At 41.2% G+C, this 144,179-nt stretch overlaps 4 protein-coding genes across 13 annotated transcripts; all 4 read left to right on the plus strand.

Annotated features, from left to right (window-relative positions):
* The first annotated feature begins 542 nt into the window (after positions 1–542).
* Positions 543–31,184, plus strand: VEGFD (vascular endothelial growth factor D). 3 transcript variants are annotated; one of them, XM_068919589.1, is made up of 8 exons: positions 543–947; positions 2,087–2,253; positions 19,091–19,301; positions 22,861–23,051; positions 25,419–25,567; positions 26,897–26,994; positions 29,380–29,575; positions 30,517–31,184. In XM_068919589.1, the coding sequence occupies exons 2-8, from the start codon at positions 2,164–2,166 to the stop codon at positions 30,641–30,643; spliced, it is 1,062 nt and encodes a 353-aa protein (XP_068775690.1). In that variant the 5' UTR covers positions 543–947; positions 2,087–2,163; the 3' UTR covers positions 30,644–31,184. The 3 variants fall into 3 exon arrangements, with proteins under 3 accessions (XP_068775690.1, XP_068775680.1, XP_009667494.1); XM_068919579.1 differs by lacking the exon at positions 543–947 and adding an exon at positions 1,355–1,493; XM_009669199.2 differs by lacking the exon at positions 543–947 and adding an exon at positions 1,607–1,878.
* A 12,801-nt stretch (positions 31,185–43,985) lies between these two features.
* On the plus strand, positions 43,986–53,450 carry PIGA (phosphatidylinositol glycan anchor biosynthesis class A). Of its 3 annotated transcripts, none has more exons than XM_068919613.1 (6): positions 43,986–44,090; positions 44,604–45,036; positions 45,578–45,710; positions 47,361–47,493; positions 48,918–49,124; positions 50,460–53,450. In XM_068919613.1, exons 2-6 carry the CDS (start codon positions 44,607–44,609, stop codon positions 50,721–50,723), a joined length of 1,167 nt encoding a protein of 388 aa, XP_068775714.1. In that variant the 5' UTR covers positions 43,986–44,090; positions 44,604–44,606; the 3' UTR covers positions 50,724–53,450. The 3 variants fall into 3 exon arrangements, with proteins under 3 accessions (XP_068775714.1, XP_068775707.1, XP_009667561.2); XM_068919606.1 differs by having other exon boundaries at positions 44,000–44,090; positions 44,372–45,036; XM_009669266.2 differs by lacking the exon at positions 43,986–44,090 and having other exon boundaries at positions 44,196–45,036.
* Positions 53,451–56,936: 3,486 nt separating this feature from the next.
* ASB11 (ankyrin repeat and SOCS box containing 11) lies at positions 56,937–76,554 on the plus strand. The gene is made up of 7 exons (XM_009669196.2): positions 56,937–57,186; positions 61,010–61,089; positions 64,506–64,613; positions 67,264–67,414; positions 67,578–67,712; positions 68,643–68,834; positions 71,954–76,554. Exons 1-7 carry the CDS (start codon positions 56,937–56,939, stop codon positions 72,076–72,078), a joined length of 1,041 nt encoding a protein of 346 aa, XP_009667491.2. The 3' UTR covers positions 72,079–76,554.
* An 11,893-nt stretch (positions 76,555–88,447) lies between these two features.
* Positions 88,448–108,150, plus strand: ASB9 (ankyrin repeat and SOCS box containing 9). 6 transcript variants are annotated; one of them, XM_068919648.1, is made up of 9 exons: positions 88,657–88,778; positions 88,884–89,063; positions 95,732–95,811; positions 96,959–97,066; positions 98,125–98,275; positions 98,835–98,969; positions 100,268–100,459; positions 103,482–103,647; positions 104,882–106,559. In XM_068919648.1, the coding sequence occupies exons 2-8, from the start codon at positions 88,970–88,972 to the stop codon at positions 103,604–103,606; spliced, it is 885 nt and encodes a 294-aa protein (XP_068775749.1). In that variant the 5' UTR covers positions 88,657–88,778; positions 88,884–88,969; the 3' UTR covers positions 103,607–103,647; positions 104,882–106,559. The 6 variants fall into 6 exon arrangements, with proteins under 6 accessions (XP_009667489.1, XP_009667490.1, XP_009667486.1 ...); XM_068919666.1 differs by having other exon boundaries at positions 88,686–88,778; positions 103,482–103,642; positions 104,882–106,558; XM_009669194.2 differs by having other exon boundaries at positions 88,448–89,063; positions 104,882–108,150.
* Positions 108,151–144,179: the final 36,029 nt, after the last annotated feature.

Genomic DNA, 144,179 nt, shown 5'->3' on the forward strand with positions numbered 1-144,179 from the left:
TCATGTGAACTCCCCAAGGGGAGCAGAGCAGCTCAGCCCTGAACTGTGCTGGTGATAGCCTGTATAAGTAAGCATCTAAGTCACCAGGCTGCAAGGCATGAGAGTATCACTCCTTGCCTGTTTTGTAAATCTGGGTCTGTGTTTCAATTAATGATCCCCAAAAATGAGACATTTTGATCTCATTTATTGGGCAGATACTCCCCAAGTTAACTTCAGGTCAACAGAAAATTGTTATTATCATGCAGTCCTGGGAGCACTGTATTTTTCGTTATTTTTTCGTTCAGTCCTTTATGCTGGAGCACCACATGCAAGGCCAAGGAGTATTCATTTAGGTCAGCAGGGTTTCAGTTCCTGCAAGGACCTGGATATCAGTATCAGAAAGTGGAGAAATTAAATGAGGTTAAGGTGAACATACATGAGCATTAGAAAATATGCGAATTTAAAATGATTAAATAAATAGTTCATGTAATTTAATGTGAAATACAGTAATTGTCACAGAATGCCCCTTGTATCTGTGAGGCCTGTCAAACCACGTGAAGACCACTGGCAACATGGCTATGGGGAAGGTGTGAGTGAGAGAAGCAAGCACACAGAAAAGAGGAGCTATTTCACACCCAATTCAGAGAGGTGACATTCCTGCTGTCCTTGTACAAACCAGAGCAGGATGGATGGGGAAGAAAGCCACCACCTAGAAAAAAGGGGGAATAGATAGCTTCCAGGAAACAGGTGGCAAAAGACTATGCTAAAAAATAATATAATTACATACATCATATGCTTCTGAAATAAAACGGCTCAGTTAAATGGCAACAGCTGGAATGAATGGATTCAAATAATTTTTTCTCTGATGTCCATTTGTGATGAGTACTGAAGAAGAAATTATGCAAGCTAATGATAGTTACAGAACTGTGGCATACGGATTTAAGAGAGCTACTGCATGAAAGTTGAAGGTAGGAAATAAATGATCTGAAATTATTAGGTACATGGCTGACTTTTATGTTAACAGCTATAGGTTCTGATTCTGCAAACCCTAAACTATGTGAGAGTTGATCGTGAATATAATATATGAGAACAGCAATATATATTAAACATGCATAATTAGCAAAGCCTTGCTCTATGTTTTAATTATAAATGTTAGATCTCCATTTTGGTTTTAAACTGTGGAAAAATACAGAGAAAATGCATCTAGGTCTTTCCATTTTGCTGCAGAAATAATTTGCTTTTACTGCAATAAAAACAGATTTATTCTTTTTATATCTGTAGCTTCAGGAGTTTTCATTAAAAACAAAATCCTTTTTGTTGTTAAGGATAGTTTTTAACTTTCCTTTGTAAAGGAAATCTATCCAGAAAACCCTATGCCACAGAAGATAAAAGGCAGCAAAGAAAATGATCTTTCTCCTTCTTTCTCTTTTCCTTTCTCTCCCTCTCTTTTTTTTAAGAAGTAACTTAAAATGTGTGCGCTGTGTAAGAACGTGTGCTGAAGTTTCATGTTTCAGGTAATCTTCTTTAAAATAATGGGAGTATAGATTGCATCAGTTAGTTTAAAAACTGCTATGCTATTGGTAGGGACAAAATGGGATTAGAGCCAAAATTTGACTGTGTTACTGCCAGAGTCTGTATCAGATTTAAGACACATGCTTCTGCAAGCTTCCATGAAGGCTGTGAAAAAAGTTTTAATACAGAGTTGGATTACAGCTCTGTAGCTCAAAACATTGGCCATTACACTACTATCTTAAAAGGCTGATGTAACACGGAGCACAAAATAGAGAAGATCTTTTAAATTTTCTGGACCATAGATGGATTTTTCATACCTCTTTGTGTCCTGATGGAAGATATATCAACTTTGTTAACTGGAATCCATACCTGATTACTTGTGAGATTGTACGTGTGTGCATACAGATATATATCTATTTAAACTCTTATCATGCTTTGCTTTCAAGTATATCTAAAACCTACTCTAAGAAATGACATTCACTAGACGAATTTATAATTGTTTTGAAGAGTGAGAGCTAGATACTCTCATACGCTGGAATTCTTTGTGAGTTTATAACAGAAATTTTGGAAGCTTTCTTTTTTGTATTGGTGATAGAGAAATGCATTTCGAAACAGACGCCTCCAGCTGTATGACAATAACTGCGTAGCAACCTGTGGATCTGAAACATCACAATGTACAAAGCGTGGGCAACTGTGAATATTTTCATGGTGTCTTTTCTACATCTCCTGCAAGGATCTGATTATGAGAATGGATCTGTGAAGGTAGGTGATCTTTTCTTCACTGTCATTGTGAATAATCCAAACTGCCAGAAATAGGTAAATTTATTGTGCAAGGTGGTAGTCTTTTTGCTGTGCTTTTTTGTGTGTGGTTGTTTAGTTCTACAGATGTTTAGCAGCCACAGAGGAAAGAAAATCTTTAATGAAGTTTAATCCATACTCAGTGTTCAATATTTTCTTTTGCTACTCATTATTAATTAATTATTGTATACTTTCTTCCTAAATAAAACTTTTAATATCAGTTATTCAAAATAAAAAAAAAAATCTAAATAAAAATGCAAGTCAGAACATTTCAAATACTTGTTAAATTAACTCTTTTATTTCAGGAATGTATTGTTTCAGGAATTAATATCCTCATCTTGAAATTTTTCCTCTAAAAACACTTGTTTATCCGTTGTTCACTTGTTTCCAGATATCAGAGATATGTCTTCTTTTGTTTTATTAGGAAATGTTACCCAAGACTCTAAACTAAGCAGATACTAGTAATAATAGAGCACATGCCCGGGAATTAACCTTTCTTCTGAATGGAAAACATACAACAAAATTTGGGGTGAAGCCTTACCTTGAGAGCAGGATTTTTCGAATCTGACTTTCTGAGACAATGTGAGAACATCCAGGACAATCATTTCTAAAAATCAGAACAAGAACTGGAACAAGATCCTCAGCAAGCAGTATGTCCAAACCATGATTAATTCAGTGTGTGGTCCAGAACGAATTATTTGTTTTTCACCAGTGGAGCAAAACAAGTTAATACTTTTGTTTTCACTTCAGAAAACCTCCTGCTTGCAAGGGATGACCACACACTTGTCTGTGAAATGCATTGCATGTTGACCTCTGTTTTAGAAAAGAAATGCTAAGTTATGTGCTTAATTGCAGATTCCTGTTGCCAGCACAAGAAGTTAGTGGTGAGCGATGTGTGCTTCAGAGTGACTAATGACTAACCCCTTTTCCTGCCCACCATTCAAAAGCTTTTAACTTGGAACTTCAGCAATCAGTTCTTTGAAGGCATTAACAGCAGTGTAATCAATCTGTATATACATTACTTCACACACTGCATGACCAATCGCCGGTTTCTTACGTGAAGGAATCACTTTATTTAAATCAGAAAACAATTTCTAATAGAGAATACTAACCATTATGTAATTGGATATGATGACAATTCTGTTTTCACAAAGGGCATGAGTTTATTCAGCATAATAGTAAGCCACTACTTCAACTGAATTTTGAAACCTTATCCACTTTACCTAGAATAAATGCAAGACCTCTTCTTGCTGCTGCACCTACTTGTTATGCATAGTTTCTAGTTCATTCATTGTGATAGCATTGTCTGTCCAACAGATACACAGCTTTAATTGTTTTCATCTTAAGTTTGCTACCGATGTCAAGCAGCCACAGTCTAGGCATAGGGTATTCTTGCAATATAATAATAAATCACCGTTTATTTCCAAGACTATCATGAAGGTATAGCATAGATCACACTAAAAAGGGCTGTGTTTTGCATGCATTGGTTGCTGATTACCAAAACAAAAAGTCAGTTTCTCTGCTTGTTCAGACGGTATAGATAGTTCACTCTGCATAGACAGAGATTCTTGGCTGAGTTGTTGATTACTTTTGTTCTGATGTTTTATTTAGTATGTTAGATTTCTGGATTGTTCTGGCATTTATGACCCATGGCTTTGTGTGTGTATATATCCCACAAAAAATCCTTCATGTTACAGTGTTTAATGGTACACAGGGTTACACTCATTCTTACTGATGTGCCTTAATTTTAGTTGCAGAACACAGAAAGAATGTATTGTATCCACCTTTCCCACCTTAATTTTTAAAGCTTTTTAAGATCAACGGCAATATTGCCAGAATAAAAGCCACAAAGTCAGGATGTAGGGAATACACATCTAATAAGGCACAAGGAATCACACAGAAGCAACCTACTGTCTCTATCAGTTGTTATATTAGTCCAAGCAACTGAGCTCTACACAGTAAAGCTGAAGTTTTAAACCTGTTGATGACTCAGGTGGTTGTCAATGTGATATCAGTTGATAGAGTTTTGAGGGGAATTAAATACTCATTTATCCCCCTTCCACAAATATCCTACATAATATTGTGAACGTTAAAAAGCTTGCTTACAAGCTGCCATAGTCTGAGTTATGGTTAACTTTTCCTAACCCAACAGAACTACCATCCTCTTGTGGGTACTGGCATCTTTTTCCCCATGTCTGCACCAATCCCAGTCATTCCCTGCTCACCAGTCCCAGTTCTTCCTTCCTGCCTTCCTAAGTGAGCTCTTCTCGTTCCTTACTTCAGCTTTACTGGATCCCTGACCCGTGTTGCCTGACCCACTGGCTTACAGTCGCAGTTTTTCTGCTGGGGTTCCTTGGGTGCTCTTTGTGCCTTCCTTCTTCCTGCTAACTCACCCGTGGATTGGGATATACCACCTCTCTCGCAGACCCTCAGGAGGTCGGTCTCTCCTAGCAGTTTCTCAGTGCCAGTCTTGGTGCCCTACCAGTCCCTTTTGCTTTCCAGCTCTGATCTGCTTATCCCCCCTTCCCATCCTCTGCTTCCATCCCTAGTTCCCTGTTTTGTCTTTGGGTTCAGGTCTTGGTTTTCCTTTTCCCTAAACCCAGTTTCTAATTTTAGTCTCCTCCAATACTTTCAGGCTCCTTGGCTGAAGGTCTTACCTTTTTCCATCAGTGTTTATTTTCTTCCCCTTCCACAATCAAATCTGATGGCTTCCTTTCCATGTTGCCCAAGCCCAGCAGCTTGAGGGAGAGGAAGGGAGCTTTCAGCTCTGTGGGCTGGGCCAGTGCTGATCTGCAGCCACATCCTGCTCAGCTCCAGGCTGGAGTGTGGTCAGCACAGGCACAATCTACAGAGAGTTTAGCTGCTAAACTCCAAAAGTCTCTATGAAGCATCTTTTAGTTCCTTTTGTTCTCAGAAGTTATTGCATTGCTACATTAGGGTAGATTTTTTGATACAGCAATAGAGAGATCACTGCCAACAAAGACTCTTCAAATTTCAAAACTTCACATTTGTGATCCACAAGAAGAGAATGCTAGACTTTTACAAAGAAGAGACTGGCAGAAAATGTTTTACATAAAGAAAGAGAGAGCTTCATCCTCAGCTATGGTCAAACCATTTTGGCTGAAAAAAAAAAATTAAAATCATCTTGAGGGAGATATGTGTCATGGAAAGTTTCAGCCTGAACATCTAAAGTCTGGCAATGTTCTAAGCAACTGGAATCAGAGTCTTATGATGGGAAATGGTAGGCAGCCTCAATTTGGGGCCATGTAATCATGCAGGTATCAGACATGACTCTTTAACTGAAATCATGTCAAGATTGGTAGTAATCCCTCTTTTTCACACTTCAGTTATTTGATTTAGGATGCCAGTCTGACGTACTAATTCTTCAGTGAAAAATTAGATTTCCACATGAGTTTTTTGAAGACTGAATATTAAGCTTTTCATCAGGAAATGCTTAAAAAATTCCCTGTTAAGTTGTGCCCTGACAGTCTCATATGTTTTGGAATCCTTCAGCTACAGAACCGCAAACTTCACTGTCTCTTTTCCTGTCTCTCCCCCACACATTTTTCCTCTGCTAAAGCAATGACAGACATAGGCTACTTTTTCCAGAATTTTAAAATTAGATGCAAAGAGCTATGTCCTGTATTCATCAGAGCCGAGGCAATTTTGCCAAGAAAAGCTGTCAGAGCTACTTCTGTCTTCCAACAATAAAACTGCCTCTCTAATGAGGCTGCAAGGTCCTGATCTTTGAAAATTTGAGTCTCACCCCTTCCTGTCCTACCCTGCCCCTTATATTAGTAATAAAGTGTTGGGGGAAGGTAAGAGAAAGGGACAATTGGTAAAGCCCAATTTATAACAGACTCACAGCTTCAGAGTTTTTTGCAAAGGTCTTTCCTTGTGATGAACTCTCCTTCTGTTCATTAGAGAGAACCCCATGGCTGATAGGTCTGAAGAGTATCATTAACTAGAACTGTACTTTATGGCAAGAAGATGGGGGGTTAGATATTCCTCTTCCCTGGAGATATACATGGCTGCTGTCTGTTGTATGCACTCCTTTTTCACAGCTTCACCAACTTTTTACCTCTGCATCATACATTGATACAGCATTGAGTGGCCATTTTTGCTTGAATAGGTTTTCTTGGATCCCTTATGACAGGATGGAAATATTGGAGAACCATCATGCTGTGAGCACGAAGAATCAGAAAGCTCTTTGCCTCTTTTCCTTCCTAGAGCCAGTTGCAGTCTGTCTGTACAATCAAAACCGATTCCTTCTGGGAAGGAACCTGAGCAAGTTTTAGCAGAGCTGTAAGGAAGCTTTTGTTTCTTTAATTACCATTGATACTGTTGTTCAGATAGTCAAGTTTACACAATAGTCTAATATGGAGTCGTAAATTTTACTCAGTTTCTAGAAAAGAGATTCTAACAAATCTGCTATCTCATAGGGTCTCTTCCTCAAAGGCACCTCTGGGAAGTACAGTTAACTGCACAACAGCTAGATAAAACAACTTTGAAGGCTGTTAGAAACAATTTAATCTCTTTAAACTAGACCTTTCATCCTTACACCCAACTCTTTGAAAGAAAGATCATGGAATTGCGGTTTTCAAAAGTGCTTTATTATCTCGGCTTTGTGACTGCTGCTGTTGATTCTCTGTGATTACAATCTCTGATAGGCATGATGAGCCAAAAAAATGTGAAAATGTACTTAGAGCATTCCTGCAGAAATGATTGTACTTTTTCTTCATGGCGGGGAAACTATTGGGGAGGTTGTGAAGCAAGCCAATTTGTTCTGACTTTTATCTGCTACTGACTTGAGAAGCTACAGTGAAGGATAAGAGAACAATTCCGTATTGTTGCCATGCCACATGGCATCCGTCCTTGGCTCTTATCAATTTGGAAAGGAAGCTACCAACACACTGTTATGTCAGTGAGAGCAGCTCTTGCTCATGAGCAATAGCAAAAAATCCCTCCCGGCTGCCATCCCAGTCCACTCCATCTCAGTAAGGATTCTAACATCTGAGTATAAAGAAGACCTCTGAATAGTACATCAAGCTGTTTAGATTAACCAGACATAGCATTGGAGAAGTCCATTCTGTCAGTCAGCTGCATGAAATGAAGACAGCACTAATTAAATTTCGACATCAATTGTGGCTCACATCTGGAACTCTGTAAAACCAAGGGGAGGCCGGAGGGCAGGTTTAGAGGGCAGTGGAACAACTGTCTGTTGATTTGTGATCACAAGGCAATCAAAACAAGCAATCAGCTCAGGCTCAGGGAGTGTTGCTTGTTCAAGGGCTGTTTTCCACAGCCTGCCTACTTGTGCTTTCCCTGCACAGGAATTTGCCTCATTTCTAGCAACTGATGTGGTGGTACTGATGTAGGCTCCCACAGGAAGCAAACAGAGCTGGAAGGAAAATAGGCTGTTTGAAAATGGACAAAACTGGTGCAGACTCTGCTTTGTGAGACCTCTGCCCTTTTGTCTGCAAGTTTTGTTCTGCTGCCTACTGTCCCCACTAGATCTGAGTAATGTTTACTTGTGTCTGATCCCCTCTGGACACCGTACTGGTATCCAGCTGAGAAAAATAGATAAGGTAGGGTTATTCCAGGTGATAACTTACTTATTCTCATTAAAAACCTTCTGCAGCAGTTTTTTATAATTATCACTAAATGATTGGGATCTGTATTTCTTTCAGAGCTTTCTCACTGAGCAAGTGAGTCTAATTACAAAACTGGCTATTGCTATTTCTTGTTGTTCTCAGTTTGAACAGGTTCTGGACTTTGACTCTGAAATGTAGTCCCAAACTGACTATGCTGTTCAGCTTTGCCTGTGGGGAAAAGTGGCTTGAGCTATTTTGCTGCAAGGGGACAAACTTATGATGCCTTGCTAAGGAAGCCCTTATTCCTCCCAGTCTTCACCAGCCCCTTGACAATATCTACAGTAGTGTGAATTTTGGTCTACCTCTCTGCCTGCTCCTCTACCTACCTCCTCAGCTGTTTTGCAAATCTGACAATTCTTCTTGGGAGTTGGGAAGCTGGGGCAAAATGCCTTGTGTGCTCATGACAGCTGCAGAGACCCCATTTGCCCATGGAAAGATTAAGCAGGATTAGTCCTTTTTTGATGCTCAGGTGAAATAGCTATACATGAATTTTTGTATCAGTGAATAGCAGAATAACTCAGCAGGCTGTTTTAGTTTACTCACATTAAGAAAATTCAGGTCCTGAAAGACATCTGCATATTTATTCTATTTCCCCCTAAATGTGACTTACAAGTTGCTGACCACTCAGCTAGTGGTGCAACGCCATCTAGAGTCCTTACACTTCAACGGAATGATACCGAGTAAACAGCAGGGCACACATAGTTGGGCAGGCGGAATTTGGCCATCCAGTGTGGGCACCACATGGCTTTAGAAAGGGGTAACTGACATCCTTGTTATCAGGGTGGCTTTGTCTGAACCACCCTTTCTGACCTGAAGCATACTGGGTTAGTTTTGAGAATTCATTGTCACTAACTGCAGTGCAGTCACTATTCGCATGCGGTTGGGGAAGGAATGGTATTTGAGCTGTATTAAAATGCAAAAAGGTTGTATCATGTTACTGTATCATAGGTCACATTGCACATAGAGAACGTGCCATGCAAACAGGCAAAATTTTTCACTTTAATTAGCAATGTGACTCAGAAACCATGTTACTTAGGATACTTTCCTGAACTAGGGAAATATTATTTAAGAAAAAAAAAAACCACAATTCCAGGAAAATGTGTGCATGTGATTGAGGTAACATAAGTTCAAACAGTACTGGCAGTTACTCTGCTTTGTGAAGTGACATTTTGAAATCCTACCGTCCAATTGGCTAGTCACATTTCCAGAACATTTATTAAAGTGTCTTAGGTCAAAATCAGAAACCAATGAAAGCACTAGCTGAAGGAACCTTTATCACATTAAATATATTTTGAAATAGTAAAAGAATCATTATATAGTCATCTGATTTAATTCAATTCTCTATTGGAGACTTTCCAAAATCACTGTCCAAACCCCAATGCCTTCCAAAGAAAGGCCAATCATCAAAAGAAATTGACTACAATCTGGATATGCTCTTCATAAACACATAAAATATGCTATTTTTGACATGTGTATCCTGTGACAGTGTTAGTCTAGCACCTAACGTTGTGTACCATGAAGTAGAGCTATATAAAGTCTCTAGCTGTGTTCTAGATCGAGCATCACGTCTGCCTGAACAGATTATAGCAATGCAAGGCAATATAAACAAGCTTAGAAATAAAGATCTGGAAAACGTACTGTAAAATTCCCAAGCTATTGGTAGCATTCGTGACGTATCAGCCAGCGACTACCCTAGGCATTTATAACAGAACCCATCCGTGTCCTTTCACTGACAGAGCAAATAATACTTGGTATGGACACCATAGGAGGGGCATAAAGGTCATCTCTCGATGTAGATAAGTAGGCATGAAAAGGAAGAAACTGCACCATAGCAGACCTATTCTTTTTTTCCATCTTCCCATCTTATTTTTCCATCACTGCCAACAAAATGATACACAGTGAAGGTGTTACCTTCAACATCGTACTTTGCCTGCGGTAAGGGTGTTGCCCAGGAGAGCCAGAAGACCTGGTTGTGAGAATAAAGATTTGCTTAATGAGAAAGTGAGTTGATTCTCAAAACTTTTGCTGGCTGAAAGCGCATGCCTGTCTCTGCTTTTGGTGTAAGGGTCTAGCTGCCTAAAAGTATATAGTTGTGAGAGTTATTCTGATAAAATATCAGTCTCTGACTGCTGTAGACATGAAAATGAAAATGAAATAATCTGAGTAGATTTATGCTTTCACCTCAAAATCAAGCTGTTTTCTGCTGCTTTAGTCCTTTGCTTTGAATGTTTTGGGTCATCTAAACCAACTGAAGATTTTGATAGTGTAAGCATGACACTAAAATGCAAGAAGTCTGATCTATGTTTGCTGTAGCACCACAAAAGATCTAATTCTAATTGGAAAGGCCAATCAAAATATAAAACAGCTGCTCTCTTGAAGTCACATGGTAGCTGATATGATTTACTAGTGGAAACGTATCACCTTCAGGTGAACTAGAGGCCATTTTGTCACCATCTTGACTAGTAAGTTTAGGAAACAGGTAATTATGTCTCCTATATTCACTGGGAGTGAGGCTGGAGGCTGGAGGAGGGGAGACTGGAATGAGCTTTCTACCATGCTGAACATCAAAGGTAAAATCGTTTAGAAGTTGAATCCTTCCTCCAAAGTTTAGAGTGCTGGTCAAATGATATGCTGATAAGGTTTTAGCAGAAGAGGCCCTCAAACATCTTACCTCCATCAGTGAGAAATGTGACATTCTCAAATTAATGTTCCCCCATTAGTCCCCTGCTCCATCATGCAACATTTGCAAACCTATTTGTTTTAGTGTTTTGTGTTTCTCCTAAAACCATATGTGTGTGTGTGGGGGGGGGCTTCCATTTCTGTGCTCTGGCCAGTCTCCATTGCTCTTCCTGCAGAACAGACCACTCTGCCGTTTCTCTTCCAGCAGCAGTGACACACTGCACTGTAGGATGAGTAGCTTGATCACATGATCACCCCTTTCTAACACTACGCATGGCCAAGGCAGATGATACTCTTCAACTCCTGAGGAAGGCAGGGGATAGGTCTTTCCAAGCCTTTGGATGGGGGAAACGAAAGCTTCTTCTAGTGCCAGCTCTTCCAACCTTGAGCTATGACTGGGCAAGCAGGCACTGATGAGGAGACAGGGGGCCAGCTGGCCTTCCACTCACAGTACCATTTCCTCCTCTGCAGGCACTGCTGGAGTAGCTGGTTGAGCCTTACAGGCACATGATACGTTTCCAACACATGCAGATGTTTGCTGGTGGGAGATACATGGAGTCACCCTTGGATGCAGTTGCAGAAAAGGCTGTAGTAGTGGGCGCATGCCAAAGTGCAGAAGATTAGTGGGCAAATCAAGGCTTCAAAATTTCTGAGAGGGCTTTTGGAAAAAAAACAAAGTGCTACCTTGGTACTTTGCGTTCAAGCCCAAAGAAATCAGCTTCTTTAACTTTCATATAACTATGTCTGATGCCACCTGTGGGTTTCTCAACTGTAACACAGTCCTTAACTAATTTTATATTCAGTGAAAGACTGCTTAGGCCATTTCGAACCTCTTAAAGAAGAAATTCTGCCCAGATGAATATTTTTTGCAACCTATTTGTACAAAATAGCTGTACTCTTTCAAGTTAGTCTTTGCCGGAGAAAGCATACTTTTATAAAATGAAAGCTAGAAGTCTCCCTTCACAAACCCAAACTTGACTCCACCACAGGCAGCATGTCCCTCCAGATTATTAATGCTGTAACTGTGATGACAGTGCAGATGAACGCTCAGTTGTCTGGATAAGGCAGTGCATTGAGAGAGCTTGAACTTTTTTGTAAAGTATTGGAAAAGGTTTAAATAATTGCTTAAACAATGACCATTTGAAGGTAGAATAAAGTACTGCAAGGTCATGAAACTTAGTTTATGCTTCTGAAAATGATGGAGGATCCCAGAGCTGTCACTGAAAAATCCCATGAGAAGCCTATATGTTAGAGAGAACAGTGTTACTTGGAAGCCAAAAGCATCTCATTGCTTTGTCTCTTTACGGTCACATTCATCATAATTAAAAATAGCTTAATAGCACTAATGATGTTAGACAGTAATGCACCCAGAAGGGATAGAGTTTGGAATAGGACTTAATATATTAAAAGTTTATAGCTGACAGAATCAAAATTCTGATTTTAGTGGAGCTGTTGAAAAGTAGATGATTTCTCTGTCTTCAGAAATGAAATACAATCGCGATAACAATATTACTGCAAGCTAGTTTCTGTCAGACATGTTAAAGTTAGACTCCTCACGCCGGATGTTTATAGGGTGATGCTGTTGGTTGTTGATACAGCTGTAAGACACTCCTGCAAGCCTGAAGTTTTCAGATTCTCTCATGATTTTATTATCCCTTTTGCACCACCGCAAGTATACAAGATACTGTATTATAGGCAATACTTGTTATGATAAAACCTGAGAGTGGTTGCTATCTTGCTATCTCAAGATCATTAACTATTACTCTGAGTAATAGTTCCTGTATTTCCTGAGTACTCCTCTGTTGTCTTCTACTTAGGTTGAGGACACCAGAGCAGAGATCGTCTCTTTATTCTATATCTGTATCTGATTCCATACCATTAGCTCCTGGGAGCCACAATAATGTTAAAAACAGTAATAATAATAATCATGAAATTCCTCAAAAGGAGTTAGAAGGCATACTGCAGAGATTCCATACAAGCTTGTCATCACCACTGGGGAAATGGTCAAATGAGAGGCCTTCAGGCACTATTTAGATCTTTGTATTGGCTTCACAACGGCAGGAGCGGGCCTGTTTTCCTGCCAGAAGAGAATAAGACTTTTCCACAAGAACTCTCTTGCAGTGGAGAGGTTCCCTGGCCAAATCAGCTCACAGTCTGTGCTACAAGCCACAATACAGCTGGGCAGTTACCCCACGGCCTTAAGGCAGGAAATGAAGTGGTTTCCTGTGGCCAGCAACTGCCAGTGCTTTCCTCCAACCAGTCCGAGGTCATTCAGGCCTTGGTACAGTTGTGCTTCCTGCTTATTTATATTTATTCCCCTGAGAAAAGTTGACTGCTGTCCTTTATACGTTGCCTGAGCTTTTGACAAGGAGAGGGAACTGCATCCCATTTGAGCACACTCAGTTGAGTGGGATTCATATTACCAAACTACAGCTGCAGTAGAGACCTGTAGACTCCTCCTGCAGAGCCAATGTAGAGAAAGAAAAAGTTTTGGGACGCAGTTCTTTCGACGGCAATGGACCTATTTTTCCACATTAACTATAATCGGAGTCTCAGATAACCAGTTCATACATTCAGTCAGGTGAATGATACCCATAGAATCAGATTTTTTTATGATAACAGTGTTACAGGGAGCCATAGGCTCTGTATCTCTGCAACTTGAGCCTGTAACAATGATTAACTCGTACAGTGTCGCAAAAGCACTTAGAGGAGTGCATCATGGAAAAAAACGAGGTTATTGACAGGTGTAGCACACAGGGCAGCAAAGTTCCTTAATATTTTGAAGTCATGAATCATATACCTAGCATTTAAACTGGATGGGGTCTAATTTGGAGAATAGCCTTCAGGCAGCACTGGAATGGGGGGAGTATTAGTTCTTGATAAAAAAAAAAAAACTTTTGGTTATGTCATCTCTTTATCTTTTACATGGTCTCTCTTGAAGTGAATGTAGCTGTACTGCAGCATCAAGCACATGGCACTCACATAAAAGATTCAAAATGCTGCCAGTACTTGCTGTGGATGTCCAAATGCCCCCTCCCCCCCCACTGTGTGATGAACCCTCCCCAACTAAATGGGTTAATTTTGAAAGATAACCAAGCTCAAGCCTATTTTGCCATTTTTGTGAATCAGTGGCATTCAGAGAACCATCGCTCTGTGTTAACAGCTACAATCTGCTTTCCTTGGCAAGATAAAGCTGTTGGCTCTTTTTATTGCTAGTTCATAAAACAGTGCAAGGTTATTGAGAGGTTTCTTAATCACTTGTCTTGGCCGCAGACGTAGTGATAACGTTGAAACTTTTCACTAGTATTTATGCAGCGCTTGTCACAATAATAGTACCTGTAACCCTGACTCAGGAAAGCATTCCTTTTCAGGAGAGCACTTGCAAAGATCATCTGTGGCAGACCAGAAGGAGTGGAACCTACAAAAATTTTATTACATATTTGGGTTCTGCTGACTCCTGCAGACATCAGTTTGAAAAAGGTAGGATACTTTTTCTTAGGCAAGAAACCTAGGAGCTTGTCAAGCATTGGGAAAGGTACCAACCGCTGAGCTGCAACATCCAATGTATCCAATCGTCAATACTAATTCTCAAGAAGCGGCTCACTTTGAACGGTGCAGACTATGCGTGAGAGTGTGCATCTCTATGACTTGAGGCATAAGCCAAATCTTTGACTAGCATAAATCAATGGGGTAATGAACTCAGCATCTGACTTAAACCAGCTTCCAAGATGGGAAAGGCCACTGAATGTACCACTGCTTTTTCTCTTGTTTCTTTCCAATGCTAACTACTTGTAGGGTTTTTCTGGCATTTGAGCTTGCTAAGAAGAAGACAGCTAGTCCTTTATGGTTTCTTTTGGAAGGATAAAAGTTATAATTATCCAAAAATCACAACGCTCACCCATGTTATCATTTCCTGATGTCAGTGACATTGCTCAGAGCCCAAGTGAAGGAAAATAGATTACCCTCTTTGAGTTGAATAATAGTTTTGGAAAAAATGGAAGGTCAATGCTGCAAAAAACATACAGCTCCATTTAAGTACAAATCCGATTTTTATGTGCTGGTATAAGATCACTTCTTCTACTTAAAAAAAAAAAAAGCAGTAAACTTAAGAGATAAGGACGAGCTACTTACTTAAACCTATTACTTTTACTTTGCTTTGATATTGGTATTGACAGGTTCTTAGGAAACTTTTGTTGCAGGCAATAGCATATATATTTAGTTCTCCGCAGGGTGCACATTTGTGTGCGTTTAAGGTTTGTGACGTTTGGAACTTTCCAATGATATAGCTCCAAATGTGATTTGTTTATTTTGGGATCATGTGAAGGGAGTTGCCTTGCCCTTTGCAAGCGTCTCCTTCTCTGTTTTGTCTCTGTCCCAAGGCTTAATGTAGATTTTAAGCTTTTTAGGGTCAGGGTCATCCTTTTGCTATCTGTGTGAACAATGCCAAATGCAGTGAGATCCTGTTCCCCAGCTAGGTTGCAACCATCACAACCAGCCACTACCACAGTGGTGACAGCTCATTCCAGCTAATTCCTAAAATATGGGCAGACCTAAGGGAAGGCTACTGGGAGCATGTCAGGGAAAAAAATGACATGTTCCTCCACATCAGAGGGTTGAACAACTCAACATGAAGTAGGTCTGATTAGATTCCCACTTGGCTCATCTCTTAAAACAGAATATGGGGAAAGGAGTAAACATAAGCGCTATAAAAACACAGTGGGATCCAAGCACTAAAAGATGACAAGAGCAGAGCGGAGGATTATGCAGGTCGACTAAAACTGAGGAAGGCAGAGGAGGAACATGTGACACCGTGACAGGGAAGAAAACCTGGAAGGAAGGACTGTAGTCATCAGAGAAAGCCTAAAAAAGGCAGGTAGGGGTATCTGAAAAGTGGGAAATGTAACGTGCGGATGGCTGCAGTCAGGGGAAGCAGACAGAAAAAGGCTCTGTTCCTCTTGCTTGTTCTAGGGGGCTGGATATCCCAAAGATGTCAGTAGAGCATTGATCTCTTTGCAGGCTTCCCCTTGCTCCGCAGCTGAGTAGGGAGCTCCTCTCCTGTTTGAATACTGATTTTAATTGCTGTCTGCTTGATATCACTGTGAAGGGGAAATAGGTTGTTGATCATCACACAAGGGGTAGGTCTGAGGTGCTGTCGAACCTAACATCTTCATTCAATTTCACATTTTGAAATATCTTTCTGTCTTTCTGTGCAAATCTGCACTCTTTTAAGTGAGGCTTTCCTATTAGCCTAAATAGGGCTTGAATTTAGACTACTACATAAAAGAAATGCATGGTACTAGCAGCCATAGGGTACTTCATATATGGTATTATTTGAGACCATTAGTGTGTTTTAACTTCATGCCATCCTTTCCGAAACAGGCGGACTAGAAGTGTATGCTTCAGAAAGATTTTCTGACCATATGTTTTTGAGTGCTGCAGTACCATAACAACAGAGTGCCTGACTGCAGAAGTTTAGTCTCTGGTATCAGAAGCGTTAGTGCTACATCCTACTGGGGGGATTGTTGTGTCTTCCACGTTCTTTTCCTTTTATGAGACTTTATTTTTGAATGCTTTTAAATTGTGTATAACAATCTGTACAGTCAAACTGCATAAGGATGGGGAACACCCTTCTAGATGCTAAACACTCTACCCACGCTCTAGCAAGTGCTTAAATGAGCATTTTATATAAGACTATCTACAGAGTCCCAATGAAGTCAAAATAGACGCGTAAGGCAGTATCCACAGTTCACATTTTGGCACTTAGGCAGATCGGAGCAAAACTATGTGCTTCTCTTCGGAAATTTTATACCCCAGATAGCTGCAGCGGAACTCATTTGACCAAAGATTCACAACGCACACAGACACCTCATGAGAGCTGGCGAGCTGTGGCTTGCTGGGCAGCCAGCAGAAAGACTTCAGATGTGATTTCATCTAACGTAGGTCAAATGAATCACAATCTAAAAGTGTCTATATTTCTCTGTCTTAGCTCTAGTGGAGCTGAGCCTGACTAGCTCACAAGATAGATGTCTACATTATAAAAACCTGCAATTATATGGGATCCATCCCTTTTCTGAAATCTAGGAGTGCCCTCTGTTCACCATCCTGCCTAGTGTCAACAGTGCTTAGGGGGAAAAGAGCACTCTGTATCTCAAAGCTCTTGTCTTTGTAGGAGAGTGCATCTGGAAATTCTGTCTTGGTTAGGGATTCCTGGGAAGAAGCTACAAAATCAGCTGTAAAATCTGTTCCCTCCAAGGAGAAACCAAATATAAAAAGAAGAAAACCTATTATTATGGGATTGTGCACGTAGGCAGCTGGCTATCCTATCAAACCAAAGAGCTTGGATAGGTGTGAGGAAAAGCGAAGAGAAGGTAAAGACAGAACAGGTGATAGACTCATTTCAGGATTAAATGGCCCAGGCAACACTGAGCAGAATTAGAATCGACAGGGAAGTGATAACTCAGTTCCAAGGGCTCTGTGTGAGTTTTGGATAATCACGGTTCAGTTAATGAGAAAAAATTTCTGATACCTGCAAAGGGAACTCTGTTAATGAGCACTGCTCATTCTATTTCCTTTGACTGTGCTTCTCCAGTTTCCAATAAATGAAAAATAGTACAAGAAGAGAAGGAACAACCTACATATACAGGCAGGCTTTGTCAATACCACTATAATGCATCAATATCAGAGGTATATTTTTTAAGTTTGTAAAAGACTGGCAATTCAGTTATTGGTGCTAATTATTCACATTCTTTCTGATCTTTTTGTTCGTAAGTGTTGAGATGGCCTTTCCAGTGTATGAGAAATCACTCATCAATAAAGAGTGACCACCTCTTTATTGGAAGCATCATGGCAGTGTGTTAGAGCAAAGTATAATGTTCTGTAAGGGCTTAAAAGAGGAGCAAATAATTTATTCTGAGTTAACTATATAGGGAATTTTAGGTCAGTGAAAAGTAATCACCAAAAATGAACTTGGCCAGAATGTACAAGCTGACATTTGTATCATTGCAAAATAAATGCCACAGATGTTTTAATAACGAATAACAGATGTAGTCAGTGCCTGTGTTTTATATCTCATCTAAAAAGCTTCCTCTAATTGGTAATCATTGCCCCAACCCCTTCCCCAACATTATACAGAGTATTAGCTTGTTACTAGTTCAGACTGCAGACTACTACCTACTGAGTCACCAACTTCCTATCTTGCAGCTTTGCCTTTAAGAACTGGTTTTGCATTTACGAGAGCTGGCAGTGCAGCCCTTTATTTGCAAGGCAAAAAATACAGTCAGCTGCTCTACCAAAGAGTACATATGAGAGCACCAGCCCAGCGCAATACACCCATTCACAAAGATAACCTTTTACTTGGGTTGGAAGTAATAGTTTCCACCAGATCTGGTGAGTCAGTGGAAATAAATGCTCAGGGCCCTGATAAATGCACAAACTCAGAGGCTGGAAAGCAGCAGCTGAGGAAACGAGTATTGCTGTGTGATGCTCTACAATGCTAAATTTCTGTTAAAAGGGTATTTTTAAAATAAGTAAATGACTTCAGATTGGTGGAGTAGGTCTTTGCAGGAGCGTCCTACCCTGGGAGTGGGGGCTGGTCATTTATATCACAGAAGCATTCGGGGGACATCCATCACTCAGGAGAATGCAATCACACAGAATCACAGAATCACAGAATGGTTGAGGTTGGAAGGGACCTCTGGAGATCATCTAGTCCAACCTCCCTGCTCAAGCAGGGTCCTCTAGAGCATATTTCCCAGGATCGCATCCAGACGGGTTTTGAATATCTCCAGCGAAGGCACTGCTGTACAGCAACAGAGCTCAGGCAGGGCTTGAGGCCACTTTACCGGACTTAGAGTTGGCCCAAATGGTAGTCGGGGTGGGAAATCATAGACATAGCCTGCATTTTGCAGCACGTTGAAGACTGAGTTTACCTGCCGTGTGGATGGGCCCTCATATCTGGAGCAGCTTCCAGCTATATCACTTGCCCTTTCAGTGATGTCATATGATTGGCACTAGAGTTTTTCTGGGAAGGTCCTAAGGCGGCTTGCTGCAAAAGCACGTGGGTTGTGCTTGCCAGCTGAACTCATTCAGATTGTCTGCAGTGGTGACCTGGGATTCATGCTGATGTGACTGGCCAGCTCAGGCACAACGGAGAAGTGGGCAGCGTCTGCCAGGTTCCCTAAGGAGCAGGGATACAAGGAGCGCAGCCTGCGTTTGTCATTCAGCTTTGATGACCTGTGATGGGTGAGGAACTGACTATCTCCCCTTCCCAATTCATGTGAGCACAAATCCCGCAGATTGGTCTGACTCCAGGCACTGTCAAAAATTAGGGCATCCCTGTGTGTTTCTGTTTTCCCGGAATTTCTCTGTTGTCCTCAGTAACATGCTGCCTTTTGTATGAGTGCTCTATGTGCTGCATTCTGGACAGGCCGCAAAGGTACTGCCTTTTTGACACGGCCCTTTCCTTGCAGAGGACGTCCCTGTCAGCATTAGAGCGGTCAGAACAGCAGATCAGGAGAGCATCCAGCCTGGAAGAGCTGCTTCGAATCACTCATTCTGAGGACTGGAAGCTGTGGAAATGCAGACTAAAACTGAAAAACCTGGCCAATTTAGACTCCCGCTCTGCATCACATCGCTCCACCCGATTTGCTGCTGCTTTCTATGATATTGATACACTAAAAGGTAGGTGCAGGGCTGCAGCTGAGTCCGGTGTCAGCTTTAGGACCACTGCTGCTTATGCAATAAAGACTTAAATACCAGGGGATTCCTAGAACACATCAGCAACAACAAGGCATTCGTGGAAAATGACATCGTATGAAAGAATGTTAGGCAACAGCCTAAGTACGTCTCCCCATTTTATGGCCAAATCAGGCTTATTGTTCTCTGCATACTATCCAAAGGAAAGATGTGTTAAGTATGGATTTGTCAGTTCACAAAAAAGAGGGGAAGTAAACAAGCAAGAATAGGTTGGAATGACCAGCTGAGGAGCCTGCCAGCAGCATTATGCTAAATCTCAGAATTTGCTTGCAGGCAGAAACAAATGAGCTTTACAGCAGGCATAGAAATTCCTTATTTTTATTAGGTGTGCTCTGATATAAGCCACTATATACATCAGCAGCAATGCCTGGGTGGGAATTGTCAAGGAGGGAGGTACTGCCCTAATCTTATTTGATGAAATCTCTCTGGAGAGAAGACGTAGATCTTGAAACTACCAGCCAACACCTGAATGCAGGGAACCATAATCTGTTCTTTCTGGAGCAAAAAAAGAATACCGTTCCCTGTTGGTGAAAGACTCAAGAGCCCATATATGTTCACTGATGTAAAATAAAGAATCAGACTTTGGTCAAGGAAGTAATCATCCTGCAGCAAAACCACCCTGCAGATTTAAAATAGTGTAGACTGAGCTATTCCTTTTTTGTTCAGTCTTGACCCCTGAGGTGATGTGACTATATCACTTTCCTTTCGGGAAATCAGATATTGCTGATCCTGTCCCACTACCACTTTTACAATAACCACAGCCGCATTTGCACACTGTTACTGTTACCTTCATATCTTTTACTTCTACATTTCAGCTAAATTATGATTGAGCAGAGCCCTTAATTTGCTTCTCTGAGCCAGAACACAGAGATGCAGACCGGAATGCCAGTCTAAAAAGTGTTTTCCTATGATAGACATGGCTTTAAACCTCTCATAGAAGTTATTTTACAGAAAAAAATAGAATCCAATAGATACTGCAAAGGACAATTAATAGGCCTTTAATTAATGGTATGCATTTTTTCTGCACACATTTACAAGTCTGAACAGAATTTTAGCAGTCCATAGAGCTGTTACTCTACTGAAGTACTAGGCAGTGTCAGATGCTGAATTCAGATGCTGAATTTTTCTATTTACTGTTGCTCATTTAGTGAGCATCAGCATTTCTCAAAAATCACATTCTTTTTGTCAATACAGTGAAACAACAGAGGATTTTGGCAAGTAGTATGGATGCAGTGTATATTGCAAAGGGCTTTTCTCAATGGCAGAATAATGTAATTGCTCCGGCAATAAAGTCAGATTACTCTATAGTCTTACAGATGTCTCCTTATCATCATTATCTTGTAACGATCTGTAACAATTATTAAGTTTCATCCTACTTTCCCTTTACATGTCCAACTCTAGACTCATATATGTCAGCTTTGTTATTCACTGAAATTTAAGTTAAAAAAAGCCTACTGGATCAACTTCTCCACTCCTCCATCCAAAGTGGAACAATCCCAGAACAGAAACTATTTTTGTTCTAATGTCTTAATATGTTCAAGGTACTAAAGCCTCCATTGAAAAAACAAGCCTATAAACATGAATCTCTTTCCCACATCCTTTCCAGTCAGTAAGCACTGACTGGGGCATCTGTTTTGTTTTAGCAAAGTGTTATGATGAAAAGGCTGGGTTAGGGCTACCCAATGTTTCATTGCTAGACGATCTTCCACAGCACCCACACACCAGCAGGGCGAATTCAGGACTTTGTTTCTCTTTTTCAGAGCTTTAGCAATGAATTCACTAAAAGCTTGCATCACCCTGTGTAACCACAGCCTTCCGAGAGCAGCTCAGCTCACCTAGAGCAGCAGAACTTTCAAGCTTGAGCATGTATTGGAGCCAGATTTCTTGGTAAATAGTCTGTGCTTGCTCATGAAAAAATGACGCTTCTGAACAAGATGTGAAACCCACTTCCTTCACTAGCCTTACTTATAACAGCCCCACAGTTAAAAAAGGGATTAATAAAGGGAGGATACGTGCGGTTGAAAAGGTCATTACTGCTGACACTCAGTGAAACGACATCTGAAATGATTACATGCACATACCTTAATAAGTTTGGCAAACACTTTATTTTCTATTTTAAGGCCTAGGATTAGATTGCTAGTTTGATAGACTCACATAACTCCAGCAATTTCTGTTGATTTTAGTGATCCTTCTCTTAATTTATGCTGTAGGACATAAAGTCAGAATCTGGCCCCCAAACTCTTATTTCCTGTATCTTTTGTATGACTGACAAAAGGAGTGAATCAGTCCTGGGGAAGGACTTTGCAGGAATAAACAACTGGTTTGAATACACACAGATAAATAAAGAACAAAGTAAAAAAATATAAGGAAAGTCAGGTAGGAGAGCGAGAAATAAATGCTTGTTGGAAGACAAGGTAGAACATTTAAACTAAGAGTTTTCCAGAAAAAGTATTTTTTACAGAAGTTCCCTATAACCAGCTGCATTGCTTGCACAATGGTATGGAGGTGGACTGCTTAAGAAGATAGCAATTTTCTTAATAGTATAGAAGTTAGAATTGATTTTTCATAAGCCTGCTGGAGGGGGGCAGACAGGAAAAATGTTTTTCATACTTTTAGGAAAGACTTAAAGGATAAACATTGATGACTCTCGAGTAATTCCATAACATGAATGAGGTAAGCAAAAGCCAAAACAAGCAGGGCCACCCTAACCAGACTTGAGATAATACTGTGTAAATGTTACTGTTTTCTGTCTCTAGTTCGGTTAACTAATGCATTAATCCTTCTCACAGTCAGAATTTGACAGATGAGTCTAAAATAAATTGCTAGTCTGCAACCATTCAGTGTTTGAAAGATGTCACATTGTTTTGAAAAGATAAATCATGCTTGAATTCATATTCCTGTTATTCAGACTTGAAACCCCTGAGGGTACTTAGGTGTGAGAGAGTTTGTCTTGGATTTCAATTTCATTAGACATTTTGGAAACATTGCTCCCTGGCTGACATCCAGCAGGAGTATTAATACCTTCTAACTAGAATCTGTTAATCATTAATACGCTTTTCTAGTCAAGCTCCAGCTCTAATAAACAGAGGGGTAAATGTGAAGAGAGCATAGAATGACAGTAAGGAGGGTCTACCCCAGAGAAAATGAGAACAGGGTTTGGGTCAGCTTTTTCAAATGCAGACTGTGGAGCTGATCCTTGGCTAGTAGATATCTATGTAGATCTACTTAATCTGCTGAAATTGACTGAGATTTTGGTCATCCATGTTGCGAAACATAAATGCAGCAACTCTGTGCCAGTGCAGCTGATTTAAGTCCCTGGGATAATACTCTCCTCAGCTTCCTTCTGGTCCTTAAACTGACCCAAGTATCAGCAAATAGTGCAAATGGTCTGCCAGCAATTCATTTTTATTTATATCATGTTTTTGCCTCACTAATCAGAGGTTTACTTTGCAGTCATTGCTTACAAAAATGATGTTTTCTCCAGTCATAGATGAGGAATGGCAGAAGACTCAATGTGTGCCACGGGAAACCTGTGTGGAGGTTGCCAAAGAGCTGGGTACAACAACCAATAAATTCTTCAAGCCTCCCTGTGTGAATGTATTCAGATGTGGAGGCTGCTGCAATGAGGAGAGTCTGAGTTGCATGAATACAAGTACAACTTACGTGTCAAAAACGGTAAATGAGACTATTTATGTCTGCCTTCTTTTACTCTGGCCCTTAGAGAATGGAGGGGAAAGAGGATGTTTGCTTTCTGAAATCCTGTTATGTCAGGTCTGTCTGCACTGTCATAACAAAAAGGAGAATTAATTTTTTATCCTTGTGGAGCGAAAGCAGGTGTGTGCAATAGCATTTTACATTCATGATGCATAATTAAAAATGGCTATACATGCACAGGGGTGGAAAATAAGGCCCTGAGAAAGTGACTGCAGGTCCCTGTGATGTTGAGGAGCCTAAGGAACCAAGCAGCCTAACTTCAGTGCACCCAAACTGTTTCAAGTGATCTCTGAGTAGCCTTGTGGAAGTCCTGGATCATTGATTAGCTATGTGTGGGAGCTTTTGAAGTGACCTACAGCTCCTCTATGCCCACAACTCACCTTCCTTACATTGGAAACCAAGGCTTGGGGTACGTGTTAGTGTGCCAACATGTCTTGGCCTAGCGCTGCATCCAGACTTGGGCTGAGAAATATACCTAAGTTACACTGTTTAGACATCTAAATTTAGGTGTGGCAGTGTCTAACTTCAGCTGGCATGAATATCCTTCAGTGGATATTTCATATCAGGAAAAAACTGTTCTCAGTAGTATGGCAGCAATTCCATTGATTTTAGAGGAGTAAATCTGGACTGATTTGGTTGTATCCAGGAATGGAATTTAGCTGGGGGACTTTTGAGGGAATGGTTATTTTGAAGGAAGCTAAAGGAATGTTATCCTCTGCAGAACTGCAGTTTTTCAACAAACTTCTGAACTGCTATTCCAAATATACATAAATAAATAAATACCTTTTAGCTTTATCTAGCACCCTGAGCTGATCAGATGTCTCTCTTACATAGCCAACAGCTCATAAGAGATTTCTCCTTCTGGTGTGGAATGGAACCAATTAATGAACATTGACGCAAGAAGCATGGGCACTGGTTTATTTTACTTAAACTATACTCCAGTACAACTGTCTGAGACATGATAGAATTGCATTCCAACAAACCTGAAACAATACAGAAGTGAATCAGGCCTGCTCCCCTTAGAATGTTTCCTCATAAAAACTTCAATTTTCATTTTAAAATAACTGCCTGTGATTTTTGTTTTGGTTTAAGAAAACCCTTTTTGATAACTAGAATTTAATATATTACTCCAAATACAAAAGGTTTTACCAACTGTAAGGAAGGATGCACAAGATGAAGATTAATCCAAGAAGACTAGTCTCTGGTGCTCCTTCTGTAGACCGTGGACATAGATAGTTTTATCTATAGGGCTGATTCAAAGAACTAAAGCTGGAGGTTTGCTCAGAGTCACGTACTGGAGCAATATATCACTGTATGTAGACACTACAGGGAGTCAATAGTGAGAAGCTGTCTGAATACTCTGTTTATGCTCACTTCTTGGCGCTGTTCATTAAATCCCAGGTATTTGTTGCCTGCTGCACCTGAGTAGAAATTAGCTACTGTTTTAAGCCTTTCTTTTTCAAAGTGACTAATGATTTGGGGCATTTGGATCCTGAAACATTCAAATTGCGAGCATCTGGCCCCTACTGCAGAAAATGACTCAATTTTTAGGCTCACAAAGCTGCATGTCAAAAATTACTAGCCTGCTTTTTCAGCACTGATAGCAATTTTAAAAACGCAGATCTCAAACTCCTGGCCTCCCTTGACAGAATTTCCCAAATTCTCTCTTAATCCTTTTGCGTGTACGATTCCCATGAGTCAATCCTTTCAGAAGGTCCCAGATCCTAGAAACATTAAAGAAGAATTAGCTTCTGGTATAGGTTTGTTTAGACCTTCCATAGGATCATTCCCTGCAGAAACCCAACTGAAATGGACTGCACCATCCTTCACATGCTCCTGTTTCTTCTCTCTCTGGGGAGGTTGTGGGGGATATGGTAGATCCCTAAAGGTGCGTGGTGTGACTGTACCCCAGGACAGTTAAATAACTATCTCTGTAAATGGCTGAAATTCAACTGATAATACAACTGAGAAGAAAGCTCCTAGCACCTATATCTTCCTCTGTTTGCCCTAGCAACCCAGAAGAAGCTTTCGAATGCTTGCAGAGTATTTTAGATGATCTGGGGTATTTAGGAGCTGGTAGTACTTACAGCACTGGTATCACCATTTTGTCAAGTTCCTGCTTTGGTGGCATTGCTTATTCTTCTCTTCGAAGTCCTCAGTGACCACCTGTTCATTTATGCTTGTAGTAATTATCTCTAGAAAAGAGTAAGGGTGAGACAAAGGATAAGAGGTTTTGGTGGCAAAGGATAAGAGGTTTTGATTTAGGACTCCACATATTAACTGTATAACGGAAATTTAAAAAAAAAAATGATTATTTCATCCACCTAGCTATTTGAGATCTCAGTTCCCTTGACAAGCGTTCCAGAGCCCGTGCCAATCAAAATTGCCAATCATACAGGCTGTAAGTGTTTATCGAATACTCAGCGTCATCAGTATGCCATCATACGACGATCTGTCCAGTACCCTGAAGAAGATGGGTAAGTTCCCTCCTTTACAAATGCTACACAGGGTCTGCAGTCCTAAGTATGAAAATTATTTTGTTTTGAATTGGTCATTATAATAGTTCTTCCACTTTCTGTTTTCCCAGCAGTTTTTCCAAACATCTAGATTATGACTCATTGTTAAAAAACTTGAATTAAACCTAGTAAATTGTACCTAAATGGACACTAGAATCCAATAAATAGCAGGCTAGTTCAGCAGGATCTGGAGTCATCAATACATTTAGGTGCTTGAAGGAGGACTTGCACTTATTAGCACTATGCTCCACTATTTGGTTATGCGTGCATAGGCTTTTTTGATCTGACACAAGCCCTTCTGCTCACACATTTTTTAGCCAGGAAAACAGAATACTAAGATCATGCTACAGTGCTCTGCCAGACCTCATGGCCTGCTGGGCCAGGATCACTGCAAACTGCGGCTATGCACTTTCTGGTTCAGAGCTGGCTTGTGTCTTTCAAGTTCCGTGCCTGGAAAAAAGTGATCTCACATCTACTTCCAAAATATGATGTAAACATACCTTTAGTCCAGATGACAACAGGTTACATTAATTCAGCAAAAAGTTTAGAAACAGGCCTAGGTTAAGTGACTTATTTAAAGCTAGCTCAGATGTCTCTGTTTAGCCTTGCATGTAGACTTACCCCATAATTGCCCTTGAGTTAGACATCTAGGCTGGAAGAGAGATGACATTTCAGTGAAGCTATCCCAGCCCTTGCTCAGGCTGCTGGCTGCTGCAGATCCCCTTCCTATGCAAATACAGAAGAATTTCAGTCTCATTTCAGTTTGAAAGTTCCCCTGCCAGGGCCAGTTTGGGCCCTGATAGGCCCAAATTGCCTCCTATTTGCTACAATTTGGGCATAGAATAATTTGTCAGACTGACCCCTCTGATCCTGAAAACAGCCCATTGTACATCCTCAAACATAGGTAAAATTTTAAGTGGTGTTGCACTTTGCACCATGGCAAATTTGGAGTGTGAATGGAGTTGGACAAAAGCTACTCTGGGCTGGAGAGAGCTGTGTTATCAATAAGTGGAGCTGCAAAATTGTTGCTGTTCGCTAGGCATGTAACCCAAAATGTGTGCTGTATCTGCTACTGCTAGTTGTTGGGAACCAGACAGCTGAGCCCGATCAGTAAATCCATCCATCCCTAAGGTTTTCTGTTTGCACTAGTAATACACACAGATGCCATAGGTTCATATAACACAAATGATAGATCTACAGTACTAGCGGGCTCATTTTGCCAAGCAGCTATACTAATGCTCTTAATATATAAAAAAAAAAACAAAACCCAATCTTGATTTTTTTTTCTAGATGCCCCTTTACCAACAAACTTTGCCATAACGGATGGATATGGGATAGTGACAAATGTGAATGCGTTGTAGATGCACAGCACCATAACAGGCAGGAAGGTAAAGCTGAAATTACAAATGGACACCTTCGCTATACCATCTTTAGGCTGGTTATGTCTCATTTTGGTTTTGTTCCATTTTGTCACTGAGAGAGCAACTATCCCTAGATAGCCTTTGTTAATGGAGTAGAAACCCTCCTGAAGATAAACATAAGTATGTGTTTATCCCCATCGCATGTTTTCTGCTTGGGCATTTTTTTCCATTTATATTAGCAACCTGAATAAGGAAGAGGAAATAGGTACCCTTGATAAATTATTATTTTACATGGGGCTTAAACTATATGATGGAAGACATGGTTCAGATATTAGGGAGAACTTTGCAACTGTACAAAAAATTATGCCCTAGAATAAATTGCATGGGGAGGGGATTGAATCTTCATTGTGGGAAATATTTAAGAACAGACTATCAGGAAAAGATGGGTAAAATCAGTCCTACCTATTGGTTGTAGGCAATGCAATAGATTATATGACCTTTCAAAGTACATATACAAGTACACTGTTTTTTGTGATTATATTATTTAATAAGTTATTTAGGAAGTTTTCAAACCAGTATGCCATATGTATTCAGGAGTATACAAGTTAACCTTGTCAGGTCTATGGAAAGAAATGGAACAGGGTAAAATTTGAAGAAGTATCTTCCCTCCTCCCCCTGTTTTTCCTGGAAAAGAGTTTAATCTGTCAGAGAAATTTGCAGGAACTATTCTCTGGTGAAACTATGTGAGTTTACAGATACTTACTAGCAGTAAACATTAAGAGAAGTTCTCTCATATCCTATATAAGATTTTAAAAAATTGGTTTTCTCAGGAAATTGCACTGGTTAAAATAAAATTGTCATTTGCTAGAGTAGATGGATGCAGATGGAAGTCCTGGCTCTTTCGGTTAACCTACATTCAGGAAGTACAAGAGTAAACCATCCAAGCCAACAATAAAAGCAATCTGGCAAGCAATTCCCAGACTAGCGAGCTAAAACAAAATAACTTAATAAACTACTCTGTTGGTTACAGTCTCCTAAAAAGCAAGAGATCAGTTGTAGTGGCTTTTATAGGATCTGTTCTCATTCTGGATCAGATTATTTATCCATCAGGTTAGGCAGTTGGGCTCAAGTTAAGTTTTTGGCTCAAAAAAGGATTAGTACTCTGTATTTTAAAGTCCAAAGGACCGTGAATATCCAGAGTCTCTTTAACTCTTAGCCTTTTGCAAGGTCATTTTGCAACATTATAAATTGTGGCTTGTTGAATTATAGCTTTTGTTGACATAGACTAAATATTTCATCAAATAAAAAATCATTCTCTGAAGTACATTGTGTTTGGTGTTGGCTTGGACAAAACAACTTAAATTCTGTTTTTGAGGCTGAAACAAAGGGAGACCTAAACACTCTACATCAATTCATACATGCCAGGCTTTATCAACCCAAGGAAGGGGTTTGTTTTCCAAGAATTTCATGCTGATTCCTTTTTCCCTTCAAATAGTACATGTTTTTTATTTTGTTTGGATATTAGTTCTCCAGCATTAAGTAAATAATAACGAAGGCTTCTTTCAAGTAATGCCTATGACTTTTTTGGCCACTATGATGAGAACTCAAATTGCAGAGGTCACAGACGTAGGTTACATTCTACATTCCATAGGTTAAATCCAAGAGCTAATTGTAAAACTACAGGAAATTACCTTTCCAATGACCCATTATACGCCATGACCTTTAACCAGGGATGTGCTGCCAGCATTTTAATATGGCTTTCACAAAATGTATTCCCTTTTCGCTAGTTCCCTTATATTGTACTCCAGACGTGTATTTTGAGGGAAGATGGATGAGGTATTAGACAGTGCATTCACTTGGCAGGGGTTTTATTTTTGAAATAAAGTGTTTTCTCCTTTCAGTAATTGACAAGCGTACATATGCTGTTTATTGAACAGTGTTAGACCAGGTTGTACCTTGCTAGATACAGTACTGCTTTTGCAAAAATTTCCCGATGGATAGTGCAGTACATTGAGAAGCGAGTGTGACAGTTTGTGGGGATGTGGACTTTGCAATGAGTATAGACTAAATCCCTTTCTAGATTTTATCTGTACTGCTGTTCAGTACAGATTTCTGCATTCCAAAACCTAACATTTGGCTCTTTTAATATATAACAACCAAATAATGCGGGGTTCATTCAGGAAAACCACAAGAAATAACAGGAGTAAGGGAAAAAAATCAGTCTATTCCTCTCCTGAAAAACTCTAGGAGTCCTTTTCTGCGCTCTAAGTCGTAACAGAAATCCTAAAGACTAGAATCTCTCAGAGAGTACACGCTTAAGTCCTAGTGATTGCAAAGGAAGGGCTACATGTCTCTTCAAGAGCAGGATTTAGCCGTGTAAAGCTTGTTAATAAAAAATACATGCTCTTGCAGGACTCCCTCCTCTTGCTGAGCTGGCCATGTGTGGACAACATATGGAATTTGATGAAGATAACTGTGAATGTATCTGTAGACAGAAATGTCCCACAGACTTCTTTCAAAGCAAGGAGAACTGCAGCTGCTATTTGTGTAGGGAGAGCCAGGAAAGCTGTGCTCAAAAACACAAGATATTTCATGCCGAAACCTGCAGGTAAGTGTTCCTTGTCGTTCAGTATGTGTCTATATTGCAAGATCTGAATTAGTTTGCTCAGATACTGGTGCAAGTGCTCAATTAGCTAGCAGTTCCACCCAGGATGAAATAGCTTGCTGCAATTATGGTGATAATAATAACAGAGAGAATATTTACTATACTTACCTCATAGAAAGAGTCTAAGATTTTTTTAATTAGCATGCTTTGAGAAGTCTGGACAAGGATGCTACTTAAGTACCTATATTTATTACTTTTTTTTCCCTAATCTTAAGGGAATGACTGTTAAAACTGTGCTAAACCTGAAATTACTGTGTGACACAGAGGATTTTTGGTGAGATACGGAGTATTCCATTTCTGGGCAGTTACAACTCCACCATGTTCTTTGTGACAGCTGAATGTAGCCTCATGGGCTTCTGGGGGCAAAAGCATCCTAAACTGGCACCCATGCCATACAGTTCATTCCTGATTAAGCTCAACCTCAGATTAAGGGATTTTCTAGAGCTAATGAGATTTTGTACACATAAAAGCCAGTCAATCGGCTCTGATTCCACTGAGAAGAAGGAAAATTGTTCCTGGGTCTATTACACTCCATGCATTTTCCTAAGCTCGGGAGGTTTCTGTGTGAATATAAGGCACTTTGGTGAATTTGAGGGCAGCACTGTCCAGTGCTGACACTCTGAATTTCACAAGAAATTAAAGAATTACATAGGCTACAACTGTGGACAAATTGTGGACAACAGCAGGATACTTTGCTGTAGATAAGCTGTCAGGTGGCTGAGTTTTGTCTCACTGTGTTGACAGTGTCAGCGGGACACTTGCAGGTGTCTCCTAGAGGCGAGCACTGCAGTGTTCAATGCTAAAAAAGTTGAGGAATGTGATAGAAAATAATGATCATGTTATAATGCTTACTTCTTTTTGCTTTTTCCTCCTATATTGAACAGCTGCGAGGACAAATGTCCATCCCAACCCCGGATATGTCCAACTGCAAAACCAATGTGTTCCAGGCATTGTCGTTGTCCAAAGGAGAAGAGAGGTTCTCATGGGTCCCAAAGCAAAGAAAATCCTTGATTAAACTTCCCCTATTCTCCAACAATCCACTGCTTTGCAAAGTAGCTGTCACTGACTTTCAGTCAATAGCAAACATGGACATCTTCCACATTAATAGCAGAAGGATGGATCCAGTCTGCACTTATTTATTAGAGCAATCACTAATTGCAAGTGGGTCCTCTAGGACACTGATAACTATTCTCTAAGAGGTAGCAACAACTGATGAATTGCTGGCTGTCTGGAAGGAAGAGTGGAAAGGGACAGTTTAATGTTGCATTATGGAAGGTGAAGCTGATTTACTGGTACTAGAGTCACAATCACCATTCAGTCTTTCAGAACTTAAGAGCAAATATGTTTAGCCTCTCAGTCCTTAGCTAGTGCAACTCTTGAGTGAAACATTCTTCAGAAATTCAGTGTACAGGATTTGGCTTCTCGTATGTTCAGCACTGAGTTATTTGATCTACTGTCCAGCTTCGAATATCATTTTGAGTTTATTGTACAACTACTGTCAGATGTGCCATATTTAAATGTATATAAGAAAATAAATACATCAGTTATTCAAGTGGTTTTGATTTTCCTCTGTTATTTTAAAACTCTGCCAAAGAAAAAGAAAATAAGCAAAAACACAAAGCCATGTCAAATACAGCCTTCTTAATGTTTGTCCCACTGGGACTGGCCCCTGCCCAAACCCAGGTCAGAATAAGGTCACTTGCTATAATAGTTTCAGTAAAGAACTGCTTTTCCCGTATCTGTCCAACAGCCATATGTGACTTATTTATTTGTTCTCGGTGTGGTACATGGATCTCCCTAAGGGATGACAGCCTCACTGGTACCAAGTCTTCAGTGATTTTTGGGAAGGCATGGTCCACTGAAAGATGATTTTCCTTTTAGCTTACCAGGCTGTGAAATACCTCCTTTGCATTGAAATTCCTTTCACCAGTTTGAGGCCTGATAACAGTGCTTTAACCAAATCAAGTACAGAGCAGCATTATTTGCTGAGCCATTGGAGTCTGGACTGAGTCACTTTAAAGAACACATCATAAGCAACAATCTTGAATTGGAAATGATAGTCTTGACAGCTAAGTCTTTTTTTCCCGTCACCGATTTCTCCAGTTCCATACTGCATTGTGAACAGATGGAACGGCGGAAATAAAACAGCTGCTACAGAGATGGAAAGGTTGACACAACACAGGGAATAGAAAATAGCCTTTTGATGTGCATCTGAGATTTATATAGGGAAAAAATGGATTTCCTTAAAACAAAATTACAGCCAAACCCTGTAAGATGGATTCAGTTGTTGGGCAAAGTGCCAACATAACGTATCTTCCGTTAGAGTAACGCATGGAAGATTTAACCTTGGATGATTACTCAGACTGAATGACCACTAAGCTGTCTATGATCTGGGTCTATGCAAACACCCTGGCAGGCTGTTTTTGTTATCAGTGCTGAGAAATGACCTAGGATCCTCTGACAAAAGAATGTGGTCTGACTTGTGACCATACTGGGTGGAGCATCTGCAGGCCAGTGCACGGTTATGTATTCATCTGCACTGGGGTCCCCCGCTGAGGTGTTTCCTCCAGAGCACAGGCCATTTGCAATGTGCAACGTCTGTCCACCACATGGATGAGAAGAGGAATGTGACCCTGGTGCAAAACAGAGGTGAGCCAACTTGGCAGTAGAAGCACACCTTTGCATTTCCCTCGCTCCTTTGAGAAGCTCTGTATCTAGACACATTCACAATGGATAAAGTCCTGAACGATAGGAGGGCGCTTACATAGAATGAACCTCCCCATCACCTTTCACTGAGGTCCTAGTCGGGGCACCATGACCTTGTGGTTGGACTGCTGGCAGGGTACACCATTAGCACATTCCTCAGAGAGCCAAGATGCTGCAGAGGCACCATGCTTTGCAAAGCCTGGGCAACTCATGCTGAACCAGAAGCTAAGTGGCACTAGTCGCATACGGGATAATAATACACCTTACTGTGAGACTATATAACAGTATTTGCACAGATAAATTCTTTTTAAGTGTCAAGAAAGATAAGGTATATTTGTTGACCAACAGACACATTGCCTATGGGTAGTAGCTTATAGTATGTTTTAACAATAGAAAAATTGGAAGATAGATAGTTCACATGTTGGATCCGACTAGTGACCTGTTAGATTCATGAATAATTACTGAAGTCAGTAGAGCTATACTGACATAAAATGAGTGTGGATGAGACCATGCCCTCTGGGTACACAGTGGTCTGGCTTTGAGTTACCCGTGGCAAGAATTTAAGCTTTTGCATTGCCCAGCTTTTCTTAACTTGAAATATAGCGGCTGGAATGCCTGAGTCTTGTCAACGCTGACGCGTAGAGTCTTCCTCACTGTTCTGTCCTGCCCATTGAGTATTTAAATATTTTTTACAAAACAGAGCTGCTCCAACTCCAGAAGGCTCTTAGATATGGTAGTCACTGGAAAGCAGAAAACTAGATTCAAAAGCTTCTGTCAATGAGGCAGAGAGGAATTTGAACATGAACCATCTAACTTCCAAGAGTGCAATATCCACTACGATACAGAGACTAGAAAGGTACCATCACCGACAACCACTATCTTTCCCTGTGACCCTGCTCTGAAGTTTTTATGCCTTCTTAAGCCACTGTAAAATAGGCCTGTGCCTGGAGGTCTAATTTAGGACTGAAGATCCCAATGGGTAGGAGTGAGATGTTGGCATGTCCACAGGCTTCAGCTTAAGCCTTTCGGTGAATTTAACCCCTAACCCCAAAATTTTGCCCTTTGCTCTTGTAGATCACCTGTGAACTGTATAGGTAAATATTTTTGGTATGAATATGTTCAAATAGCAGAAAATTGGTGGCTATCAAAAACACTTCTGAAGGTCAAAGTAAAATTCAGTGTTATTTTCGCATTAAATCCCTACGGCTTCTTTTATTTGTGAGGAATTTTACATTTTGCAGCAGCAATGTGCCAGAAAGCTTGTGAAATCAGCACAGGTTTTAGGTTTATCTTGAAGGCAGAAAGATGAACTGCTTATGATTGCATTCACTAACAAAGCTGCCTAAGCAGCCAGCATATTTAAATATCTACCTAGTTTATTTTAATTTTCAGCTCTATAGGGATCCTTAGGCCTAATTTGTAAAAGGCTTATAAAAGTGCTTCTTTGATCAAATACTATTGTCAACCTTAGTGCACAAAGTTAAAACTCATGCTTAGATCTTTGCAGAATAACAGACGTGTGTGTGTATGTGTGTGTGTGTGTGTGCGCACACTAATCATGCACCAGTCATCACGCAACTCCTCTCTGGGTGCAGCACAGGACTTCACATAATTTTTTCTCACTCCATTAACCCGCTAATCTGCCAGCCAGCTGCCTTTGGCCTGCCAAGTCCCCATAGGGAGGGCAAGGTCAGCACACACACTGTGCCAGGGCTGGTGAGGATGAAGACATCTCTTTCTGGTGTCCCGTACTCCAGGTCATTGCACATGCCACGGCAGTATTGCAGTCCTGCAGCCCTCCCTGGAGATTTAGCACACCTGATGCCTCCCTCCTCATGTCATCTAATGCGAGCACTAACCTGTGTGGCAAAGCAGAGATGCCTGAGCTGACTAGGCCAGATTCACTTGTACTGGTGCAGGAACATGAAAATATCTCTCCCTAGCCCTACAAGCTAAATATTTGGAGGATTAGCATTGACCACCCTTTCCCTCCCTCTGGCATTTGTGGGAGGACAGGGAAAGCACCTACATCTTCTGAAGCTCTGACCTGCACACTTTTTGGGCCGTACTAGCTCACTGCTGCGTGTGCTGCACAGGGAGCTTAAAGCTTATTTCTTCTACAATAAATTCCTATCCTAGCAGATCCTCTGCTCCCAAGGTCCTAGGCCAGTTGCTGCATTGCTGGGAGCTGCCCTTTTCCATCCTGCTCTCCTATATGATGAGAAAAAGACAAAAGCTAGAGCATATCCTGGGTATTTACAGCATTCCCGAAAATAGTATGTAGAAAAGCTCAAGAGTTTAAGCATAATGCTATGAACGCCAGTACTGTGTGATGGTCTTGATTATCACAGCCCAGAGAAGATCAGAATATTGCTAATATCATGGCACAGGCCATAAACCCTTTACATGGAAAACCATGACTAAAAGGAAAATATTGACAGGAGCTCTGTGTGGAGATGGAAACACAAGCAGATAATTACAATTTGATGAGGATTTATAAAAATTCACAGTTATTTTATCTGAGAAATTCTAGACTCAATCCATTTTCAAATATTATTAAAATAGAAATGCTTCATGTTATCTTTCATATCAATAGATCAGAATTTAATAACACAGATTTAATAAAACAATTCAGAAGATTTAAATGAGGTATGTAAAATTCATGGCAGATCTGTTTTTAGACTGGTGTCATTAGCTCTTAATCTATGACTAAATGACCTTCTCAGAGGGAAGGTTATTGAACAGAGGAACATTCTGTTTGAAGTTTGAAATGCCTTTTATTACTGTGTTCAGCATGACTTGCTTTTTAAACATATGGACATGATTTACAGATTTCTTAGCCAGAGTAACAATGCTAAAATGTCCTGTTATGGTGTGTCTTAGTTTTTATATAATGAGAGAAATCTTTAATGCTACATTTGGATTATACCCCCTAAACATTCTTGTGTATAAAAAGAATCAGAATGTTTACATAATAACAGTTAATTATGAATAAAGCAAGTCTGAATTTTCTAAAAATACCAGTTCTTACTAATAGCTCTCAACTGCCACATGCTTTTTGTGGGGAAGGGGCAGCGGAGAGACTAAATGAGAATTACAGCAAAATAATCATATCACATGTAAAAGATTCAAGAAATCATTATCCACTTTTTAAAACTGTATTTGTCTTCTGGAAGGACAGAGGTATGTGTGACCTAACAAAATGCCACGTGACAGTGAAGAAACTCAAGCAAATCTTCTAACCATAGCTACCATTTACTCCAGAATCAATTTATACGCTTATAGTAAACATTACTCACAGAAAGGTTGACAGACCGTATACAAATCATGTCATACAAACATACATCTATATTGCAAACCTATAAATCCACATGTATCCTTTGAGCATCAAGTCCAGCTCACTCTTAAGGTCCCTTCCTCTCTTGCAGCCATTCTTCGTAAATGTCCCTTGACTCAGCCTGCAGATCTCTAGCAATCTGATTCATCCCACTTCCCCTTCTGCACATTTTGTACAGCTGGATATCAGTCAGTAGACCATATCTCAGTGGAAAAAATGATTGCTGGCCATGTTTTGTCTCTTCTAAACTGTCCATGTCAGTGCCTCAAACTCCAAAATGCCAAATCCTCCTTCTCCAACAACTTTCCCATCTGAAAGCTGTCAGGGAACTCATGGTCTGGACTCAGAGGAGGGAAGTGGGCAAGGAAATTCTGTAGCTAGTTGGATGTTTCCAAGCTACTAGTTGCGTCTAAAGATAATTTGTTTTCTTAATCAGATCTGAAAAATGACAGCTAGCAATCAGATAATCAGCCTGATTTATCCATGATTTCTGGACCAGAAAAATAAAACCTGTGGATCTAATTTTCACTTTCTTGTACTACTGAAACCCAGGAGATATGATACTTGATAGTTACTTTGCATTACAGTAGTGTGAACAAAAGGAAAAGGAAATCTCGGAAAAGGAAGATCTAGAAATCTAGGAAAAGGAAACGTAGAAAATCCAAAACGAAGCTGGGGAGGCCCCTCCAGCTCCCAGTTTCACTTATATTTGCTAAATAATAGGTAAATACTTCTCATCTTTAAATATGAAAGAGGCTAACAGCTTCTAATTTTGGATACCTGAAGTGAATTAGCCTCTGTTGAAGACCAAGGTGGTTACCAAGAAAAGTGAATCTATGTTCTTATTGATTACATGCTACGTTAAAAAACAAACAAGACAGGGTGTGCAAATGAAATACTGCTATTCATTTTATTTCTGTCAGGCTCCCACATCAACTTCAATAAAACTTTAATAAAAAGTCAATAAAACTTCAATAAAACTCAAAACTTCAATAAAAGCTTTTCACTCTTGGGAGGAAAAGTATATTTTAAATTAAGTTAAAAGGAAACTACTCCTTTAGCCCAAGAAGCAAAATGAGTACATAAAAGGATACTGTCAGGGCTTGGTCTACGTTTTGACTTTAATGGCACTGACACCCTTTGTTTTCACTTTTATCCTACTTCACAATATTATTCAACATGAAAGGTCCTCCCAGATTGAGAGCACTGAGGAGCCACAAGCTGGGATGAGGTGTTTGGTTTCTTAAATATCAAAAGCTACCTTTAAAATGTTTGTAACTGGATAAGCAATGCTCTAATTCTAATCTACATTAGTGTATTTTATATACCTAAGAAATATAACAATTGTTTTATCAAAAATATGCAAGTACTGAATATGATTCCAAATTAAGTGACAAGAAGCAACAAAGTAGGAACTATTTAACCTAGTATTCTGCCCTCTATTCTTTCCACTTGTTTTGCAAAGTGGAATTTTTATTTGGTGAAGATTGAACTTCTAACATGTAGCTTAATTTCATAGATCCAAGGGAAACTGTGACGCAAGATAACCAGATTAACTCATCACTTTCTGGTAGGTGACTAAATGGCAAAGTATCTATACAAGATTTTCTTATGCTTCCCCCCAATCCTGCTATCTAAGCACACTCATATGCCTCCTTCTCCTTGGTGGTTTTCTGTTCTTTTTTTGTTAGGAAAGCTTTTTTTCTTGCCGTGAATGGACTAACTGTTCAGAATTGTGTTTGAATCCTCAAACATGGTTGCACAGTACTGGTTTAGCTTCACTCCTCAGAATAAAACAAACAATACAAATAATAATAAAATGCTAAGAAAAACGCTAAAAGTTCACAAGAACAATGCAATACTTCTTATCAATAGTGTCTCCATAATAAACTACAATATATTCTTCAACTCAGTTACTAAAGCATATTAGGAAAAACCCTTCAAAGTTATCTGGTGTCTCGCTAATCTAGCATTTTCCTGGGCATACCATTTTAAAACCACCTACAGTTCAGTTCTGAAGATTTCATAGCTAATAATTGCCTATCCCTCTCTACCTGTCCCCTAGAGGCTAATCACCTTATTACCTTGTTCTATTCCACCTTAATTAAATCATACTCAGAGTAATTGTTTCCAATCTGCACAAAGCTTGAAATCTGTGGCTTCCGTTTCAAACCTCAAGAAGGGTTTATATGCCTGAATCTTCCCTGAGTTTTGCCAACTCTAACAGCCAAATAAAAAAGACATAGTCCTCCCCTTGGTTTCATCTTTAGACAGCTAAGGCTACAATAAAGCTATCAACTTAAAGCAACTCTTGTTTCATTCATACAGATTTTTAAGTAAAATTAAAATGAATTATTCTTGCTTTATAGTTCAAGCCCAAATATAAGCTATCTAAATACTGGATAATTCATATTTAGTTTGTGTAACACATGCAATCTTCTTCTAATTCAAACCATACAGAAAGCAGTAAAAGACTACAATACAGGGTATCATGAACACTGAGAACAGTGCTGATAATGTTCTGAAGCACATCTGTGGTAGGACCACTAATGGTAGGAATTAAAAAAAATATCATTTTGTCTCGCTGATTTTTTACCAGGTGCAGGTTTTTCGTCTTTGTACAGAGAATACTTTGCATCGCCACCAGACCCAATTCATTTTAAGTTTCCAACAGCTCCATCTGCTGTTGTCACTACACTTTTTTTTTTTCACTAAAAGGCCTTATATTGGTTTAACTTTCAATTAAACCCATTCTGTTAGCATTTTCATACTAGAACCATCTGAGAGTTTTGGCTCTTCAGTTTGTATTGATTCTGTAACAATAAATTTCAATCATTGTTTTAAGGAGTTTGTCAAGTATTGTCTTTAAAATGCAAACAGAAGACCTGTAAGATTGGCCTTCTCTTTTAACAGAACTGACGCACAAATCCTAAGCATTTAGATGTGCCCCAGAACTGGATAAATGGAAATTTATATCTGCAATTCAACAGCCATTGAAGTCTAGTATATTGGAGTAAGAAAGTAAAGCAAAGTCTAGTCTGGTCATCAGGCTGTGGTTTCATAATCATTGATACCAGATCTGTGTGTTACTGGATCATATTTGATCCAGATCAGACACAGGCACATGATTGTATTTCTGTCAAGTTAGTCAGATCACTAGTTACAGAGTTGATGCTAGTTGTGCACCGACTGCAGGGCAGATATCTGTAAGGTCTACCAGAATAAAGTTAACTTGTCAAAATTGATTTGAAATGTCAGAGAAAGCGCAGTCATCACATAGCATTGTACCACTGTGTGCCCAAGACTTTTTCTATCCCATACGTAGAGGCCTTAGGCTGAATCATTCACTCACAGCCTCAGGTGCAAATGAAGAAAAAAGCCAGCAACTAGGGTCTGTTCTCAACTGCAGCTCCTGCTAGGGACAGAGAAGGACTGTGAAACCAGGTGCTCAGGCACTGAAATGCTCTCTGAAAGGAAGTGGTGAAAGAGCAATGTCTAGGTCATGTAAGAGAGGATCATCCACAACAACTTCCAGTAGACCGTGAGTAGCTGTCACATACTGGGAAGGACAGAGACGTGATCCATGTGTAGAAAGCTCAGGGGCCCAGAAGCCACTCCTGAGTAAGCTCCCCGGTTACTCCCTCGCCCACACTGTAGTGAGACACAGGTGCTGGCAGACACAAGCACAGGCTCTTCCTCTTCTTCACTATCCTGATTTGAGAGAGAAGGAAACCTGGGCCCTTGAATGGGGAGAGAGTTGTAGTTCACAAAGGTCCACAAAGGATGACTGAGGGAACAAGATCTCAGGGTGTGCATTAAGGGCAGAATACAAATGTGAAACCTAAGAGAGAGACAAAGAATTGCTGATCAACTTCTCACTTCTATTAGCAAACTCATCTGCCTTGGATATCCTGCTTGGACAGGACATGTGCCTGCAAAATGGAAAAACAACTTTCTGGAACTGAAGAGAGAAATCTGACTTGAAGATAAGAAGCCATTTTTTGCAGCTTGCATTTAATAGTCATTCCCTTCATGGACTGCACTGCAGTTTATTAACCTTTCACCTTGAAAGCTTTATTTTAAAAAGCACATTAACATGTCATCTCAACCAGCTTCTGCAGGATTTCATCAGTAAGGGAGCTCGTCTGTAAGAAAACCTACGTGGCTGAATAAGAAAGTCATCATTTTTCTTGGCTGCTTTTTGGGTGGTATTGCAGCCAGATAAGGGATTGACTGTACACCAATAAAAACCAGACAGTATCAACCTTTTTAAGGTATTAAAGAAACCTGTTACATCATTTTTACTCCCGACCATGAAAAATAACTGCTGAAGTAGACAGTTGGTCCCTCACTCCCTATTTGTAGGAGTCTAAGAAGAACTGATAGGCTCTCCAGTCTTAATTAGTATATAAAAGCAGGTAAAATGAAAGGAGCGTTCCTCATTTCCTTCAGAACCAAGGCTCCAAATACTAATTCCATCCTCACAACAGAGCACATGTAATTCCATTATGATCAGGGAGTAAAACACCATGTTTTTTCAAACTCCGTGCTGGGCTGCTCCGGGTTATCTTCTTGCTTAGTTTCAGCAATTGATCTTGCTCCATGCTTACAACTACAGACGCTGAGTCTCCACCTAGTAGTACTATTTTTCACTATATTTTCCATTTGGAGCTTAAAGTATTTTCTACTTTCCTCAGAACAGGGAAAGACAATTTCCTTCACTTTAAGCCAGCTGTGTATTCACTGTCCCATCACTCTTTCACTTCCTGACACTTTTTTTCCAGCAGCACCATGGCTACCTACCTCATCGTGGTATCAGGCTCTGGAACAGCACTACTTGGCAGCTTTTTTGTGAACTACTTTGTGAACAACTGATCACCTTTTTTTGTAAATTACTGATGTTCTGAGGCAATAAAACCATGTGCTTTAGACATACCACCTATAAACAAATGTGTAAATTAAGTTCCGCATTCGTGATTTTGTTTTATGAGGCTCACAGAAGTGTACATACAAAATTTTGTTAAATATACAGATTTCACCTAGTATTTCTTTAAAAACAGGGTATGCACGTTAAATGATCTCTGCAGGACTTGTAATATATCAGCTTATCCACCTAGAAAAGCTACTCCACCAAACTGGTATGTTTCGCTCTAGGAAAATATGTCATGGAATCCATGTTGAGGGCAGCCTAACAGAGCTCAGCATGAGGGGAGGCTGAGCGGGAAATGATATAGCACAGTACCTGGCATAACGTTTTTCTTTATTTTCAAGAACACTGAACTGCTCTCCTTGAGGCAAGATGACATCTGCTTGCAGTACAAAGCCACAGGAGTCTCTTTAAGTCTCCATCTTCTCTCTCCATTAACTCAATTTATGAGGGTGCTTTAGAGAGCATTCTACAACCAGGCTTGGAAGCAGTAATTTTTCTGCTGTCACTGATTTAACATCTTTACTCTCTACTTTACATATCCCACAGTCTTACTTTGACCTTGTATGTACTTTAAATGAGGGAATGAACGGATCAAGCTTTGGCATTTAGAAAGGAAGCAAACTTGATTCTCTCTTCATCCGTTGGTCCCTTCACCATTTCACCTCTTATCAGGGCAGGGCAGACTCTGGATCCGCCCAGAATCAGTTACAACTTTATGAATAAACAACTCAACAACATAGACAGGGAAAATGTGAGGTACTTGGTCCTTGTGAAACAACTGTGGATAGAAAATTCATCAATATATTTGCCAAGTATGCAGTAGCAACGATTCCTTTCCTTTCTTTTACGATTTTTCCTAAGCTTGTTGGTAGACATAAATTTTTCAGGATCATTTAAAGATGACAGTGGAAGGAGGCTGCTGGTTTATATGGGATTGTTTTGTGCCAAAGATATGACATTAAACATAACTAGATACGTTTAATGTAGAATGTAGATGTCAGAACATCACAGTTAACGTGCAGAGGTCAAAGGCAGGAAAACTTAGCCGTAATACTTTTCCTGACCTTTAAAAAGACATTCCAGAGTTTATGGCCAACTGCTGAGAAAGCTCTGTATCCTGTCCAATGTTCAGATAAATACAGACAGCCCCGAAATCATAGCTGCTGTGGCAGAAAGGGAGGTTTCTGAGATAATATGGTTCTCTCCTGTGGAAGGTTTTGTGTCAGTGTCCTGAATTTGCACAGTGGTCAGCAACAGCTTATGGACCATGGCAAATTCCACTTCCTTTGCTGAATAGAGGGGCAGCTATGTTGTATGGCAATTAAGGATTTCTCTGTGGATTTTGCAAAGATCACATACAAAGAATTACAGTTTCTCTAGACAGCACACGAGAAATTTGTCAGCAATAGTAGCCAGTCTAAGAAGAAAATAAATCATTTTTCAGATCAGTAAAAACAAAAGTATTTCTTTCTGACAGCTAAAAATGCGGTGACTACTACAGTTTGATTCTTCAGGGCAGTCTGACCCTGAGGCAGCTTACTGATGTGAATTACCAAAGATCATGTGGCGGGGTGCGGGAGCTGAGAACTTCAAGGTGCTTTCCTCCTTCTATTGGCACTACTTCAGTCTCTCCTAGATTTAATCCAAGGCAACTGCTTTACATCCAGGATCCCATTTCTACTGAGAAGTAGGACCCAAACGGCCCACTGGTCCCCTGGATCTTTGCTTCACAGCAGGATACCTGCCGCTGCAGGTCAGCAGCCCTACCACTTCTGGCCTTATGTTCAGTTTCTCACCCTGAAATGCGGATCCTTGCCAGGCATTCCACCTACGAGGAGCGCTTGATGATGAAGTCAGATGCAGCAATACCCGTCTTGCCTCTCTGAACACAGCAGAAAATCAAACAACCAGCAGTGATTTTCTTGTTCAGCACACCAACCCCTTTCAGCACTTCCAGTCCCCAAAATGAAGTGCTTGATTTCTTCCTCCGTCTTTCTCTAGATCACCACCTTCAAGCTTGGTCTGTCCAAGTTTTAATCCAACCTATGATCCAATCAGCACTTTAGTCGATGTCAGTTAGTACTGTTATTATCTGTGCCACAGATAATTGCACAGGAGTGATGATGAGACTGCATCAGGCAAAATTCGTATCGGAAATCTTACTCGGGAGAAGTAGCTGCCAAACGTAATTTTAGGAACATATAGGAAAGACATGAACACCACATAACATCCATTCTTGCCAGGGAGTAACAGATGTGCCAGTGCAGGAGTTGGTGACAGCTGATTCCAAACCGTTTTGAGGAGACTGGAAATACACAGCCAAGCAAGGCCAGCTCAGGTTTTTTAGCAAATCTTACAGTATTCAGTTTTGTTTCTCAAAGTTAAAACTCCTAGAGTGCTTATAAGAATGATGGTATTTTTATTTTTGGTTACAAGAGCAAGTTTCAAGCATTTGTGGCAAAGACTTGAGCACTTGTGGCAAAGACTTGAGCACATCTTTAGAGTTCCTGTTGTGATGAACAAAGCCAAAGAGTAAAGCAGAAAAGCCTCCCCGCTGCGGTGGGCGGGGAGCAGCCTGAGAAGTTTCAAAACAATTCTGTTATTTTACAGCGTGCAGCTCACTTTCATAGACTTTTGACTAACAGGGCTGGGCTGGGTGCGTCCACTGTCTTTCAACACCAACCTACTAAGGCAGGCTTTCCATTGCAGTGGCTTCCACGCTGGTTTAGGGGACTGGATGCAGCATCCCATTCACCAGGGCATGGGAGCCTAACTGGGACAGCAGAAATACTGAGGTTAGGCCTCCCAGCTCAAGGCACTTACTTGCACGCCTCAGCAGGACACCTGCCCACCCCAGGCTCCCCACACCTCAGGTGGGGTAGCCCTCCTTGGCAGGTGCCCGGCTGGGTACAAGGGAACAGCGTGCAACAGGCTGCTGACCAGCTCACACCAGGCAACTCCCTGCTCAGGAGGTGACCAAGGGCAGCAAAACGCAGCGCTACCCTTGGAAAGGGCAAGCAAGCACGGAGGGAACTGAGAAGGGGACGTGAAGGAAACCAAAGCACATTCACACTGCAACGGCTCTAGCCAGAACCAGGATTTATTAGGGAGGCGAGGGGGAAGAGGGGGAAGAGGGGGAAGAGGGGGAACCGGCAGTCCGCAACCGCCTGCCCGCCGCGCCATGACCCCGCTCCCCTCCCCCCCGTCTCCGGCACGCGGCGCCTAACGGCCGGCCCCGCCCGCCCTGGCAGCGAGCGAAGGGTTAAAGCGAGCGTTGGGCGGGGCGCGCGCTTCCGTCACGTCCCTGCTCTCCGCCGCGCTCCCAGCCGTCCCCAGGCCCCTCCCATTGGCCCCTTCTTTTCCCGCCTGACGCGCCGCCGGGAAAAGGGAAGAGGCGAGCCGCGCGGTTGCCGTGGTGACGGCTGCCGTGCCCGGAAACGGCAGGGCGCCCGGGCGGTGCCTGCAGACGCGCCGGCAGCCGGCAGGTAGGTGCATGCGCGCGCGCGCGCGCGGCCCCACGCCTCTCAACCCCCCCTTTCCCCCAACCGCCTCGAGGCGGGCCCGGTTGCCCGGGGTGATCGCCCTCTTAAAGGGGCCGCGGGGCCGCCCCTCGGCTGGCGTCGTTGGTGCCGCCGGGGTGGCGGCGTGGCCTGCGCGGCGGCGGCGGCATGGCTGGGCCCGGCGGCGGCGAGGGGGTAGCCGACGGTAAGGGCGGCCGGGGGGGCTCCTGTCAGCGAGTGACGGCGCCTCGTGGTTGCCCCCGCAGGCGCGGGCCGGGGATGGCGGCCGGGGGGCCGGCGCGGCGGGCGCACAGCGTCTGCATGGTGTCGGACTTCTTCTACCCCAACATGGGGGGCGTGGAGAGCCACATCTACCAGCTGTCGCAGTGCCTCATCGAGCGGGGCCACAAGGTCCTGGTGGTCACCCACGCCTACGGGGCCCGCAAAGGCATTCGCTACCTCACCAACGGGCTGAAGGTCTACTACTTGCCCCTGAAGGTGATGTACAACCAGTCCACGGCGACGACGCTCTTCCACAGCCTGCCTCTGCTCAGGTACATCCTTGTGCGAGAGAGGGTCACCATCGTCCATGCCCACAGCTCTTTCTCTGCCATGGCCCACGACGCGCTCTTCCACGCCAAGACCATGGGCCTGCGGACGGTGTTCACGGACCACTCTCTCTTTGGGTTTGCAGATGTCAGCTCGGTGCTAACCAACAAACTTCTGACTGTGTCCCTCTGTGATACAAATCACATAATCTGTGTCTCTTATACAAGTAAGGAGAACACAGTGCTGAGAGCAGCTCTGGATCCTCAGATAGTCTCTGTCATTCCCAATGCTGTAGACCCCACCGACTTCACTCCAGACCCATCAAGAAGGGATGATAGTACAATAACGATTGTTGTTGTCAGCAGACTTGTTTACAGAAAAGGTAATGGGGGCCGAAATGTAAGTTTACTTTGTTTTTTTGATATCCATATCTGTGGTATGGATTAACTGTGAAATGGGAATTTCCCTATTGTGAGGTGATGATTCTGAATTTTTCTATCTATGCATTCAAGAAGAAGAAATTTCAGTCTGCACACTTGGGGTTTTGAGGTCTATGTCTTCCAATGAAGATCTTGAAAAACTGAAGATTTTGCCATTGTAAAATGGAGGGTTTGGCTTATACTGGGAACCAAGTTTAGGGCCCAAACTATGCATTCTATTAAGAATGTGTTTTTACAATTGTTTTTAATCAAGCAACAAGAACTTGAGTGGTTTTTTTCCTTCCACATTTGTCTCCTAATAGATTAGAATTTGCCTTTTTTCATAATTTTATGTCCAGCAATACAGCTGTCCTTCTGAGACCATGGCTTTTTTTTTTTTTTCCTCTCCTTTCCCTTCCTCCCAAATAGACTTATAGCACTAGGCTACCTTACCATTCTAAAATGAAATACAATAACAACTTACTTTAAATTTTATACTCTTAGGTATAGATTTGCTTAGTGGTATAATTCCTGAGCTCTGTCAGAAATATCCAGATTTACATTTCTTAGTTGGAGGAGAAGGACCAAAACGAATCGTTCTGGAAGAAGTCCGGGAAAGATACCAGCTACATGACAGGTTTGTTCTATGCATGTTTATGGTCTTTTAATGTATTTTAGGGGTGGGGAAGACAGCAGCAACTCTCCTCCTGTCCCTCTTCTCTGCCAAAGAAAGAAATCCAAAAAACTTAGACTGGAGGAGGAGATGAGAATCATTGAGGGCAAGGCAGATGCAGCACACACTGATTGATCACTTTAAAGTTGGACCATGATCCTGCAGGCTGATTCTTATGAATAGACCCTGTGGGAACCTTCAGCAGATTCAGAGAAAATCTGAATTAGACATAAGTTTATTCATATTCCTCTCTGAAATCGTGATGTTCAGGTTACCTCTGCTATATTACCATATAGTGCTATATGGTGTTAGACAGCTAGTTGGTGTGACTGCTGCTCATGAGGATGACTGCTAGTAATTCTGGAATCTTCTTTCTTGTTGCCATTTCTGCTTTGTTGCATTTTTTTATTTTTAGGTCAAACTTTTCAGGATAGTAGTTATCTAGTATGCGTTTTCATGGTGCTACTGTGTTACCAAAGTGTTTCTATGACATATATGTGTCTATATATTTCTTTGGGATTTTTATGAGTAGTAGTTGTTCAAAAACAATTTTGTACAGCAAATACAAGGTTCTTAATTTTCCATTTCCTTTTTACTTCTTCTTTTTTTTTTTTTTGAAGTATTTGGGGTGCATCTTTTAAAAACAAAACAGTTTTCCTTACTCCCTCCTACCAAAAGTTGGAAATTTAGCCTTCATCAGCCTTAGGATATCCTTAGCTGTATCTAGTTATTGCTGTATGTTCTAGAGTGCTAGGTTCACAGTGTGCGTTTTGGAACATCTATGGACAAACAAAAACTTACTTCAGTTCTTTTGAAGTAAATGTGTAAATGGGTAGTGACTACCTGAACACTATCCAAGAAATTTCCCTGCTTGTTGCTTCTTTCAGTTCAGTGGGGAGGAGAGGCTCTGAGCAGCCTTCCATTGTGAAACTTTGCAGCCATCCTCACAAATGCCACTACTGCGAAGGCTTACACTCTCCGGTTTTCTCTTGCATCCAGTGTTCTGCATCTCTCACTGTAGGGCCTCTATCTTCTGTTGCCCGTTCTGTTCTTCAGTCTAATGATTCCTCCCTTTGCTTCCCCCTGGCATGGAAGATAAAATTGCCTGCTAGTATTATTCTTCCTTCTCCCTCCTCTGATTTTCCAATCTCTCCTCAAAATAACAAGTCCTGATTATTGATGTCCTAAACACTTCTTTCCCCTCAGGCTTTGAAATTGATCAGACCTGACATTGCAAATTTATATAATACATCCAAACAAAGAAAATGATGACAAATCTTATTAACTGCATGAAGCAATGTTCTGACAGCATAGTAGCAATGTTTGGAAAGCAGTTGCCATTAAAACAGAACAGGAAAAACCCTTCCCCTAGCTTCATATTTGTAAGTTTTGTGTTATGTGTGTATATGTGTGTGAAAATAAAAAGCAGAGTCTTGAATTTTTTTATTGTTGGCAAAAATGTAAAGAAACTAGAACAGAGGTGTCTGTGTTATTTTTCTCTCTATATATGTGCATAGTATGGGAACTATACATTTTTTCAGTATATGGTAATATTACATAGCATGTTGACAGTGCATATCTAGTGGCTATCTTTATTCTTTTTCTTGTATACAGGGTACGTCTCCTAGGAGCCTTGGAACACCAGGATGTTAGAAATGTCCTAGTCCAGGGACATATTTTTCTCAACACTTCTCTCACTGAGGCCTTTTGTATGGCAATAGTGGAAGCAGCGAGCTGTGGTTTACAGGTAAGTAAAGCCTTTAACTATATAGAGCGCATGTATCCATTTTAAACAAAGTTCATGATTTAGTAATATGTACTTGATGACATTGTATTTCATCTGAGGCTCTGTCTTTACAAAGGTGAGCAAATATTATCCCCATTTACAGATCACCTGGAAGCTGAGACAGAAGTGTTAACCGAAACTGCTCAAGCTCCCAGAAGAAACTTGTGCAGAGCTGGGAATAACATGTAGATCTGCTAACTCTCAGTTCTCTGAACTAACCAGACTGCCTCTCCAAAATGCTTTTTTGTATGTACTCCTTTACAGAGTTTTGGGGGAGTTGTTTTTCATAAAGGTTTACTTTGACACTATTTAATGAGAATGTGGAGAAAAAAGGTTCATGAGCATGGCTGACTCTGGCCAGTCAGGAATATTGAATTACCAAGATAAACCATTGTATTACAAGTGTTTTCTTCCTGGATAAAGCTGACATTCACTTTCCTATTTTAGCTGAGGATATATTTGACTTCTCATTTTGGGATTCCAGATGGAGAAGAGGGAGAGAGAGGTTACACTGGAGCATTTACAATAATGCCTTTGCTGGCTAATCTACAGCTCAGATTAACGATTTAAAAAAATAAATAAATCAACAGCTATAAAGGACTGAGATTGTTGTATTATAGTCTAAAGAGTCTTTATTTAAAAAAAAAAAAAGACTGATCAGAGTATCTAATATACAAGAAGTACAGAAAATGTGAGAGACTGATTTTTTTTTTTTTTTTCCCTTCCACTATTCTTTGATAGTCGTTATTATCTAGTTGCTGCAGTCCTTCCCCCAATCATCCATTTTCCTCTCTAGAGTTGGGAAAGTTCTGTAATTTGCTTATTGTTGCCTACTGTTTGCAGATTATAATGTAACATGAATCTTAATAGCATCTTGTTTTCCTTTAAAAATAATAATCATATTAAAATTACTGAACTTTTAAAGAAATTGTTGTAAATGTTCAGTAGCCTACAAACCAGAAACTGAAGGTGGATGAGGTAAAAGTGTCCTCTCCAAGCAGACATTACAGTTTCCATGAGGGACTATGGTCCAAAATCAGATTACACAGATTTAGTTGCATGCTGTGACAAACACCTTTAGGAAACGTAACTGTCTCATGAAATACTCGATAGATAAAATCTTCTGTTTCACCGTGCTACCAAAGAATTGTTCTGAACTTAGTTACAGCTAACCTACCATGCTAGGTCTTTTCTAGGGCCTGCACCTTCAGTTCTTAGGAAGGTAAAACTCCTGAAGCATGGTATCAGTCTTTGCCTTCGTGGCATCTAGTAATTGAATTTTTTTTCTCTTCTTAAGTACTGCATCCAAACAGTGTAATAACAGTATCATCACTGCATTTTGTTGTTATGCACCCTATGCGCTATTTGTTTTGTTTCTTTCAAAGGTGGTGAGTACGCGAGTTGGTGGGATTCCTGAGGTGCTTCCAGAAAATCTTATTCTTTTATGTGAACCCTCGGTGAAATCTTTGTGTGATGGATTAGAAAAAGCTATTGCTCAGCTCAAATCAGGAACGTTGCCGTCTCCAGAAACTGTTCATAATAAAGTAAAAACTTTTTATACATGGAGGAACGTAGCAGAGAGAACTGAGAAAGTACGTATAAGTTTTGTTTTTTTTTTTTTTCCCCTCCCTCCTCAGTACAGTTCTGAAAAGTGGCTTCTTTGAAACGTTACTATGTACATTCTCTGTGTAATGACTCAGTGAGCTTCCCGTCAAGCACACTTGCTTTTCCCCTAAATACACCTGCCACAGCTAGATTTTTTTTTTCCTGTTTGTATTCTTCTTGTGCCATAACAAAAAATAGATAAGCATTCTGAAGAACAGATAGTGCCTTTAGTTATTTTTTTACTCCAAAGTCTTGCATATTAAGTAACTCTCCTGGCATAACTGGAAAACATGCTTTATAAGATGTATGAAAAGGAAAAAGTTCTTGACACAGGTTATTATGTTACGTACAAAAAAGTGGTTTAGAAAATAAGATAGCTACATTCTCAATACCAGTGGATGTAACTAAATATACATAAACTGTGGATGTAATGAAAATAAATTATCAAGCTTTTGAAGTCACACTTGACTTTTTTTTTTTACTATAAATTTTCAATTTCTTAAAGCGAAACCGAACTCTGAAGAAAATATTAGTGTAATTGGAAAAGGATTGCATACAACTTATTTTATACAAAGGATAAGTGTTGGTTAGCTCATAATCAACTCATCTGTAGGATGAAATCTGTAAAGTTCTCAAGGAGACACAATTCTTTGTATATTTCAAGGCTCTTTGAAATATGTATTGTAGGTATTTGTTTCTGTTCTGTGAAACACAGGACCACTTTTTTAGTTGTTGTGGCTAATATGTATATCAAGAAGTCACTAATAGGATGTATTTGATTGTCACATTAATTTAATTTTACCATACTAAAAATTACTAGTGTTTCTCTAAATAAAAAGTCAGTATCCTATTCTAATTGGTTTTATTGTTTAGAAGCAGAGATTAGAAGATTGCCCACTCATCCATGAGTTCATCTTTCTTTGTACTGAAAATGTAGTAATTGCATGTTCAAACTCTGTTTTCCTCTGACTGGTGTGAATATGAGATTAGAAGCTAATTGAAGTAATTCAGAAAAACCTCTATACAGTATTAGATGAGAGCTAAATTTACTGTCTTCCTATTTAATAAAATACTTTTGAGTTCTGTCACAAAGTCGAATATTTTCATTTTTCTCCTCAACGATTGTGTAAATACATGAAATTTCTACAACAGTATTCATAAATCAACATTTAAAATCTACAAAGCTTTTTTAGGTGGAACCATCCAGTCTAATAGTTAGGAGTAAGTAATGTATTTTGCACACTGATGACAAAGTACTGTCTGATTTTTGAGGAAGAAGCAACATTGTCTAAAGATTTTTACCTTTTCATCTTCTCCTTTAGGTATATGAGAGGGTTGCAAATGAACTGGTTTTATCGATGGATGACCGACTCAACAGGCTAATATCTCACTGCGGACCAGTGACTGGTTATATTTTTGCTCTTTTTGCTGTTCTGAACTTCCTTTTCTTGGTGTTTCTGAGGTGGATGACTCCAGATTCCATTATTGATGTTGCAATAGATGCCACAGGTCCTAAAGGTGCATGGACTAAACAGTATTTCCTTGGTAAAAAAGGAAGAATTAAAGATGAAATTTTGAATTCCTAAAATGCTCAAGATGGAGAGAGGACAAAAAAAAAAACCAACCATCGTTCACTAAATGTTTAAAGCTTGCTGATAGAGACGTTATTTTAAGAATTCTTTAGTTTCTTTCTGAAATTCTTGGAAAGAAACTTAGTTAAATGTGCTACCTCAATTTAGGATTAAGTGTAATTTAGTTTTGGACTTCTGGAAATTTATGCACAAATATTTTGCACTTAAAGCTGGGAGAGCAGATGGATTTTTCACAGCTTGGTGTCAAAAGTTGTTGAGACAAAAGTACTAGATTTTTCTCCACAACTGGAATATTTTAGAAAGAGTGAACGTAAACATTTATGGTATTTGGGAAATAGAAACACAAAAATTATTAGTGTGACAGTCTTCTGTCTGCACAGCTTTATTTTATAGTTCTTCCTTTCTCTGACTGAATTAGATCAACCTGTTGCTATGCCACAGATTCATTATGGATTTTCTTACATTTTCAGAAGTGCTAAATTTGTCCCGTTCACTTCCCCATGTGAAAGTGAAGTAAAGCATATGACTCTTATTTTATTTCTTAAATACATAGGTGAAGGAAAGGTAATACTTAGAGACTAGCATAATATGATATAGCCTTCAGAATCAGCTCAGGCCTGAAAACTCTTCCAACAGTCTATGCCAAAGTGTGAAGTGACATGTGTGACAGAGAGCGAGAGACGGAGAATCTCTGAAGGACTAGACAAGTACCATCGTATTTTTTCCCCCTACTTATGACATAAATGACATTTCAATCCCCCTCTGGGAGGGACAGTATTTAGTTGTGTGCTTTCACCTAGACACTGTCAGGTGTTCTGCTGGTTCTGAAAGTTGAGTCTTCTTGGGGAAAGTATCCCTTAAATGGAAATAACCAAGACATATATATATACTTGTCATGTAAGAAATGTGGCTTCTTGCATCTGTTAGCAGCCCTGCGTAAGGCATAGCTATACCTGTGACAATAGGAAGAACACACGAATGTGTGAGAGGAGGCAAAGAGGAGTAGGACTTCTCGCATTTATATTGAACAGCTCTCAAACTACTCCTACCTGATGCACTGAATTAATTTCTCTTTCAAGCATCTCGAAAGACTGAAAATTTCTATGATTTTTATGACCTTGTGCATGCTGCAATTTTGGACACTGTATTAATATTAAAACTGTGCAATATGAAAAGATTGTTTTGAAACCCTTGAAGGGTAGTATTTAAAAAAAACAACCTCTGTCAGTGTCGTCTTGTTTCTGTTGAGATGCAAATAACCTAACTTTTGCTGTTTTATAATTTAATCAAACATATTTTCATGAAGCCTTTGATATTTAACATACAATAAGTGTTGTCTTGCAACTTGAATTTTTTTTAAACTTTACATTAAAAGTGGAGATCAGCTAAAATGGTGCCACACAGATTATTGAAAAATAGGTGGAATTAAAATAATGTTTTACTTCTAAAAGCCTTCCTGCCCCATTCCTCCCCCTCCCTTTTTTTGGTAAGGCTACAACTTTTTAAAAAACACTGATAATCATTCCAGGGAAATGTTTTTATATGTATTTTTAATATATTTTTTTAAATTCTGTGGGTTTTTTTTTTCCTTTCAGCATTCTACAAACACAAATCAAACTTCAGACAGGAAAATGATAATCTATTCAAAATACTTCTATGTTTTTTCTTGTGCAGATCATTGCATATTTAGGTATAACATAATAAAACCTAGTTATAGTCTTGTGTAATTTACAGATTATCTAAAAGTTTATTTACCCTTGTGATAATGCATGGATATTTCCTTAATTGTAGGTTCCCACATATTAGAAAGTACAGAAATATACTTAATTTTACTGCTTCCCATCGCTTGTCGTTCAACCTCTTACAATAAATATGACTGATTTTAAAAAACATTTTGCACAAATTGCCAGAAAAAATTAATCTGTAACTGGTTTAACTATAGTTATACTGTTTCTCAAGTAATGTAACTTATATTGCACATAGCTCTCTGCAGGACTGATTCACTTACCTACCTTATGCAGTGAAGTAAAAGATGATGTCATTGAGTCATTCACTAGTTGTCAAAAGCAAAAAGCAGCAATGGGTGAAACGGAAAGGTTTAAAAAAAAAAAAATGCAACAGTAAACAAGTGAGCAGAATTAATGAATACATTTTAGGAATATATATTCAGAAAATGAATAAAATAACCATTAAAAAATTCCAGTTGTGCTTGTATGCAACATTTGATCATTGTGAAATACTAAAAATATGATATGACATAAATAATAATACTGAGTAATGTCTTGCATGGAGCAAAGCCTTCTGTGTGGAGGAGGAGTGAGGAATACCCAAACCCTTCTATTTAGAAGCCACATTGCTCCCCTTCATAGAAGGGACCACATAGTCTACCCAGAAGTGTTTTTACCAGCTTTATTTCTGTGATGGGATTCTTAAATGGATCTGCAATGAAATTCCATTCCATAGGCACAAAGGAGAAATTGTTTCCAATACACTATATGCATACACTGTGAATTTATGTATAGATAGCATCTTGACAATTGAAGATGGTATGTTAAACCAGAGCAAGTATCATGTAAAGTATGAATAAAAGATTTATCTTCGAAATGGGGTATTAGGGGATGTGGATATGTCTGTTAGAAGAGAACTACACTGTAATGTACTTATTTTTGCGCTCAAGTTTTTATGCATCTTTTAGAAATAAACTTATTTTTCCCCTTTTGATATTTATTTGTCTAGTCCTTTTTCATATATGTTTAGACTTATAAACAAATAATTATAATGTTACATCTTTCTCTGCTGATCCAGTAAAATACAGGCTTACTGTAAATAGATTTAAAAAATCATTCCCAAAGTGGTTTTACAAACAAACTGTTAGGAGATTCTCCTATTTTTTTTAATTTGTTGTATGATTTGATGTCATTAAGTTACTCTCAACACAATTTTTCTAACATCCTTTTTGGCATTCACTAGTGCCTTTGACTTGTACAATTTTTCTAATTACTCTAGTATTGGTCTAGTGAGTTGGATAACTGGTCAGTTTGGAACTGAATGTACCTTCAGCAAGCTTGCAGATGCTACAAAACTGGGAGTGGTGGCTGATACAGCGGATGGTTATGCTGCCATTCACAGGGACCTCAGTCCCTGGGCAGGAGTAACCCTTTGCACCAGTACAGCTGGAGGCTGACTAGCTGGAGAGCGGTTTTGCAGAGATGGACTGGGGGGGTCCTGGTGGACACCAAGTTGGACATGATCCAGCAATGTGCCCATATGGCAAAGGCAGCCACCAGCATCCTAGGCTGCATTAGGCAGAACGTTACCAAAAGGTCAAGGAAAGAGATCCTTCCCCTCTCTGCTCAGCCCTACTGAGGCCACAGCTGAAGTGCTGGTTCCAGGTCTGGGCTCTGCAGTACAAGAGACATGGAGCTACTGGAGCAAGTCCAGCGAATTGCCACGAAGATGATTTAAGGGGCTGGAGCACTTGTCATAGGAAGAGAGGCTGAGAGAGCTGGGACTACTTAGTCTGGAGAAGAGAATACTGAGGGGGGATCTGATCAGTGTTTATAAATGTCTAATAGGCAGGTGAAAAGAGGATGGAGGCACACTCTTTTCAGTGGTACGCAGTGACAGGACAAGAAGCAACGGGCACAAACTGAAACACAGGAAAGTCCACTTGAACGTAAGAAAACACATCTTCACTGTGAGGGCGGCTGAACACTGGAAGATGTTGCCCAGAGAGGTTATGGCATATCCATCCTTGGAGATACTCAACAGGTGACTGGACACCATCTTGAGTAACCTGCTCTAATCTAGGTGACCCTGCTTGGGCGGCGGGTTAGATGAGGTGATAAAGATGGATGTGTAGGCAACAAAACTAAAGGCAAGATGTGATTATAAATCTGAATGTATCATTGTATTAAAATTATGCTTTTTTTTAACTTAACAGCTAGACTGGATTATTTTCAGGTTCAACGCTGCTTCAACGCTGACATAACATGAAATGCTATTTCTATGGGATTCACTGACTTTAATAACTTTAACCATGTATAAAATGGTCATCTAGTACAAGCTAGTTATTTAAACTCACAGTTTAATCAGGAGTGACATAAAAATGCACTGAGATTATGAGTCATCCCACGCTAGCATAGGTGTTGGAGACAAGATAGTGGCAAATTATGTGCTGGAATTTCCAGTCTTCATGCCTGGACAGCAGAAGGAGTTTCGATAACTAGCCCTTACGCAGTGTTATGGGTGAGGTGAGATGGGTTATGTGTTAGACTAGATGAAATCTACGTCTGCTTAACTGAGAGCAACCCATGACTCACTACACACATCGCTTTTTAAAAGCAGGAGCGTTGTAAATGTGCTGATCTAAGGATGCAAATGACGTAAAGCTTGTACAGGAAGCAGGGTTGGAAAAAATAGGCTCTGTAGCAGGTATCCTTGTTCTGGTCTCTTCCCTCAGAGATTATGAATGGTTTCTGTGTCAAAAAACTTGCTTATTTTTCCAGGTACCTTACTTTGGTTAAATATATTTGATACTGTAACTCGCTCGGCTAAATACATAGGAAATACACTGCTGTAGTTCAAGGACTGTTAAACGTAAGAATAGACCAATACCTCTTTTAATTTCTCTGAGAGGAGGTTCCTGCTAGTCTTTCTCTCCTTGCCAAATTCCTCAGGTCATATCTGAGTCATAACTCACGCTTGGCTAAAATTAAGGCGATCTGTAATGAAAACATATTGTCTTCTGAGCTGGTCTGCCTTTTATTCTTGTGCTTATTCCTTGCGTATTTGTAAATTAAGGATATTTAAGGATTAACTTCCCATTTGTTTGGTGGACTTAGCCGAACTCCTTCTATTCATTCACCATCTCTTAACATCTTTATTGAAGGATTAACATTTCTTCTGCATACTTTTGATTTGACCAAAAAATTTAGTAATCAATCTACAATCTAGCCAAAAGCAATTCATGAAGTGGTTTAGACATCCTGCAGAAATTCTCAGTAAGACATGTTTTTTTCTTCTTCTTAGTGTTAACTTGTTCACTCCAGCCCTGTAGCCTATCAATCAGTTCCCTAATCCATCCCATTCAAAACAGAACATGTAGATTCTACACAAAAGGGTGAGTGTTTCCTTTCGATAAAGCTTTTTTTTTTTTTTTTCATTAGTGAACAGAGCTATTTCCTAACCATGTTTGAAAGTTAGAGATCTTTTCATCGTTTTTATTCATGTTGAAGAATTTGAAGAATTTTCATTTGGCTGAAGAGCGAAGGAGGAAATAAGAGATTCCTGTTTCCACTTCATTGCTGCTCTTCTATTCTGCTCTATGTGTTCTCATGACTGCTTCTTTGCTCAGCTTCGTTTAGTTTTAGCAATGTCAATTGTTTCTGGGTGATCACACTCAATATTGCTATCACTTATCCTTCCACCATGTTGTTCAGCCATCTTCCTATAGATGATCTTTTTCATCCATTTCAGTCATTTTCTCAATTTTCTTCTCCACTAAAATAAGAGATTACATGAGCCTTTTAAGAATAACTCCGTCATTTACCTAAAATTTTTTAGTTGTACTAGTCTGAAGACAGGTAGCTGATTTTGCTATTACACAAGTGGATTTTGTCCTTCTGGGACAGTTGTTTTTCTGTGACAGCTTTCAAGTGGTCAGATTTCATCATGTTTCAGACGAGCTAGAGTTGAGCAGCCCTTGGACTATCATCCTACTTCAGGAATTAAAACAATATTACTGGAAGTTGTCTGATCTCTAGTTTCTTGAGTATTTTTCTGAGGGTTGTGGACTTGTCCAGTCCTACCTAATCTCCAGCAGGCTGATTGTGAAGGATGATCAACGGGTCTCCTTTGCAACTACAAGTCTGTTTTGTGGTCTTTCTCTTAAAAGGTGGTGTTCCTTGTTGCTTACATACATACTATCTAGTGCTGGTTGTGTTGATTCCTGTATGAGGAATCTGAGAATAAATACAGTGTTCATTTCTTTCAGGTGATATGGGGAGCTTTTATCTGAAAATGTATTCAGGCACGCATCTTGATGTGTCTGGAGTGGATTTTTTGTTTGTTTCCTGTACGGCATGGTATGTTAAAACCAGCTTAATACTTAGTATTGTTATTTAGTATCAAATAGCCCATCCCAAATAAAAACGGAATGTATTTTTGGTAACTGAGGAACAGCAAGTTCTAAAGGTTTTAAAATAGATGTCATATGATATCAATAGTATCCCAGTGCAACTTAGCAGACCTGAGAAACTATTCAAAGAGCAAACTAAAATGGAGGGCAGCTCTATTCTCCATGCTTTCACTAACATTTATTTTGCCATTTTTGCTTTATTTTGCTTCAAGCTTTTAATTAAGATTTCCTTGGCTCTGCTGACCCATTTCTATATTGTTAAAGGCAACAGAAAAGAGGCTGCCAGGATAGCAGAAGAGATCTATGGAATAGTCCCAGGTAAAGTAAAAATATGGTCACTCTAACATTCAGATGTGTTGCTGTTACATTTTTGTGATTTGAGGCATTTAATGATTGAGTTGCCATAAAATTGCTAAATGCATAAGGTAGATGTTTTATCCTGAAGCGCCTTCCATTTCTGAGGTCTTTGCAGTGTCAGTATGTGTTGGCGTGTTTTAGGTGTGCAAAATATGAGACTCCAACAATTACGCAGCTAGAAAGAGGGTGGCATTTGCTCAAGAGGGTACAGTAAATAAAACGATTGTTCTAGAAAGCAAGGCATTCTTTAGTGTTAATTGTGTGGGTTACAGAAGCATTTACTAAATAGGCTTACTACCAGAGAATATTTAGGGAAAAGTTTTAGTATGTGGATTTTCTGAAAGGAGATACTAGGAGGAGGTGATTAATGACTTTATGAATCCAAGCCAAGAATCCCTGTTTTGTTAAACCAGACCATAAAAATGAATATAGCTAAAATTATTCTGAAAAATAAAAGGCACAGTAATATACTGTACTTAATAGGCCACAAGAGCTGCCATTTCTTTTTTTTTTTTTCCAAGTGGTTTTACCTCCGACGCATCACTGCGATAATAATGAATGGACAGGCAGTAGCATGTCCAGTAATTCCACTAATTAAAATGACACAGTGCTTTAAATTTAGTACTAATGAGAACATATTTTCCTACTTGAAGATTTGCATCAGTGTTGTAACACCACTGATTTTTATGTGACTCATCTGTTGGACGCTTGCTTCGTGATGAGTAGTGTCACCCTGAGCAGGCTCATGAAAGCGAGCGGAGCTATTTCTGGTGTGAGATGGCCACGAAAAGCAAAAAGATTAAAATCTGGCCAACAGAAATGCTCCAACAAAACATTTCTCACTTATATACAGGAATGTCTATCTTTGGGTTGTTAATTTATTTGCTGTTCTCTGGAGTATAATTCCAATGATTTATTAGTGGATTTTTTTCCCCCCCTCTAAGTGCCTTCATGCAACTGTAGTCAGACACTTGACAAATGGCAGGTTTTCCTACATACAGATTCTTATCTAAGAGACTTAAAGTTGAGCAGATTACAACACTTTTTTATCTGCAAGCTGCCATTTGCAAAAAGCTATCAAGGATAATCTTTCAAAACACAAGGTCATGCGATGCTATTGCCTGTGCACTACATTGGATTTCAGAGGGAGGTTCACAGCCTTTTCTCTTTGCCGTGACGTAGCGCAGCAGCAGCAGGCTGCATTTCTCTATAGAAATTTAGAAAAGATACAATCTTTTCAGACATATCACTCATAACCATGAAAAGGAGATGCGCCCCATATGGGAACTACATTTGCCACATGTTTCAGGGAGGTAGGTTGCTGTGGCTAGCATGACACCAGCATGTATTTTCATGGTGAGGCATGCATGTGCGTGCACATGCATTGTAAATGCATGTGAAATGAGTTTGTTTGTACTATTTAGCATGCATAAGAGTTCAAATAAGGCACAGTAGCTTTATCATCTAAGTTACCTCTCTATCTTCCTCCTGTAAGGCCCAATTTTTAGTCACTTAACAATGTTATCAATCGCCAGACTTTTTGAACTGCATTTGCCTATTTCAGCTGCCAGCAACAGGAGGGACGTGGAGGTTTCTGGATGCTTTCAAGTAAATGTTTCTGTTTTTCCCCTCCGCACCTTACCTTCTAGTCCTAGGCTTGTGAAACAAGCCCTCTTGGTCCCTACCTGGTTCCCGTTTCCACTCATTTCGCCTGGTGATTTTACTTTTTCCCCAGGAGCCAGGTCACATGCTGTGTCAGCTAGTCTTTCCGTGCCCAGCTTCCTGCCTTAGGAGGCCAAGAAACGTCTCCTTAAATAACTAGAAATAAAAGTAATAACTATATTTAAAACTGTAACCCCATGAGTTCAAGTGAATCCCAGTCCGAGGCTAACGAAGGGAAGGTACTTGATGAGAAATAGCAGGCTGTTGAGCCACACAGTGTTACTAATGTCACGGAAAAGCTCCCACAAGTTTAAAAACATTTGCAGTGCTTTGTGTTTTCCCCCAGGAATGCAGCTCTACAAAAGCAATGTTAAAGCTGTGGTTATTGTTTTGAGGGAGCCCCGCTCTCCAGCCTTACCTGAGCGCTTTCTGAGTTCATAATTCTGTTTTTCCTTCTTTATTCTGCCATTCTGACACATATTTGGGGGAACAAGGAAGTGGCAGTAAGCTCACTTCCAGCTTTTATATATTTCGTGTGTGTGCATGTGTCTGGTAAGTATGCCAAATATTTCAGGAGGCAAAGAGGTAGGAGCGGGGGGACTGGGAAAAATCCCCTGTGGCCATGCAACAGGCCAGCCAGTACACGCAGCCCGGGCAGCAACGCTGCCTGCTCTTACCTGCTGTCTTGTCTCGCTGCACACACTGCGAGGGGGCCAAGGACCGCCAAAACCCAGTAACACCTACCGTGGGGGCAACCGAACACAGGGAGCAGCGCTGCCTCAAAACCAGATTATGGGCTAGGTCGTTTGGATCTGCCCTGCCTCTTTTTCCTATAACTCTGTAAACAGCCACTTAAACACGACTGTGATGACTCCTTTCTCTGCCCTTGCCTGTGCTGCGGTCCCTGGACATGGTTGACTCAGGCCTCTTGGTTTGCCTGGCTCCTTCTCACCTGGGTGCCGTTTGGATAATGGGGCTTCTCAAGCATCACCACTAGCTGCTAGATGAGGGCTCCTTTGACCTCCTGTGTCCTTGGCTGGAAGCCTCCAGGGATGTTTCAGTGCCTCTCATTGATTTCTCTTTGCACGTGAACGTGGGAAATGGAGATGAATCACACTTTGTGTTCTCTCTGCTGTGTTGCGTAGCTGAAAATATTAAAGAGGACATGGGGTTCAGATATTATGCTCATGGGGTTCCTATATAACAGAGCATGAATGCAAATACTGATATTGCTTCTGCCCTATTGCACTGTAAGTGCAACTAGCCCTTGGAGAAATATTTACTATATGCTGTGCTGCATTATGGTTTTAAATGTTAGTATACGACAAGTACATTTGCTCTCCACTGGACTTGCAGACATTTAATGTTGGCTCACTGACTGTAAATGTAGGTAGTAGCTAGCTTAAGGGAAAAACTTTTCATGGCATATGAATTAGATTAAGAGAAGAAAAAGATTAAGCTAGCCTGCGCTAAGGAGTCTGCGCAGTTTAGCAGTTCAAAATGATTAAGGAAAGAGAAGCGAAACCTCAGGCAGAATTTATTTTTTCATGCTTTTTTTCTGAAATCTTCAAATGAGTAGGAGGATGAGACCTGTTACCTGCTAGTCTGAATTGGAGGATGTTATTTATGAAATTGTCGGTTCAGGAAATAAAACTGCCAAGGACATGCTAGAATTTATTTGATGGACAAGCCATCGCAGTATCCGCCCGCTATGGGTCTCTTAATAAAGTGTAAGAGAAGCTCGAAAATGATTCGTGGCAAAAGCTCCCTGGAAAAGATGGAGGCTGAGATACTGAAAAATGAGGCTTGCAGGGTTCTGAAGTCCCTTGGCAAGTCTCAGCAGCATTAAACTTGTGGTCTTTGCTGAAGAGTGGTTTGAACTGCCTTCAAAAGTTCTGCCCACAAGCTGTTGTTTAGGTCCCTTAACAAGTGGCCTGCTTTCTCAAAAGCGCTGAGCCTCTGGCTGCTCTGCTGAAATCAATTTATCAAACAGTTTCACCGTTGACACTGCGTCGGTTGCAGGCCCAGCCTGCATTTGCACACAGAAGTGTTTCCTCAGTGCTCCCAGGATCTCACTTGCATTATATGCTTGAATTGACGTGTATTAATCTGCTTCTTTTAGGCAGCTGGGCAGACAGGTCGCCACTACATGATGCTGCGTTCCAAGGACGCCTCCTGTCTTTGAAAACCTTGATTGCACAGGTAAAAGCCCTCAGGCAAAGAAAAGGTTGGGCAGCAGCGTAGTTTCTGTTAGACTGTACCTGTAAAGAGGTGACTCGATAACAGATGGCAGCAGGGCATAAGAAAGGCAGATGCTGAATATATAGATGAATATGAAGGAATATATTCACCTGCATACCTTTGGGCATGTACTGGTTTGCTTAGGTAAGCTGTTGGGGACAAGCCTAGAACAGAGGCTGTAGCTTGCAGCTTTCTGTATAATCAGCAGTGATCCTTGGGCTCTTTTTCAAGGATAAAGAGTGCAAGCTAGACTTCAGGAAAAAAGAAACAGTATATGTATCAGCTCTTACTAAAAATCAGTATAAAGCTGTAAACGTATGTGTTGCTTTATAGGATGGCAAGCATGGTCTTCCTAAAGAGAAATTTGTCAGCCTGACGAATGAATGAATTCATTCATTCATTCTACTCTGAATGAAACCAAGCATTCATAAAACAGAAAGAGAGGAGGAAAGGGTAGATTAGGAAGGACAAGAAGTTGGACGTAAAAATGAGTAGCTGCAAAGGAACAGGTTATGGCTCTTTGTGCTTTGCTAGTCATCCTCCTTATCACCTTTCCTTAAACCTAGTGCCCTGATCTGACACAAATGAGTATACCCTCCTTTCCCCCATAAAACAGAAGATAAATGCCATGAAATTAATTCCCTAAGTGTAAGTTTTGTAACCTTGCAGTCAGACTGTTTGTACCTGAAGTAAATAATTTTTACCAGTGCTGATTTTGTCCAATAGTTTTTACCAGTGATGGTTGGCTTGCATAGGCGAAGCCAGCATCTCAAGAGGACAGCGTCCTGGAGGAGTCCTGGAGCTGCCAGTGTAAAATCCTCCACACCAGACATTTGTCAAGGCACGGTCACTGCTAAAAATGTTGCTGTTTACAACCAGTTTTCCCTCTCCCATTTCCTCATCCTCCTTTCCCTCGCCCTCTGACATCAAGTGATTTTTATGGAAAAGGAAGTGATGGAGGTTAGGCATAAGGATGAAGAGGGGTCATTTGCTCAGGACTTTACTGGCTTTCTCACCCCCTCCTCCATTTCCATTTATACTAATAACTTTACACCATCTAATTAGTGAGGGGCGGCTAGCGGGCGCTGCGGGACTCTAGAGCCATCCATTTCTGTGTTTCCTTAAACATGCCGCTGGGTGGCAATAAATGCCTGTACATGCCAAAGGTGCCTTGATACCACTGGGACCAGTGAGGCATTGAAATGGGACAGGACCAAGGTGCCTTCGCTTGAGGCCAGTACCTCCCCATAGTATTTGCCCATCGTGCATTTGTACATGTTCTGCTACATGCTTTGCAGAAAATGCACAGTCTGACTTGGAAGGTAGCTGGGAAAAAGGAAGAGCAGAAACCAGGGTTGTGGTTCAACATAGTTTAGTTCATTTAGTCTTTCTCCTTATCTCAAAGACAACAATTTTAGGAGTGAAGGTTGGGGGCCCTTGCTGATGAAAATAGGCAGCAATATCTGTAGAGAGTATATTGGAGCTGATCTACAGCAGTTTGATAAATGTAGGAATGAAGCTGTTCATGGAGCAGCATAATCTTTGCTCACTGTTTCTAAGATACTTACACTATTAGCCTAAATTAAATATAGAGCTATACTTTAAGGTATATATGGGACATGCAGAAGTCCATGCCTTAGGACCACAGCTTTCAAGGAAAGCCAGTAAGGCTTCTGCTGCAAAAGGGATGCCTTGAAATGGGAGGGCTATTTGTGTAGGTAAGAAACCGAGCATTGGCATTTAAAAGAGCTCAAGAATTCACCAGTGCCTGTTTCAGCACCAAAAGAAGTGTTTGATTTTTCTGATAGCTTGGCAAAAATTTATAATCATCTGGAAACAAGGCTTAAAATGAGCAATTTTGGTACAGATTATAGTAAGATCTGTAACTCCATCTCCACCAAGTAATGGAATGATTTAATGTTTTCCCCAATATATCAGTACTTACTCTTTCATTTGCAATAACCAAGTTTCATATATTAAATGTATATCTGAATAATGATTAAGTATAGCCTTCTTCTTCTCATCAGAAGTCTCTAGAAGACACTCCTCTTGAAGAAATATACTGATCAGTAAATGTAAAAAGTCTATAAAATTACAAAATGGAATATTCTCAAAAATTGTTCAAGATTTTATCTATTCCCCTAGCATTGATATAATGTACAGAATAATTCCTGGGACAGCTTTTATTTCAATAATACTTTCCTGTTACTGAAAAATGATCATTTTTCTAACCTAAAATTTCTATCTTAAAATGATTAGAGTAGTTTACTTTTAATGCTCTTTGCATCAGGATTTTACAGCGTTACATGGATATTTATTTCAATAGATAGTATTTGCTACTGCATACAAAAAAGTGCATTGCTGCCATCTGGTGAGCTGCCTAGTTTATAGCATGTTAAATAGGAAGGAACTATATGATAAAATTTAAGACTTCAAATGTAAAACAGAGCTGCTTCCAAGCCTGTTCTCACACAAGATTGTGAAACCTTACTTACCAAGAGATTTAGCTGCATTCTGGAGACACCATATATGACAGCCTCTTTCTCCTTTGCCATTATGTCTGGTTTGTGTTTTTACAGGAACAGGTGTAAGAACAGTTATTTGGGGAAATGCCTATAGTGAGGCATTTATAAATGATAGTTCTTTTCTTCCAGTGTAAAACATTTCGTAGGTAGTTGTATAAAAGAAACAGCTTTGTGGGTGGGATTTCTCTTATCTGCTCTACAGATCTACCAGGTACTTACTATGTCTGAGTGAAACACGCTAGGTACCCCGTGTAGTCAGTGGAAGTATTTTTAGGATAGAATTCATCTGACCTGTTTGAGATATATTCTTTAGCATGAGATGAGTCATATCCTAAAGGTGCCTATTTCTCCACCGAAGGAGCTAAGGTGTCCAGCTTGGCAGCTGATATCTGCTCTGGAGATGTCCAGGTACAGATAAGTGAGGTGAATCCCACCACCTGTGACTCAGGAAACCAGCACCACTCCTGACAACAGTGCTGAATATGCAGCTAATACATGTAGCTTTGGACAAAACGACAGCCCCTTTTGCGTATCTAGTAAAAGGAAAGTTAATGTCACCCTTGTAGGCTAAAGAAATGTAATGTCTTTCCTGTGATTAACTATGCATTATAAAGAGTTAAGAGACATAGTTCATTGCTGCTTCTTTAATTCCATCTCCAGTGAAAACATTTGGAGACAAACCTTGAAGCACGAAAAAGCAATAGTCCGATCAGGCACGTTCCCTAGATGTTTACCCAGTGGTGTGGGCAGAGCCAGGCATCTTCCGACCGTCCTTTACATCTGGGCAGACACGGGGAGGAGTCGCTTGGCCTGGGGAGGGCTTTTCCCTCACGGCTGTGCTCTGAATTCCAGGGATTCAACGTGAACCTCCTGACAACCGATCGGGTTTCGGCTCTCCACGAGGCCTGCCTGGGCGGCCACGTGGCCTGCGCAAAGGTGCTGCTGGAGAACGGCGCTCACGTGAGTCCTGGGACCGCGAGCGGCACTGTGGTCACCTCCAAGGGGCCAGGGTCCTCCCTAAATTTGGCATCAGCTGAGATTCGCAAAAGAGCTGTACGCGAGACAGAGTCAGTCTGTCAGACAAACAGAAACATTTAGGCACAAAAAAGAGGGGAAAAAAACCCCCAGTGCTTTGTTTTCAAGGATAATAGACTTGCCTTCCTCCAGTGGCTGCTTCGGTCACTGAATTATTCTTTTCTCTTTCACTTCTGTGAAACATAATCGTAATTGATGGAAAAAGAATGGGGAAACTACATTGAAATAACCTGAAAGATAATCCCTTATCGCCCCCTCACTTTTTTTTTTTTTTTTCCTGGCACCATCACTGGAATTGCCCTTGGTTTTCTGTGGAATAGTTTGGGAGTCCCACATAAATGAAAGTGGATGTGCTTAAAGCAATGAAACATTTTATTTGTTAATAAAATAACAGCATTTCCCCCAGTCGGACCTAAGGTAAAATATATAGTAAAAATGGAGATGCAGGAATAGGATGAAATATATCCGAATATATTTCACTCAGCTGGGTTACAGGATTTTCAAGTACAATTTACATGGCAAGAAACAGTAACACCAGAACAGGCAATCAAGCTACACTTTGCAGAAGAAAATACATTTACGAACTTCCTATTCTATGCGTCAAATTTCAGTCGCTTAAAAATAGGAAAAAGTCCTTCTGTATGCTCAGAGTTACACGATTTTGGTGTACTAATGGTGATATCTGCTTAGAACTCAGAGAATCTCTGAATTACCTGTTACTTTCCTGAGAAGTCAGCTCATTTCTGGTATAATATATAGATCCAGTGATTGGCTTTTTTCTTTTTTTTTTCCTTTTCTTGTTGTTCTTCTCTGTTCTCCATCAGGAGGTAGTCATCTAGTGTCTAGGAGGAAGTGTACCATTGTGCTGCTCTGCTTTATTGCTGTGTTCTTCTTTATTTCCTTTTTTACCAAACCGTTTACTCCAGAGCAGCTCTCTTATCACTTTTTCCTCTTTTACCAGTTAAATCCATGCCCAGTGGAGAGGCAAACCAAATAAGTCATTTTTCTTCTTTACTTATCTTCTCGCTTACCCTCCGATAACAGTTGGGCTGAATTGATGGCCCTGCTGTAAAATGATGCTGATAGGTCTCCAGTGCCTCCAGCAGCTCCAGCCACATCTGCCTCATGCAACTGCGTGTGTGTGCCAACAGCTGTTAGACTGCAGCATGAAACCTGTCTGAAATAGAGATAGCCCCTGAATCTGAGCAGACAGACGTACCCCACGCTGTGGGCCCTGGGTCTCCCCATACGATGCCAGTTTATTCAGCTCCTGACCCTGCCATATTTATTTTCCAGCCAGATCTGTTCCCTGAACTGTTTTTCTATGACGCTGAGCAAGCGCACAGAGGTAGGGACCAACTAAACCAGTGTAGCTACTGAAATATGTAGCCGCAACTTCAGGTGTGGGGACATTTGCTCGTCCTGGTTAACGTACTTCGTATGCCCTGTTGGAGCCAGCTGCATTGCCCTGCACTGAAAATGGCAAGGACTGATTTATAATTGTGGAAAAAGCACTTTGTAAGAAAAAGAGCTAACACAGAGTTAAAACAGCATCAGATACAATTCAGCAGTTGGAAAAAAACAAGGGCAGATGATATTTAGAAAGGTATCCACTGCTTATGGTCTCTTGCTGAATTCGCTGGAATAAATTAATAGGCTTTTAAACATCACTGCCTTTCTCCACATGAAAGGCAAAACACCTTGCTAATTAAAATGTACCAGCTAATGTATTTCTGCCCTGATGCTCCCAGCCCTTTTGCGGGGCTGTGCTTTGGCTGGTAGCAAGCTCCGGCAGCAGCAGATTTCCCTGGTGGCCCAAGGCTCCTCTAGCCCTTTCTGGTCTCTTTCTTACTCTCACACAAATTGCCGTGTGGTTTCAGAATCTGCCACCCTTTTTCAATTTGCTATGGAATTAAAGAAATACAAATTTATTGCATAAATTGCCTCCGAGGGCTTGCTGCGTAGTTAAACTTAGTAGCTGGTGCTGTGTACAGCACAACCCCACGGACTGTGCTGTCCCAGTAGGGAATGACGAACGGTGTTTTTTGTCAGATCTTTATACCAGAGGTCAAGGAAGGACATTCTTTCCCTCTGACACACACCAGCACACATATGCATATGAAGACAAACCCTTGCAAGCTCCATTTCTGTTTAAGACTGTTTCTGTGATTTTTTTTGTTGTTGGAAATGTGTTTTCAGGTAAAAGTATGTGAACATGAAGTATATGTTTCATTAGAAAAGCAGAACCATTTTTGTCTGAAAACAAGATTGCATTGTGGCTTTGGATTGGTCCAGACTAAACAATCATGAATATACCTAAGTTCTCCATGGAAAAAAAGAATTTACATTTTCTGAGCAACTCTAGGAGGAGCACTTACAGTAGTCAGTGTTATCCCCTTATGGAACTAGCTTTCTGAGAAACCAGGCAGACCTTGGAGAAGAACATATAACTCTGAAATCTGTTCTGAAAATAAGCAAGACAGGTATCCCGTTTGGTGTGTTTCTAGTAAAGTGGTGATGCGTGCTGAAAATGCCTGCCTTTTGTTGTTTTTATAAGAGTGTTTTTCTGTTTCAGGTCAATGCAGTCACTGTTGATGGGATCACACCTCTGTTTAATGCCTGCTGCAGTGGCAGTGTGGCTTGTGTCAACATGCTGCTCGAATATGGAGCCAAGCCACAGCTCGGGAATCACCTTGCTTCGCCTATTCATGAAGCAGTAAAGAGAGGTAACGTTCAGGCTTTGAGTGAGGCTAATGATAACTAAATCAGGAATATATATATTTTTGACTTGAAAGACATTATAATATTTTTCTGCCGAGAACTTGTACAGTAGGGATAAACATGCTTGTGCCTGTGGACTGTATCTGGGTGCTCTTCTTCACCGCGCAGGTCACAGGGAGTGCATGGAAATCCTTCTGACCCAGGAGGTGGACATCGACCAAGAAGATCTGCAGCACGGGACACCTCTTTATGTGGCTTGCACGTACCAGAGGACAGACTGTGTCAAGAAGCTTTTAGAGCTAGGTACACCTGGGAAGGGGGGTCAGGGGAGAGCTGCTGTGGCATGAGCCAGCGCTGCTGGTTTCTCTGGGTTGCCTCCTCACTGCAAACATTGCAGATTCTTTTCATAAGAGTTCTTTGGACAGCCTGAATCTGTGGCACTCGTTTCAGATAATTAAAAATTTCACCTACATTCATGAAGAATGTAGGAAATCTTTAGTAAAAGAATCACTAATTAGAGAGACTTACCTGAAACACAGCATGTCTGAATTTGAAACAAAGATAGAGTTTTAGTCTTCCAGAACGGTGACAGGAAGCATAGACAATATTGGCTAGTATCAGTGACCAAAACAAACTCTTTCGATTATGATAAACTGCCATGCAAAGTGTTAACTTCTTCTACTTCTCAGATGGTGAAAGATAGCAGTAAAGACACTCAAAAGGCTAATCCCTCTAGGCCCAGGCACAATGTGGGAGTTAGTGTAAATTCTTGCTGCCAGTGTACATTTGCTAATTTACACCTGCTAGCTGTATGGTCCTGCTGTGCATGGCAAGCCCAGGGCAAGCATTTTGCTTATTGTGCTCCCAAAGTTATTATAATGAGATACATAAAGTGTGTTTTTCTCCGCATAACACAATTTATGTTAGATTTTATGATTTTAACAAATTTACATAACATATGATAGACTGCAAACTTCTGTTGGGTTGACAGTCAAAGAATTTCTGGGCTTGCTCAGTTCTGTCCATCTCAGACAGCAACTGGTCATTCAACAGACATTTATGCAGCAGATATCTGGCTTGCTGAATTTAGCATTGCTTTTTTTGAGAGAAAGGAGGGAGGCTTGTACCAGCGACCTCTTTCGTTTATTGAGACCAGCACGTGTGATGCAGGTCATTGATTCAAACAGTTCCTGCTTCCTCCCAGCACTAACTATGCACTCATGTTCACCTAAGGAGCCAACGTTAATGTGGGTAAGCGACTGGATACCCCTCTTCATGCTGCAGCGAGGAAATCCAATGTGGAAGTAGTCATCTTGCTGACCGACTATGGTGCTTGCCTGAAATGCAGAAATGCTGATTTCAAATGTGCATTGGATGTTGCTGTACCCAACAGCAAAGTGGCACAGGCGCTTTTGCTTCGGGAAGGTAATGGTTCCTTTTCTTATTCTCTTTTTTAAAATACAACAGTACTTATTTCCTTTACCTAAGTACTTGCTCTTAACTGCTTCTCCATGTACTGCTCTGTGTAAGTTCTCCTAGCTTCTCTACCAACTTCAAGCCTAGAGCATGCGACAGAGAAATGAGTAAGAGATCTCTGCTTTGTTGCTAGATCTGCTACCAAATATTTGAATGTTAGTGGGCATGTTGGTCAGTTGTTCTGTACATTTGTTTCCCATTTACTAACGGAAAATTATACTTATTTACCTATAGGGACTCAAGGGACTAAGGATTAAAACTGCTGTGAGCGTTTATTTATTGGCATTATGAAAGCTATTTTAGTAGCACCGTCTTGTGTTCATCTTGGCTCCATGGCTCACTGCCCAGTTTCCTGCAGAAAAAGTGAAATACATGTGTGTGCACTTGGTCATGGGGAAAAAGTGGCGCTAGTTGCTATGTGGCTCTTCAGCTTCTGCAGCGCACAGCTCTTGCATGCAGATTTTGGGGCTGCAATCCAAGCATGAACCAGCAGTGCCCTTTGCAGGTCACTTTCAGCCTCTCTATGACATTTCTAGTGGCCTTTCCTGTCCATTTGGAAGAAAATCCTGAGTGGAAATGAATATAGATCTCCTTATATGATTTTCACCTGTTGTTTGGGGTTTTTTTTTGTTTTTTTATACTATGTACAGCCAAAACTTGATGCCCGGCAATGACATCTCTGAGGCATGGACATGGTGGCTTAACTACCTCCTCCTCTAACCTCCCTGTTTCCCAGCTCAGTTGTACCCCTAGTTGGTGTTTCGCCAACCCAGGAGGGGATGAACGCTCCTTGCCCGCTGCGGGCAGCCTGCCCAGGCCCTGCTGGCTCCCTGGCGCAGGGGAATGAGATGCAGTGTGCACAGAGAGCCCGGAGCAGGCTAGTGGTGGAAAATAACGTGGATGGTAAACTGTCAGTGCAATGCATAGGCTTGGTGCTGGCCCTCTGCATGCAGGTGGGTTTTGCAGGGCTTAATATCTTCCATCCCATTCCCTTTTTCCATTGCATTTTGTGCAGAACTTTAATGTATCGTGACTGAAACCTGTCTGGAGGACTTTTGCCTAAATGTTTTTCACCTCTTTTGACTTTTGTCACAGTATGTGACATGCTCAGGGCTGAGCATGTAGGCTGCTTTAGCAAAGGCAGAGCTTGCAGAAGTCAGTTTTTATAGATAAAGAAATCTTCCAGTATTAATAATTTTCTCGTAATGAGCTTTCTTTTGATTTCTACTTTCAGCTTTCCACCCTCTTCTCCTTTACAGGCAGGTGGACTATAGGGCACTGTAATTTTGGCTCTTTACTTTTCAGAAATGAAGTTTCCTCAGTATCTGAATTAACTCACATACCCCTTCAGTCCTGCTTTCAGATCCTTTGCTGTATCTTACGTCTACAACTGAACATTTTCTCTACTTAATCTGTGTTTTCTGAGAACCTTCTCTTTGAAATAAGCACCCTAGGGTCTTCTCTTGAGGAGTTTTCTCTCTACCTCCTAATTTTTCTGCTGTAGTTGCTTAGATGTCTCCCTTTAATTGTTACTCTTCCTGGCTATTATGCAATGTGAAATGTCAAACGTTACTGTTTTCCTAACTGCTTAAGGAGATAGCTTCTTACTTCAGCCTCAGTGACAGCAGCACAAGTGCTTTTTTCTATCTATCCCTTCATTATTTTTCCATTAATTTCTTCTCAGGGGCCATTATCAGCCTATTTAGGCTCCTAAATAGGAGTCCTGCAGTAAAAGCTCAGTTTGGTGAAGCTTACCTGGAAGATGTAAGAACAGGCTTTTAAGCATATCTCCCCAACCTGTGCTTTCAGACATTGCTGTGACAGAGAGTGCTTGGCCAGAAGCCCAGGGACTGAGCCAGGGCTCAAAAACCAAACATCTCCAAGCTGATATAAAGAATCAGCTTTATAGCTCTAGCAGGAAGAAAATGAAGCATGGAGAGGGGAGGAGAGGGAAAGGGAAGAGAAATATATTCACCAGCAAATTGCATTTGCCTGTGCAAGCACACTACTGCTGAAGCACTAGAAGTAATGAATATTCATTTCCAGTGAGTTTGTGCCTTGAGTGGCTTTCATCTGACCTGCACCAGGTTGGGCTGGGAGCACCTGCCTCATCCCCATCAGGGAAGCCAGCTACCCAGCACCCTTGGGGTGCAGTAAAGTGCAGATGACTGCTGCAGCTTTCCTTGTCATTACACAGATGAGTCCTCTGGCAGCTTGCTTACCAGTGGCTTCTCTGATGTCTAACAAGAGTTTATTACAAGCTGCAACCTTTTTTTTCTCAGGGCAAGAGAAGGGCAACAGGGCCTCTCTCTCCCTCCCTCTTTCTCTCCCCCTTTTTTTTAACCCCGGTGCCTTTTCACACCAAACTTTGCAGAACTAATTATCTTTGAAGCCTTTTCCCCTCGGCTGGAATAAATTAAATTGGACAAAGCAATAAAAAGTGATTTTTGGGGAGCACTGATGATAAACTGACATACGCAAATATTCAGAGACAGTGCGGTCCTGTGAACAGGCTAAGCTGCAATCACTATTTGTGCAGGCGTCTGCAGAGACACTAGCTGTTGGAAGAAGCAGCTGCATGTACTATATGTGTGAACGACTAACTGTATTCACTATAGCCACCATAAGATGGCTGGTCTATGCTGAGCACCTCTGCTGCTCCTCATGATCCGTCTTGCTTTTCTCCTCACAACACTGCTGGAAGTTCTCTCATTTCTGGGGCAAGGGCTACGCCTCCTGGCGCTCTGTCTCCAGTGTGAGCATCTTTATGCCGTTTTAAGTGTTTGCTTAAGAAGAGAAGCAGAAAAGTCCAGCTGTGCATGCAGAAAAATGCTTTTCGTGCTCATTGTTTTCAAACTGATGAACCAGTTCCTACAAAAATAAGTCAAATATGAACAACAGTGTATTTAGGTATTTAGCTATCCTTGACTTATGCAAGTCATTGAAAGTGCATTTGCATACGCAAGGGTAGTGCTTGATCTGATTTTCAAACTTTGCTTCTGTTTCTTACTTGCGTTCTGACTCATATGGGTGGTGGGGGTGCTTGTCTTTGCCTTTTTTTTTTCCAGGTCCTGCCAGCCTTGCCCAGCTGTGTCGGTTGTCTATCAGAAAACATCTGGGTCGATCATGTCTATATGCAGTCCACAAGCTGCACCTGCCTGAGCCACTTGAGAACTTTCTCCTCTATCGATAAATATGTGACTATCTTTACACTGGAAAAGAAAGAGGAACAAATGGTTGTTTACTCCAAAATTATTGTATCAAAGAAAAAAATCAAAGATATCATTTGCTGTCTACTGTGGGTATTGAACATTAGCTGCTACATGATTATGTAAATTGAAGCCAATGGAAAACACCTGTTTGTAGGCACTGAATGATATGGTAGATATAGTGCCCTCACAATTTATTGTCACGTCCACTTAGGACAGATTGAGAAGCTGTAATACATGAACAGATTGTCTGACGTGTTTGTAGATGCAATTGCATGCATCCACCCACCCACCCACTGACAGACACACACACATGGATTTCCCCAGCATTTAGTGTTATCTAATTATCATATTTTTTCAGGTAGTATCTGTGCAGCTTCCTCCTCTTGCCCTCCATGCTTGCTATCAAAATCAAGGGAGTGGCTGTTAGTTTTCCGTCAATGAGAGAATGAAAAAAAACTTCGGCACCCAGCTTCAGCTGCATTTCATGTTTCTCATGCCTTTTGTATGCTTTGACTTCAAGTCCCGCCACCTCTTTCCCGTTTTCTCATGCAGTCATAGTGACTTGGAGCAGGCTCTGGTTGCACAGCTGTATGTCCCCTTGCACTGAGCTCGGTTGCCCACAAGGCTAACACGTCTTGTCGTCTCCCATGTGAATGGTGTTATCAAAGCAGGTGTGGGTCTTGGGGTAAGTTTTCCACGTGGATTTGTACAGGTCTTAAAACCCTCATCCCTTCTGGGGGGAAAAAAAAAAGGTCTCTCTAAGCTGTAGCACTTGAGATCTAGCTGTGTTCATTATGTGAATAATTTTCCTTAGCTAAATTTGAGGGCAAAACTGAAAATGTTATTTTCATAGACACAGTAGTTTAGCTGTTTCTTGCAAAGTTTAAAGAAAACAAAAGGAGTGAGCTGCTTCTCTCCTTTTCATCTTTGCATATTTTGATGTTTCTCAAGGTAGATCCTCAAACAAGGTTGTTTTGCATTACCTGGATGCTTGTCTTGTTGGATATTGCTCATCAGGAGCAGTCTGCAGGCTTATCTGCTTCCTCATCCCCTACTCTACAGGCTTTTACCACCTTCATGGGGAAAGTAGTCAAAATGTCGTTAGGGCTAGTAGCTTGGACATAGAAGAACTGAAAACCTAGACCTCTCTGAGCATAGAAATTTGAGATCCAGTAATTGCTGCTATGTTTGTATAGCTCTGTAAAGATTCTTCTGTTTTTCCCCTGGAGGATGTTCTGAGAGGTGAAATGCTTCTTCAAAGCTAAGTTTTGGTAAATTTTTGGCATGAGATGGGCAATGATGGTTCACTGGATTTAGTGAAATAGGAAGTAAAAGTAAAAGGAGAGTCTTTCTCCACTTAGCTCAACTTTAACGGTTTGAGAGGCAGCTACATTTTCAGCCTAGGAGACAGTGGTTTTATGATAAGCCATTCCTGCTAGTTTCTGGCCGTTTCATTTTCGTGGCCAGGATACCTTCAGTCAGGAGAAATGAGCATGTTAGAGTCTGAATACAGGATGGAGTCCAGACACCATTGAACTCCTGTCCCTGCTCCATCAGCCTCAGTCTGTCTGGTTTGGTGCTAGTCCCTTAATTTCACCGTGACAGTTACCCTCTCTGAAACATAGGACTAATATTGCCCATACTTTTTATGATTAATTCAGCACATGCAAGATAAATCGTGCTCCTAGCAGTTCATGAGCCTAGACCTGTAATGCTACAGCCAAAAATGAATGTAGTTTTCTGCCTGTGAAGTAGCCCGTGTTTGCAATTATTGAATGCTATTTGACAGCAGGAACTACTGCTCATAAAGTTTCCAGTGACATGAATGACCTTGTATAGTATAGTATATCATGAATCTCAGAGATTTGAACTCTAAATTCTCAAGAGGTTCTGAAAATCAAATACTATCAAGAAAGCAATGTCTGTATTAATTTGATGTCATCAGATCTTTCTCAATCTTATCTCTACTATAAGCTCATCTACTCTGTTTATAAAGTGGCAGTCAGAATACCATCTGCTATTCAAATAGAGAGACAGAGCCTCAGCTGTGTGGATAGTCAGAGTTGTATTACAGTCAAGGAGCTAAGACAATTTATGGGGTCTGTTTTGCAAAGTGTAATATCGAATTGATTTCCTATTTGCAATCATCAATGAATGCAGCATTCCACTTGCACGGGATTTTAAATTGAAATAATGTATCTTCATTAAGGAAATGCAAAGCCTGTTCAACCTCTTGGAAAGATTTATGTTATGAAGCAGCAGAAGCTGCCCTATATGCATTGCTTCCCATCAAAAAATCACCTCACCTTTGCGGTCTCCCAGATACCTCATTCTTTCTGAAGTTCCTCACATCAGAGATTCTGAGGGAACATAGTTTTAAAAAATTGGAAGAGAAGTTTGGAAGTCCTAATGTTAGGAAATTTTGTCAGAAACTTTACCCAGACTTTCTTACTGCTATTTCAAAAGTGACTCAGACTAAAAATACCCATTTAATTTTCATCGACTGTGCTTTATATTGTAACAATGCACAGAAGTATTATCGAGGAAATAGCAGGAGAGGGTATTTCACCTTTTTGCAAATATGCCCTGTCTTATGTGAGGCTAGGGAAACACTGAGATAGCACTGGGATAATTTGCTAGGAGATTATGGAACCTCCTTGATGATTTTTCAGAATGAATTTGAAAAACATCTGTCAGATGTGGAGACATCTGCTTTTCCCTTGGGCAGGAGAAATGCTAACTAACTTCACAAGGTCTCTCTTCTTCAAAAGAGGTAGTGTCTTCTCTGTCATTCTGTGATCATTCAGAAACCAGTTATTTAGGTTAAATATGGTTTTCTTGGGAGCACATAAATTTTTCTATACTGAAATATCCTCTGCTGTACCACATCCATATGACTTTCTCTCCAACATTTCCCACTACTGTCTGCCTTAGTGGAAAGTGCAGCATATCTCATCATGAATAATCAGAGAATATCCTGGCTAGAGGAAAAGATTTTTCTGGCTGCAAGCAGTTACAAATTCTAAGCAAAGACACTGACTTGCAGCTTAAAAATTGAGCTTGGGCTATGGATGTTCATTAGCCATAAAGCTACTGGTCTTGAGCTTATTTTGCAGAAGTGATTTAAATAGGTTACCAATGCGCAATATAAAACCAAAATATTTCCTTTTATAGTTCTCAGTCTGCTAGGTTGCTTTTCCATTTTCTTATTCAAATGTTATACGTGAGACAGTGTGGACTCAGGAATGCTGGTGATGGAGACCTCACAGGTGTCCAACTAACCAAATACTGACTTCAGGCCATCATTCACTACTTAATATACTTCCATCATTGCTTGTGATCCAAAGCAAAACAAAGTTAAATGGGCTTTTTATCAGCCCTATCTTTATCTTCACCATAAAATAAGCAGTCTTCCTATCTACTTTCTATCTACCAAAAGATGCATTTCATGTCTCCAGACATTTTCTTCACAACTTATTACAGTTTCCAGCATTTTGCACTAACTCATAAAGATCATTGTGGCAATTTTCTTTTTGCTTCAGCCTTGTTGTTGCCTCAGTGCTCTGTTTCCAAACCTGCCTCCACAGGTTTCTCCACAGCTTGTGAGTGCCTTTAACATAGAGTCTCAATCTGCAAGCGGGCTGGCTTGTTGGCTACTGCCTCAGGGACTTGTGACAGTGAAAGTAAATAGATTGACACATTTTGAAAGGGTTTAATAAACAATGACTCTGGTGGCAGGTGGCAAAAGAAATGTTACATACGAGCCTGAACCCTAAAAGATCCCAGTACTGGTCTCCTGATCAGCCCACTGGTTCAAGCTCCTACCAGGAAAACCTGTCTAGTGCTCAACTTCTTATAGCAGGTGTGTGAATCTCTGATTTTTGATTGGGTTTCTGTCTGTCCAACAGAAAAGTGATAGAAAGGGGGAAAAATCGTAAGCTTCTGAAACTTGTGGCCACGCTCTAGGGGCTGAAATCCTGCACATCTGCCTCGAAGTGGCAACCCCTCGCCTTCCTGGGCAGACATGGTCCGAAAGGGAGGGCTGTCCAGCCACGTTTCACGTGTTGTGTTGTACCCTCTCTCTGTGCCACTCACTGTCCATCATTTTCTGCAGATCCTGCCGGGCGAGAGGCACAGAGGGATCAGCTGGCAGAGAGGCAGGCTGACACCTTTCTGCCACAAGTCAAACAAATCTAAGCTCTACCCCTCCCTGGTATGTGACAACGCAACCCTGCTATTGGCATTTAACAGCCCCCCAGTACTAAATGGATTGCAAACATTGGTGGTGTGTCCCAGTGGGGCAGTAGGACAGGGCTGACTATTTGGCCTGATGCCAATGAAAACCAAACACCTTCACTGACTCTCAGCTGAAAATCTGGCTGACCTATACACTGGCTGACAGTTTATGATGGCTTTGTATTCTTTTTTCTAAAATGAACTTTTTTGCACAAGCCAATTGCTCCTCATTGTGATTTTTTTAATATTCTACAAGAGATGTATAATATGTCAATGTCAAATATAGTTTATTCTACACAGACCTTCTATATTGATTTCTGTTTCTTGAAAATTCCTTTATACTTTATATCATTTGTAGAAACTCATAATGTGCAGGGAAACAGAAAGTTGTACATCTTTGGAACTGAAAAATCTTCATAAAAGGTATCAGGAATTGGGGAAGAAAATATCCTTTACGTATTCAATTGAGAAAAACATCTGGAAAGTGGCGAGAGAGACTGAATGGCAGAGCATGTCATTCTACTGTTTTCCTTAACAGGTCAGCCAAAAAACAAACCATTAGTCAACAAACCAGTGCAACTAAATATGTATACTTGCTAGCAATGCATAAAACTTCACATATGTGGAGATTCTCTTTTCAACTTATTTTTCATTAAAACTAGACTTAAGCACGTATTCACAGCTTTCCTTCATGGCAATCAGAACAAAACCATCATAAATGCCAAAAAGCACCTCATAGTCAATAGAGCAATTTTTATCATGACTCATCTAGTCTGTGATATTATCTTCTGCAAGTTTAGGTAACCAGAATCACAAACATTAACTCAGTTCACTTTCATTCAAGGACCAAATTGACTTCTGAGAAATATGATAGTGTTCTAACTATGAAAAAAATAGAGTTAATTTGATATTTATAGTACCAAGAGATCTGATGCTCTTACAAGTTGCACCAAACTGTGTGGTGTCTAAGAACAAGGAAGAAGATGAGACTCTCAAACCAGTTTTTGTGGGGGAGGCAGGGTTTGGAGAAGGTCTAAAACCATGTTTCCTTGAAACAATCTAATGAAGAAATATACAGAGCTCTCCAGTTTCACCCTTTCCTCCAGATTTAGAGATTTAGTAGAAAAGATATGGAGACAGAGAGAGAAAAAAAAGTATTCTACCCTTTAATAGATTTTTAGGCCTGGAGGCCTTGGTTATTTCATCTGATCTCCTCTATAATGCAAGCCACAGAACCTCACCCAGTAATTGCACTAACTGAGGTCGTACTTGGAACTATAGCATATATTTTAGAAAAATGTGGAGGTAATGCAGGCCTCCTTGTATAGCTGGCCTCACAGGGAGCTGCTCTATTGCTGTTTCCACCCCCAGGCCCAGGGAGGAAGCGGGGCTGGAGGTTCGCCTCCTCCTGCACACACCTTCGTTCTTGCATAAGCCCAGGAGCTGCTGCTGCCGCTGCCACTGCTGCAGTATGGGGCTGGTCTCCTTGCCCAAGGGTGGTGCCTGACCTCCTGTAGGGGAATTTTGCAGCCTTCTGCCCATACTCAGCTGTATGTTACCTGGGGCTTATTAACAGTATATTTTTGTGGTGGATGGGCGGATAGGTCAGTCTTCTGCCAGGTCTACCTGCTGGCTATAGAGACTAACATGCCATAACAATGTAGACTTAGGCAGGATGGTAAGGGAGGGAGATTTCCAGAGAAAATTTGTTCTAACATTTGTGTTCTGCTCTAGGAGCCTTTGTGTGAGTATATATATATATTTTTCCCCCCTAGGAAGAGAAGAATTAAAGACCACAGGCCTTACTGACTTATTCATTTTTAGAATGCCCATGTCACACTCTACCATCTTTACGAATGTTAATCCGGACCTTTTTTTCCAAGGTGGTAGGGAACATCCATTACGCTTTGTATTTGGAGAAGGGAGTTTTATAAACTTAGTGGATCCTGGAGAAAAGTAGTTTAGAAACGAGCTAGGATGTTAAAAGTCTTTGTTCATGGCACTTCCCTTGCATTAAATGCTGACTAAATGCCTATTTTATGTTAGCTACAAGGAAAAAAATGTTTATGTACTGACAATGGCCCAGCATTTCAACTCAGGCAGGTGTAGCAATTCCCATGAGGGTGGTAGCTCTCTGCCTTGCCAGGGTTTATTAATAGTGGGAACATGGCATATTTCCTTCAGATTTTATGAATTAACAACAAAAAAGGTATACTACCAGCTAGTTATGCAAATGGGAGTGAAGTATTAAACAAAGAATATTAATAGTGTAACATTAGGAGAGGACAGGACACATGACGGGGGCACAGAATGTGCAGTGTCTAAAAAGTTCAGCATGTTAATACAGTTTCAATTATTAAATCACGGCATAGATATTCCAAAGTATGTTTAAAACAATATGTCCACTTTACAGATGAACCTTCACAAATTGCTACTGTTTAAAGATCATCCTCAAACACGGCATAAACAGAGCCACTAGTGTTCTCTTTTCATGCTGTCACCATCATAATGTAAGCTGGAATGTTCTAAGGTCACTGGCCAAGAGGCACATCCTTTGTTTATTATTTGTGTTTCACTATCCTGTAGAGAGATGCCTGCTTTTAACAGTTTCAAAAGGTTAGTATCTGCTGCCTATAGCCTGAGACCTATGTAAAGATACTTTGGCTTTGTCCCAGAAGCTTTGTGCCTTTCATCACTGAGTACCTGTCAAAGACCAATCATCCTCAAATATTTAGACTATCTCTTAATGAGTAAGATAATTTTGGTTTGCTACTTGTGCTTTCAATGTCACTACAGATTTAGAGCAAGGCATATATATGAAACGTGGGGTTTTAAAATAATTACATGGTTACTGAGGGATAGATATTTTGGGTCAGGGTTTGTCAAAGCTTCAATGAAAAACTTCCTCTAAAACAATACCAACAAGTAATATGTCAGCTTGCTCCCAAAAGCAAGTTCCCATGGGCTGTCAGTTTAGACAGGGCAAGAAATTTCACTCTGAGCCTGACTCTGGTTTCTTGCTAGAAGTAAGTGGTTTCTACCCCCGAAGGGTTCCCCTTTCACCTGCAACAGGCAGCCACCCTTGCAAGGCACTGCAGCTACTCTGCTTGTTTGACACTTATCAACATCTTAAAGCTGAAATGACTCATTCTGTGCAGAAAACTTCCTTGTCTGGTGAGTACCCATTGGATGAGAAATAAGTAAGCTTTTCATACTTGCAACAGCTTGGGAAGAAATGCGTTTTTGCCAGTGACCATGAAATCACATGCTACAGATATTGTTTCTTTTTTGTCTGGCTGTGTCTCAGGCATATCAACTAAAAAGGCTCATCCTTGAGACATTTTAACAGATAATTCTCTTTATCAGGGTAATTCTATAACAAAGTTCTTCACCAGAAGAAACAATAAGCTGAGTGAAGAGGTTGCCCCAGATCTTCAGATGTCTGCCCCAATGGGCTCACAAAGAGAGATGATTAGACAATAAAATCTGTGTGCAATGCGTTTACATTTTCAAAATGGAGAATGATTTAGAAAGGCGTCATTTTGTGGTCTCTAGCTGAAAATAACTTAGAGGTCTGACTCGAAGAGGATGGGTGCTGGGCGAGCAGGCCCTTCAGAGCAGTCTGAGGGTGCATGCAGGCTGGGAGGACATGGGAGCACGTGCGTCTTCACTGGCCCTCGCCACCTCCCAGCACCTTTACAAGGGTAAGAGCTGGATGCAAACCTTTCCCTGCCCTTTACCAGAGCAGTCAGGTACGTGGCCAGATGGGTCCCTGGGGGCTCTGTTATTCCTCGATGGGACAGTGAGAGAAGTCCCAGACCTGGCGTGGAGGGCATCTGCAGGGCAGTTGGGATGTAGCCTCGAGGAAGGATCGACAGGAGCCAACCCTACACACACAGTTTCTCTCACAGTTGGGGGGGAGCAGGGCCAGACAGACTTGCTCGCGCACCTTGGTCTCTGTGCTTCCTCTTCTGGCACCTTTGCACACCGTATTTGAGTTTCCTGAGGCCATTTCCTTTCTGCCCCTATGTTAGATATTCAGACAAGCAGCCGTGCTGGATGGGCTGTAACCAGTAAAAGCATTTATACTTGTCATTGTATTCAGATTATAAGCCTTTAGGAAGGGATGCTCTTATTTCCAAAATATCACTGTTGTAAATCAGCATTTGTTAACTGTTTTAGAGGATTTCCACCCTCACGCAAAACAAAAGCCAAGCTGTGCTAGAGACCATCAAAGGAAGCATACCAAGACACATTAGTGCTGTAGATAGCTGCTTATTACAATCCCAGGTATGCATTTTTATCATGCAAGTTGGAGAATAGGGATAGCTTCTGATCTGAACAGCTAATCTGTCCAATATGAGCTATGCAGATTACTTGGGACTGAAGACAGTTTTGGGAAGAATTCAGATCCTTTAGGCTTGACTTTCAAAAGCCCCTCTTTTTCACAGTGCCAAATGCTCTCTTCCAGGAGCAGTGTAGGAAGACAAGTATGTTGTTCAGCAGAGTTTATACCATCTTAGTAACTTCCTAATAACCTTTGCCAAAAGAAAGTTGACACCTGCCATGCCAGGAGGATGCTGGAGTGAATAGAACTAAATGCAAAGTGCACGGACATTTTCTTTATCTGCCCTTGCTGTCCAAGCAGTTGAGCTGGCAGTGTAACTTTCAGCAGGCCATTTCTGGCCACGAGCACAAGCCACGGTTCAGGATGAGTGTTAAGGGGTTCACTAGTGACAAGGTGCTGGTAATTTCCCTCATGGGCATCACAGGGAGAAGATGGGAAAGATAGTGAGGTGAGAGATATTTCTAGAAGTAACCTCCAAGAAGATTGGGAAAGCAGCTCATGAGAAGGGATGAAAGAGCTTATTGCAATGCAATGTGTCAGATTGCTGATCATTTAACCCCAGTGTAACTGGGGAAGAGAAGCACACAGAGCAGAACAGCCCCCTCATTAGACACCTTCATCCCAAGAGCTCTCGCCACCTTCCTATCTGCCTTTTCGATACCTGTTAGCAGGACCTGCTGGTGTCTCCTGGCTCTGTGTGGGAAGTGGGAAGAGAGAACAAGCAGATGGGACATGGAAAAGTTGCTTGATTTGGTAAGGTCTGCCATGGGCCTTCAGGCTTGGCAGTCTGCTGCCCTACTTTAAGGCTGCTCCTTACTGTGGGGGTATCCTCTGGATGGGACCTGCCATCATGAACGCTACTTAGCAGGGCAGATTCAGGTGACCTCTGTGGTGCTGAATTTGCCTGTAATATATTTGGGTTTTCTTGTCTATGGTTGTCTGCTAACCTGATCAGTGGGAGTCGTAGAAAACTCTTATAACTTTTTTTTTAGGGATTTTTTTTTTTTTTTTGGACAGAACTAATACCCTACTGGGAATTACTGTGCTTTCTTCAGAAATGAATACTTCTCACTGGAAAGTTTGCGAACTAAAAAGATTTAATGGGAAGCCAAAGAATTCCTACTATTTTCAAATTAATAATGAGAAGTTAGAAAGCAGGAGGAGAGGGAAATTAAAATGTTCCTCAATGCTGGGATTTGGGTTTCACTTGGAAATTTGATATTAGGCAATATCACCTTGCAGCTGGCCAAATACTAGAAGATTTCAGTGTGGTAAAATACCACCTCAGCTCTCAAGTATGAGACTAAGGTTTTTGCTGTAATTACACCTAACATCTGCCTATTGGGATGTACTCATCACATGAATTATTTCATCATATTACTAATCTGGCAGTATTGACAAACTGTGATTGCAACCCATGGGACAAGCTGAAAAATCCTGAGAAGCCCTTCGAATCATGATGTTTGAAAAACTTCCAGGGTTTGGATTCTTTTTTCATGGATTATGGTATATAAATTTTTAAGACAGTTCAGAAAGCAATGTGAAGATGTATTTTCCAGTATACCAGGAAACCTGTGCAGGTGAGTACACTGGCACCCATTTGACACCTGACAGTGAAAAAGAGAGTGTTACTGCTCTTATCTCAGTGGGGAAGATGCCTCTAATCCCTCTTTTGCCACAAATTAAATACAAGAAGCCTGTGTGTGAACTTGTAGAAGTTTTCATTTTAAGTTTGTCTTGCTACCTAGGAAATCTTGGTGCTTCTGTACATCTGCAATGAGTTAAAACCACAGACCTAGGTACTACTGACACTAAGGGGTGTTTTTTACTTCTGTCAGGGTTAATTGGCTTTGATTTAGATGGCAATTTGGGAGACTCTCTTGTTAAGCACATTACCTTTCCTGAAAATTGCCAGCGTGCATAAGAGAACAATTAACTGCAGAAGTCTGTTTGGTCCCTCAACCAGGATGATGGGACGTTTTGAAGGGAAGTTTCTGTAAGGGTAACAGAAAGGAAAATAAAAACATTATGTGCTCAGAATAACTGTAAGAAAAGGAAAGCCTCTGGAAGCTTAATTTGAGGAAAAGAAATTAGGGATATGAGAACTGGAGAAGATTAAGAATTTCTTCAAGGGAAAAACCTCTTCACTCTGTGTCTGCTCACATGTTTTATAGCAGCCTTCCAAACAAAACTCAAGTATTTCCAGAAACGGCGCTGGTGATTTAGTACTCCTGAGGGCAAGCTCTAACAGATTTATTTGCCATGATTTAAAACATGATTGTCCCAGATGTTTGTCTTGCTCATCTGCTGGAAATTACTGCCTTGAAGGGGAGGCAGCAGAATGTGACACATAATCGTGTCTCAGGGCTCAAGTTTATAGGTTGGAGTATTAGTGGAAAAAAAAAAAAAATTACGAGTTTTTGAGCTAATATAATGGACTGCGCACTAAGGCGGTGGAGGCATCTATGTGCAGCCCATGCTTCCATCCCTTGCAAGGATGTGGTTAACGTCTGCTGAAAGTGGGGAATGGGGCAGGCAGCTGTGGGTAGCAACAGCTTAGACCATTGCAGCTACATCTGCCAGAGGTCTCCATCAAAAGCCTCTCCTCTGAGAGGTACTTACTCCAAAGAAATGGTCTTACAGTTCAAGGATGGGCCAACATTGGACTTAGGCCGGAGGACATAGAGGACAGAGGTCCATTCATGTTGCACATTGCCACACATACTCCTGATGCTTGCTCAGGATTCTGCAATAGCCCCTAGCTCTAGGCAAATCCTAGGCTGGGGGGCTGCATTTTGCTTATTTAAATGATTCTTTTCTGTGAAGAAGTGAAGACCTTCCATCGTAAACTGTTGCATTCAGAGGCTATGCAGTGCAGAGTGCACAACACAGTGTTGGCATGTGTGCTCAGGGCTGGGTCACTTGAATTAATTTTAGCCATACTATTAAAGTGCGTTTCGTTTGATTAAACATGCACACCCGTATCTCAGTTTGTCATCTGAGGGACAAGTTTGTCATAAAGGAATCTGTTTAAATCAGTGAAGTGCCTTTGTAGGCTCTTAAAGGCCCAATTCATATCCTCCTAAAGCAGACATCTAAATAGGTCAGATGAATCACCACCTTCAAATGCCTATTTCTCTTCATTAACTCTAAAGGAAACCTAGAGTTCCTGTTTCAGACTCTAAAGTTGAATTAAATGAACCTCATGTTTTGTGTCCAGTTTTCCAAATATTTTCTGTAATTCTGTGATTTGTATCCTATTGTGCTTGTCTAAACTTGCAAATAGTAATAAAATCTCTTCTGTGATTAATAACTGACATACACAGTTTAAAAACTGACCAGCATGTGAGAGAAGCCATCAAGGTAGTAGAGCATTTCATTGAATTATTTTTAAAAAATGCCTTTGAAGGAAAAAAATGTGGCTAGCTTATAAAATCTTTAGTAAACAGAGAAAGTAATATTGAGTATCATATACTCAGCTTTACTGTACACTTTTATCCACACAGGATGGTTGCATCTGAGTAAAGTGATTTCTGTAGCTAGATCTGTTTTTGTAAAACACAGAAATGTAGGTGCTATTTAAATGGAAAATACCGTTGTAACGACTGGTGTATCTGTATTGTGTAAGCTCTGTTTCTAATCTGTATTTGAAGTTTTGTGTGCTGCTTATCTTCAGATCCAGGTTGATGTTAAAGCATGTTCCTTTGTTGTTTGAGAATATTTTGTTTTCATCCAAAAAAAATTTGCAATCAGTCTAATTAAATGAATCAGAGCTTTCTCGCATTTTCTCAGTGCCTAGCCAGGCTCTATAAACGCTATCATAATATCCTAACCTGGGGGTGTTTTATCTAGGGAGTTATATTTATCCCGATGTTGCCATTTGGAGGAAAATGATGCTGAAAGAGGCAAATGGTCCCAGCTGATTTTGTTTGCCGGTATATTTGCCAACCAGGTCAAAGCCAATGCACTGCTTCTGTATGTATGTCCAAACTACTAGCTGAAGCAAGATGCCAAGAGACATTGTAAACTTGCCAAGTCCTTGACATAAGTTTTCTAGCTACTTGCTGCTCTAATCTGGCTGCATATCAGCATAAGGGTAACTATAACATAATTCGGAGGAGTATGACGCTTGGTCAGTGGAGAGGATGGCTACGGTCTCAGTTCTGGACGTGTCTCATCCATCCAAATGAGATGAAGGAGAGCATGGTCTCACATTGAGGTATTTCAGGGCTTGAGCTTTCCCTCTGAAGCACCCTAGAGCTCAGACTTGATCCAAGTGTGAGCACCTGCTAGCCTGTGAGCAGGGTAGCTGCATCTGATTGCAAAACGAGCCATGACTCACACTTAATTGCCACTGTAGGCATAATCAATATGGCTTTAATCCTGGGAGATAATAATGTGGTTCCTACAATGGTGGCCTTAGGAATCTCATATCCTGATTTCTTAGCCACCCATAATACAGTAGTGGGGAAAACCACAGCAAAGAGAAAGGAATGCAATTTTGCAGTCGCAGAGAAAAACTGTTTCTCTGTTTTTCACTCTGTTCTCTGAGTTGCTAATTCTACCTTGTTACTCATTGTGCCTCTACTACAAAACTTGGTTGGCAACATTTAGAACTAGATTCCTTGCAGCTGTAAATAGTACCAACCTTGTTAATGTACATGACAGAAAATTGCTGCAAGGTGAGATCTGACCAAACAGAAAAGGATTTGTTGAGGAGAAGGTGTGTGTGTGCTGGAGGGGGCCATGGTCAGATATCACATAGAGTGAATGCTAATGGTGGAGAGTCCCAGGAATCTGCTTTTTCACAAGCAACAAGAAAAATATGTATGGACCTATGTTTTGAAAATAAAGTCTCATTCATCATAAGTTATGACCACAAAACTTCACTTCTAGAAAGGATAAAGCCTAGGAACTGCCACTGTAACATCCAATTGAAAAGAGAGAGCATCAGCCTATTGTTCCTTCACCTCACAATCGGCTTGTAAATACAAGTACACCATCTTTTACCTTAGTAAGTGCAGAGAAAGCTTTTGTTCTGGGTGTCTCCTAAGATAATCACTTCTAATAAGCCCCTTAATAAGTACTTTTCCATCTCTCTCACCATATCTAGTGGTGGAAGAGACTTCTTGGTTTTAAATGAAAAAGGTGAAAGATGTATTTGGTTATATACATTTACGCACACACACAAACATATATGTATTTCCATATGTATATACATACGATGTGAAATTAATCCCTGACTTAGGCAAAGCCCCGTGCATCACCTCAGTCCTGATGGACAAAGGATCATGTGCTGGAGAGCATCTTAACTTCCCCTGCACTGGCCTAACCCTGCAAAAACTGTAACGTAAGGTAGTGATGTAGGGCTCAGGGGAGATCAAACTATATGATTCTAGTGATTGCAGCATTTCTTTCAAGTGGTAGCTTTTCCCCTGCTGTGTGTGTACAGGTAATAACCTCTTCTCATCACTGACGCATTTCTAGAATTTCCCACCTAACAGCTCAAAGTAGTCCAAAATTGGAATTGTTCTGCAAGCTTTAAGGATGCAAAGAAAGGATAAGGTGCATAGTTGAAATAAAAGGGAGTATGCTGGTTTGGGGACTTTGAGTACGAATTTGCTTAATTTTATGAACTTTTTGTAGATTTGAATTAACTGGCTGTACTATCTTCTTACCTTGTATTCCCTCTGTCACAGAGCTATAGCCAGCCAAGTGTCTAACCTTTGGTAGAATTGTTGCTAGAACTACTAACATCTGAATAAATGTTGCTCGTTCCAAAGAATGGGATGGCTACATCCCAGGTAACGGGCCCCTTTTCTCCAGTTTGGTAGCAGATAGGTATGGATAAAATATTTTCAGAATGGAACAAAAGTGGAGGCATTTCATAACAGGAACCAAAGATGTCCTGACTAAGCAAAGGCTTCAGGGCCAGCCACCAGACCGGAATCTAGTTATGCATGAATGTAGCATGATACAGAGGAGAAAGCATGATCAAAGAGTGATACTTTTGGGTGTGATCCTATAGCCCAGAAAGAAGTCCCAGTTCCTGAGGAATGGATGTGGTAACCGGGGCACACTGTCATTGTGGCTTTGCCCAGGTGCTGACCTCTCCGGTCCTGTTGGAAGTAAAGTGTGATTAAATTAGAAACTTCTTTTGTGATGTCGGTGTCTATTTTTTCCATGAAAAATAAATACACATGGACCAGGATACCAGGAGATCAGGATGAAATAGGTCTGTGGGCTATGACCCTGCCCGTTTCAGAAGGGGTAATGGAGAGAGGGAATAGCTAGAGACTTCCCAGAGCCATGGGGAGGGTTACGGGCTCATCACCCCTTTAGATGCTTTGTGCAACCTTATCCACTTCAAGAAAGACCAGATTACAGCTCATTTGTCAAGGTTAGCAGAGGTTTAGTTAACAGGAAATGACTAAACTATGTGCAACCAGTACCGTACTACTCAAATGATTACCCTATCAGCCAGCAGGTCCCTTGGTCAAAGGACCAAATGGCCAAAGTCACCCTTTTCTTGGATGGCTAGCGACTAAGGGACTTTTGTCTTGTAGGCGCTGTCTTTGTAAGGCTGAACTCAAAGGTCTTAGCTAATACTTCTTCATTTATGAGCCATATAATCACATATGTGGACACATATGCTGATCCTTTTAGTGGTGGAATAGCTGATGTGTTTGCTAATACCGCTCTGTATATGATTAAACATAAGCTGTAGCAATCTAGCCACTAATCTCAAGTGCTATTGAAAAGAAAAAAATGTTTTTGACACACTGATGGTCAGTACCAATACTTATACACCTTCCTGAATTTACATACATGTAATTTTTCCCATAACTTTTTTAACATTGGAATTGCAATGGCTCAAACACAAACATATGTGCCAGGCAGACCAAAGTGTAAGCTTGCATCAAGCATGTGTGGTCACACTCAGAAGCCAAGGGAACTGGCAGGCCTTGTCCTCACCCCTACTTCATTGGCAGTTGTGCACCAGGATGTGTCTGGGCTGCCTTCACAAGGCAGCATTTGTGAGTGATGTTGAGCTGCTGTTTATATCTATTAAAATAATGGATTTTTTTTTAAGATGTGGAAAAAAAAAATCTAAAAATGATTCCAGATCTCTTGTATGCATTATAAACAGGAATAAAAATGAATCCCAGTTGCTTAGGACTGGGAAGAGATACAAATTCATCCCCGGGGGACAAATTTAAGAAAACCCTACTTTTTATTTACATAGGTGAGATTTTACATGCAAGTCTTCCCTGCTTGTACTTGTACCCAAATGAGCAAATATTCAGGCAGAGCAAACAGATTTTGTGCTTGTGAATTATACTCATTGGGGAACAAAAAAAGAGCAAATAGAGATGATCTGTGAGGATAGGATTTATGTAAGCATTCAGAGAAATGAGGTGGAGGTCTGTTAATATTTATTTGCTGGTAGCTTCATGGTTTTTATTTTAGACTGAGAAATTGCTTAAGAATAAAAAGACAGTGCTCAGATATGAAGCTCTTGGTGTGACTATGACGCAGTGAAACTGATTGAAAAGGGTGGAAGGAAATCAGCCTGAATAATGCTGTGTTTTTCATGCTGTGGAGGCAAAAAGGACTTCCAGTGTAAAGCACAGCTCTACAAACATGTGGTTTCAATATTCTTATGGTATGTGGTGACCACTGCTCAGTAAAAGGAATTCAGCACTCCATTTCTTGCATACCGTCATGGGCTCTTCAGATAACACGAGTGGTTTTGCATACTCTGCAGTACTTAGAGAGGCACAAGGCAAAGTTGCTTGCAAACAACTCACATGAGTGGTGCAGATGAGTGCACACTGGTATCTCTCTGGGTTTTCTTTACAAATCCCCTGCAGGCAGAGTTTGCTCAACTAGTTGAACTGGCTCTTTCTGTCTTGTTTTTTTGGCAAACTAAGAATTTCCTTCCTGATAAAAACAGACAGCAGGCGTACTGATTGGGTGCAGTGTTGGAAAGGATATGACATCAGGCACGTCCCTTGCTTTGTACAGTGTGGTCTGCCTGATTGCTGGCTGCCTCCCAACTGAGTGAGGGAGGTGTTTCATTAAATCCTAACCCAGGTACTCGAGTTTCTGCATAAAGTGCTGCCGGCACCAAGTTCCAGTCTGCTGCAAGGTTTGTTTGACTTGCGCACACAGAGCCTGCTTAATAGATTACTCCCATAGGCAGGGGTTCATCGGGGAGGATGGAATTTGAACTCTCAAGAGCAACTGTGAAGTGAAAAAACAGAATTTGGACAGCCTAGGCTGAGATGGATGATGAGGGAACAAATCAAAACACCAGCAAATTGCCAGGAGCCGGAGGCCAGCCATCTGCAACTTCTCTAGCAAACCCACTGATGAGGGGTAAGTAACGCTCCTGCCTCTCCGCTAATCTTCTAGTCTGCCAGCAGAGGTGGAAGAGCGGTGGGTGGAGAGGGCAAAGTCAGGCTATAGCTGCGTGTTCCTCCTGATAGCCTGTTAACAGTGCAGGTCCATGTACAGTACCACACGTCCCCATGTTCTTGTACTTCAGATAGGCTTCTTATATGCTATTCATATTTGTAACTGAATTTGTTTGTTTGTTTTTGTGCGTGACAGAAAAGAATATCTGATTCTATAGTGCAGCTTGTATAAGCGGAAATAAATGCAGTATGTAAACCACAACAAACTGAAAAAGAAGTTGCAATGTGGCATGTTTGGCTTAGATTAGTGCCAGCTGAAAGCTCAGCATTGGCTCAGTTCCTCTTTTCTCTTCTCCATTCCCTTTCCTTCCTTTCTCTTCTCTTCTTTTCCTTTCCCTTCTCTTCTTTTCCTTTCCCTTCTCTTCCTTTCTCTTCCTTTCCCTTCCCTTCCCTTCCCTTCCCTTCCCTTCCCTTCCCTTCCCTTCCCTTCCCTTCCCTTCCCTTCCCTTCCCTTCCCTTCCCTTCCCTTCCCTGCCCTTCCCTGCCCTGCCCTGCCCTGCCCTTCCCTGCCCTGCCCTTCCTTTCCCTTTCCTTCCCCTCTCTTTTTACTTCCTTTTCCTTTTCCTTTTCCTTTTCCTTTTCCTTTTCCTTTTCCTTTTCCTTTTCCTTTTCCTTTCTTTTCCTTTTCCTTTAGGTAGACATAAATATTCTTGCAAAGGCTGAGTCAGCACTAGTGGGTACTTCCACAATGGACAGGCCATTATTCATTTGTGGTCACTGGTGAATAGTTATTTAGACAAATGACCTCACACTGATCATTGCTCTTTTGTCTGGCCTGGAGCCTGTGAAAATATGACATGGTAACAAAGGATAAGTAATTAAATTTCACATAACAATTTAGCTAGATGTGTTCCCTGTAGCTCTCTTTTCTGAGAAGCTACTCCTTCAGTTCATGGTCAGTGCAGTAGAACAAGGAGGTAAATTAAGATAATATGACTTTACACTATTCTAACTCCTTTCCTGGGCTATTCATGACTCTTCCATTCATACCGAAAAGAAAAATAGGACCATAAAAGTAAGAAGAGGCAACCTACATTGCAAAGATGTTCAGTATGTCTGCTGTGCTGTCTGCTCTCCTCATGTGGGTGTATGTATGTATATGCGGGTGTGTGAGGCTAGGGTAGGAGGGAAAGGAGAGTGTCGTTGTTATTAACAACGTGAACCAAACCAGGTCTGCACTGGAAAGGAGCTTTGGCAAAATGGTGTCAGGCTTCGTGCAGCTGGATGAGAAGTAGGGGAGTCCTCCTGCACACTGAGGAGTTGGTCGTTTGAAAATAAGAGTTCAGCTCATACCTCTTGGATTTGCCTGGTCCTAAGCAGAGCCAATAAGCTTCTCTGGTGGCTTGCAATAGGAATGTATTTGGCTCTGGCTATATATATCACAAACTTCCTGTGAAAGCCTTTCAATATGAAAAATACCATTCAGAGTACTGTTAAATACAATGCCATAAGCATATGTGTTATGCAAATATGTGTACAAGAGTGTACTCCAGCTGAAAGGATTTCAAAGCCCCTTGGGAGTAGTACCATGTGGGACCACTGCTGAAGAAAATCAGTCAGGGAACAGGCACCCAGTGTGCAGCACCATCCAGGGGCTGGATCAGAGGCTGGAAAAAGATATTTTAAACCATCACCACAGAAATGAATGCTCTTCTAGAAAGGCACTGGGAACGCGCTGTCATCTACAGGGAGCAGTCAGGACTTGCATGTTTGTGTGGTTAACAATATAAGGCTCCCTCTGTATACACTGTTGGCATTCAAATGCCCAAGTGATGGCAGTGCAATCAAATATGATCCAAAGTTTAATATAACCCCTGGGCTGGCTGGGATTTTCAGCGGTGAAAAGGGAGTTAGATATCCCAATGCCACTGAATTTGGGCTTTTGGATTTTGGACTTCTAGATGCCGAGGACCCTGATGCCTAACTTAGCATGCCTGTGGACTAAGGTGCTGGCTAAATTTCAGTATTGGATAAACTGGCTTGTTCCTGTGTGAGAGAGCACTTGTACAAATTTTTGGCAAACAGAAATTCTTGTGGCTGTGGTGGTACATACATTGAACACCACCGTCCCACATATGTACACCAGCCTTGCTCCTTTGCAGGCAGCCCTCATGGGCAGAATATTCTGAGGACTTTTATGAAAATCACTATTTCATAGTATTAAAAGTCCACGGCCAGTTAGCTTTGGCATTCGCTTAGCTTTTACTCAGAAGCTTGTAAATGGCTTAAATACTAATCATTTGTATTTCTGATGGTGTACCTACTGTGCTGCACAGAAATAGGGGTAAGATCCCAACTTCCACTTGCAGTCTCTTTCTTTCAGGTAAGAAACTCAAATTCCAGAACAGAGCAGGGATAAAATGGAAACTTTGTGATTAACCTGAGAGTGATGCCCTGGGTGCAGGAACTGGGGAAAAATGCCGCCTTCTGGAGGAGGCTGCCTCCCTGGTGTCCCTTCAGGGAGGAGGGGTTTGCTGCAGATGGAGCTGGGGCAGGAGAGATGGCAGCTGAGGCCTGTACAGTTCATGGCTGCAGAGAATTGGAACTATGTGGTAGCAATGAGGATTACAAAAGCTACTATAATTACTAAAGGCGCCTTTATAACCTGCACCCCCTGCACCTCCCCCCAGCTCATTCATCTGTTCATTTCATACACTCACTACAGCCCATGAAGCTGTATCGGGGTTTTGTCTCTTCCACCCTTTGGCCCTTCTAAATTTCAGGCTTCTCCCAAACCTCAATCACATCTGAGTTGATGAATCTTTCTGTGAATTTTCAGTTGCTCCTCAGTCCCCTATTTTGCTTCCCTTTGACTTTCATAGTCATAGGAGTGCAAGACTGGAAAAGACAACCTGCCTCATAGAGTTCACTCTCATTAGCTATTTCTATACTGCTAAATGAAAGAGACCGGAACTATTCCTGTTATTGACACCAAATGGTGTAGATTGACTTACCCTCACATCCTCGCTTGCTTAAGGCTTGTCCCCTTGAAAGCAAGCTGGCCACATCCACACTGTGGGCCTCACTTGATTACCCTGAGACATCCTTTTTATTTTATATATATATTTCCTTTTCAAAGTCTGTGAAATAATGAGGGCCATGTTACAGCTCAGCAAAGTGATATTTTCATAGCATAAAACTGAGGGGATGCATTACATGACTTTGTGGCAGGAAGGATGTTTGCGTGTACAAAGCCTGTTAGGACAGCATTGTGGAGGGAGGCTTGTGTAAGGTGAAGGGGCCCAACCTGGTGCAGCTTCGTCCATGAGCCCCTTTGGGAGTCTTCTTTGATAAGAAGTATTTCCCTGAGCTGTTCCCTGTATTATTTTGGAGTCAGCTGGAGCAAGTCAGGATAAGATGGGAAGCAAGCTCACAGTTAAGCATGTGGATGAGAAGCAGCTCAGTGCTAATTATCTTCCTGGCCCTCTTTATTTGGTAGCACAGATTTGCCTGCTAAGTCTGAATAGTCTCTCACAGTCACATACAGCAGTGGAATAGACGGCTGATTTCAAAGTGTCCACAAAACATCTAATCTGCAGGTCGCAGTCAACTGGTCACCAAACATTTTGTCAGTTCCCTGACAACAAACTTATGACCTACAGAAAAAAACTGGAGTCCACAGCTATGCTGAATGCATGCGAAGAGCAGGAAAAGGTGCTATAAGAGGAATTGATTAAATAAGACCTTGGGGTGAGGGCAGGAAAGCGACTGTGCCCATGCTCAGAGGAGTATGGGCACAACCCCTATGTCTGATGGTCCTCCTTGGTCTGCTCTTGGAGGTATGTTTCCTTCAGCTTTCAGAGCTGGTAGTCATTTTAACTGTACCCATGAGCAGGAAATACTGACCAGGGAAAAGGACCTCAGCCACTGGGTCTGCATCCTGTCTCCAGCCATGCTCAGTCTCCAGTGAACACAAAATAAAGCTTCTTTCTGGCCCCAAGGGGCATCCAGTGGTAACTTCGATTGTGCGGACGTAAGCCTATCATAAAACAAGGAATCCAGTCTTTTTTCAAACCCTCCTCCTTTCCCTTCCCTTAAGTATGTAGAAGTCACAACCAGAGACAAGGCAATGAGGAGAAAGAGTGAAAATCCTGAATCAGTTGCTTCTCTGACCATCGCTGATGACATTCCTTTCCTAAAGGCCTCATTCTGCCCACAACCCACCCCCACCTCAGGCTTCAAACCTACCCTGAGGTACTCTCCTTTGGGGAATATTTCCAGGATGTCACTGGGATTGCCGTGTGAGCCAGGAGCATGATGGACCATAAGCAGGGAAGGGTGGTTATCTTGAGAGAAGATGAAATCTTGATGTTCCTCAAGTTTGTTTGTTTTTTTAATTACTTCATTTGCATAAGAAGCACCACAGGAATCAGTCTGGTTCCCTCTTGTGATATATGTGTGACTACTAGCTTTCTGAATAGCTGCTTCTTGCCATGACCCACTATTTGATGTCTGAGAAGGGAAACACTAAAATCTTCTTGAGTCTTGTCCTTCAATAAGCCATTGTTCAGAGACAATAATACCTCTATCAGCAGAGTATGCTATGCAGATAAGCATTTTGGGGAACATCTAGTGGCTTAAAAATGGTGTACCGGAGCAGCAGCAATATCCTTTGGCCTATATGGATTACTCTAGAAGAATATACTCTACAGGCATAAAGGACTCTTGCAAGAGTAATTAAATGTATACCAGGCCTTTTGCAACCTCATAGAGGTCTAGCTGATGGAAACCTTAGCAACTTGCCCAAGCTGCTATTTGGGGTTTTCTTTTTATTTAATGGAAGGAAAGAGGGATAGCTGCAGTGGGCAGCTCAGTGTGTTTCTAAAAGAAGCTGCATGAAACACCCTCCAGAAATGCTTCTTTTCCTTCGCAGGGGGAACCTGGGTCATTAACTTAGACTAGACACTGAGTTTTGAGGCAATGACTACTGAAGATGGCGAATATCTCCCAGAGGAATTAGTGCTGTCAGCTGGCCCTGAGCTGTGAAATCTGTAATACCAAAGGTCCTCTTAGTATTGCTGAAATTTGGACGGTCCCTAGCTAGGGTCCTTAGCTAGCACCAAGCTAGGTTGATTCACTATATTAAGGTAATGAACAAATACAGCAGCTAGAGAAATGAAATATAAAAGTCATCAGCAGCTATGTATTTCTTCGGACCATTATGTTATGCAGCGTAACAGAGGAAAAGTAGGTATGCCTTGTGAAATGTATCAAATCATTCTTTTGCCTGGCAACCCCCAAAAAAGATCTTTCAAAAAAACACCCTATATGATTTGACAGGTTTGATGCCAAATTTGACCCTAAGGATTCCCTCCCTTGCCTCCATGATCCAACCAGAACTATGCTGACACGTTTCCCGTAATTGTTTTTGGTGTGTGGTACTTTTCTGAACACCAAGTTTTAAATCTCAAGATTACTTGGAAACAGCAGTTAAAAGCCTGTCTCTGATGTTTCATACTTCCTACATAATCTGGCAAGGTTACCTTTCTATGAGCACTGGAAATATCAATGTGTTTATCTTAGCGGTAGGAATAGTTTCTTTACGATGTACTTGGGTAAAATTTCACCCCTCCGGGCCCTGTCCCTCGGGCTACGGGAGTCGCAGCCCAGGTATCCTCTCCTCTGTCGGCAGGGTGCTAGGGAGGGGGCTCTCGCCTTCGAGGAGGAGACTTGCTTGCTTCAGGGTGTGAGAGCCAGGGCCTTTGCCGGTCCCGGGTACCGTTCCTTCAACATTTTATGTAAACCTCAGCGGGCCGCTTGTTATAGCTTGTCTTGCCTTGCTCCCGCAAAGGAAAGCAGTAAGAAATCAGGCACTTCACATAACCTTTGGGGGAAAGCCTCTGTCTCTTGTAAAAAAGCTTTCTGGAAATGTGCCCTTTTTTTTTCCCCCACCAAGACCACTTCAGCTCATCCCGAGTGCTTTCCTTCCCCCGCTAACGTTTAAGTAGAAAAACAAAAAGCAAAGGCAGACCCTGCTCCTGAGCCTCCCTCTGTATGTGCTGTATCCTCCTTCATGCTTTCCAGGGTTCAGAGAACACAGCTGTTACTTAACTGCCTCTGCATTGGCTAACACCAAACACTGAAAACTGAGAGACAAAATCAACCCGTAACACAGTTTATCTCCTTGTACTTTGGTACCCTTCACAGTTAACTGTTGCTTCTAGCCCATCTCTGAGTTGGGGTAAATGATTTAGCAGCTGTAGCCTTTTCAAAGCATTCATTTTGGGCTAATTGGTAAAGCGTAATGAGCTTGTGAAAACAAAGACTCTAGAAATAACTCAAAGCAGGGGACAAGCTCAGTCAGAGCAAGGTGATGCTTTGTAAATTGCTTTGTTGTCTTCTTAATGGAACGTAGGTGTTTAGTCCTAAGAGGATGAATTAAAAATACACCCATAGAGAGGTTATGCTTTTTTTCACCACTGCCTCCTGGTGGCTGCTCCAAGAAAAGCTTGGTAGTTCAAGGAATAAATTCGAAGAGAGATTTCCTGAGGGCACTCAGCTGAAGTGAAGTACTCTAGTGAAATAGTCCATGGAATTGTTAGCCTTTTTCCTGTCTTTCTCTTTATACAGACTTTGTTTCAGACTGGTCTCCTTTACATGATGCCTCTGTCCATGGGCGTCTGCTTACTCTGAAGAAACTCATCAACCAGGTATCCCTTTGCTAGGTTGATATGATCTCTGCTGAATTTATTCAGCTGTTGAGTGCAGGCTGTGTTTTAGTGTGAAACATCCAGGGTGAGTAAATCATTTTGACCTGATGGGGCAGAAGGCAGTGAAATCTGCTCTTAACAGAGGTTTTTTTCTGCAAACTTAGCATAAGCCCCGTGCACTAAACTGAAGACCTACAGAAATATCCTGGGTCATACTTTAATTCTCATGCAGACAATGGGACCCCAGTCACTGCCTCTCCTGCTGGCCGCCTGGACTTCTTCTGCAGCTCCCATGTCTTCCAACAATGTTTGGTGTCCGTGGTGGGGCTCAGCTCCACGTCTACACGCCCATGCCTGAGGCTTCGATTCAGTCACCCACACATCCATGCATGGTGCCATCTGAAGTGCCCGAGAGTGTACTGGGCCCCAGCTGGACCTGCAGAAGGGAATGGCCTGGGAGAAGTGATTTCTAAACCTCACTGCTCTGATTCTTTGAAATTCTCAAATTGGATTCTCAGTCTTGTGGAGAAGTTGACAGAAAGGGAAGAGTTAATGAAAAATCTTCCAGCCTAAACTTCTGGAAGGCCAAGATTACTAGAAAGAAAAAAAACTGTGCTAGAATCGAATAAAGTATTTCTAATGCAGAGACTGACTTTCCTTCAAAATGTGCTGAACAGTGAAAATTGGAAAACACGTCAAATCCATTTCAAAATTCTTTCCAGTAAAATAATCGCAAACTTGCTAGGCAGGAGGTCAGAAGGCATAAGTGGTGATGTAAGTAGGTGGCAGTCACGATTGTACAAAGAATACAAATAACTTTTTTTTTATTTCAGAGTTTGAAAAGAAAGCTGAGTGCCTAGAATGATGTCTGTAGTATCCCACTTGGCATTAAGCATTAGGCAGAAAGCCTAAAACTTTCTATTTTGATTAGTAGTGCGTAGTAGGCATAGCCTCTAATATGCTGCATACAGTATCCATTCCAGACAAAGCATCATAGCCTCTTTCTTTACTTACCTATTGAGGTAACATGAATTAACTGCAGGCAGTTGAGAAGGCGAGATTACACAAATGTTGAAGGATAATTATATAAAGCTTTTTTTTCTTTTAGGGGGGTTTTCTGCAATGATATTTTCTATTATTTCATCAGGGGAGCAATGTTAATCTACTTACAGCAGACCAGGTCTCCCCTCTCCATGAAGCCTGCCTAGGAGGTCATGCTGCTTGTGCCAGTGTCTTATTAAAGCATGGTGCTCAGGTAATTACATGATGGACAAGCCATCCAGTTTTGATCTGTTTTATTATCACACTTTAATGCTAGATGATATACTATTTCACTTTTATGTATTGCTGTGACTTATATATCGTGCATAGCTCAACTAAAACTGCATATGTTATAAAATGTACTTAATACAGCAATCCAAAAGGCATCCGCCGATACAAAGGCACAGATACAAACCCAAAAGGCACAGATACAAATAACAATTGTTGTTGTTATTCTTTAGACAATAATTTAGTGTTCTCATTGTTTACTTAAATAATAACAGTAAGTTCCTCTTGCAAAGTGTTTATAATCTTGCAAAAATTAAGTACATATTTTGTTTTCTGCACACACTAATCCTGTTGGTGTCAATATGCAGAGTCGGAAGTAGAGGTGTAAGACTGTTAGGATGAAATGACAATAAAATGGGAAGAAAATGGAGATAACATGTACAGTGATGAAATGGAGGCTGTGTCTCATAGCTTCTACTTTTCAAGTTAGTATCAAAATTATAGTGAATTAATTCATTGTACATATGTTACTTTTCAGTTTAATAAAAGAGGAGACTGCTCACTTTCTGCTAAAAATGAACTATTTCAAACTAGGAATGATGCTACATCTCTTGAGGGTATAGGTGAGGTGCCCAGTGTCCTCCTCGAGTTTTCTTGTCCAGGACAACCCTTCTCGGTAAGGCACCTTGGTGTGCCAGGGAGCCCCAGTGCAGCAGGACTGGGCTACGGGCTAGTGTGTTTGAAGCTTAGGTACCTGAGGAATAGGCACACATTTCTCAGTAACTTCCATGAGTTACTCCCAAAGTAACTCCTTTTTCTTTGCAGGGGGAGAGAATTGGGGCATTTAAAAAAAAAAAAAAAGATTTCTTAATATAGAGTTGGAATCCTTGGAAGAAGTAGACAGTTTTTGCAAGGAATAAAATAAAAATTATTGAGCCCTATTTTCTGTTGAGAGACAGGGTGATTTTCATCCATTCTGATATACTAGTCATGCATAGAGAAGGCAAAGAAAGAAAAAGCCTACTTGTGATTTTTTTCCCTCAGGTAAATGGAGTTACTGTTGACTGGCACACCCCTTTGTTCAATGCTTGTGTCAGTGGCAGTGTGGCTTGCTTGAATTTATTGCTGCAGCATGGAGCCAGTCTGCACCCACCCTGTGACCTAGCATCCCCTATCCACGAAGCTGCTAAGAGAGGTAACGCTGCGGGTGTCATCAATCCTTTCCATGTTACTAGCCAGAGGCTGAAGTGGAAAAGAGAGAGAAACAATTGTTCACTTGACTTAGGTCCTGTAAAATCCCCCTGTGTCTGGCCTCATCATGAGTGATGCAGCTCCTGCTGCCCTGATGTTCACTGAGGGCAGCTCGGCTCAGTGTGCGTGGCCTCTGTGTTCACTTGGTGACACCTGGAATGGGATTCATCGTCCAGACGAGCTGTCTGTCATGGAGGCATCTGAGACAGTTGTCTGGCTACCTGTATAAGCAACAAGGAGAAACAGGGCATGATTCATCTCATCTTAGGTAGACATCTGAAATGAGTCAGATAAAATGTAAGAACCTGATCTGGTTTTAACTGTGGCTTTGCAGCTCCTGTTTTCCAGGTTGAAAACATTGCAGTAAGAGGAGTGAATACAGTATTACATTACCATCTTGACAAAATAGTGATTCTTTCCAGATTACCCTGCTGCAGTAGAAAATTTGGACTGTCGGAAAATGTCTAATATCTGTGATTTGAGCTTCCTTTTTCCATTTTAAGGTCATGAGCAATGTGTTGAATTCCTCGTGTCCCGTGGAGTAAATATAGATCACGACATCAAACATCTGGGTACTCCACTTTATGTAGCTTGTGAAAACCAGCAAGTAAACTGTGCTAAGAAGTTTCTTGAGTCAGGTAAAAAGAAAAATATGGGATGGTGTATTTTTTTGTTTCTATAACATCTGTTTTTGGATTCTTGTCTCATCACAGATTCAGAGGTGCTCCTGCTCTGAAATCTTGGGGTGTTTCATTCTTGAGGGCAGGTCTGGGTTACTTAGGGTGGCACGGTGATAGGAGTCCTCTTGACTGAGGCGCTCAGCTACTCAGCTCTCAGTAAAACGAGGAATGATCCTGCATTTCACGCTACTGGTGGTGCTTAGAACAAACACAGTCTTTTCCGGTGTCTGTGTGTCATGCTGCAGTTATCTGAAGAGGGCAACAAGAAACTTCCTTCTTTCCTTGCTCCCCCTTGTCCCAAAAGAAAAGGTTCAATCCTTTTTACATGCTATTTCTGCAAATATGTTTTTAATTCCCACTTATTTCATAAAAAGTTTGAAACATGTCCAACACAGAAAAACATTGAGCATTATATTCTTAGCATCAAACAAACCTAGCTATAAGACTAAGCACTCAGATAATCATATGAGGCCGTTCCTTGTTATCTACAGCAATGCATCACTTCTCTCCAAAATGGTCATATAATATAATGTAGCTACACAAATATTACAAAAATGGTGGTACAAGAAACCCACTTTGAAAAGAAAAAAGAAAAAAAAATGCTTTGAGTGTTGGGCCATGATTTTCTATTTTCTGCCATTTGGTGTTTTTGCTGCCTTCTCTGTATGAGAATGTGCACTTAAGAAACAAAAATAGTTCTGAACTGGTTCTGCAGCTCACCCTCCTTGTGTTTTATGGGCTGTTAGCCCTGAATAATGGGCTGGGAAACACCGATTAGCAAGTGCTTATATCCTCCTCCACAAAGCTCTTCTAGAACTTCTCCATCCTCACTCCCCCCCCCCCCCCGATAGATTGGACAAACTAGCAGTTGGAAATCCCATTGGTCTAGGCCTCCAGTAGACAGCTGGTTGAAACTCTGCAATGATTTAAGGGAATGGGGCAATGGGTTGGGGAGTAGAGGAGGACCTCAGGTGGAAATACATCTTTGTCCTGCTTCAGGATACCTGTGGTCTGGGCTGTGGATGAACAGGTTTTGGACTTCCCCATGCACCATTCCTCCAAGATGATTTCCTTAGTCACAACCCCATTGCTCCCCAGCCCACTGCAAGCTGAGCTACCCTGCCCCAAAGTGTGGAAACCCACCTCCGAGTAGATGCTATACTGTTTACCGATTGTTTAGAGAAACAGCAGCTAGTGCGGGAACTGTAAAGGGGTTCCTACATTGTCACTATTCTTTGTTGTCTCTTTGTGTTCAGGGGCAAACGTGAATCATGGCAAGGGCCTGGATTCCCCTCTGCACGTGGCTGCCAGGAACTGCAATGCCGAGCTGGTGACGCTGCTGATCGACTTTGGAGCAGACATCTGGGCAAAGAACGCGGACAGAAAAAGGCCGATGGAGCTGGTTCCTCCGAGCAGCCCCCTGAGTCAACTCTTTCTGCAGAAAGAAGGTGCCCCTTAACATTTGTGTTATCCCTTCAAATGGGATTCTATGTGGAAAAAATAAGCTATCACAAAACGATACACTATTCCATGTTATTAACTCTACAAAAATGAAGAGCTTTAGGTTGTGGAGTCTCCTGCGCTGGAGATATTCAAAACCCCTCTGGAAGCAATCCTGGGAAATATGCTCTAGAGGACCCTGCTTGAGCAGGGGGGTTGGACTAGATGATCTCCAGAGGTCCCTTCCAACCTCAACCATTCTGTGATTCTGTGATTCTGTGAAAAGAGCCAAGGTTGGTTTTATCTCCTGGTATTTAGAAACTATTTTCTCTAGTGTCAGAATATAGTGGTATAGTGGTGGTACTAATAGTGATAACAGTAACAACAATAGTGCTATCTTTTGACCTCCGGGTCTAGGAACATAATGAATATATATGCTAGCCTTTTTTTAAAGGCTAGTATCATGTCCTGAATAATCCAGCACTATCAAACTGTATGCTTGACCTGTAGGAAATGCTTATTTTTTACCTATAAATCAAATGATTTTGGGTCCATTGTGATTTATTGGTTACAAATATTTTAATGGATGATGGAGAGAAATTTTATTTACTGCCATTTATGAGGAAGATCTAAATAAGGTCTCTAGTAACTACTGGTTGGAGTACTTCTGTTCTTCTTTAGATGTTCTCATTCAGTCAGTAAACTATACACATTACAAAATAGTTTGGATTTTGAACATTTTAATAAGCTACAGAGGGTATGATCCCTGACTCCATCATAAACAGAGTTGTACCAATGTAGAATGGGAACAATACAGTGGTGGCTGAGGCCCTGCATGTAGCACGAAACAGTAACGTGATGATAATAGCATGAAAACAGCTGCACAGGGTTTGTTATGTATGTGCAGCAGATATTTGGTCTTCTAGCTTAATCTGCGGTGCACAGAGCGGTGATCTTTCGGAGCACAAATCCCTGCTGTGCTAAGCTCCTGCCTGCCGCGGCACTGCGTGTGTCCTGTTTACTTGAGATAAGAAAAAATTTCAGGCACACCCTGCGGAGCAGGCCTAGGGAACATGGCTAGGGCTGACCTGACAGCTCCAACAGTAAGGAACATTTCCAAGTGAAACTCCGCCTTTATAGTGATTGAAAAGAGAAATAATAAATGCCTGGAGGGCATTTTGCTGTTGACTAGTGTTTTTCCAATGTTTTTCAACATGCCTTTTTCTGAGTAGGGTCACGATTACCGGGCAGCTGATTTCTAACTTCTTTGGTTGACTGAAAGGGAGCAATTTAGGAGAGCTGTGCCACATCTCCTTGCATTAGCCACATCTCCTTGCCCCGGCTGCCACCCCGTGTCCTGCCCAGCGCTCACCCTCCCAGGGTGGGCACAGCCCCATGCACAACTGCCTCCCCCATGCCGCAGGCCCCTGGGGGGCAGCAGCCCTGCGCCCGTGGCAAGGGCAGGCTGGAGAGAGCGTTACGCTACCACGGATGGGTTGACGAGCGTCAGCCTGGAGGCACCACAAAGTGAGTGCTCGCGGCGCATGTGGCCGTCTCCCTTTCCGGGACTTTGCCACGTTGCTGGATGACGACATACTCCACTTGCATTGCAGGCAGCGTCCTACACGTGGCCCGGAGAATTAGCTAACAGTCTAAAAATGCAGCGTGTTTTTAAAGAGTGTGCTTGCACTTTCTAAATGTTTTTCAGAGCAGTGAGTTTGCTTGGTTTTGGGGTAAGTCTTTAGTTATATTTTTCTTTCCGAATGGAGGCTTTTTTTACGAGATGTTTTCAGACTGGGCGTTTACATGTGGAAACAGGATGGCCAAAGAACCCCATGCAGAGCGATGCTGCAGCAGTCACTTTAACTCGCCCTATGTCGGCTGGCCTCGTTGCCTGGTACCCCAGCACCGGGAGACGCCTCCGGCTGAGCCCTAGTGCAGGAAGCCCTAGGCTGTGCCTGCAGCCTTGCGAACGGTGCAGAGCCGCTGGCGACCTGGCAGCCTGCACGCGGAAGGACTCAAAAGCTGGTTAAAGCAGCCACCTCCGTGCATATTCACTCCTCCCAGAGCGCTTCACTCCTCCGTCACCACCAGTGTTTCAGGTCATGGGGGGACGGTGCAGGCTCCTATCTTATCCGCCCCGCAGGCAGTCATGGCCTCTAACACCTAAGCTGCCCTCTCCCGGCTTATTTACTTTCCCCTTACTTTGTGCAGCGTTTTGGTTTATCTCCGCTTCACGGCCGGCATCCTCAATCGCTCAACGCCTGCTGCCCGTGGGCTGCCCTCCTCATCTGCCCTGCGGTGGTGGTCCCCGTGCGCTATGCGATAGCCGCGCCAGGGACACAGGCGAGAGCCGAACACTGAACGATGCCGCTGCTAAAAGCGCTCCACGGGATCTACCTTTTCATGAAAATGATAAGGCCCCCCCAATAAGCTTGTTATGCCGTTACATTTAAATAAAAAATACACTACAGATTCTTCAGCGGGGTTTGTATTTGTCAGCAGGGGGCCGGTTAATCAGGAAGCTTTAAATAATGGATTACAGAGAGTTTCTTTTGCCATGTGTTTATCACCGTTATGAAGTACGTCCCAAGAAGGCAGTGGGTCGCCAGCAGGGATCTCACCGGGGGTGAGAGGGTGGACGATTTTGAAGGAAGCCTCAATGAGCTGTTCTGCTCAGACAACACAAACCTGACACTGGTGCAGCTTAAAAGCAAAAGAACGAAGCCGCTGGTGCTAATTCCTGCTGTGTGCTGACAGCAAGCCACGACGCTTGAAGTGAATTGCAGGCGGGCTGATGTCCCCTCGTAGACATGAGTCTGGCTCTCACTGCCGAGCGCTGCGCGAGGTGGGTCACGGGAGCGGGGGAGAGCTGCGCTCTGCTGGAGGTTACAGTCCGGTATGAGCACGCGCAGGGGATGGCGTGAAGCCAGGCATGTGGTGACGCACAGCCGCTGTTTGCAGTGTGCAACAGCCGACCCGGGGGCGATAAAGCCAGGCATGTGACCTCTTCTCCTGCCCTTTCTGCAGGGCCGCTGTCCTTGATGCAGCTTTGCCGCCTGTGCATTCGAAGGTGCTTTGGACAGCAGCAGCATCAAAAAATAACCGAGCTTCTCCTCCCGGATGAGCTGAAACATTTTCTTCTCCACATCTAAGCCTTTCATATTTGAAACGGTGCCTTTAACAACACAGTAAGGTTTGTTAAGGAAAGACTCTTCTCATCAGTAGTGTTGCCAATGCCAAGTACCAGAAGTGGTACTTTCTGATAGTTGCTAGTCTCTCATAAAGCCCCAGGTCCAAGACACATGGGAATAGCTAACCTGCTGGGTCCTCACCAGTCAGTCCCTCCTCAAAATCTGTAATTTTGAAAGGAACAGTTCTGGATGGTTGTACTCTAAAGCTTGGGAATGTGGCTCAGGAGCTTCCGACAAAGTATAGAAAAGGAGCATATCTTTTTAAAATAGTTCTCTTGCTTCTCTGAATCCTGGCCCAGTTTCAGAGGGCTTGTGGTTGACAGCGCCTTACAAAGAAAACGCATATCCCAGCCCAGCACAAGCAAGACCCCACATATGTTTATCTCCAAGGATAGCTGCAACTTTACTGTAAGCAGCACCCCTGTTTCGTCTGTAATAGATCTACTGCACTACTATATGGGAAAGAAAAGGGACCTCAACTGAACCCATGTGCAAAGCAAGCAAGGCCCTCTGGCAGGTATTATTTATTTTCTAAATATGTCACAGTGCAGATAGATGAGCGCTAATGAACCATCATCTACATTCAGGCCAGCAATTGAAATATGCGTTTCTGCCATAAAAACATGTAGGTCACTGCTGATGGCAGCTCCCTACAGAGCAATAATAGTGGGGAAAAAAAGGTTAATATCCATTAAAAACACTTATTCTTGATGTTTTGAGACATAAGGGAGCCCCCCCCTCAGTACTACACAATTTCTCCTTGTAGAATACTATTTTGCAAGGACACAGGCTAATAGGCCATCAGTTCTGGGCACTGAGTGCTCTCCCTTTCCTCCTTGAATATGAAGTGATATTTCCTAAGCATTTCTCAGCATGCATCAGAAAAATTACAGCCTCTATCCCCTTTCCCCTACCAAGAAAAGGGAACATCTTAAGAGTGAGATAAAAAAAAGTTTTATTGGAAAAGTGCTACCTCATTCATAACATTTCTCATGGGAGAGGTAATATTAATACCTCTAATGCATGGTGATAAAACAAACAGTGAAAATGCTGAAATTAAAGTCCATTACAAATTAAAAAGATAATAGATAATTTCTGTTCCTCCTCTCTTGCTGACTCAGTTTATACATCTCTCAAGTGAACATGACATATGGGGTTCTTATTCCTCTGAGGTCATTAGAGCTAAAACTTCCTCCAGCTGAACTTTAATGTTGCTTGTTTTTCTTTCCCTCCCAGAAGCACGCCCTGCAGCTACAAGTCCAAGACCAATTACAGTCTGCCATGGGAGGGAGCACAGTGGATATTGGCTGTCCCGCTCCACAGTTAGGACCTATATCCGCTCATGCCTTCGTGGGGAGAGCAGGCACCAGAGCTCACCCCATCCCGTGGCCAAGATGCCGAAACACCGGCTCCGCTGCCAGCGCCAACCCATCTCCCGCTCCGAGCCATGGTGCCTCCTGTGTGAGCAATGCCACAGCTTCTGCAGACCCAGCACCCGAGCATCGGAGGGGCAAACCAACCACAGCGGCGCTGCTGGAAATCCTTTTTGCTTAGTTGTGAAGGCTCCTGCAAGGCTGGGCTGGGGTGTGTGGCAGCTGACTGTGCTGTGCTGACGTAGAGCGAGCATGTGGAAAAATGCTGCCTGGCCTGTGCTGGTGAAACAGTTAACTTCAGCAGTGAGATATACTGCGTCCTCAGCTCGTGAGTGGAGAGAATGACAGCTTTCAGTTAAGACACCTTATTTTGATGTTTACAGTGTCCGCAGTGCAAGCCTTCTTCTCACACATGGGAAACTCAAGAGGATGGATCAAATCCTGCACCTGTGTGCTCATATTTGCTGTAAATTACAATTTGCATCCTAACACTGTCCAGTACAAATGCAGGCGGTAGATGATCTGTATGAGGGTTTGGTTTTGTGCTTGCCAAACACAGCAAGAGTAGTTCTGTGAGTTTTGTGGGACACTAGATTGTACTCTAACGGGACAAACACATTTTGGTCTATAACTTCCATCGGGATACAGACACGTAGAAACCTTTGTTGATCTGACTCCATTCGTCACACCTAATTTGAGCCATCTGAAAATTCCCTGGCTGGTTTAAGATGGCCGTGTATATTCTTCCCCTCCTAATGAGAAAGAAAAATAGAAACCTGTCTTGATAGACTGAATAAAAGCAAGTATCTTAGACAGGTGGCTCCTTCTAAAATCAATATATTGGATAAGCAGAATCTGCGTTGAATAGAAGGGAATAGATAATTAACTTAGCACTTAACTTTCAGAAAGTTAAAGTTAAGCATGCAGAATCCCTGCTTAGGTGACCACATCTGAAAATTGAAAAAGCAGCTTGTCATATTATAAATGATGAAGAACAATTTTTTTACCTGCTAGTTTTATCATTTACCTTTAAGCATCTTATTTTTTAACCTCAACCCGTGGGTTTATAGGATTAATGCTAATATCAGGAGAAAATTGCTCATAGAAGGTATTTAGAGTGTTGTTTCTAAGATTTGTTTTTCTTCTGGAAATTTCATAGCATTACTCTGTTTACTTGAATTTCCCTGGTCATGTATAATTAGGATGAACTCTCTATGCACAGTTTGTATCATCTCAGTATATTTGCTAATTTATTTTAATATTAGTTATGATCCACACTGGTGAATTACATCTTTATGCATCAACACTTATCCAGTTACACACTGTAAAAGTTGTACACGATGCAAACTGAGTAAGCTCAGAATAAGTAAGATTTGGAGTTTTTTCTATGTTTGAAACCATTTCATATGTAATGCTGGATTTCAAATATTGTCATGAATATATTTTTTCAGATTCTTTGCCATTATTTTCTTAGCAGTTTAATGATAGTCAACTGGCAACTGTATATGATATTTGCTCAGAAATATATGATTTGTACTGTATTTTTGTTTTCACTCTTTTTTTAAGTGACAGAACTAATTTTCTGCAGAATCTGATATTATGGAGTTTAGGACTGAATTCTAATCATTTGGCATGCTGCCTACAAAATAGTAGTACACAGTAGTTCTTTTTAAATAGACCTGCACTATAGATGACACTAAGATGCAGATACTGTGTAAATCCTATCCTCTTGCTGATGTTTTAAGGTAGCGTTGGACTCCAGCAATTATTTTTCTGTTCACTTACGGGTTACTGAAAAGGAGCATGAGATTTTGCAAAGCAGGAAAAGATGTAAATTAAGATGGTAACCATCTTTAATTTGTATTTTTATACTACCTGCCTTTTTTCTTCTGCCTGCTCAGCAAGGGCACTAACTTTTCTTCCATCATCCCGGACATAACTTAAAAGAAGAGGCATGTGTAGTGATCTGGGTGCCTTTGTAGGCCCAGTAGGAACACTTTTAACTGGAAGCAAGCTTGTGGAAATCCCTGTACGATCTGAAGCCCAAGGGGTGTCCATCAGCATCGAGCAGGTGCACTGAAAGGGCTGGAGAGATGTGGGAGAACAGGAATTCCCTCTCCTTTAGATGCATCTCTGGGGGTCTCTGACCGCAGAGACCAGTTCAAAGAGAGAGGGCAGTTCTGGCAAATTGCTAGTTTTCAAGATATTGTTTCTGCTGGATGCAGGGCTGCTTATGAAAACTGTTGAACTAAACAGCTAATGCATTAACAAAACAAAACAACTAACTCAAGTAAGTAAATCCTCTTTTGATTTGCTGAGGGGTGGTAGTAAGCACCAGAGTCCCAGGGTGGTAGTAAATACATTTTGCTTTACTCGATTAGCAAAACAGCATTGATCAGCTGCAAAATAGCAAATTAGTGGTGCTAGAAGCGAGAAAAGAGAATGCTCCTATCTTTAAACACGGAATATGTAGTGAATTCCCCTCAGACGCATGCTCTTGAGAGCCACAGATCCAAGATTTGAGACTTTTAAAGCCGCTTTTTCTTGCTTAACACGTACACTGTATCTGTCAAAATGGAGACTGCCTTGCCCTGCAGTCCCAGCCAGAACCCTGCTGGCTTCGAGTAAGGGTTCCCAGGAGTTATTTCTCTGAATAGTGAGTTGTTATTTGTCATTCCTTGGTACATTGCTCAGCTTACTGCTCCAAGGGATGCTTACTTTCATGCACATAGGCAACATTTAATGCAGAAATGCTCACGAGGATGCCCTGGGGAATCCGCTTTTCTTTAAAATAACAGCAGTGAACTGCTGCTGTGAAGGGAAATGTTTTAAATTGTCATATCCCCATTTAACATGGCAAACCTTACTCTAGCACTAAGTGCTACAGTAGCACAACTGGGCAGCGCCCTGGTCATGCCACTATGCAACAAGATTTTGCTTCTTCTCTGTGCTAGATGAAGCCTTTACTTTCTGAACTACTGGCCTTTGCGTTTTTTTATAGGGCTTGAAACTCATTAATCATCACTGATTCAAGAGACATGGGACTAGATTCATGGCCTTAGCTTCTGTGAAGTAAAATTGAGTTTATAATCTGTCGGCTGTCTCACTTCACAAATTAAACTGTGGAATCTGTGCTGAGCCTGGGGCTTTTGAAATCCCTAGAGCTGTTCTTTCTGAGGTCTGAAAAGTACAGCGATAACAGTTAAAACAGCTCTTTGTCTCTAAATCCCAAAGGTTCACATAGAGCCTGTAAAAAATTTATGACTATGGTAAATATAGGATTGTCTCATTCTTTTAAAATGCACTTTTTATTAACTTATTTTGGAGAATGTGAATTGTGTAGGTTTTGCCTTTGATTAAATAGTTATCCTAAACTAAGAAGTGATTATCTTGCAAACTGCTAGTAGGAATGAAGCTTCTCGTGACTGCTTCGCTCTCCCTGAAGGTGAGTCACCTCTGCACACGACTCCAGTTTTGTGCCGTTCTGAGGAGCGTGAGGACTGAGGCTGACAAATGATTTGTTTCTTTCTACTGTTTATATTTTATTTTTCCTATAAGCTGGTAGGTGGTACTTCTGTCCTTTCAAGTCTTTTCAGAGAGAACTATAGACTTTCCTTTCAGTAGTAACAGCGCACATTGTCATGGCTTCAGAACATGCAACAAATGTATTTCTGCTCCCGAGCTAATTAGACCCTAGTGAATGTTAGGTGCATATTCTGACTTTCTGATAGTTGTTAAATCCTTTATTTCATCCCACAGAAAATGTGGTAAGTGCTCTTAAGGCCCATGGAATAACAGCGTATTGTTTTTGCTCATTGAGCGCTGGGAAGGCAACTGCAGGAAATCGTTTCTTTGCTCATAGCTCCCAGTCATTTTTGTAGTCATCCAGACACCCTATCCAAAAATTCTTCCTTAGGGAGCAAAGGTTAGGAAATAGCTTTTTTTTCTCTGTACTAGACTACAATTACTTCTACAGTTTCTGAGGCTAGGAAAAAACAAAATCAACCTCAAACAGTTCAATCCAAATCCAATGAATTGCTTATTTTTCTTGCTGGTGCAAAATAAAGCATGTGAAAAATATTATCTGCCAACCAGCATATTGGGACATTTTCTTTAGAGGTAATAGAAGCAAATGCAAATCTCTTCAGAGAGAAGAAGGTGTTCAGTGAAGGTCTTTCTGGTACTTTGGAAAGAGTTTCTCCTTATTTTTGGTGAATCTAAGCCCTCTGCCTTTTCCCCTTTTTTTCCAGTAAGACTGTCTAATTTTACCTGAACTTACTGATAGTTTCTCATGAATAGTTTCTTGGAACATAAGAGCATAACCCTGACCCTTCTGCATCAGCTCAAGGGCCTGTCTCCGCTGGTTCCCTGAGCAAGTATGTGGCAATTCTTCCCCTGATGCTCCCCTGGGCTAAGTGGTGCAGCTCAGTGCGTTGAGGAGCTGGGGGACAATTTTTTAGGATGCAGCAGTCTGCAAGGGTGGGCCGTCCTCATCCTCTCTCCTTGGCTGCAGGTAGATGTTCAGCCTACATGGCATGCTGTAGAGAAGAGATCTACCGCACGCCTATGCATTTTGTGCATGGTTAGTTCCCCTGCTTTGTTCTGATGGTGCTCTCGGGTAACATCATCTGATGTTTGCTAGCTCCTATATTGAATGAGAAAATGAACAATCATTCCTTACTGCAGCCTTGATACCATCTTCCTTGATAGGCCTCTGTCATATGCCTCCCTCACGTCCTCTGTCTTTTCCCAGTGGAAAGGCTCCCAACCTCTTTAGCCACTCCTCAGACAGAAGATGGGTGAGCAAAATACCGTGATTCTATTCATAAATAAAGTATTTTACAAAAAAAAAAAAAACACATACACAAAAACCAGACCTATCTAGTGCTTCCTAGCTACTTTCTTTGCGTGCCCTGTAGTATTTCTCTGATGTTTCTCTGTGCTTGGCTTATATAATCAGACAGCTTAATCCCCCCAAATATCTAGTGAAAATGCCCTCAGCTCAATTTCTGAAGTAGTTTTACACATGCTCTCTCTTCGCAGTTATCTCATTCCATAAAAATGATCTTGACTGTTTTGCGTGTTTAGCCTGGATTAAAGGGTGACTGTTACGTGCAACGTCCTCAGTAGAGTTTCAGCAAGTACAGAGAGATCTTCTTTTCCTGAGGAATGAAAAAAAGAGATGGTTGCCTGACTTCTGCACGCGGTTAGGAGCTTGTGTCCACTTTTATTTATGCCAGGATAGATGGGCAGACAGATGGTCAGACAAGAAATTTCTTTCCTGTTACATATTGTGATTAAAAAGCCAAAAATCCCCCAAACTATATGAACTAGAATTGGCAGTCAGATATTGAAAGAAATTTTGGGTAGCAATAATCAAATGAAATTCTGCTTTGGGAGGGCCAGATAGAGATTTGCTGAGCTCTCTCTCACCCTAACGGGAAGAGCCCAGGCAGGAAGGCAATGGTTAATCCCAAACTGCATCCCACTGCAGCCTCTCCCCCAATGCCTTCCCCGTGCTGACTCTGGCCTCTGCCCTGGGACGGGACCCCGCAGCGGGCAGAGGCCATGGGCAGCCTCAGCCACCCTTTCCCACGGCAGAGCTGCTGTGACGGAGTGATTGCTGCCCACTCCTTTTGGCTGGTCCTCTAGACAATTCCAGGTTTAGCCAGTAGATGGTAACGCTAGCATACGCCTCTGCTGAAAAGTTTTGCAAAAGGAGTAGCATAGCTGGGGGTAAAACTAAGAGAGAGGAAAAACGTTGAGGTACAGCAAGAAAACACAAACTCGAACACAAACAGCCCGTGAAATCTCCTGTCATTCTCAACTGAAAACTGCGACTTCTGTTTTTTTGTCCTATTATTGCCTAACTTTTCAGCTCTCAGGGTTTCTCTTAAATGATGGATCAACTGTGCTTTGTATTCATCTTCCTTCTGTGGTGAAGACTAATACTTTTTCCATCCATAGTTGCTGTGATAAAAGCACCAAGGAACTCTGATAAAAATGAACACAAACACTCTCACTTGGTCACTGGTTGTCAAGGATCCAGTAATTAGAGCTATCCTGCAGCACTCCCAGACTTAGAAAGGTCTCTTCATTGACTTAGTTTTTTACAGAGCAGTTTGCTTAGGGCATATTTTTTCCCCCCTCAACATCCATTAGCACTTGACAGCAAAATGTAGGAACTAGGAAAGTCTGAAATGAAACATCCGTGCCTACTGAAATTACATATAATTAACCAATTAGACACTCAAACCTACCTAGGTGTTCAGAATGAAATCTTACAGAATACAATACGCTTCAGAACTCCTTCTCCATTCTAATGAAATAACTACTATTGTCAGCTTCCTGATTTCATACGCTGGATATTACTGGCTGCTTTCTAGACAGCAGCTCTATTCAAGAGTGTTTTCTGTGATTTATCTTGGGTGAGAATATTCCTACATGTTGGAAGTTATACCCCTAAAACACATGCAATATAGGACTTCTTTACAAAGCTGTTTGATGTCACAGCCAGGACTTATCACATCTGTGCTCCATGCTGTGCAGTGACTCTCATTTCAGGGGAGTGTCTTATTTTCATCTCCTCTCTGAAATGTTTTATTTACATCGTTTTCTAAGGTTTATAGCCCAGGACATGTATGCACTGCACATGACGGTCTAATTTAGCTTCATACCTTAGAAATAAATGCTTTCATGTATTGACGGTACATAGACTGGGTCTTTTAAAAGTAATATATGCCGTGAATTACTGTGGCAGATCCTCATGCATCCTTCAGAGGTAAGGCAATTAAGGAGGACATACATGTGACTGCCTGAAAGGTGTGCATTTGCCTTGTGCAGATGGAGGCAGTTAACTTTGATAATGCCTTCTTTTCTCTGAACATTGTACAGGAGCTGTCTGCAATACTGCAAATGCCAGCGAGAAGAAATGTAGGGGCAGCACAGGCCCCATCTAAAGCCATGCATATTTTGATGCTAAACTCCAGCTATGGTCATCTTTAGGTTTCTGTTCCTTCAGTAGCACTGAATTTTCTCTGCTGGTTGATTATACAGTGCATGTGGGCTGGAATGGATAACCTCATTTCATATCACACCTCAGCCTCTGTAGCCACTTTGGCTGACAGTAAAAGCATAGTGTTTTAACAAGGGCTTTTGGCCTCCTCAATCTCCTAATAAAGTGCAGATATTCTAATATAACTAGGAAAAAAGATTTCTTGGTAGAATTTTGTACAAATCTCTTCTCTTTTCTGACCACTTTAAACAATTTTCTCTCTCATATCCCATCCTTCTTTTCACTAATGCACTTATTGACTCATATCTATGGAAGCACCTTGCCTCCTGGCTCCTTTTGCTGGCTCATTTCATCTATTTATTGCTGCATTTCTTGAAGCAATTTCATTAAATTCTGTTTTATGGTTATGCCGGAAACCTAATGTTAGTACACAGTGCCCTTTCACGCTCATAGAAAATACAAGTTCATATTCTGTCTCTTAAGTTTTATTAATCTCTTTCAATCATTTAAAAATGAAGAACACTGAAGTTATTGCAGGATTTTGCCTCTCTCCATTAACAGCAAAATAAACCTAATTTCCTCCAGCTTTCTGCTTTATAGCTCAAAGCTTTGGTGTGGATTACCTTTTTGAGAACTATTATGATTGCCCACAGGCAGAACAAGTTCAGTAAAATATTAGCTGCTGAATAGTCCAAGAAGCATTCATTGGGGAAAAAGTTGCAGCTCTTTGCAGCATTTTGTAGTTATTTAAGTGGCACTTCTGCTCCCTTAGACTCACGAAAAGTGACGATGAACTTTCTTTTTTTTAATGACCTAAAGATGAGGCAAGCATGTGAACATTGCTGAGGGACTTGGGAAACATTTTTTGAAGGTGCCCAAAAGGCAGATTATAAAATAATTTCTTAGAATTACACATTGGCTCAAAGCCACATTTGCATCTGAATCCAACCAAGATTAAAAAACAAAAAATATGTCCAGGTATAATTTTCGGTACTTACTGTTAGTGCTCTAAATGATGTAGTTACACAACTCCTCTTGACAACTAGTCCTCAAAGCTATTTAGATGCTGCAATACACAAAGTTTGCTTGAATCAGAGCATAGATGTGAAAAAGGCCCTACGGCCTGATGGATGGCCAGCCCTTAGTCCAGTGGGGTGTTCACTACCTTCACGCAAACCTGCTGCATTTTCGTGCACATCTCAGGAATTAGTTGCAAAGAAATCCCCAAATTCCTGTTATTCAGCAGTGCAAGGTGTGCACGTGCACCCTCCTTCTCCCTAGTAGTCCCTGGCTTCCTTATAGCAGGCTTCCACTACTCAAAGAGACCTCCTTCCTCTTATTCTTGCTTCCTCTGGGTTTGTGTGGATAATCCCAGGATTTAGGTTCATGTATCTGCACTGAAAAGGGAGAATTTCATTTGCATGCAAAGGTACTAAATGTTGAAACTGGAATTAAAGATTCTCCTCTTGTGAGTGTTTCACAATACCTAGAAAGGCAAACATGGTCGATCGAGGCTACACAGCATCTGTGTGCCATAGCACATCCTGATTTCTGCTCCCTCATTGCCCACATCAGGGACCTGACTGGAGAGTGCTTTTGCTCCCTCCAGACCCCTCTGGCTTGGTTTCTTTCCCATGGGGAAGAGGCAGGATGCAAAGGGAAGATAGTGTTTACCTGTATCTCACCCACCAAAGAGGCAGGATGCAGCTGGATGCACATCTGGACCTGAAACAGAAACACAGCCAGATTATAGAAGTTATTCTCAGCAGAGCTAGGCCTACTCCATGCTCGTTGGAAACAATAGGCTATAAAACCGAACTTGGTGAGTCAAGTTCCTTCCAGTTATTAGTTTCTCTCTTTTTGCATCTCCTCCCACCCCAAAAAAAGGATGTCATTAATAGTAGTTACCTGTCCAAAAAGTCCACAGCTTTTCTAATCTTATTTATCTGATAAGTGGGTCAGCAAGAAAAGGGTGCTGAGTTGACATTAAAGAAATTAGAAAAATTTGGCTGGTTCATTTCATGAGCAAAGTTACAGTGTAGAGGTATTGGATGTTGTACCTCTCCCAGAGAAAAGAAGTGAAAACATGACAAAGAATGTTGGTGGGGAAATGAAAAACAAAAAAAAAGTCTTCCGGCTTTGTTCAGAAGGGAGGATGTCAGTAGGATAATAGGCACAAAATAACACATCTTCTTTCCCCCTCACGAATCCCTTGTCCTCCCCTTGTTTATAAAGGGAACCAAGGGAAACCCTTGAGGCTTTGATGACAATTTGTGCCTTGCACAACAATTTTAGTTGATTCTCCAAGACACCTATTTTCACTCAAGACATCTCTGACCTCAAGACTGGGGTTTGGATTAATGCGCTGTGTAGTACACTCAGCTGTGTTTGGAGAGTGCTCAGGCTACAGCTGCCGCAAAATACAATTGCCCAATTGTTCAGCAAAATTGGCCACTGGAAGCACATAGTAGCACGGCTCTAGAGACAGGTCTGGCTTTGCCTCATCTCCAGCTGCAGTTCAGGACACTCACTCTGATGTTTAAAACCTTAGGTGTCCAAGCTGTAAGGACATCATAAGTTTGCTTGATGAGACTGGTTCCATAGCACCACTTGTTTTCAGCCACCGACAACGCTGCGAAGCACGTACCTACAGAGCTGAAAGTGGGATTTTGTCACACAAGCACTTCACTAGGGGTAAACCCCAGCAACATAATAAGAGGAGTGCGATTTGAGGCTATTCTCCCCCATGCATGATCAACTGCTTATTCAATGGTATTATATGAACTTTGAGTACAAGCTCTTGCCTTGTTAGGCATCTGACACACCCCACAGGTCCTTAATGGAGGCATCTCAAAGGGCAGGGCTCCACCTGGAGTTTCTTGCTGTCCAGGTAGGGAATATGTAATAACATCTTCTATGTGGATCCTCCAGTGTCTAAAGACAGCTAGGCAGCAGCTTTTGCCTCTGAGTGGGCACAGATAGGCTACAGCTGTGCCAATAAACTAAATATGCTGGATCTGTTCACTGGTCCTGAGGCCAACAGCAAAGAAACAAGACAGGCTCCTACCATTAATTGTCCCCTACCAAAACAAAGGGACTGCATCAGCAATTAGGACTGGTCCCTGCTCTGTACTAACTCCAGATCTGACCCTTTTGGAGAATGCTGCTCATCTCTAACAGCGTAACAGTATGGACAATTTTGAGTTGGCGTGCCTGGAAAGTTCCCTCTATAATTTACTGGTTTAAACGTAGCCATAGGGTTTTTCTCCTCTATGTGGCCAGCTGTTTTCATGATATGCTAAGCACCATGGGCTCAAATGTTAATAGGGGAGAGAGGTAACACACACATGCAAAGTGCTTGCAGAGCTCAGCTTGTAAACACCAAAGTAACAGGGAAAAGACTAGGGCCTGGGCCGGTGAGAAGGAAAGGGAGGAATCACACGGCAGGAAGGCATGCCAGTGTCCTCCTTCCCCTCCCAGTGTAGGGCCATGGCACCTGCCTGGGGTAACCCAACCCAGCCAGTGGTACTATGACTCTGCCACCCTTGAAGCTGGGCCTCCTTTCGTCCTGTTAAATATAGCCCAAGCTCTTGTGAATCATGTATAAGGCCTTTGGGAAACAGAGCAGCACAAAAGCTGCGTGCATAAGCATTAACCTTAGCGTGTCCTGGCCTTTGAGTAGCTAGCTCTAAAATCCTCAGTGTCTACTAATCCATTTCTTGCTTACCCATGCAAAGTAATTACAATAACAGGAACGGAAGCTTCAAGAGGATCCCCTGAAAAGCTGGAAAATACTAGGCTTAACATTACCCTCTCAGCCTCTGTTCAGTTTCCTTGGACCTGTGAATCCCACTACAGTCTTTAATTATAAGCCACCCTTTCTCAGGACTCTCCTTCCTCTCTGCAGGCATAGCAGTACCAGCACACATGTGGAGTAATGCGATTCCTTGTCATTGCTCAGCATGTTGGTGCGCTGCCTCATTCATCGTGAGTTCTTCAAGCCCTGTGCCCTGATGATAGCATTATTAATTGCCTCCGGTGCTTTTTGCTGGGCTGATCACTGCAGTGACTGTCCGCTTCACAAATATTAGACAGTGTATTGTTACAGTTCCCCAGCAAGGCATCCCCGTTATACGATTAGGGAACAGAGTCACAGCAAGCTTCCTGTTAAAATTGTCCTTTAGTTCTGGATGCCCATTTGATGTATCTGCAATCTTTATTTTCACAGCTGCTTAGTACTATGTAACACTGTAAATACTTAATGCACAGCTGTTTTTGACTTCAGCTGCAACTCCAAGAAAGTTATTGGTAATCAAGCTAGATACAGAGAAAATGAAAGGATGGTGGCTACTTCTGTTTAAATGCCATGTTTATATACTTTGCTCTGCAGAATGTACAAATTAGTTGATAAAGGCAAAGCAGAACCCATGTCCCTAGGGCAGCATACAACACCCTGTGCCAGGAGCTCGTCCTTCTCTCACAAAATGTGCCTTTTCCAGCTCCTGTGAGAAATAAATCTTACAGGACTAATGGCTTCTCTGAACTCCAGAAGAAAGGAGGGACAAGGAGTCCCTCATACTGTGGCTCCCAAGGTCTAAATAGGCTGGACTTACTGGTACTATTTTCTCTTCTTCTTCCTCCTCATTCCAGTCCCTGCTGCTTCTTTGTATCCTTCTCTGCCACCTCCCTCTCCTCATTCTTCCTTTCCTTTCCTTCTCCCTTGCTCCTTCCTCTGCCTCCTCCTTCCTCCGTGCAATTGGCAGTGACTGGCATGAATAGTAAACCAATAATCACAGTAGACTTCATTACCTTGGCCTTTCTCTCAGGCCATGCCATATTTTCACTGTTGGTGTGGCTCAAGGGCACCTCCCTGGTGGTCCTGAAGCCCTTCTTCCTTTGCCCTCCTCACCAAACTCATCCTTGTCTCCTTCCTCCCTCTCTCAATAATCTCCCACCTATCAATTCATGGCTTTTCTGTCTTCAGTCTCCATCTCTATCTAGACTCAATCTTTCTCTGCAAGTCTCCATCCCCCTTCAACTCCCTCCATATTCCCAGTTCCAGCCCTGATTTGCCTCCAGACATCATATTTGATCTGACTTTGCTTATCTAATTTCTTTCTGCAATCACCCACAATTCCCTACCTTACAAGTCCTGTCCTCATTTAAACAAGGTGGGTTTCTGAAGTACCGTAGCTGGGAGCCAGTGGAGAGGGCGCAGAATGGTGCTTGCTGCTCCTTGCTTTGGTGGCTGGTGCACTGTGTGCACCAGCATCTAGGAAAAGCAAGTAAAGGAGAGTTATTCTCACGTGTGAGCGGCAGGTCAAGACCTTATTTTCAGCCTTCAGGTTCTTGATACTAATAGGTCTGTGCAGATTATGTGCACCTGACCTCCAGTCCCTGCCCTCTCCAAAGGAAGACTCCCAGAGAATGACTTTTACATCACTTCTACCATTTTTTGCTTTAGCAGTGCTAAGTGTGGATTAGAACTTGACATTGCAGCCTTTTTGAGAAGTGCTTTATTTTTTCTGACCATTTCCCACAGGGGATAATGAAAACCAGAAGTTAGATCTCAAAACCAGTAGTTTACTACAACTGCTGTAAACTTCTTTCAGCTCCCCTGAGCCTTTGTAAGTCATTGCACTCTTAGGGTCAATAAGAGAAGCAAAAAGAGATTCAGTCAGAAGTATCCGTGCCAGTTCCTCCTTGGAACAGCCACAGGCAAAACCGACTAAGTTTACTTTCGAGTTCATTATCAGAATACTTCAGACCCAGGGTTTCTCAAAGTCTTTTTTATTCCTACCACTAGTATAAGAGCATTCCTGCAGTGCTTTGGTTTTGGCAGTCGAAAGGGATAAGGGCATGTTTTCCTGTATAACTCATGATTTCAAGGGATCTTTGTAGCCTTGCTGGTCCATCAAGGCAGCAGGCAGGACTTGTCTCATCAGTGAAAGGTCTGTGCCACCTTCTTTTACAGCCCCGCTTTTGCTATTCACAGGATGACAGTGTGTATGCTAAACTCTCCCCAGCACTGACCAGCTCCTTGATTCCTGCTCCCACCTGATTTTGCCAAAGCATCTGTCACGTAGAGTTATTGCTTCCATTTCATCCAAAATGAGCTATTTCTTCCAGTGAAACACTCACGGCGCTGAAAAAAGCTTTGCAGGGTCTAGAAACTCTTTCTCCCAAAGCAGCAGGAGAACGCAGAACTGCAAATACAGACTGAAACACTGTCTAAACCTGTTCACATCTCCAGAAAGCCAATCTCAAGTCTTGTAGGGGAGCTTCAGTGGTCTTCCCTTGCATTTAGGGCTTTTTCTCCCTGTTTCTCTAAAATCTTCTGGTCAGAAATCGCTAATACATGGTTTCACAGAGCTGTGTCCGTGCAGTCTGTGAGCTCTAATCCAACATGAGCCTCTCTCTGCACCACATAACAAGTTCCAGTTGATTCATGCCAAGGCCTCTTACAAGTAGAGTCCCTTACACAACATATAATCTAAATAATGATTAAAATTTACTTTTAAATCTTTAAATTTGAAAATTTCAGGAAATGTCTGAGTGCTTTGACACAGGTGAACGGGGAGCTAACTAGCGGAGATGCTCTGCATGACCTGGTACTTACAAACAAGGAAGAACTAGTCATGGATGTGAAGACTGGGGCCATCCTTGGCTGCAGTGACCATGAGATGATGGCGTTCAGGATCTTGTGAGGTGAGAACAAGGCAAAAAGTAGCATCACAGCTTGTGGATGCCAGGAGAACAGACTTGGGCCTCTTCAGGAATCTGCTTGGTAGACAGTCTTGGAGGGAAGAGGGATCCAGGATTGCTGGCTGGTTTTCAAGGATCACCTCCTCCAAGCTCAAGAATGGTCCATCTCAACAAGCAGGAAATCAAGAAAAGATGGCTGGATCCTGCACTGATGAAAAATTAGCTTCTGGCTAAACTCAGACATAAAAAGGAAGTGTAAAGAGGTGGAAGCAGGGACAGCTGACATGGGAGGAACATAGTCCAAGTGCACAAGGATGGGTTTAGGAAAGACAAAGTCCATCTGGAGTTGAAGCTTTGAGCAGGGGGGCTGAAACAGACAACCTGCAAAGGTGCCTTCCAATCTCAACTGTTTTGTGGTTCTTTGACTGATTCTGTAATTTATTGTCCTAGTACAAGCAGGTTCCAGGGTACAAAAGAGCTTAGTCTGCAGTTCACAGTTTGCTTACGTTTCTGCTTAGAATCACAACAGCAACAAGCTGACATGGCTTTTAACATTTGTTTTACTTTTGTTTATATTGGTATGATGCCATCATGTTTTTATGACTCTAACACAGTGACATAGAATAGAGAAATACAGTTGTAGTATGATATTAGAGGCCTTGAGAAGTAGAGATGTAGGATGCGGCATAGAGGAGCGCAGGCATGGGATGATAAGAGATGGGGCACAAGCTTGGTATTGGAGACACCACGACTACAAACAACTCACTAATGATCACTTAAGGAAATACAGATCTGAAGCAGGAGAAAACTGGATTTAAGGATGATAAAAAGGCCAAAGAAATAGATTCTGACACGGATAAAAGGCACAGGCGCCATATCTAGTAAATTCTGATGTAATGTAGAGCAGCAGACAAATGAAGAAAAAGTAAAGGTGTAAAAGTGTATTAGTAAACATATAAAAATGTCCAAGTGGGTCCTAGAGTGAGGAAGAAGAAGCCATCAATGTGATTATCATATTTCTTTTTCTGAAGGACTCCAGATGCTAACATCTTGCCGTAACACCATCCCACCTCCACCAGAATGACACTACCAATCTCAGGACAGAGCGGGACAGGGGAAGGGTGGGCACTACACCAGGAAGAGAGGTGGAAACTAAGTCTGTGTATAAGAACTTTACGTTATTGCTCTTTCTTTTTCTGTAATTAACTCTGAACTAATAATAATTAGACTGTTAAGGTTTCAATTATACTAACAATAAATTATTGGCTTTACATATAATGTGTATTTCCTCTTCATCCATAAACAAAATTTTGAAGGTAACATTTTCTATTTTTTAAAATCCAGATTGCAGCATGTCACTCAGTAACTGCCAACAAATCCAGAGACAGTGGCTGATCTTAAAACTCTCATGATTTCCATGACTGAAATCACCTATAAAACAGGCTGTGGTAGTTCTATAAAACCCTCCAACCATGCAGCTTCCATAGCTGTACTACATATATCATAAGATCATCTGTGGTTAGTACATATGAGAGAGAGACTTTCTGATTCAAGTCAGTTCAACTTAGCTCTCAGATGCTATTCGATCAGACTGACAGTTAACATTTAGGTCACTCATGATAAAAGATTTTTTGATGATTGCTGCAAAGGCTAACTCATTTTCTAAATTTGGAAAACACTACTTGGTTTTCTGTACCATTCTGTCACTTTGCTGAGTTGTCATGGAGGAGTGAGAGGTGGTCTTCCCCCGCCAGGGAGATGAAGGGGAAGGGAAGCTACTATTTTCTTACCGAGGCCATTGGCTGTTAAGACTTCTCTAGCAGGTAGGCTTAGGAAAAGTTTAATGCAGAACCTTGCAAAAGTTGTCATGGCTTTCCTTTTTTTCTTTTCCTTGGATAACAAGGAAGCAAACTGGGGCAAAGGTGGGACAGCTAATACAGTAAGTATGTAGAAATCAAAATATCCATCTCTATGTTGACCTCAATATTCCAAGAGATTAATGTCCTTGTGTCAAGAGGGCAGATCACTTCTACCTTCATATACTGAAGGCATCACCATATGAACTTGCAAGACTTCTATTAAGGACTTTATCAAGTTTTAGTCATTTAACTGAAGAGTTGCTGAGACTGCATCTATCTTTCAAAAAGCAGAAAAGTCTGGTCTGGAGAACAGCAGAATTGATACGTCCCACTTCCTCCAAATTACAGTCCCCGATGTTGACTGAAATGGCATGGGGAGGTTATTTAGTGAAGGAGGATGCTAAAAATAAAAATGTTTCGTCTTAGTAGCCTTGTGTCCCTTTTTTTTCCATTATCTTTCCTTCTTGTCTCTCATGATAGGATGACATCTTTATTGTTGGCAAACTTGGGCTCTGTAAACAGTATGAGATCTGAGTCATTCTATGAGACCAAGATCTTTATGAGTAATACCTTGCTTGAAGGATGTACTTTGTAAGAAAGTGACTGTGATTGTACAAGAAGATGTCCATTTATGCTGAAGAAAGAATCTCCTCAAACAGACTGTGAATCACAGCAGTTCCTCTGCTAATATAAAAAGCTTTACAGATGCAATCTGTTAGTTGTATCCTTTAGGCAAGTGTGATGCATGGGGTTTGTTCAAAAAAGTGAGATGACTTTTTCTGTCTTTTACTTGTGGGACATAAGTTAGCTAGTGCTCAATAAGGGAAAGGCAGAAGGGAATTTCTCTCCAAAACCTGGCACTTAGTAACAACAATCCCCAAAGCGTCCCTACGCAGTTTCTCAGGAAACACTTTAAACACTGCAAGGCCTATGCATACACTACTTTTTGGGGGATTTTCTCCTTTTGCCAAAACAGAGCATTATACATTTCTCACTTGGTCCATAATTTACTCTGCTCCTAAAATTATGAACAGGCATGAAGTTAAAAAAAAAAAGTAAGAGTTTATTCATCGAAACTTTAAGGTCAGGCTGCCCATTGCAAGGTAGGAAACAAAAGGTTATAGGTTAAACAAATATATGCAGTCCAAGCTGTTTCTTTACAACAGCGTGTTCCTTTGGTGGTCCATTTCCTCTTACCTTGGAATCCAGGATACAGCTCAGCCAAAAGACCTGAAGGTTCAATAGTAATAGCAAGATCCCCTCTTCTGAATGATGCCCTATGTTGTTATTTTAGGGTTGCCTATGGGGGCAGCCACCTCAGGTTCTTCTCTTCTCTCCCTCTTATTATTCAGATTCAGAATATGATTCCAAACATATTTGATATCTGTGTTTGGAAGCTGATATTTTTGATTCTTCATCCAAAGGTTTTATCTCCCCAAGGATGAACTATTTCATCCTTGAAACAGTAGGGAGTAGATGGGTGGTGAAAACAGTAAAAAACCTCTTGCTAGAGGTGGCTAAGGGATGTTTCTCCATCATCATTAACCTGCTCTCTGGTTGTTACTAGCTTTCTATACAGACCACACATTGCGCATGGATAGCAGTTTATTAGTTACTCTGTCTGACCATGTCTATAGGAGGCCAAGCACTTTCTCATCTCCACAACTCTTTCTGGGGATCCCGAGTCACGTCAAGTGAAGTGGAAGAAATGAGAGAGAGGAAGAGACTTGTTCACAGACTTCACATTGCCTGCGTGGTGGGCGACCGAGGTTCAAGTCCCAGCTCTGCCTGAGACAGATAATGACTTAGTGTCAGGCTTTCACATTGATTTCTCCAGCCTCAGGTCCTTGTTTTCCTCTGCTCCTGGCCTTGTTTAACTTTGTAGCAATAGCTAGCATTTATGAAAGGTGAGCTCACACTCTTTCCTATTCACAGTGCAAATGAGCACCTTAATCATAAAACTGTTGACTGTTAGGAGGCTTATGATACACCTTGTCCATCCCTCCTTGAATAGAAACTGCAAGCTATCAAAAGTAGCAGAGGCATTTCTGTGAAAAATCCTGTTTTCAAGTGATTTACATTTGCCTTTCATCAAGAAAATTCCCTGCCAGCCCTGCTCCCAACCAAATTTAAATGTTTTGTGTTTCAGAGCTTTTCTTCTTGTCTTTGGAGGCTTTTCTATGAGTCAGCAGAGCCCAGTATTAGGAAATTTTCTTTCATACCAAGCCCATTTGCCTTTCCAGGATTTCAGCTCATTAGTCCAAGATATACTTCTCTGTCCATTTTTATCTCTTTCACCTTGAAGGCAAGACTTGATTTGTAAAGTCAGATTCCTTCAAAGTGAAACTATGCTCTATGTGAAAGTGGACTCCAGCAAAGTTGTGAGACAATGTCCATTCACAGAAAGAAACAAAGACAGAAGGAGAAACGAAAAGGTGCCTGCTGTGTGGCAAAAACTATTTCTGGAAAAAAATGGCGACTGAATTTTGCCAGTGTGCTGAATGAGAATACTAATAGAGATTTCAACTACTAAATGACAAATAAAGTAGTATTTCCCTGGAGGGACATATTCTGTGGAGCCAAAAGAGGAGCTGAAAAGCAACACTTTGTTTTAGTGATTCAGAAAGTTATGGAAAGTGTTAAGGAGAACGGCTGGTATACTAAAGAACTGAATATGAATTTTCCAGCGCCAGACAGAGTTGACAAGGTAGGATAAATGGTTCAGTGGGACATCTTATGCAAAGTTGTTCAAGCTTAATGTTCAAACAAAAGCCTGGAACAACTGCAGAAAGAACCTTCGGATGTTTATAAGGGAGTTTTACAGTATAAATGCAACAAACTACATGGCTGTATTGTGCATTGGTGGGTCATGGACTGGGAAAACACTGCAGTATTATTGCTATGGGAAATGTGTTACCAGATTTTATTTCAGGAGGCTGTATAAGAACTATCAATGCAGCTCCCTTTCTATCACACTAAAACTAACTTTGAGGGTGTTTTTTAAGCTATTTTGAAAAGAATCATGACTGATAACTGACAGCTAAGAAGTCATTAAGCAAGCCGTAGTTTTACAGTCAGCCTCATTTGCCTATTACAGCAAATGCCGCACACTGGGAGAATATGTAGGTTCTTGGGTACCTACATTCTCTCAGGTATGTTCATATGTATTTTTGACCTTAAAAAAAGAAGTAATTACCAAGTTACCAAGTCTTCAGCTGGTGAAAATCAGTTACACTTTACCCCTGCTGAGGTTAAGTCTCTCCTGACCATATGCCCTCCCTTATTCTGTATGCAAAATTCAAAGAGAAAAAAAAAACCAAGAAAAAATACTTCTCTGTAGGGGACACATCCTGGGTGCACCCTCGTATAAATGATCCTTCACTTACGAGGGAAGCTTTTCTTGTTTAAGATGTGGTGAAGCAGGGTTAAAGAATCTTCTCTTTTGTGCAGTACAGCACTCCCTTACAGTCATCTCTGACGATACGGGTAGCCCCAGGCTCACTCTCCTATAAAAGGGGATTTAAACCCTTCAGCTTTGTCTTCTTGGATATATCAGCTGCTTTGTGACAGGTGCAGAGGAATGGGAGGACAGGAACTTGGCTTGCTTCATACCTGCTCATCGTCACAGGGATGAAGTGTTCTATGAGTTATATGTGGATGAACTTAAGTGGGATTTCAGACGTGGCCTTTTTGTCAGTAATAAGTGATCTTGCCTTTGATAGTAAGAACCAATGTTCTCCTGTTATGCTCTCTCAAAGTATTATCCAAGTGTCTATTTCAGCCCTATTTGGAAGAGATAGGCACACCTATTTGGGAAAACAGAGGGACCCAGAGACTCCATCTTGTTTTGAAGAAGTTCCCCCTTATTTTGGCCTCTGTTTGAAGGAGAGAATATGACCTGTAGCTGGTAAATACTAGGAATTCTGCTTGATAAAGATACACATTAATAGTCCGCATTCTGAAACATATAAAATACCCTGCCAAGTCTTCTTATGAAGGTATGATACAATTGCCTTTTAAGAAGAAGTGCCAGTACAGCTCCCAAGGGTAAAAGTGACTGACGGAAAAGAAAAACTGAAGAACTGGCCCAGACAACCACACCAGGAATGTCAACGTCGCTAAAAGTGGTGTGCAAAACGATGCATCCACAGACAGTCACACCGAGTTCAAAGGATTTATTTGAAGTGCTGTAAGTTAAGTAGAGGAAAGTTGAAGGGCTATCAGATAACACTAAGCTTCATTAAATATTAGCTCCATTGCAAAACCTAGGAAGAGACATGATACATTTATTTTAATTGCTTTATGCCTTGACTTTAACTTGGCTACCCTAAATATCAACTGCTTACACAGAGATATATATTACCAGGCATAATGCAGAAGACAGTAGGGGAGCCTCACTTGCTTGGAGGGTGTTACACAAAGCCAGAAGAGTCATAAATGAGTGTATTTTTGTTTATATCAGTCAGACAGGCAATGTAACAATGAAGTATCCCAATTACCCACTAGGTCTTTCACAGTGTTAGAAAAGGGGACAATCAACCATGACAAGAGTTAAGCAGAATGCATCGTTTTCCCTTCAACTTGGATAAAACTAACTGATCTTATTTTCTTTAGGCTTTTTTTTTTTCTGTATGAACCATTCTCTGCTTTGTGAATAAAAGTTTGGGGCTGTGGAGAATCCAACAGGATTTGCATGAAATTTGTAGTATGTGGACAAATGTGGATGTCTGCTGAAGACTGAAGAGCATGAGCTCAGAGCGTTCATGGGTTCAGAAAAAAAGCCATTCAGTGCAGCAGTTTTAAAGACATCTTACGCTCAAATCCAAAAATTCATACCCCTGCCTATTTCTCCAGGATACATACACGGTAATTAAGAAGGTCAAACCTTTTCTCAGTAAGCTGCAATACAGTACAGACAGGCCTACTGAAAAAATATTTCAGGGTCTACAGATCAAAAGAGATTGAAAACTATGTGTTTAGTATAAACTAACAGGTGACATGAGCGCATGTTACAATAAAAATGCATCTGGGATCCTTACGTTAGTGGCTGCAATTTTGAGCTAACAGACCACATACATCTATCATACTCAACTGTGACAGAGAAATAACCCCTTTCTAACATTCTTCTTTGATTTGCCAGGCAAATTTTTGTGGGATATCATGTATTGTTTTCAAAAGAAAGTAATTTTTAAATCCAAAAAAGGAACTTTATGGTCATTTATCAGTACAAACCATAGCATTTGCTCAGTAATTCCTGCATGAAAAATCTTGACTTGTGGGCACTAAATCATCCCTTCCAGAGAGATTTGAAATCCAGAGATAAAGAATTCAAATGAAAGGAAATGTGCCACATCTGTAGCTGCGTGCCTCACAATGTCTCTCTGACAATTAATTGCACTTCAATTTCAAGCCTAATTTGCCTAGCTCCTGTTTTCAGAAGCATGTGTTTCCCCAATACTCTCCTTCCTGGAAACTATCAAGTACTTATTTTAATAAACAATGCAAAATATTTATTTAAGATGTTGGGACATGGGGGATGAACACCAGTCAATGCTGTGCACCTTGGAGGGAAATTGATTGTTTGACCGTAAAGATGGCACCTCAAATTGCAGCCACAAAAAGCCCTGAAAGCTTGCCCCTCAAACTATACCATAACAAAGTTGCAACCATCAGTATGGGCATGAAGAGAGAGCAAATTTGATTTTCTCCTCTTGGTAACTCTGGTCATCAATAAACTCGCTAAGGCATCTGTGCAAGTCCTATCATTCAGTTAGAATGAGAAAAATTCTCAACAGACATTCAGATACAGGACAGCAAGGAAAACAGCAACAAAAAAACCCACCTCTGACAATTTCTGTGGAGTTTGTCTAACACACACAGCATTTGCTTACAAACCTCTGGTCACGAGTACTTGATTTTCCTGTCAGATCCAGTCTCTGTTACTTTTGGGTTTTTTTGGGGGCTTTTTTTTTGTTATAGAAAACAAGCTTTTTCAAACTGCTTGGAATGGGAGAATTCATCCTTGATAAGCTACACATACCTGAAGCCCCCTCCCACGTCCCCATCTGCAAGCAGCATGCAGAGATGCCACACAGCTCCAAGCAGTCCTGAGCAGGGCTTGCAAAGTCACCCGCATGACAGGGCACTGTGGGGCCAGCCTGTGGCGCATGCTGGGCTCCCAAGGCTCTGCTTGCCAGGCTTAAGGGGTGGCCCGCAGCCATGTCTCCTCTGGAGTGTTACCTCTGGGCCACTATTAGCAGGCAGCATAGGCAAAACCACCTAGTTTTATGCATAACGTGGCTACACCTTGGTGTCTGCTGGCAGATGAAGAATGCTGCCTGCATGACCTTAGGGTGACAGAGTTACTCAGACTCCTCTTTTCCCCTCTCTCTCAGGGAAACTAGCAAGGCAGCGCTCTATAACATCAGGCGAGACAGTCCTTGGCCTGCCACGAAATGCTGACCTGTGTCAAACTACTATATGACACAGAAGTTCAGAGCTTAATGGAAAGTGACAGAAGCAACCTGTTAGGAAGTTGGTGGGACAAGAGAATGTTGGATGCAAGCAAATCATGTGAACATGAAGAAAATAAAGGGTCAGCGTCATGTCCGTGTCACTGAAATCCCAAGTCACCAGTAGTTTTTTTCAGTTTCTTTATATCTCTGCATTTGTTGGTGACTGGCAAGAGAAGTGGCTGATGCTGATTGCTCCTCTCGTGCGTGAAAAGCTGTCCCCCGCTGCCTCGTGCTGCTCCTGCTACTACTCCAGAAGGTCAATGTGAGCATCCTACCATCACACGAGGAGGCAGTGGGTGTCAGTGTATCTACCAGTCTCTGTCTCTACCCCAGTAGCAGTGATAGTGATGTGCAGAGAGGACAGGGACCAAGCAACTTTCTGTATTTCTGCTGGAGCTCTGATCCCCCTCATATTCTTCTTTTCTCTTCCAGCTGTTTCAACAAATGAAATGCTGTTGGTATGATGCTCACTGCTCCTGTGGTTATTAAGAACTGAACACAAACAGGAGTGGCTATCACAGGACAACAGGACCGAGAGGAGAGCTCCTGGGCCATTAAGTGCAGTCTTACATTACTATTGGCAACCTGGTCATCAGGTTCTCCTACTTGCATCTTACAGAGCAGTTTAGTAATTTCTTTGTTCCTATTACTCTTCCTAGAAGGTTGTCTCAGAAATGGTTACCCTAATGATTAAGCACGGAAAGAGGATCCCAGCGTTTAGGCATGGTTAGTTGCTACTTGGTTATTCTTGTACTAATTTGATCCTCAAGCTTATATTTCTTCCCCATACTTACTATCTATTCCTTATCCCTGTCTACTTATAAGAACTCCTCTTCTTCTCTCTACCATGTTTTTTCTAGATCAAGCAAAGAAAAACCATCTAGTCTCCATTCACTTCTCAGAACAACATCCTGTCCCTTGTCTATGATCATCCAAAGGGTCCAGGCATGCTCCATTTTGAGCTCCCTTCCCTGCACACACCAGCACAGAGTTTACACCACACACTGCTGGGGCTTTGTCCAGTGGCATAGATAATTCCTCAGGTTTATTGGAAATAGAGCATAATCATGCTGATGGATCATATTCCCCATTTATGCTTGGTTTAAACAGTCCATCTTCTCTAATTCTTCATTTCCACCTGATGAGCATCCATTCATGAGACATATTTTGCTATTAGTTCATGCTGCAGTTCACATGATTTATTTTTACTCTTCTCCTATTCGTTCTTTTTTATGTGTGATAACTCGAAATTCCTCATATGGGTTAATATCCAAGCAACTCACTTGTGCAAGACAATTAATTGAAATTCCAAGCTCCATAAGGCGAATCAGCCCTCCTTTCCCCTAATTATATGCACATGTCCCTGCTATTCCTAATTATCTGATCATATTGTTTCAAGCCTGGCATCCCTTCCTGGATCAGTGTGCAGAGTATAAGAAAGTCATTCCTTTTCTAACTAAAAGCCTATTGTTTAATCTCCTCATTTCAGGATACTGGAGATGTGAGGAGAAGGAAGAAGCAGAGTTTTCTAATTGTCTGACTCATTAACTCGCCAAGCTGAACAAAGAGGGAAGTAGGAAGCCTTGCAGAAAGGGAGTATCCCAGTTAAGACTGGGTCATATTGCATGTACACAAAGTTGAGCTATCAAAATTACATTAGTGCTGTTGATCTTAGTGTTTCATTTTGTAACTCACTGCTAATTCAATGGTGAGTGTCCATCCACAGGACAGTGTTTTATCAGGATTACTTTACCCTGCAGAGGTGGGGATCATACCGAAAGGAATTTTTCTCAGGTAAGCCAAAGACTTCTTCATATCCCTAGTCAAAATATAAAAGCATCCTTGCAGCCAAATTAGCATAGCTATAGCAGTGCACGTTTCCTTGTGTGTAGGGACATGCACCCTCTCACTGCCAGCTGAGAAGCCATACCCTTCTTGCTTATGTTCTGCTGCAGCAACCCTGCACATCGATGTCTTTCACAGCGATAACAGGGTGGGTTGTTCAGACTAAGTGGTTCACAGTGGTATGGAAACACTGAACACAGAGAACGCTCTGGATCAGACTGCCCACAGGAAGCCTTTCATGCCAGCCTTAAAAAGTAAACGTATACGCTGAAGGGCAAGTCCGATCAGCTCTATGGTGCACCTTCCAACAAGGATCTGCATTTTTTAGGTACATCAAGGGCTGACCTGCAGTCATAACCAGAAAAGTTATCCCTACTTCTTCTTGATCTGGGGATGGTATTTTTCACTATTGTGAGCTTCTCACTTGCCTCATTACATTGTCATCATTATCAATGACAATGTGCCCTTCAATAATCCCCAGTGCAAGTGCACATACAGCGCCTTGCTTTATTAAGTGGATGAATCCGTGTGTGAATTAATTCAGCTTCATATTAGTCACAAAAGCTTGGCAGAGAATACTGCACTTGAAGTTGTTTGAATCTTTTTTTTTTTGTCTCCTCTGTGATGTCCTTCCCTTCCTCATCACCAAAGCACATTTTGTTGAACTAGATACGTGTTGTATAATTGTTGCTCAAAGAATAAAACACGTTCTTTCAGTTTCCTAGGTGATGACTAGTCACCTTGCAACACCCTGCACCACACCAGGCAACATCAATCACATTCCTTCCCTTCATTTAACATGTCGTTCTGCCAGGGAGATGCATGAAACCTGATTTTCCAGTTCAAGGGAGTTATCCTGAAAACATGCAACAAACATTGTTTTCCTGAAATTTCAAGGAGATGAAGGGGTTGCACCATCTAAATCATCTGAAACTTGGGAATCTAGGAGAATAGCTTCTGTGTTTAGTCTTTTTTTTTTTTTCTTGTGAATATGTTATATGTTCAATTTGTGCTGTCCCCAATGCTTTTTAGCTGGTGAAAATCTCAGTGGAAAAATTTTTTGTAGACCTTTGTGCCTGTGCGTGTGTGTGTGCACGCACACACATGTGCACACCACAGAGGTTTAAGGGAATTGTATTGTAAACAATAAGAACAGTGTAGATTATTCATTATCAACATAAGGCTACCAAGACAAGAATATTTTACTCATATATTGACAAAAAAAAAAAGACATTGACTTGGAAAGGACTTTGCAACTTTTTCCTGTGTATTGCTTTTCATGCTTAGCCTGAGTTGCCATGTGTCTGTGCCTGCCAGCCTGGGGACAGGCAGTTGCACCCACGCTGAGGTCTGCTGTGCAGGGGCGTATATGTCCTGTTCTGCTGCACGCATCCTCTCCCAGCATGTGCTGGTGCCAGCCTTGGTGCTGGCATGTGTGCTGTCAGCACTCAGCACAGGATGGAAGTACATCTCAGAAAGATTTTAGCAAGGGTTATCCTCAAGGTAAGAGTTGCCCTGTGTTTAATATGACAAGATATTATTCCTGGGCTTTTTCTTTAAAAGAATCAGATATCTCTTGATGGAGAGCTGGTAATTTTACCATGGAAGATTTAGCACTCACCACCACAAAAAATCCTTCTCCATCCCTTTCTCCTCCTATATCATCCCTTTTGCAGTCTACTATGATGTTTTCTTTTGCTATAAGTACATGGAGGAGCAGAAGTACTTTAGAGGTATCTGGAAATATGCTCTGAATTTGAAACTATGTTTCTCATTTTTGTATAGTCATTTTTAAAATAGAAATAATTTTTTTTGAATCACAATACAAAAGATCACCCGTCTGCTTTTTTTTTTCTAACTTTAGATTCAGAAAACTCCTTTTATGTATTTAACTCATCTATTTAAACAATCACAGTACACTGATGCTTTGTAAGCCTGTGTTCACTAGAGATTATGTGTTATTAGATAACCTTCAACCAAGTTGCATCCAAGGTCACAGCCTCTTGGTCTCTACTACACTTCCAAAGTTTTGCTAGGATCGTGTCCTAGAGGAAGTCCTCTGCATTTTTAAATATAGACCTCATATTGCCCCATGATTGCAGCCTATTCATTTCCTGCAATACAACTATGGGACGTCATTTAACATAGACTCATAAAGCTCATACACAAACCACCCAGAGAACACCATTACTAAACAAAAGAGATACTTTGAGTGCGAATGGTAAGATAAGATGATTGTAACATTTTACCAGTTGGATGGAAATAGCCTTCGGGGAACACCACTGTTAAATGGAAGGGAGTATGTTTGTCTCATCCTTCGCAAAGATGGGCTGGGAAATTTTGCATCAAACTATAAGTTTTGCCAGTCCTCGACAGGACTTGAGATGTATTTGGAACATCTTTATTTTTTAGACAAGTTGTTGAGCCTTGCCCATTAAGTGTTGCCCTTTCAGTGCAGAGAAGAAAATACTTGTTCTCTGGGGGGATCTTTACATAGAACCTCTTTGCTCTAGCATAGCTGTATTGAATTCTTCCGGGTTAATCAATTCACAGTAGTGTAAGAGAAAAAAAATGGTGAAGTAAGACTGAAAATTTGTTTGAATTAATCTCTTATTCTTTGAAATGTTCACTTAGTCTGTAAAAAAAACAAAATCAAAACGAAAAGCTTTGAAATGCTTATTTATGCTCACAGTTATTGGTCTTCCTTGTCTCCTGTATATCCTGAGGCTAAGTAGCTTTAATTCCAAGATGCTGTAACATATTAAAACTACATCAGCCAAGGCATTTCCAGGTTGATTTTTTATCACTGGGTCAGTCAAAATGTTCTTTCAAAATTATTTTAATCAAGATTCCCTAGACTGAATATTAATACAAATTTTCCTCGGCAGGTAAGATGGTTATTTTATAACAATTTGCAATAAATGTAATGAAATACCTTTCCAGCTTGTTCTTTAGGCCTTTCTCAAGCTCAAAGAAGTAAATCTTTTACATTGTGAATGCAGAGGAGTGAGGGGTGGGGAGGGCAACAAATAGAAATAAATTTCATGAGCAGAACTTACATAGGAGGTTTGTATTGTTTCAGGCTCTTTTAAGGGATTTTTCCAGATCACAGCATGGGAAGGCATATCCAGTGGATAAATCATGCAGCCCCAGCTGATTAGAAAGTGCTTTGATGTAGTAAAGATTCATTACATACTGAAGAGCACATGATTTTCAACAACAGGCTTCTGGATTAAGATGGAAGAAAATGCCAGTCCTTGAAGCTGTTATTTAAATGATCCTGCTGTAGTGCTCGTCTCATTCTAATTTACAGAGTGATATTCTTTCAGATGTTATAATTGTTTGCAGATATATTAATATCGTAACTTTCAAATGACTGCATTGAACTCCCATTAATGACATTGAGATGTTACCTTTGTCAAAAGGACATCTTAGAAAGGCTTTATAAGTTTCATGAATGCTAAAATACTTCAAAAGTTATGAAGTGCTTTCTTAGAAACAGCTGAGTTCACTGGATGAACAGATTGTAAATGATTCTAGTTTTATCTCCTATGCATCAATAACCAACATCAATGCTTAAATATACCAGATTTGCTCCATCCATCTCTGCTGAAAGTGAGAGCATTAACAACTGCCCTGAAACAACAACTGGAGTTGTTCTACATGGGATGTCAATGCAGATCCAGTGAAGGCTTGAACTCAGGTCTGCACTCAAATAAATAAACTTTAGTGTACTGTCTCTGTCCTTCTCCTGGAAAATACAATTTGGCAGAACACCTCTTTTCTCATCCTTTGCTATTGCAAAAGAAGGCTCTCTTCTGTCCCATATTCACATGGTAACTAAAAAAAAAAAAATCTCGGTTTCATAAGCAAAAATATATTTCTACCTAGGTAAACAAATATTTTTGCAGTAATTTCAAAGCAGTTCAAGTTTAACTTGAAATTTTTTGCTATAATTGTCCTACAGCAACTTTGAAAGGAAGAATTACTTAAAACTAATACTGAGACTCTTCTATTGATAGTTTCAAATCTCTTTTGCATTGCCTCCTTGTGCAACTTTAAAAAGTGACACTTTCCTAAGAAATTTTGTTTTCCATAAGGCAATGTGCATGGCCCAAGCAAATTTTTCTGAAAACCTCATAGTCTTCTCCAGAAATTGTATTGCAGTCCTTGTGTTGATGCAAATATGTAACCAGAACTATACGGTGTCCCCTCAAAATCTGCCACTGTTGAAGAGCAGAGAGAGATTTATCTCCCCTGACCTGACACCTGATGTCCCTAGCTCCACGGCAATGTGGTAGTGGCAGATACACAGTGAAAACACCTGTGGCTTTATGGAAATAGATACACCCTTCCCCAGGGTCAGTGAACCCAAGGCCTTCTAGATCATTTATAGACCCTTATTCTTAACTTCAACATGACTTTTATTACAAGGCCTACTTATTCCAGCAAAGCAAATGCGTAGGTACCTGATATAATTACACAATATGAAATAGCACACAAGGATATATACAACATGGCTGTTTCTGTTACTTGGGATTCTCTCATTTATCATATCCAAGGGACTGTTTGGAGTATATGCTCCTTCTGATAACCAATTTCTTCTGATACTCCCTTAACTTTTTGGAGAACGAATTCATTCAGATGATGACAGAAATTTTAAAAGGAGACTGGTTCAGTGGAGGGTCCATGTGACCCAGCTCTTGGTGACTGTTCTGTCCTGTAATTTCACCCGGGAAGGCAATTGAAAATGATACTTTTATTGTTGCATAGTGCATCCCACTGAAAATGCAGCACAGCCAATATGAGGAATTAAGTTCTGCCTTCTTAGTACTTATGGCTAATAGCCGATGTGATGATGATAAAGTCAATAAATTAATGTGACAGGCAGACTGTGACCCAATCTCTCAAACTTTCTTTATTCTTGATTAAAAGCCAGGGCTGTTATCAATATTTGTCCAAGTGATAAATGTGTACATGTGTGCATGAGTACAGGTGTGTGCATGTATCAGTGACATATGACGTATTCTCATCTTTGGCAAAGCTTATTTTGGTAGCTGTCAGGCATGTCAACTTACAGCTACACAAGGGGAAAGTGGGAAAGATTTGGGCTAATTTATAATGAAGGGGTGTGATATTTTAATGACCTGGGATTCATTCAAACTATTGTACTGCTAATAATATAACCTACTGGAAAAAATAAGCATGCTCATAATTTATAATCATTGCACACTATTGTTAGAGAATAAATGAGCTTCCTACCCCTCAAGCTGCTTTCTACCATATAATCTGTCTTGTTCTCAATATACCCCATTCTTCTTATCACTGTCAACTAACATGAGGCCCCTTGGCTTTTCCTGGACTTTTTTCCTAATGGAGTTTTAACAATTAGTTTATAGCTTTCTGCCCTAATTTTTCTTCTTCTCTAGGTCTCTGGTTAGTATTTGTTTTAATTAAGCTCCGCAGTTTTGGAGCTTCTGTGCTAAAGTAAAAAGTACAGCCTTAGAAAGGAAGTTTTCTAACTCCTTGCTTGTATTCTGATTTAAGATATAAAATAAACTTGAAATAATAGCTACATGTAATAATTGTTTCAGGTAGTATTTAAGATAATAAAAGTTGTAAATAAATATGTTTATAACCTAATCAATTCTATCAAGTCCCAGCTGGAAGAATACACATGAAATATCTTTCTAACTCATGAGTACGTGTCAGAACTACAAAATTGTTTTCTATAGTATTCATATTTTGCCTCAATTTTAAAGACTTTTATGTGGGTAGGGAAAAAATGGAGATTAAATAACTAACAATTACAACTGGTGCTAGAAAGGAAATGAGTGTGTCACTTACAACATTCAAGATTTTTGGGGTGTATTTGCTCTGCGCTGATCCCGAATACTAGTTCAAGAATCACGAGAATTCAAGGACGTCACTCCACAGAGGCTTGACTTTCATAGTAATAGATAAAATAATTTATAAATGTAATCATGCAGTTCAAAGAGTAAATGAAGAATAATGCAGCGCAATGGCAAATTCAGATGCTACAATGTTATGAAGAAAATATTCAAAAATAATTATGCACCTAAGGAATGGAAATAAAAACAATTCTAAAAAGGTGAAAAGTAATATATAAATCCAGGAATACAGATTATTTTGAAGAAATGCTAAAGAAGAAAATTTCTTTTAGGTTAGAAATCTTATGCCCTTAGCTAAGTTCAGCGATCATGTTTCAAGATAGGCTTGATAGCTGCAGATGGAAATCTCTTCGTGAAAACAGGTTCAAGGACAGAGGAATGAAATTGGGGTTCTGGTCCTCTCTTCCATTATCTCAATCAACAGTATGAAACATCTTTACAAACTAATTGGATATAACCAAACCATTTTATCTCAGTCTGAAAAGGTAAAAATCATCCTTATTGACTATTTGGCATTCAGAAGGTTTCTTTTAATCTTTTGCCCATAAACAGCAATGCCCATAAACTTTTTGACTGTTTTCTTATGCTACGTCCTGTATTATCTTGCACTAAATATTATCTCTTGTTCTACTGAAGGAGATCTGAAGGCTACATCTATTTCCCCTGAGCTCAAGATAGAGAGCAAATTAGCAGCTGTATGTTGGAGGTTTCACAATAAAGACTTCAGTTTAATGCTCCTGTATCTCAGCAAACACACTGCTCATGGGTTATAGAGTCTAGCCCAGAGAACACATAAGCAGAAGAGGTCTCTCCATGGTTTTCAGGAGGAGGAAGAGGCTAGGGAGGCAGGAAGAGGGAAGAGTAGAGACTGACCATGCTAGCTCTCTCGAGGTTCCCATGGTCCTCCCACCTTGAAAGGTCAGGTTTTTTGGGTGCATTTCCTTGGCCAACAGAAGCCAGCAAAGTGAAACATTGCCTACACCCCTGAGGACTCAGCAGTATTTCTGAACTAGATTAAGAAATCAGTAACAGATCCATTTGCAAGAGACCTTGTTGTTAGAGGACATGTGTTTATTATACGGCAGGTTACTCCAGCTACCATGTCCATGCTGCATCACTAACTGCATTCCCTGTGGTGTAGGAAGCACATGGAGTGCTCCCAGACTCCTGACCTAGTGTTTGTTTTGTCTAGTCAATGAGGCGGCCGAGACTGGCAGGACACTGTTATGGCCAGGGCATGTTGTTAAAGCAAATCCAAAATGCTTTTATGAAAGGTTATGAAAATGATGGTTGACAGTGGGAATTACGATCATGGTGCATAGCACAACACAATATGTACAGGCAGAGCTTTTCATGGATGAGGGAGCTCATTTCTATTATAACCTCTGGCTGGATGATTCAGGAGATGGAATTCAGTGATGGGTGAGTGAAGTATATTTATTGAGGGAGGGACTGCCCTGCCCTGCATATCACTCTTCTTGATGCCATTGAATACAGTTAAAGAGATGGCCCAGTTTTAGAAGGAAAAGATAGAGGAACGTGCAATAACCTGGAACTAGCTAAGGGCTAGCTTTCCTGCAATAAAAAGTGAAAAGCAAATCCTGAATTTTGATAAAAGGGATGGAAACCTTTGGATCTACATGGAACAGGTCTCTACTTCTTCAACTAACATGACCAAAATGAGACTAAAGGTTTTTTAGGCCCAAAAGGGATCAAAATTGTGTATAAGGAACTGCAACTGTTACAAATAGAAATTATTGTTTGTGATCCAATTTCAACTTAGAGCCTGTAGGATTTTTCATCTCTGTGTCTTAGAGAATATGAGAACACCTCACTCAGGAGAAAAAGGGGAATTCACCACAAAAGAGAATTAGAAGAAAGGGCATTCCCCTGAAGTACGGGAAGGCGGTAGGGCACACAGTGTTTCTAGGTATCGGCACATTGGGATCCTCTCTAATCACAGAACTCCTGAATCAGAATCTCCTCTTCTCCTATGACCTGGATACTAGCAAACTTCTCAATAGAAGTTTACTTCAGTTTTGCAGTTTTCTCAGAAAAAGAATAGTCTACTGACAAAATCGAAGTGTTTTCTGATGAGAAGTCTTTCTTGCAAAATGCTTCATCAAATGTATTCATTGTACGCTTTGAGTTTTAAACATAATCAAGAATGGATTTACTTTTTTGGAGGGATATGCTTTAATAAAAGCAATTCAGCCTTGTTCTGCTGATCTATATCAAACAGTAATAGGATTTTTCAAATACCTTACTGCAAAAGATTCAATCATGCATGTTTCCATTTCCTAGATTCATCCTTCGGTATATTAAGCCTTTTAACCCTCTTCCCTCATTCAACGTCCACACCAATTATGTCATCTGATTCTGCTACTTCATTGAGTTTTACATCATTCATCCATAAATCATTGGTTATGATTGCATTATTTGGATTATTTGGATCTTTGCCCAGGTCCTTCTCCAGGCATGGGTATCATGTAAGCCTGAAGATATACATGAACTTAGACAAATTCCTTATAGACATCCACCAGGATATACTAAAGATAGGAACACTGGCAAGGAGAAGAATATGAAAAAGTGATGTAAAATGAAAGAACCATATTTGAATTTTGCAGCTGAAGTTATTTGTAAATTGTATTGTAAACTTTTATGGAGAACTGAATCTAGTCTGGTGGTTTTTATCATCACAATTCCAAGCAATTTGTTCCATTGACTACATTAAAAGGGTAAAAAGGATTATAAGTGGTATCATTTCAAGGGTTATTGGATCACTGCATTTTTTCTGTTATCTGCTCCTTGCAGGAGAAGTGCTGGTTTGTGGTAGCTGGAGGGAAATTTTTCCCAAAAGTCGATACTCAGAAGCACAAACTCTTTACATCAATTCTTTGTAGACTGGCAGGAAATGGCCTCCAGCTTCTACCAGGAAAGCTTCTTTATTTTTATTCACTGCCAACAGGGAGACAGCGCACTCCACATTTGTTAGCTTCAAACTAATTCTTCTTGCCCCCTTCATCCCCTTCCTCCCAACAATGTGAGAAGCCTTAATGGTAGCCCTGCCAGCTCCTACCTAGATTTACTAGCCAAAACTAAAGGGCAAACTCTGGGGAAAAAGATTGCATATTAACTTGCTTGTGCACAAGTCTGAGATTCTTGCCTAGGTGCTTCAGTATTTCTCACCTATAGTTCCTTCAGTACGTCTAGCTGTGAAAGTTGAATTAAGGGTTTGTAAAATCACTCCAGCCTTCCAGGTGCCAGCCTAACCCTGAGTGACTTCCCCTTCCTCTTTCCCTACCTCATAGCCCTTTTAAATTTTAAATGTATATATGGAGCTCAGTGCCTAGGATAGCTACTTAAATGGAGGTTTGGAAGGCACACTTTCAGCACTCTGTAGGGACCACAAGGATCTCTGCTGGACATGCCTATAAACCCTTGCCTTCTCCCTTCCTCACTCCACAGCATTTACTGAGTTCTTCCTTCCCATAGGTAACAGAAAACAATATAGACATAGCATAAAGTGAATTAGTTAAGTAACTTTGGAAATGTGTTATACTAAACTAAATTAAATTCACTTTGAGGATGTTAGCACTGTAGGCAGTAGAATGGTTCATCAAGGCATCCAAGTTAGCTTGGTTGCTGGAAGATGTGTAATCATATCAATATGGTGGTCTGTCCCAGACAATTAGCTTCACTGAGAAACAACATCCATTCGCACAGGCAAAACTCTGTAGGAGTAAAGCAATATCGCTTCCAGTTCATGAGCATCTCTGAGGTATTATGTGTGGCATTACTTTGGGCAAAGGGAGATGTATCCCTACAGTTCTGCGAAAGAGTCTCAATTGATGTTTAATGATGTTTAGCTTTGTAGTTATCAAGCTCTGAAGACCTGCTTCTTTGCAGTAACTGCTTTATTTCTATAGGGGGGAACGAGGGCATCACCCTAGTATGAGAACGGCTGATTACACTCATCCAGCTTAAATTCCAATTTAATTTAACACTCACTGCTAATTTGGATCAGCTTTCCCAAGTGTTCCTTCCTACTCAAGCCCACTATGAAAAAAATTAATTTTTTGTTGAAAGGGAGCAACTTTACTTTAGACAAGGTAGCCAATATCTTCATCATATTGATCTTTGTACAGAGTATGAATGAATCACAGAGAGGAATAGACAGAAACAACTCTGTGGGGACAGAGTACAGGACTGCCATATCGTGTACTTTCCTTGACGAAAAGTTAATAGGAACTAACCCTTTGTTCCCACTTTACTTGAATAGAATTGGAATACAGCAGTAACAAAATCATTCAATCAGGCACCGCAAGCATGTGAGTATGGTTAGCCCACTGCACATCTCTAGCTGGAGCTAGTTAAAAAGCGAGCCTTTTGTTGACACTCTGTTCTGAAGTGGAAAGCACTTTTTTTTAGAAATGTTCCATTAGAAAGATATGGAAGTTAATTCTGAAAAAATGTTTACTTTTGAAACAGACTTGATCCTGGAACTGCAGACCCCAAGTGCCCAGGTGCTTGGCTATATGGGAAGTGAAGTGGAAAGCCAATGGACACTGAGAACCTTAGTGTTCCCAGTCCATCTGCTGGTCCATGGGAACCTAAGCTCTGCCCCCCACCAGCTACCTCCCTGGGTGTCAGCTCTGTGGGACTGAAAGCACACAATAGGGCTCCATAGAAGCCAGGAGCCTTGAGGAAACCTGACAGGTGAACTGGCAGAAATGAAGGTGCATGACCCTCTCTGAGTCAATTTTCAAAACAGATATATTTCTGTGTTGTTCTGGAAAGTCTCTCATATTAGTTTCCCTGGAATGGGAGTGCAGGGATGCCACCTGCTATGATGACCCCATCTGAGCTCCCTGGTTGCACCTTCAGGTGCAGCAGGCACTGTTGGATGCTTGCACTCACTTTGCTTTCTGTCTGTCCCGACACTATGTGAGAATGGACAGAGGAGCTGATGCTGTGCTGAAGGAAAGTTTTCCATTCCTCTCCCGTGTTGAAGTGTATCCATCTGCAGCTTGAAGTCCGAAGAATTAGGATTGGGGCACCTCCTTTCTTGCCAGGCCACTTACTCAGCTTAGATGAAGGGTTAATCTTGCTCTAGGTCACTACACTAATAAGGGAGACCTACACTAAGGGAGACATATAGACTTGTCAATGCAGACCTCCTCGGAGATCAAGAATCTCACCCTCCCTCAGAGAACTGTGATATATGTTAAAGAATAAATCATTCTGATTTCTGATTTTGCTCCTGCTTCTCTCAGTTCAGATGTGATCAACTCAGCTTCATAATTCAGCTGGAGTAAATGCATAAAACCTCCAGTACCTTCCAAGGAAGGAAGTCTCTGGAAGTCACTGGAAGTCTCTTTACTTAGCCACATCCGTGACCTACAGAGGATGAGATGTTATTCTGCATTTGCCTTTACCCAGTCTCCCTGTGAAGTGGATAAGCCTCATAAAATAGCCACGAACAGCCATTTTATTCTCGTCATATCCTGTTTATGTTTTTACATAGTCTCCTTATTCCTTCTTCTCTTCAGTTGCTTTGATTTGCAATCCCAGATTATGTTTTCTTCTGATAGGCTTTATATCTCCTGCATGTCATAAGTTTGCTTGTATCCTAGGATTCCCCACATACTTTCTCTCCTTACCTCCTTATCCTTCTTTGCTTCCTCTGTCACACATTTCAAACTTCCTCTCCTCGCTTTTCCTCCACTTTTCTTGGTATTTCCTCTAACAAGCAGCCCCCCATCTCCCTTTGAGTAGTCCCCTAGTCTTTGCCATTCTCCCTGCTCAATCACAGAATTCTTCACCATGACCACTCCTGGGGACAGGACAACACCTATCTCTCTCCCACTGTGCAGCATCCCCAAGTCACGTCGTAGGCAGTTCCTATCTCCAGTGAAGCCTGTATAGGCGCTCCTTCCCAAGCCCTCAGCACTCAAAAAGGAAATAAACACAGAGGATCTCTTCAGATACTCTGATTAGTGACTTCAGTCAAGGGCTGCCTCGTCACCATATGGTATGCTTTATAACCATTCACAGCAATATGAAGAAAGTTATAAGCAGTAGGGAAATTTGTGAAAAAAAAACTCAATATGAGGTTGTTTAGAGGGGGAAGATGATATTTATTTATGCATTCACGGTCATTCTCTCATAGAGTTCATTGACTCACACTCTACTCATGAGCACCAAGAGGTATGTGCAAAAGTGGTCTGCACTCAGAGGACAAAAGACTAACTATCAGGTTCTCATTACATCTCTGGGGTTCCTCTCGACTGGTGACAACAAATTACGTTTTGGACAGACCTCTTTTACCCTTTAGAAGTCATCAGCTCTTCGGGGTGTTCCTAGTCTCAGCATCATGCTCACTTCAGCTTCTGTGAGTTTTAGGACTGGATGCTGATCTGTTTTTCTTTGTTCGGAAAACACATCTGTCTTCCTGGTGGGCTGATGGGAAAAGGACTGGCATATGTGCTATTTTTTAAATCCTTGTTCTGCTGTTTCTTCCACTCCTTGCACAAGCACATCTTCATACTGCATTCACACCAATCTTAATATTTCTGTCACAAATCTCTACAAATCCTCTAATAAAACTAACGGGCTGCACAGGACAATATATTTTGGACAGAGACAAATTAGGAGAAATACGTCCCTTTCTAAAGCACCATAGGTCAAGTCTTTGTAGGTATTTAGGTACCTAAGTCCGATTTGTTTCATCAGTATTAGTTAACTTACTTTCTGTACTATTTCATTTGACCAAGTCATGTGCTTCACTCTCAGAAGAATAAAAAGGTGGGAGTATATGCACATAGTACCGTAAGAGTGGGCAATGTCTGAAGGGTCTTAGACTGGAAACCCAATTAGTTTTTACTAGGAAGAGAAAGACTGTAAGGTGTTGAATTGGATAGTAAACGGTGCTGACTTCTTGGTATAGTTCAGGAATGAACTGAAATATTGTCCTGTTGAAATCAAACGATCCTTCCAGTTAATTTGACAGGAACTGGATGCACTCCTAACTACTGAGTTCTTCGCAGACTGCTTACAGAACTGAAAATGCAAAGACATTTTATGTTTGCCCTGGCAAATTTCAGTCAGACTGTATTCAAAATGTACATCCAGATATACTCATAAATACATATATACACACATGTATATATTACTAGTCATTCTTATATATTAAAAAATATGATATTTTAATGCTAGCTCATCTACACCAGTTTTATAGCTTATACTAATAAAATATTCCAAGATTTATTTTAGTGACGTCTCTGGCACCTGTAGGGTAGAACTCAAACTGTGGAAATGTAGAACCTACTTACTTAAAGAATCGTCAGCAACTTTCTCTTTATGTGCATGGCCTGAATGTGAAGTGTAGCTACAAATGAATTGTGACTGATTTTCTTAATGAAGAGACAAAAAACTTTAGAAACAGGGAAGAGTCTTCCCAAGTTGCTACCAAATGTATCACACATGACTCTGTGAGATCCTTTTCGACTGCATGCATCTTAAAAGGATAGGAAAAATCTGAGAAAAAGGAACAAACAGCAATAGAAAAAAGAACAAATAAATTAAGATCTTTCATCATTTGTAAGGGGCAAGTCTTACAATAGTCTTTTGTCTGGAAAATTCAGACAATCAGAAAAGGCAAAATTGCCATTCCCTGCAACTCTTCTTCTATTGCAAAACTGGATAAAGAAGAGGAAAGAAAAAATCAAGTTCAATATAGGAAAATAAGAAAACAATTGTCCGGTTAATGGGCAGGTTAGAAATGGAGGGAATGGATTTTGAAGCATAAAATATAGATAACTGTGCTTATTGGAGACATGATAGTTTTTATGCAGTAGCTATAGTTTGACATAACATAATGTCTTGACTAATTGCATTGATGGGAAGACAGCTACCATTTCAGTATGATGAGGACAGAAAACAGTTGAAATGGACCTCTCCTACTGGCAGGACAATGTATAGCTTAAATGCCTTGGAAATTGGGTGGCTCCCTGACTGTAATAGGGATTCATTACATAATACTTCTTTTTTTAATCTCAAGGCAGGGGTTAAAATGCCAGCTGTTTTGCATCACTATAGCAGTGTGGGCTAAGGCAGAGGGCAGGAGATAATACATGCTCCTTGCAAACCACAAAAAATGGCTTTCCTCAGGATTCTCCTCCCTACCTTGGGTCAGTCCCTTGAGGAGGCTCAAAAAGAGGGTAAGTGGCTTCCTCTGTCTTTTTACTTACTCGGAAAGGTCCTCTGAGCAATGTGAAAAGAAAGGGAACCACCAAAGAAGTAGAAATGAAGAGAGTAGCCTTCAAGAACAAACGAGAAAACAAACACTCCAAAAAGAAGCTGTGGCACCTGGCTTCCATGTAGCTTGGTTGGTGGGGGTGCCACAGGCATTTCATAATATTTGCAGGCTGTTGGGTTATTTGAAACTACCCCACACACTTGCAGTTCAGCATATCTCCCTAGCACAGCAGCTACGGAGGCGTTATTATGGCTTCAGTTTTCAGGCTTGTGCAGTGGAGTACTTTTTTCTACATTAAGCAGCTACAACTGTTAAACAAACAGTTAACAAATTGCCCTCCTTCCACTCTTAGAATCAGCATTATGCACTAATTGCACAAGGGCTTTTGCATGGCTGCCATCAGCATGTGCGTGCCAAGATTTGCAAAAGCAAAACTCCTAGAGTAGCCCTAGGCCCAGGAGATGGCACTCTTTCATAGCTCTTGTGCGCACCTGGTCTGTGCTACCGCTGCTAATACAGCAGTCAGAGTAAATAACTTTCCTTCAGAAGTGATAATTTTCTGGTAAAATGATCAGCAAATGGAATTCTCTGAGTTCAGAAGTCTTAGTGGAAAAATACCAGACGAGTCTGAGGCTTTACCTTCTGATGCCAGTGCTTGAAAACTTTTCCCAGACTGATTGAATCAATTCCTTTACTAACTAGTGGTGTAGAAATAGCTTTTTTCTTTATTGGTAAATAATTTCCTCAGCTGCTGGTTTCACTCCAATGCCTAGGGTTGGCAGTTGCAAAAATATTCTTGCAGATAAAAGCAAAATTTAATCCTTGGATTGCCACATACGATATACTGGAAGTGATAAACTCAAGTAAAAGTATATGTTGTCTGATTCCCATGTGCACCATTACCCAAGGCTTAGTAGGATTTAACCAGCTAATCCCCATGTTGGTTTCTTTATCGTGCCATTACAGGGAGTGTGTTCAGGTAAGGCCATAATAGAAGATAAGGCACTCTCTGAAGGCAAAAAGCAGAGCACAAGAGCCGAGCTTCTGTCC

This window comes from Struthio camelus, chromosome 1, assembly GCF_040807025.1.
Source record: "Struthio camelus isolate bStrCam1 chromosome 1, bStrCam1.hap1, whole genome shotgun sequence".
In the NCBI taxonomy this organism is placed as follows: domain Eukaryota; kingdom Metazoa; phylum Chordata; class Aves; order Struthioniformes; family Struthionidae; genus Struthio; species Struthio camelus.

Coding starts and splice junctions, on each gene's coding strand:
- VEGFD (XM_068919589.1), top strand. CDS start 2,164: ATGTACAAAGCGTGGGCAACTGTGAATATTTTCATGGTGTCTTTTCTA. Junction 23,052..25,418: donor CAACTTACGTGTCAAAAACG/GTAAATGAGACT, acceptor TCATCCACCTAG/CTATTTGAGATCTCAGTTCC. Junction 26,995..29,379: donor GCACCATAACAGGCAGGAAG/GTAAAGCTGAAA, acceptor ATGCTCTTGCAG/GACTCCCTCCTCTTGCTGAG.
- PIGA (XM_009669266.2), top strand. CDS start 44,274: ATGGCTGGGCCCGGCGGCGGCGAGGGGGTAGCCGACGGTAAGGGCGGC. Junction 45,711..47,360: donor AGATACCAGCTACATGACAG/GTTTGTTCTATG, acceptor TCTTGTATACAG/GGTACGTCTCCTAGGAGCCT. Junction 49,125..50,459: donor TAGCAGAGAGAACTGAGAAA/GTACGTATAAGT, acceptor CTTCTCCTTTAG/GTATATGAGAGGGTTGCAAA.
- ASB11 (XM_009669196.2), top strand. CDS start 56,937: ATGTCATATGATATCAATAGTATCCCAGTGCAACTTAGCAGACCTGAG. Junction 61,090..64,505: donor TGAAAACCTTGATTGCACAG/GTAAAAGCCCTC, acceptor TCTGAATTCCAG/GGATTCAACGTGAACCTCCT. Junction 67,415..67,577: donor TCATGAAGCAGTAAAGAGAG/GTAACGTTCAGG, acceptor TTCACCGCGCAG/GTCACAGGGAGTGCATGGAA.
- ASB9 (XM_009669191.2), top strand. CDS start 88,970: ATGGATGATGAGGGAACAAATCAAAACACCAGCAAATTGCCAGGAGCC. Junction 98,276..98,834: donor CCACGAAGCTGCTAAGAGAG/GTAACGCTGCGG, acceptor TTCCATTTTAAG/GTCATGAGCAATGTGTTGAA. Junction 98,970..100,267: donor TAAGAAGTTTCTTGAGTCAG/GTAAAAAGAAAA, acceptor CTTTGTGTTCAG/GGGCAAACGTGAATCATGGC.